This window comes from Budorcas taxicolor, chromosome 10, assembly GCF_023091745.1.
Source record: "Budorcas taxicolor isolate Tak-1 chromosome 10, Takin1.1, whole genome shotgun sequence".
NCBI lineage: Eukaryota > Metazoa > Chordata > Mammalia > Artiodactyla > Bovidae > Budorcas > Budorcas taxicolor.
Genome location: NC_068919.1, coordinates 28,840,076 through 28,984,254, shown reverse-complemented (window position 1 = coordinate 28,984,254; position 144,179 = coordinate 28,840,076). Strand labels below are relative to the sequence as shown.

At 37.9% G+C, this 144,179-nt stretch overlaps 2 protein-coding genes across 2 annotated transcripts; both read left to right on the top strand.

Annotated features, from left to right (window-relative positions):
* Positions 1-28,924: 28,924 nt before the first annotated feature.
* On the top strand, positions 28,925-35,517 carry ZNF770 (zinc finger protein 770). Its single transcript, XM_052646895.1, has 2 exons — positions 28,925-28,998; positions 33,152-35,517. The coding sequence occupies exon 2, from the start codon at positions 33,193-33,195 to the stop codon at positions 35,281-35,283; it is 2,091 nt and encodes a 696-aa protein (XP_052502855.1). The 5' UTR covers positions 28,925-28,998; positions 33,152-33,192; the 3' UTR covers positions 35,284-35,517.
* Positions 35,518-46,542: 11,025 nt separating this feature from the next.
* On the top strand, positions 46,543-128,291 carry AQR (aquarius intron-binding spliceosomal factor). Its single transcript, XM_052646387.1, has 35 exons — positions 46,543-46,694; positions 50,173-50,229; positions 52,303-52,343; positions 55,416-55,451; positions 61,471-61,591; positions 63,649-63,789; positions 65,422-65,490; positions 66,478-66,578; positions 69,241-69,317; positions 72,120-72,184; positions 72,667-72,783; positions 74,510-74,623; positions 76,175-76,278; positions 78,476-78,578; positions 81,072-81,192; positions 83,229-83,370; positions 86,446-86,624; positions 89,582-89,749; positions 90,856-91,025; positions 92,095-92,336; positions 94,257-94,403; positions 95,148-95,217; positions 97,492-97,602; positions 100,443-100,552; positions 103,248-103,383; positions 105,388-105,597; positions 108,142-108,279; positions 110,796-110,867; positions 111,867-112,054; positions 112,753-112,924; positions 114,775-114,945; positions 117,091-117,176; positions 121,794-121,968; positions 122,646-122,759; positions 125,995-128,291. Exons 1-35 carry the CDS (start codon positions 46,620-46,622, stop codon positions 126,304-126,306), a joined length of 4,455 nt encoding a protein of 1,484 aa, XP_052502347.1. The 5' UTR covers positions 46,543-46,619; the 3' UTR covers positions 126,307-128,291.
* Positions 128,292-144,179: the final 15,888 nt, after the last annotated feature.

Sequence of the window (144,179 nt, the reverse complement as noted above, 5' to 3'; positions counted from 1 at the left end):
TATTTCTTAATTAAGAAATTCCGGCATTAAACAGTTGGAAACAACCTGACGTTTCATGTAAGGAAAAACCAGAATTTGATTTTTTATATTAAGGAAGCTTTATAAAGCATCAGTTTCAGATGGCAGACTGAGCACTTCTATCTACCTCCATTTCTTTCCACTGTCATTAAAATTCCTATTTATTAATACACACTGGACTAGAAAAAAAAGGATCCAGCATCAGAGCACAAAGTTCCAAGAAATGTTAGAGGAAAAAAGTAGGACCAATAGAGAAAACAGAATAGGGAACTCTATAGGCCAAACCACCAAAAGGTAAGAAAAATCCTCTCCTAGGAAGCCCTGAAGCAGGCCTGATTTGGGAATCAAGATTAAGCCTTGAGACACCAATCAAGGCTATTAATTTACAAACTTCATTCAGAACAAACAAGGCAGGGTGGATTTATCTGTTTCCTATTTCCCCACTTTCAGCTAAACGTAAGACATAAAGCTAGAATCTGTTTTTTTGGGGTTTTTTTTGTTCAAAAAGAAAAACCCAAACTTTTAAGAGCTCATTAACGCTTTCAAAAAGTAGAAAGATAATTCAGACAACAAAAAATATTTTGAAAAATTCTAATTAAAAGATAGTAACGTAAGTCTAGGTTTTCCCAGGTGGCGATAGTGGTAAAGAACCCGCCTATCAGTGCAGGAGATGTAACAGACGTGGGTTTGATCCCTGGGTCAGGAAGATCCTCTGGAGGAGGGCATGGCAACCCACTCCAGTATTCTTGCCTGGAGAATCCCATGGACAGAGAAGCCTGGTGGGCTGCAGTCCATAGGATGACAAAGAGTCAGACACAACTGAAGTGACTTAGCACACACATGCACAATGCAAGTCTATACATGTGACAGAATTGCATATAGCTACACACATATATGCAACCATGTATCTAGTGAAATTTGAGTAAGCTCTATGGATTGTACTGATGTCAGCTTTTTGGTTTTGATATTGAAGGAGATCAGAACTTGCCACCTCAAAATATGCCAATTTGGCATATTGATTATTTTGATCTGAAGGCACTTGAGAAACAGCAGATGCAGGAAGGGCACTCTGACTTGCCCCTTTCTGCCTAAAATCAAGTTTAAACTTTCCCATGAGAAAGGTGCCCTCCCTGTACGAGGAAGAGAACACCCTATCAACAGAGATGAGGAACTGACCTGCACAAACAAACCTACCAAGATAACTCTTTATCTCCCACTGGTCTCCCCATATATTTCTAGCCACTTTCCCACAATCTATCAACCCCAGAAGCTTAATCCCCTTTTCTTTTGCTAGTTTTTCATAAGTTAATCATTATTTGTTAAAATGATATATAAGTGCTCAGTTACATCACCTTCTTTGAGTTTTCATTTCTTTTTATTGAGTTTATTAAACAAGAACAGCCTGCTATGAAAAAAAGGAGTAATAAGAATAATAACAGAGTCTATGAAAAAAAGGAGTAATAAGAATAATAACAGAGTGCTAGAAAATCAGAAATGTGATTTTTTGAAACTTAAAAATTCAAGTTCTAAAAATAACTAACATGAAATAAAAATGAATTGGACATTAACAAAAAGACACTATGAAGAATAAACTGGACAGTACTAAAAATCAGACAAATAATAAGGACGGTAAATGTAATGAAATTTTCTATTATGAAAAATAGAAAAACAAAGACACAGAAGATATAAAACAAAACGGAAAGCCAGTTGACATATGGGGAGAGGATCCAGGAATTTCAACATCTTTAGGCCCAGAGACAGGATTGAGGGAGCAGAGGGCAGGCAGAGAAGGAAAAAAAAAAGAGGAGAAAACTTTTCTGAGTTCAAGAAAAATATGAGTCTTGGGATAAAGATACCTACTGAAATAACCGGATAAACATAGGAGGAAAAAATAAAATGGATCCACTCCTCACACAAAGGCAAAATCCAAACATATCAGATTTAAATGTAAAAAGTAAAACTATACAAGTACTAGATGAAACTATAAATTCCTCTGCAACTAGGAACAAGGGAAATTTTTCTTAACTATGACCCCAAATTTAGAAATATTAAAAGAAAAGATTAAGAAACTTGATTACATACAAATTTTAAATAATGTGTTGCTTGTATTTTTGCAAGGCAAGAGTGTTGTTTTTTGTTATGGCCAAAAAAATACATCACAAACAAAGTAATGTCAAATGATGCATTAAGAAAAAAATCTCCAACTTATATCACAGACAAATCATAAAAATTCTACAACTTATATTACACAGAGCTAAAGTTTATAGTGTATAAAGAGTTTCTAAAATTATTTTTTGAGAAGATACACACCAATGATCACATTTTTTAAAAAAAGCACTAGAGACAGGAACATAAATCTTACAGGAAATAAAATGCAAACCACTTTTAAACATATAAAGGGATGGTCAAAAGCACTTACTATAAAACAAATGCAAATTAAAACCTCAGTGAGATACCATTTCTCACCTTTGCTTTTGGCAAAAATCCAAATGAAAATCCAAATGTGTGACATGTCTTGGAAAGGTAGCCATATATACTGTTAGCTGGAAAACAAAATGGTACTACCCTCTTCAGGGAGAAATCTGACAATAACTAGCAAAAATACATATATACACTTACCCTTTAACCCAGTAATCTCATTTCTGTGAATTTATCCCAAATATACACTGTCCAATATACAAAAAAACTGATGTATGCACAAGGCTATTCGTTGCACCATTATTTGTAATAGCAAAAGATTGCCAACAAGCCAAATGTCCACCAATGGACGGATTACATAAAGCAAACATCCACACAACAGAGTACTAGGCAGCTGCAAAAAGGAGTGAAGACGGTCTCTACGTACTGTTATAGAAAGATCTCCAAACTACAATATTAGGTGAAAGAAAGCAAAGTAAAAAAAAAAATTATTTAATAAAGAAAGTGAAAGTGAAGTGGCTCAGTCGTGTCCGACTCTTTGTGACCCCATGGACTGCAGCCCACCAGGCTCACCCATCCACGGGATTTTCCAGGCAAGAGTACTGGAGTGGGTTGCCAGAGGGAGGATACAAATATATTTTGTATTTGCTTAATTAAAAACAAAAAAAGGAAGTATAAACTATGAAGAAATGCTCATTTATCAGGGGAAGAGCATGGGTAGAAGCTAAATTTCTCCAAATACACATTGTTTAATAGATTTGATTTTGGAATCATGGGAAAGTTTTCTGTAGTAATGAAAAAAGTCATATCAAAAATATTAAAAGTATTTCTATCACTTAAAAGCAAAATGATACAAATGAACCCAACTGTATATCAAATCCATGACTTAACAATGCAGAGAAAATATATTTCAAATGACTTTAAAACATAGTCATTTGACTATGTATCCCTGGTGAGATCAGACCTAGTGGTGAAGGGAAAAAAAGTCCTCAACTTTTCTCAGCAATCACATTATTAGTACTGTAATTCAGGAACCATACAGAGAGAAGGACAAAGTGAGTAAGTAATCATATCAAAGTCTGAAGAACAAGGATTTCTGAGCAAGAGAAAAGAGATACTAACATAAAATCAAAGAGGTTTCTTAGCGCCCTGAAATCCTAAATTCAAGCTAGAAATACTAGTGAAGAATTCATGATGCATTTTCTTTTTAGGAATGTGTGTATCTTCTAGCTCTCACCACTAGAAGGACTAAGCAATAACCAATCCAGTAGCAGTGAGCATCTGCAACCAGGTTCTGGCCTCTAAATATGACTCTTCCTTAAAGGAGCCAGGACTCCACAGAGGAAACAGGCAATCACAGGTCTGGGACAGGAACTGTACCAGTTGAGCCTGGATATGCTGTCATCAAGAAAGCAAGGAGGTTATCAAAAACTATGTGGGGTCATGTCAAAGGGTTCATGAGCTAACTTGAGGGAAATCAACAGAAATAATTATGGCAGTGGACTGCAAACACATCAAATGTGTTATGTTAAAATCCATGCGTTTATGATGCGATTCATGGGGTCGCAAAGAGTCGGACACGACTGAGCGACTGAACTGAACTGAACTGAACTGATGATGTTAAAAAAAATCTTATTGGTAACTTTTGGAGAATGCTAAGGAGCCAGCTCATAATTCTAAAATCTGGCAAATAAACAGAAAGAACCAAGCAGTTAACCTGCCTTTTTGTGTTGGATAATTCAGAGTACCACCCAAATCCCCCTCTTCAGGACTGAGACACTCATTCAAGTGCCAGGAGCATTCCCAGGAATTGTCTTTGAATAAAAGGAGCTATCTTACCCAAGCTTATATCCTCAACCCTGGGGCAGCCCACAAAAAATCATTAGTCAATGCAAGGATGGGAATGGGTACAAAGGTACAGCCTCCACTTTCAAGGGCTACCCCAGCTTCAAAGCTCCCTGTGGGACTGACTGAGTGAATCCTCCATCAGAGTCCAACTCCTCCCCCAGCCGGTCCCTGCTTCCCTCACTGGGTGTTATTCCCTAGTGCTCTGCTTTTTAAGCCTCTGACATGCAAACTTCATCTCAGTCTGTTTCCCAGGAAACAAACCTAAGATATTTCCCATAAAAAACACAACTCGGGGTAACGAAGTAGCTGATGAGGTGATTCAAAGAAAAGTGAGACAACTGGGTATTATGTGCCTCCTGAAAGAAGTATACACCACCGTCTATGAAGTATTCTTGCAAATTTAACATAAATTAAACTGAAAGTCTGAATTCAACTATCAGTTTACAGGAAATGCAGAGACAGAGGGTCATGTTAAATGTATGCCATAGGGATACAACAAAAAACTCAATGTAGGAGACTCAACTGAACAACCAGCTTTCTTCAATAAACAGCTTGCAAGGGGAGAAAAAAGGAAGGAGAAAAGTATCAACAAATTACAACAAAGGGATTTAATTTGGTCTGGTTTCTGATTTTAAAAAAACAACTATTAGAAATTTATGAAACATTATTATTAGGCTACTTTGAACTCTCATTAGATACTGGATACTATATTAAAGACGTGCCAGGGTTTTTTAGGTATGATTATGATATTGTTGTGAATATTTTTTAAAAGCTCTTTATCTTCTTAGAGATATATACTGAAATTTCTCTCATTTGAAAAGACCCTGATGCTTGGAAAGATTGAGGGCAGGAGGAGAAGGGGACGAGAGAGGATGAGATGGTTGGATGGCATCACCGACTCAATGGACATGGGTTTGGGTAGACTTTGGCAGTTGGTGATGGACAGGGAGGCCTTGGGGTCGCAAAGAGTTGGACACGACTGAGTGACTGAACTGAACTGAACTGAAATTTCCATTTGAAATTTCAATATAATTTAATACAATATAAAATAATATAGGAAAACAATCCCACTGAGTGCTGAGCAGAATGAACAAAATGCAGTACCCTACCCAACATTTTTCACTGTGTAAAGTGGTGATTTCTTTTACTTGCCTTCAAATAATACATAGTGGTACTGAACTATAATATAACAAAAGGAACATAATGATAAAAATTCTTATTGACTTAAGGTTAAAACACAGAAGATTCTCCAAAATACACAAAATAATTTAAAAGGTAAATTAATTCTAATCTCCTATATAAAAAGACGATTGAAAAACAATGGCTATTTTAAACGCAAATGTAATTTTAAAGACACTAAATGAATTACAGAATGAATATTGCTACAGAACATTTTATTTTTTCACTACAGAATAATTAGAACAGAACTGAGGAAAAAGGAGAGGCCTTCAATTAAAGGATGCCTGATAAAAATACAGGATACCCAAATACACATGGATTTCAGATAAGCAACGAATATTTATTTTAGCATATGTCTCAAATAGGGCTTTCTTGGTGGCCCAGTGGTAAAGAACCCGTCTGCTGATTCAGGAGACCTCGGTTTGATCCCTGGGTTGAGAAGATCCCCTGAAGAAGGAAATGGCAACCCACTCCAGTATTCTTGTCTGGGAAATCCCATGGACAGAGAAGCCTGGCAGGCTATCGTCCACAAGGTTGGAAAACAGTCAGACATGATTAAGAACTAAAACAAGTGTCTTGAATATTTTTATTTGCTATATCTGGCAAACCTACTTCTAATTCCTTACCTTTCTTTTTTTCTAACCTTATTGAGATATAATTGGCACTTAATGTTGTGTAAGTTTAAGGTGTACAACATGATGATTTGCTATCCCTATATATTGTGAAATGTTTTCACTTATTTTTATAATTGATTTTTTTCTTTCTCACCACCGTTTGACTGCCTGTCTTAAAATGTTACCCATATGGTACTTCATTAAAGCAACCATTATTTAAAAGCTCTCAAGTTAAGAAGTCAAGGGAGATTTCTAGCACTATCACCTTGAAGATGACAGTTCTGGTACAGGTATTTAATTTTGAAATATCAGCAGAAAAATTATCCCCTAGAGAAAAAGGAATCTGGAAAGTGTTTTTGACAGATCCACCACAGTCTTACACCAGTAAATGCTGCCACTTACTTGGTTCTCTCTCCTCTTCCTGTTTCCTTTGCAATAACACACAAGCTGTATTAATCAACCAGATAATGGTGGTGGTGAGTGGGAGTTGATGAGGGCTCCACTGTACTGACTGTGCTGACTCTACCAGACGTGGATTGAGGTGGGGAAAATGGTAACCAGAGCACAGTCCCTTAGTTATAACCACAGCCTTTTACAGATGACCACATATATACACTACTACATATAAAATAGATAACTAATGAGAACCTACTGTGCAGTACAGGGAATCTACTCTGTAATGGCCTAGATGGGAAAAGAATCTACAGTGGACATATGTATATGTATAACTGATTCACTTTGCTGTATACCTGCTAACACAGCATTGTGGATCAACTATACCCCCCCCCAATTTTTTTTTTAATAAAATAAAGATGATCCCATCTCTTCTATGTCTCTACTACTAACAACTCATATTGTTTCAAAAGACTTCTCTAGACTGTCCTTCACTACTCAGAAAAGCTCTGAAAGATAAAGAGGTTAAGCAACTGGCCAAAAGTCACACATCTGTGTGAACCTTGTAGTCCTGACTTTCATCCTGGGATTCTTCACAGCATAATCTGGATAAGGCTGGGTTTTGGTCAAGTTAGGGGTTCTTCCCAGGAGAATTCCTGTGACTTGATCACAGGTCCTGACCCAGCCTTGAACTCTTTTAAGTGAGGGGCTCACTATGCACTTATTCTCAGACTCTCAGCTCATTCAGTCCTCAACACATACTTAATGAACATTGGATTAACTATGAGGAAACAATAGTGGACAATACAAAAAAGGTTCCTGCCTTCACTGAACTCACAGTTTAGGGGTGACTAGGCAATTAGGTATGCAATAACAGTGAAATGTGAAGAGTACTCGACAGGAGAGTTGTCGGGACATGTACAAGAGTCTCCAACCTCTGTGTTGGGAGGCCTCCCTGAGAAAAGGATGCTTAAGCTGAGACAACAAGACTCATAAGACTAATACAAGTGATGGGGAAGAGGATAGAGAGAACCGAAGAGTATTCCAAACAATGGGACTAGAAGTGCAAAGACTTGGAGGAAAGAGGAGATGATGTACGGGTGGAGTGAGAACAGGGCAGGACCAAAACATGGGGATGCCTGAGCCAGGCCAATGATTTTGTGTGGGGAGAACACTAGTGGCCTCTCAGCTGCTCCTCTGTGTCCTAAACATGGACACACTTTGACCCCAAACTTACAAAGCCTCTCAGCCAAACACAAGATCTGCACTGAGCAGGACATGTCCTCCTTAGAAGTTGTTTAATGATCATCTACTGTGCAGCAAGCTCCTTGAGGAGGGGCTGGTCCTCTCTTCCCATTCTCTACCCCAAGAGGTTATGTTTCTTTTCAATTTTAAACACAGTTGAGGTTTCAGTAGAGTTCTACTAAAAATAATTTCTTCTATCTTGGTACATTTATATGTTTCATTTTAGGACCCTTCCCAATTGGCTGGTTTTCCACAGTTCTGACGTTGTGAGAGAGACAGATGAAACTGAAGAATCAACAGGGGCCAAGAGTAGAGGGTTTTGTGCAGGGTGTGCAGTTCACATGAATTTCCTCCAGCATCACTCACTCACTGGGCAGAGTCTTCAGGTCCAGGCACAAGAACACTACCTGCCTTGTGGCTGATATGGAAACAGCAACGTGGAATGGAACAGCAGGCCTCAAACCTCCCTGACTAGAAAATCAACAAGGCTTTTTAAAATACAGATTCCTTGGTCCCATTCCTGACCTAATAAATCATCAGAATTTCTACAGATAGGATTTAGGAATATATACTTTCAAAATTCTCCTTGAGTGAATCTGGTATTAAACAGTTCTGGGACTCACTGGTCTTTACTGTAAAAAGCACAAATTTCAGAGTCAGTAAAACCTGATGTCAAACTCCAGCTCCAGCATTTATTAGCTGCTGGTAAGTTGGAAGAGGGTTAAAATAGATTCTTGGGAAATACAAGAAGGCAGTAAGCAGGGCTGCAGCTGAGGCTGGGACCAGAATTAACTTGGCATTCAGGGAAGGTAAGATAAGGTAAGGTAGGTCACATGATTAGATCACACTATCTTGGATGAGATGTTTTGCATCTCTGAGCTTCCAGTTTAAAAAGAAAAGAAAGAGGAGGAGGAAAAATAAATAATATAATTAAGCTCATATTTTTAGAGGACTGAAAATGAAATCATGACTAGCAAGTACCTGACACAACACTGTGAATGGTAGCAGTTACCTACCTTACCTTATCTTACTTTCCTAGGAGGCCAAGCTAATTCTGGTCCAAGCCCCAGCTGCAGCCCTGCTTCTTGCCTTCCTGTATTTCCCAAGAACCTATTTTAACCCTCTTCCAACTTACCAGCAGCTTCTATGGGGAATGACATGAGATAGTGGCTGCTGCCTACTGAGAAAAAGGGCTGAAATTGAAGCCACAGGAAAAAATAAGAGTCTGTCTACACACTTTCCACCTCAGGCACAAACACTTTCCCAAAGAGTTTGCCATCCCTCCTGATGACTGGATCAAGTTGCTATATAATGACCAAGGTCTCTTTGACTCTTTCTTGGACACCAGGGTCAGCATACAAAACTAGATCTGAAGTGGTAGTGGCTATCTTGTGCCTCTCTGATGATGGGGACAATTACTTCCAGGCACCTCCAGCCATTATCAAGAAAAAATGCTATGCATGGAGATATTGGTTAAAATTTTCCTTTAACATAAATACTTGGACTGTTTAGCTCATGTCTATCAGAATTCAATTTTTTAAGCTCCTGTTATTTCATTTTACTCACAACATCCTTATGAATTAGGCTAAAGCAATTTTTTCTATTAAAAACAACATATTTTCCTTATGGTAGTATTAGTATATGTCCATTAAACACAATTTGGAAAGTAGTGAAAATACTATAGGAAGAAGAAAATTAAATTCATCTCTAGTTACCATCTAAAGATAATAAAATTAACATTTTGATATATTTTATAATCATCTATTTTTTAAAACTGGCATAACTCAATATATATACTTTCTGAATCACGCTTTTTCTCTCGGCATTATATTGTGAATTTTTTGTACATTGTTAAAAATTTTCAAAACTGGCATTTTAATGTTGATAATATTGTAGCATATGATATCGCATAATTTTTTATCTCCCTGTTGTTTCTATTTGGGCTTCCCTGGTGGCTCAGACAGTAAAATCATCTGCTTGCAATGATGGAGACCCTGGTTCGATCCCTGGGTTGGGAAGATCCCCTGGAGAAGGAAATGGCAGCCCACTGCAGTATTCTTGCCTGGACAGTCCTATGAACAGAGAAGTGTGGAGGGGTGGCAAAGAGTTGGACATGACTGAGTGATTTGAGGGCACAGTGAGAGGACAGTGGCAAGTTACAGACATAAAGGAAATTTATAATTTCTTACTTGTCTTCATATTGCCCAACTAGAGTCATGATCTTGTGGCCACAAAGTGTGATATTCTATCAATACTAATGGCAATAGATTATTGAGCCTCACTGATTCCAATCTTGATATTATTTTTCTCTATTTGTGTTGATTCATTTCCCCTCAACTTCCCCCTGCCCCCACAACAAACTTAGATAAAGTAAAGCAATCTTTTGGCTCACCTAGCCAACCTTCAACTAACTTGTACACCTGAAACCAGGGTGGCAAAAAAATGGTCTATTAAAAAGTATGTTAATTCCAAATCTCTTTAACTGTTTGTCGCATCATGATGTTTTTCAGAATTAGGAGTCCTGATTTTATAAATCTGAAGGTGTTGATTATATACATATAGTATTTCAAAAGGACAAGGATGGAGAAGTATGTGGCCTTTAAAATGGCTTTAGTTGTAGTTCTACCCAAGCCAGGAAAAAAAAAAAAAAAAATTAACTTGGGAAAATTCTACCCAGCTTACAAAGTAGCTGGATGACACAGAACAAGTTATTTACCCTCTTAGAGACTCAATTTCTTTAACTATAAAATGAGAGGGTTGTATTAAATGGCCTCTAAGGTTCCTTGGAAGGAAAGTTATGACCAACCTAGATAGCATATTCAAAAGCAGAGACATTACTTTGCCAACAAAGGTTCGTCTAGTCAAGGTTATGGTTTTTCCAGTGGTCATGTATAGATGTGAGAGTTGGACTGTGAAGAAAGCTGAGCACCAAAGAATTGATGCTTTTGAACTGTGGTGTTGGAGAAGACTCTTGAGAGTCCCTTGGACTGCAAGGAGATCCAACCAGTCTATCCTAAAGGAAATCAGTCCTGGGTGTTCATTGGAAGGACTGATGCTAAAGCTGAAACTCCAATACTTTGGCCACCTCATGTGAAGAGTTGACTCATTGGAAAAGACTCTGATGCTGGGAGGGATTGAGGGTAGGAGGAGAAGGGGATGACAGAGGATGAGATGGCTGGATGGCATCACTGACTCGATGGACATGAGTTTGGGTAAACTCTGGAAGTTGGTGATGGACAGGGAGGCCTGGCATGCTATGATTCATGGGGTCATGACTGAGTGACTGAACTGAACTGAACTGAACTGAAGGTTCCTTTAAAAATCTAAGGTTTTTATGGCTGCCTATGATTTTATAAGCAGTTATGTCTAGAGCCATTTAACAGAGAAAACTGCAGAATGTGAAAACCTTTAGGACTTAGCTAAGAAATAAAAAGATCATTCATCAGGAAACAGGATCAAGTTAGACAGTGAAGAGTATTTGCCTGAGCAACTCTAACTAAAAAAGAAATTATTACAGAGTTAAACAGAGACCTATGCTGCAGGCCAAGGAGAAAGAAAAGAAACAAGATCTCCATTTTTTTTTTTTTCCTATTGTCCTGTTAGAGGAATCATATGATAAATGCTTAACTTTCTGGAACAAGGCGAAGAATAAAAAAAAAAAACACACATACAATACCTAATCGTAAGGTAGCAACAGTTATAACTGCTATAGTTTCTTTCCTAGTGCTTTTTTTCTTTCCTAGGGAAAGTCTGAAACTTCGAATGCCAGCTCTCCATGGGTACTTTAATGGCTACTCCCAGCATGTTAATTTTCCCTCCCTCTTCCTGTATCAGAAATCCTCTCCAAAATCCTACAAGTAGATTCTCTGCTGAAGCTGGTGTTAAAAGCTGGTGTCAAGCCCTCAAATCCTATAAGTGATATTATGAGGAAGCAGGACATTCAACTCTGTTGTGAAACTAAATCATAACACAGCAGACAAGAATATAAAACTATTTGGTCAGAATGCTCAGTCCAAGGCTACAGTCAACTATTCCAGAGATTATCAATGCCCCCAGGAGGGACCCCGTTATTCTGTATCTTCTTACTAAAGAGGAAATTAAAAAAATACACAGTTTGACTTGGAAGTTTAACCATGAGAGAAACAAATCTCCTACTTAACTTCCCATGCTTTGAAATTGATCAAAACACAGGATATTGCAGGGGCAGGATAAGAAAAAAAGAATAACAGAATACTTGTAAAATCTCAGATCTGGCTAACCAGCTCTTCATTAAATAAAACTTGGCTATATTTCTAATAGTTAGAGTAGTAAAATTTGAAAATGTGGGTTATGGGAATTCCCTGGCGGACCAGTGGTTAGGACTCAGCACTTTCACTGCCAGAGCCCAGGGTTTAATCCCTCCTCTGGGAACTAAAGGCCCCACAAGCCTCATGGTGTCACCAAAAAAAAAAAAAAAAAATAGAAGGAAAAAAGCACATGAAAATGTGGGTTATAAAAATATACTGTCAGTGAGTTTTCTATTATTTTCTTATGTTCAGAAAGACATGTCTCCTGAGGATCCAATTTGTTCCTGTACTTATGTTTCTGAAATCTGACTCAATTTCTTCTATGATATACATTTTTGCAAATCTCCTCTTCTTGTTAGACTATTTCATTGAATACAAAGAATGTGCCAACAACTGTAAGGAAACAGACAGCCAAAATCTGTCCATTTGTAACCTGCTTTTTTAAACCTAAACATCATTTCTCATTAGAAGTTTAGACATCCAGCATAAATCACTGAAATATAGGGCTTCTGTGAACAGTGAGTAGAGAAACCTCCACAGTGAAGATCTGATAGAGAGGAGAAGGGAGATTTCCCACATGACATACTGAGCAACTTCAGCTATCCTTGAGCTTTGGAAAAGTTTCTCGAACAGTTGTTTCCTCAGGAAACTTCACACTCTCCATATCATTGTGCTATTTTATCAAACAAACACCTGTGTGTGTGCTCAGTCACTAAGACATGTCCAACTCTTTGAGACCCCATGGACTGTAGCCCACCAGGTTCCTCTGTCCATGGGATTTTCTAGGAATATTGGAGTGGGCTGCCATTTCCTCCTCCAGGATATCTTCCCACCCCAGGGATTAAACGTGTGTCTCCAACAAACATTTGGATAGTGGTTATTATATGCCAGGCCTGATAGGTGCTTTACAAATATTAATCTTTGATTGTTCAGAACAACCCTACAGAATAGGCAATATCATCATCATCACCATCACCATTCTTGCTTTAACTGAGGTAGAAATTGCAGCACAGAGAGGTTAAGTCATTTGCTCCAGGCCCACAGCTAAGGAGTACATAAGTCTTAAACACCACTCTCTGCTCCCCTCACAAGAGCTCATTATTTGAGGCAATGGTGGAAGCAGAAAGTTAGAAAAGGTCCTGGATGCCACAGCCCTTTAGCATGTCACTTCCTTAGTGAGGAAACACCACTTTAACTTCTAGAAACTTCATTTCTTTAATCTGGAGATTCTTCCTCAGGTCTGTGCCTCTCAGATGTTCATAAAATAAAAGATATGATGAAGTAAACACCAAAGAAGAATTTTAAGAGTAATCTCTAGAATGACCTTGCATAAGAAACTGAGATTAGTGAGCAAAAGAAGAAAACAGCAAGATATTAATAGTTCCTACTGGACCTAATTAAAGCTCAACATTCAGAAAACAAACATCATGACATCCAGTCCCATCACATCATGGCAAATAGATGGAGAAACAGTGGAAACAGTGGCTGACTTGATTTTTTGGGGCTCCAGAATCACAGATGGTGATTGCAGCCATGAAATTAAAAGACACTTATTCCTTGGAAGAAAAGTTATGACCAACCTAGACAGCATATTAAAAAGCAGAGACATTACTTTGCCAGCAAAGGTCCATCTAGTCAAGGCTACGGTTTTTCCAATAGTCATGTACGGATGTGAGAGTTGGACTATAAAGAAAGCTGAGTGCCGAAGAATTGATGCTTTTGAACTGTGGTGTTGGAGAAGACTCTTGAGAATCCCTTGGACTGCAAGGAGATCCAACCAGTCCATCCTAAAGGAAATCAATCCTGAGTATTCATTGGAAGGACTGATGCTGAAGCTGAAACTCCAGTACTTTGGCCACCTGATGCAAAGAACTGACTCATCTGAAAAGACCCTAGTAGTGAAGTCGCTCAGTCATGTCTGACTCTTTGCAACCCTATGGACTGCAGCCTGCCAGGCTCCTCGGTCCAAGAGATTTTCCAGGCAAGAGTATTGGAGTGGGTTGCCATTAGACCCTAATGCTGGGAAAGATTGAGGGCAGGAGGAGAAGGGGACAACAGAGGACAAGATGGTTGGCTGGCATCACCGACTCAATGGGCATGAGTCTGAGTAAACTCTGGGAGTTGGTGATGGACAGGGAGGCCAGGCATGCTGCAGTCCATGGGGTCTCAAAGAGTCAGACACAACTGAGTGACTAAACTGGTCTGAGCTGGACCTAAACTCTTAGTCACTTTTATCATTTGCCTAAAATTCAATAACATGACTTTTTGTTGCTGTATTTATGGGTTAATATGAATGATTTCTAAGGGAAAGTTTAAGAAAACAGATGGTATGATTCTTTACATAGAAAACCCTAAGGATGCCACTAGAAAATTTCCAGAGCTAATCAATGAATATAAGAAAGTCACAGGATATAAATTAATACACAGAAGTCTCTTGCATCCCTATACATTAACAATGAAAAATAAAAAAGAGGAATTAAGGAAACAGTCGCATTCACCATTGCAACAACAATAATAAAATACTTAGGAATAAATTTATCTAAAGAAGCAAATGACCTGTATATAAAAAACTATAAAACACTAATGAAAGAAATCAAATATGACACAATAGAGAAATACCCCATGTTCTTGGATTGGAAGAAACAATATAGTGAAAATAATTATAATATACAAAGCAATCTATAGATTCAATGTAATTCCTATCAAACTGGTATTTTTCACAGAACTAGAACAAATAATTTCACAATTTTTATGGAAATACAAAAGACCCCAAACAGCCAAAGTAATCTTGATAAAGAAGAATGGAATTGGAAAAATCAACCTTCCCAACTTCAGACAATACTACAAAGCTACAGTCATTAAGACAGTATGGTACTGGCACAAAAACAAATACAGACCAATGGAACAAAACAGAAAGACCAGAGATAAATCCACATACCGTGGACACCTTATCTTTGACAAGGGAGGTAAAAATATACAATGGAGAAAAAGTCTCTTCAAAAAGTGGTGCTGAAAAAAAAAAAAAAAAAAAGTGGTGCTGGCTGTTTAAAATAGCCAGGACATGGAAGCAACCTAGATATCCATCAGCAGATGAATGCATAAGAAAGCTGTGGTACATATACACAATGGAAAATTATTCAGCCATTTAAAAGAATACATTTGAATCAGTTCTAATGTGGTGGATAAAACTGGAGCCTATTATCCAGAGTGAAGTAAGCCAGAAAGAAAAACACCAATACAGTATACTAACGCATATATATGGAATTTAGAAAGATGGTAACGATAACCCTGTATGCAAGACAGAAAAAGAGACACGGATGTGTAAAACAGTCTTTTGGACTCTGTGGGAGAGGGCAAGGGCGGGATGATATGGGAGAATGGCATTGAAACATGTAAATTATCACATGTGAAACGAATCGCCAGTCCAGGTTCAATGCATGATACAGGATGCTCGGGGCTGGTGCACTGGAATGACCCAGAGGGGTGGGGTGGGGAGGGAGGTTGAAGCGGGGTTCAGGATGGGGAACACATGTACACCCATGGCGGATTCATGTCAATGTACGGCAAAACCAATACAATATTGTAAAGTTAAATAAATAAATAAATAAAACTGAAAATAAAATAAAATACTCAGACAAGGAAGTCCGAGTGCTGGGAAAACTGGTCAACTATGTGTAAAAAAATGAAATTAGAACACTGTCTAACACTATACACAAAAATAAACTCAAAATGAGTTAAAGGCCTAAATGTAAGACCAGAAACTATAAACCTCTTAGAGGAAAGTAGTAAGCAGAACACTCTGTTGTAAACCACAGCAAGGTCCTCTATGACCCACCTCCCAGAGTAATGGAAATAACAAAAACAAACAAACGGGATCCATTTAAATTAAAAGCTTCTGCACAATGAAGGAAACTATAAGCAAGTTGAAAAGACAGCCCTCAGAATGGGAGAAAATAATCCCAAATGAAACAACTGACAAAGAATTAATCTTCATAATATACAAGCAGCTCATGCAGCTCAAAACCAGAAAAATGAACAACCCAATCAAACAGCAGGCAGAAGATCTAAACAGACATTTCTCCAAAGCATTGCAGGAGGATTCTTTACCAGCTGAACCACAAGAGAAGCCCAAGAATACTGGATTGGGTAGCCTATCCCTTCTCCAGTGGATCTTCCCAACCCAGGAATCAACCTGGGGTCTCCTGCATTGCAGGCAGATTCTTAATCAAATGCACTATTAGGAAAGCTCCAAAGAAGACATACAGATGGCTAAAAAACACATGACAAAATGCTCGATATCACTCATTATTAGAGAAATGCAAATCAAAACCACAGTGAGCTATCACCTCACCCCTGTCAGAATGCCATCATCAAAACGTCTACAAACAATAAATGCTGGAGAGGGTATGGAGAAAAAAGAACCCTCTTACATTGTTGGTGGGAATGCAAACTGATACAATCACTATGGAGAACAGTATGGAGATTCCTTTAAAAACTAGGAATAAAACTACCATAGGACCCAGCAATCCCACTACTGGGCATATACGCAGAGGAAACCAGAACTGAAAAAGACACATGTACCTCAATATTCACTGCAGCACTATTTACAGTAGCTATGACATGGAGGCAACCTAGAGGTCCCTGGGCAGATGAATGGATAAGGAAGTTGTGATACCTATACATGGTGGAATATTACTCGGCTATAAAAAGGAATGCATCTGAGTCAGTTTTAATGAGGTGGATGAACCAAGAGCCTATTATACAGAGTGAAGTAAGTCAGAAAGAGAAAGACAGATATAATATATTAACACATATATAATGAATCTAGAAAGATGGTGCCGACAATCCCACATGCAGGGCAGTAAAGGAGACACAGATGTAAAGAACAGTCTTTTGGACTCAGTGGGAGAAGGAGAGGGTGGGACGATTTGAGAGAAAAGCACTGAGACACATACATTACCATAAGTAAAATAGATAACGAGTGGGAGTTTGATGTATGATGCAGGGTACCCAAAGCCAGTGCTCTGTGACAACCTGGAGGGACAGGGTGGGGAGGGAGGTGGGAGGAGGGTTTAGGATGAAGGGGACACTTGTTTACCTATGGCCGATTCATACTGATGTATGACAAAACCATCAAAATATTGTAATTATTCTCCAATTAAAATAAATTTTAAAAAAGAAAATATATGTTATTAGTTCCTATAAAATATATACTTTGGCCAAGGAGCTTAGAGAACAAGGTCTTTCAAGTACAACTAAGAAGCAGTACAAGGATGCTAATCTGAAGGATTGTTTGTCATAATAAAAACTTTAAAAGAGCCTATTCACCATCAGTTACAGAATGGTTAAATAAAAGAACATTTCTGCAATAGGACACGAAGCAATCATTAATATTCATATGAAGAAACATGTAATATATCAAGTGAAATAGGCAAGTTAAGAACACTCTCATTGTATTATGCCATTCCGTGGGAAAACAACACAAGAAATACCATTTGTTTTTGTATGTCTACAACATTTAGGCGTGTTTGGATATAAACCTGAAAAATTGTACACACACCTCTTAAGCGAGGTTACCTCCAGAGAAACTGCTGAAGGGGGGATGAGTGGTGGTGAAAAAGAGATAAGTTTTTATTGTATAGACTTCCACTTGCCTGTGGTTGGTGAGATTCACAAAACACCCATGAATTAAAGCACAAGCAACCATATGGAAACAAACAATTGGAGAAAGACTGGAATTAATTAAATTGTAAATATGATGTGTAATAAGTTTGACAAAGTGACTCATGAGATACATCATATAATCACTTTATGTACCAGTTCTTCCATAATTATGCATAAATTACTGTTAGCTTTACTAGACTTTTATTTTGCTTAATGTTATAGATTTTTAGTTTTTATTTTCATTAAAACTTAAAGAGGAAAAAACTGTACCTTCCAAAGACTGATAAATCTATAATTAATGCACCGTCTCCAAGAGATGGTGAAGGACTGGGAAGTCTGAGGTGCCGCAGTCCAGAGTCACAGAGTCGGACACGACTGAGTGACTAAATAACAACAACGCATTAGTCTTTTATTTCTACAGATTTTTTTGAGAACCTCAAGCACACATTTATGTGAACCATCACCATATCTCAGACTGATTGGATGGTGCTGTGGTATACTAAAAACAACATGGCATCGAGTTATTAGAAGACCAGTCCAGATTCTATCACAGACTCACTGGGTAATTACTGCCACTTAACACCTATGAGTACCTATTCATTCTTCTTTAAAAAGTACCTATGATGTAAAAAGCAAGGGAAAGGTATCTTTCTTGGTTGATGAGCAATGAACTACATCTGCTGTGCTGGCAAAAAGTCTTTTTCAGTTCAGTTCAATTCAGTTGCTCAGTCGTGTCTGACTCTTTGCAACTCATGGACTATAGCACACCAGGCTTCCCCGTCCATCACCAACTCCCAGAGCTTGCTCAGACTGATGTCTATTGAGTCGATGATGCCATCCAACTATCTCACTCTCTGTCGTCCCCTTCTCCTCCTGCCTTCAATCTTTTCCAGCATCAGGGTCTTTTCCAACAAGTCAGTTCTTCACATCAGGTGGCCAAACTTTTGGAGCTTCAGCTTCAGCATCAGTCCATCCAATGAATATTCAGGGCTGATTTCCTTTAGGATAGACTGTTAGGCAGCTTACTAAGCAGTGCTGAGCATGACATTTGCAACTGTTACAGTCTCCTCCTTTCGTCCACCGCAGGTTTCTCTGATTCTTTCACGTTCTGTTCAAGTGCCATCTGTGCAGTTGTGGGAGTCAGGAGAGCCAGCCTTTCACCACCCTTTGCCTCCTTCCCCTGCTCCTTCTCTACTCTGAGGTACCAGAGAAATGCCAGACCCAGGCCATCCCATGCTCTGCTGCCTAGGAGAGTACAATCCAGTTTGTTCATGATAGCCAGAGAGATCTTTGTAGAACATACATAACCTTGTCACCCCCTTTAAAGGTCTTCATTATAGATCCCCACCATTTACCAAGTCCATACTCCTGGCTTGGCATGAAAGCCTCTTCCTGTCACAGCTCCAGTCCACTTTTCCAGTCTCTTCTCCTGCCTCCTAACTCCCAACATACAAAATCTAGCCATATGGAAATGTCTCCAGTTTACTGTTTATAAGTATTCACTTAACAGAAACCCCAGAGACCACAAGTGTTTCAGAATTCATATTTTTTTATATTTTCAACAGGTAATCCCATGCCTCTGTGTGTGTATGTGTGTGTGTTACATAACATCACAGATTGTCTAAGGCATCGGCTCACTTCAAACACATTAATATTTCTGCAGCAAACCTAGAAGATTCACATTAAGTGCATTAAGATCACAAGTGGCCTCAATCAGTTGGGTCTAGTTTTGCTACTGAGTCACTTCCCTTAGCTCCTCCAGATCTTTTCCACCTGCTCTGTGCCTAGAAAACTAACCTGTCGGGGCTTCAGGCCCATACCCCATTGCCCCAGGATTCTAATAAGATACAGCCAATGGGGCGCCCTGCAGGTTATCTGGAAACCTGAGGTGTTTCCTTCTTCTGAAGCACAGTCCCCTGGAGGTAGCTGCTCTTGAGGCAGTCTTCTTCCCATGACTCTTCCTTCTGGCCTCCAAGAACCACTCTCTCCTCTCGTCTCCTAGGATGTGCGTCTTGGCATTATCACAGCTCTGCTATCCCACTATCACATTCCCATCTCTTGTACCAGCACTCCACCCACACCTTTGAGGGAGTCTCATTATTAAACCCTCTTTCAATGATCCCAATCTGACAATACCATCTATTTCCTGATGGATCTCTGGCAAATGCTACACACCAATGCATTCAGATTGACGCAGGTTTTCCTGCCTATGGATTAAGAAAAAGCTTTCAGCTTTTAAAACTTTCTGGACTTCATAATATAAGATATTTTAAACCCATCCATTTTATTGTTTCTTCTGTTTAATATATACTGCTACATCCACCTGGAATGCCCTTTTCTCCTTGTCCAATTGGCTAACTTCAATTTAGTCTTTATACACCATGTGAACTCCAGTGAGCTCCAAGGGTGAACTAGCCATTGACCAATGCCCTGTAGACAACACCTCATCCAATAGTCCTGGACACTTGTAAAGTCCCTAGAATAGCCTTGGAAAACATATTTGAGTTGGGGCTTGAAGGGAAAACCCCACTGAAGGAGGTGCTGGACTTAAAAGTACTGTTACTGTTACATACATTAAACATATGATGAACAAAAGACAACATTTCTTAATATTATTGCATGATTCTAGAAACACTGGGTGAGTGCAGTCATAAACAATTAAAATTTGCTGATTTTAAATGTCCATTATTCACCCTCTTGTGCCAAAGACTCATGGACAAAACACACATTTTTGAAAAATACTCGCCCTTAGCATGTGCAATGTACTCTGACATTTTCTAGCCTATTGTAGTCAATATCGCTTTTCAAGAATATTGATCACACCCTAGAAACATGTCATACAAGGCACAGTGTGAAAGACACCAAACAAAACAATATTCACTGATAAATGCTTCCAAACTCTGTCAAACAACCAAAAAATGTTAACTAAAATTGTAACCACACTTTAGTTTTTTGCCATTTATACTTTCAGGTTGTTACCCCCATTTTCAGAGTCCCTTGGACTGCAAGGAGATCAAACCAGTCCATCCTAAAGGAAATCAGTCCTGAATATTCACTGGAAGGACCGATGCTGAAGCTTCAATACTTTGGCCACCTGATGCCAAGAACTGATTCATGGGAAAAGACCCTGATGCTGGGAAAGATTGAAGGCAGGAGGAGAAGGGGTCGACAGAGGATAAGATGGTTGGATGGCATCACCAACTCAATGGACATGAGTTTGAGCAAGCTCTGGGAGTTGGTGATGGACAGGGAAGCCTGGCATGCTGCAGTCCATGGGGTCACAAAGAGTCAGACATGACTGAGAGACTGACCTAAACTGACTCCCATTTTTAGTGATTTGCTCTCCTGAACAGAGCCCAGGAATTCCTGTCCTAAAGTTGGATGACATCTGGCTAGACCACATGATGTGTGCTGAGACAGAAACCAGAGCAGCAGGCAATCTGGGAGTTAGGACTGTCTTAGCCAATTTTGGAAATTTGGTCACCTTATCTGAGATTACATGTAAACTTAATTTTTTAAGTCTCTCAGGCAGCTTTTATTGTGTAATTTTAAAAGAATTTTGTCCCCTGTGTTGTTTAATGATTTGGATTAATTTTAAACAAGGGTTTAGGAAATGTGAGCTAGTGCCAAGAAAATGCGGATCAATTGTTGCTTCCCTAGAGAAAGTAGGGGTGCTTTTAATAATAGATTCTAGTAAAGTATCTATAATTCTTTTAGAACTTTAAAGACAAAGCAAAATATGGGTTGGTAGAGGGATTTTGTGTGTGTGTGTATAGACAATATACACAGGCTTGACTAAGAAAAAAAAATTGTTCTAATTAGACTATTGTTTGCACCAAGCAGGCATTCATTTAGATGCCCTTGGAAAAAAAAAAAAGGAGTTAATTATATGGACACTGCTTTATTTAGGATTAACACTGGCTACATGTGATAGAAATAGAAAATAGTGGTGGATAATAATCTTATATCAAATAAAATAGGTTTTAGCTCTCTTGTAAAAGACAAGAAGTAGGAAGTCCAGAACTGGCATGGCTTGATGACATCAAAGGACCAGGATCCTTCTCTGCTGCCTACTACTGAGATCGTCAACACATAAAAATTCCAAACAGCCAGAATGAGGAAGGGAGGAGGAATGGCATGCCCCATTCCTTTAAGGTCCTTGCCCAGCAAATTACAAACAAAATGTCCCCTACAGCCCCATTAAATGGAATATCATCACATGGCTATACTTAGCTGCATGGAAGGTAAGGAAGTGTAGACCAGATTTGTGGTACAGATATTGTCCCAGGCCATAAGATAAGGCAGGAAATTACAGCTAAGTGGGTGCATTGCAGTGGGGCCTTGCGCCCTTCTCTGACCTTTCAAGTGTAAAAGCCATAGGCTACTGCTTCCTTTCTGCCTTCTAAATAGCATATAAAATGCTCCTTGTGAGGCTTACCAACGCTGAGTCTCTCAGGAAGGGGAATTCTGGGAAACATCTTATCCTGGTGGCTCAGATAGCAAAGAATCTGCCTGGAATGCAGGAGACCCAGGTTTGATCCCTGAGTGGGGAAGATCCCCTGGAGAAGGAAATGGCAACCCACTCCAGTATTCTTGCCTAGAGAATCCCATGGACAGAGGAGCCTGGTGGGCTACAGTCCACGAGGTCACAGTCAGACACGACTGAGAGATGAACACTTTCACTTTCTTTAACTCAGGATTAGCTAAACTGACATCATACATATTCTCCCAAACCCTTCACTTGACTCTAACATAGCAGCAATAAATATCACTTAAAATTCAAATCATACCATTTTTTCTTCTTAAAGCCTTCCAAATGCTTTCTCCTGCATCTAGAATAAAAACCACTCTTGACCATAGTTTACAAGGCTGCAAAACATCTGATGCCTACCATTCTCCGAGCTCATTTCATCTTGCACTGCTTGCTCCTTGAAAACCATTTCTGAGCCACTAGCCTTCTACCTGCTCCTCAGATACATGGAGGTCTTTCTTGTCTTCATCTTCTCATGGTATTCTTCTGTGTGTCTGTGTGTCTCTCTGTGCCCTTTCCTTTTCTTAAAAGGCCAATCATCACTGATTTAGGGTTTACCTTAAACCCAAGATAATTTCACATCAAAATCATTCGTTACATCTGGAAAGACCCTATTTCCAAACAAAGTCCCATTCACAGGTTCCCAGGGTTAGGACTTGAACATACCTTTTCAGGGAACACAATGCACCACATCACAAGGCTAATGAAAGGTTCCTACTATGCCTGCTTCTTCTGAGACAGGATCCTTCGGAGATCAGAACCTGGGACTGACTACTAGGACCCCGACTAAATGCTACATGCCACAAGAAATATAGACATTTTCAGGTTATGCAGAAAGGAGGATTTTTACATTCCCTGAACTATTATTAGAGGCATGACAGTTGGGATATGGACAATAATTAACTGAAAGTTTGCAGAATCCAGAATTAGAAATTTAGGTGATTGTAAAGCTTCCAATGCATCCCTTGGGGTACACTGGGTAGCTGAGTGCTTAACAATACTTTTGTTGTCTAGTCATTCAGTTGTGTCTGATGCTTTGTGACCCCATGGATGGTAGCCCACCAGGATCCTCTTCCGTAGGATTTCTCAGTCAAGTATACCAGAGTGGGTTGCCATTTCCTTCTCCAGGGGACCTTCCCCACCCAGGGACAGAATCTGCGTCTCTTGCTTGGCAGAGGAATTCTTTACCCCTAACTCTCTGGGAAGCCCCTTAACAATATGTGAAAATGTGGTAAACTGTCTGGATTTGTAAGTTGGATTTTTGACAATTTAAGAGCTGAAAGGTGAAATGACCTTTGCAGTTGTGTTAAAAGTCAAGCGGCTCTTGCCACAAAGCATCCATGTTGCTGTTAGAAAGCAGTTTGGAACACTTAGGCTTGCTGGAGAAAGTTGCTATCAGAGGATTTTAAAGCAAAACATTACAGGAGAAGCTCAGAATTTCCTGCAAAAATGTGAGCTACCCTTCCCACCTCTTGCTCTTAAAGAAGTTATCCAAGGGGAAGAAGAGAAGGAATGTTCAGGGTTAGAAATAAGGGCACACATCCAGCCATATAGGTACACATCAGCCCCTCAAGCTCAGGTTTCTAATTTCCAAAGCCCTCTGACTAGGGAATAAGTGACTTCCTCACTTTGGGTTAGAGAACACACAAGAAAAAGTCCCTGGGCCTTAAATCTGAACCATGACTACTGAATTTTTATCCAGTTGGGAAGCCAGGTCTTAAACAAGAGATCAGTAATATCTCACATATTTGCCCCTGGAATCTAGCAGCCACTTCCCTGCTGCTTTCCTGGTGGCTCAGACAGTAAAGAATCTGCCTGCAATGCAGGAGACCCATGTTTGATCCCTGGGTTGGGAAGATCCCCCAGAGAAGGGAATATCAACCCACTCCAGTATTCTTGCCTGGAGAATTTCATGGACAGAGGAGCCTGGCGGGCTATGGTCCATGGGGTTATGAAGAGTTGGACATGACTGAGTGACCCCACAACTGCACTCATCTCACACACTAGTATAGTAATACACAAAATTCTCCAAGCCAAGCTTCAGCAATACGTGAACCATGACATTCCAGATGTTCAAGCTGGTTTTAGAAAAGGCAGAGGAACCAGAGATCAAATTGCCAACATCCACTGGATCATCGATAAAGCAAGATAGTTCCAGAAAAACATCCATTTCTGCTTTATTGACTATGCCAGAGCCTTTGACATATTGAGGATCACAATAAACTGTGGAAAATTCTGAAAGAGATGGGAATACCAGACCACCTGACCTGCCTCTTGAGAAACCTGTATGCAGGTCAGGAAGCAACAGTTAGAACTGGACATGGAACAATAGACTGGTTCCAAATAGGAAAAGGAGTACGTCAAGGCTGTATAGTGTCACCCTGCTTATTTAACTTATATGCAGAGTACATCATGAGAAACGCTGGGCTACAAGAAGCACAAGCTGGAATCAAGATTGCTGGGAGAAATATCAGTAACCTCAGATATGCAGATGACACCACTCTTATGGCAGAAAGTGAAGAGGAACTAAAAAGCCTCTTGATGAAAGTGAAAGTGCAGAGTGAAAAGGTTGGCTTAAAGCTCAACATTCAGAAAACTAAGATCATGGCATCTGGTCCCATCACTTCATGGGAAATAGATGGGGAAACAGTGTCAGACTTTATTTTGGGGGCCTCCAAAATCACTGCAGATGGTGATTGCAGCCATGAAATTCAAAGACGCTTACTCCTTGGAAGAAAAGTTATGACCAACCTAGATAGCATATTCAAAAGCAGAGACACTACTTTGCCAACAAAGGTCCATCTAGTCAAGGCTATGGTTTTTCCAGTGGTCATGTATGGATGTGAGAGTTGGACTGTGAAGAAAGCTGAGCCCCGAAGAATTGATGCTTTTGAACTGTGGTGTTGGAGAAGACTCTTGAGAGTCCCTTGGACTGCAAGGAGATCCAACCAGTCCATTCTGAAGGAGATCAGCCCTGGGATTTCTTTGGAGGGAATGATGCTGAAGCTGAAACTCCAATACTTTGGCCACCTCATGCGAAGAGTTGACTCATTGGAAAAGACTTTGATGCTGGGAGGGCTTGGGGGCAGGAAGAGAAGGGGACGACAGAGGATGAGATGCCTGGATGGCATCACCAACTCAATGGACGTGAGTCTGAGTGAACTCCAGGAGTTGGTGATGGACAGGGAGGCCTGGAGTGCTGCGATTCATGGGGTCGCAAAGAGTCAGACACGACTGAGCGACTGAACTGAACTGAACTGAGTGACTATTTATTATTATTATCTAGTGGCCACGGAGAAGGCAACGGCACCCCACTCCAGTACTCTTGCCTAGAAAATCCCTTGGACAGAGGAGCCTGGTAGGCTGCAGTCCATGGGGTCGCTAAGAGTCGGACACAACTGAGCAACTTCACTTTCACTTTTCACTTTCATGCATTGGAGAAGGAAATGGCAACCCACTCCAGTGTTCTTGCCTGGAGAATCCCAGGGACGGGGGAGCCTGGTGGGCTGCCATCTATGGGGTCGCACAGAGTAGAACACGAGTGAAGCAACTTAGCAGTAGCAGCAGCCACTGAAGACAGCCTTAATATCCACAGCACCCCTTGGGAGTGGAGACTAAGAAGAGAAATACCTCCATATGTTCCAGTTCTTGTGAACATGGGCACTTTTTGGTGGAATGTGCTTGTGAGAAGAGGAGGGCACAGTAACTCAGTCCAGTATTTTCGCCTGGAAAATCCCCGTGAACAGATGAGCCTGGCAGGCTATAATCCATAGCATCACAAAGAGTCAGACATGACTGAGCAACTTAGCATGCACACTTGTAAGAACTGTCCTCCAGAAATTAAGATCCAGAGACAAGAGAAAGGTCTCAGTGTCAAGCGCTCCTGACCCCATAAACAAAAAATCTTGGTAGATACCACACCCCTACCTTCCCTCCTTGGTTAGCCTCCACCCTGGTATTAAAATAGTTGGAGGGGTCTCCATAGTCATGAGGCTTCAATGGTCAGCCCTGACTTAAGGGTGAACAAACGTGGTCAAAGTCCTACACTGAGAATCCTGCCTGCTTTATGGTGACTCTCGAACCCCTGTGCTACTGAATTTAAACTATAGAGAGTGGGGTGGGATGGTGCTACCTAACTAGACCCAGAAATCCAATAGGCATTATCAGCAATGGAGCTTTAGAGGAAAACTTCCAGCAACAATTTAGGAGATTGAGAACTAGCCTATGAGTTGGAGGTTGTTCAACTACTTTAAGTAAAATACCTCTGTACTATGTACTGTAATACTGCTGTATTTAAGTAAAAACTATATTTAATATGGTATTTAATACCATATTAAATACCATATTTAATACTGCATTTAAATAAAATACTGCTGTACTGTAAAATACCTTCTGACCCCAACTGACCACTCCCCAACCCCAGCATCAGCAACTCTTCCCTCAGAAATCATGTAGCAAAACATAAACAGACTGCAAATATTTTTCTTGAGGAAATACAAAATGAGGAGGAAACTGTAGTCACCAAGTCTTAGCCAGGGAGAGCTGTCTTTATTAGAAAAATTCTTTGAAAAACACCAATTCAAAAGGACATATGCACCCAATGTTCAGTGCACCATTGTTTACGAAAGCCAAGAAATGGAAGCAACCCAAGCATCCACCAAGAGATGAATGAATAAAGAAGACTGGTATATGTATACAATGGAATATTACTCAGCCATAAAAGAATGAAATTTTGTCATTGTGACAACATGGATGGACCTAGAGGGAACAATACCTAGTGAAATAATTCATACAGGGAGAGAATAAAACTGTATCTCTTCAGTGATACGTAAAATCTAAAAAATAAAAACAATTGTAACATAACGGAAACAGACTGACAGAAACAGAGAACAAATTAGTCATTACCAGAGGTGGGAGGGGTGGAAAGATGAAGGGGATAAGAGGTACAAACTACTAGGTATAAAATAAGTAAGTTACAAGGATGCAATATACAACGCTGGGAATGTAGTCAATGTTTTACAATAACTTTGTATGGAGTATAATCGTATCCTATTTGTCTCTGTTCAAATCTTGGCTATTCAATGAACTCTATGGAAGTTTCCTGAAATAGCTCTCATGGTAAATGGGGGAGGTGACAAGACAAGGTATGTGACCTTGGAGAACAGCCCATCCACTTGTGTTCCACACTCCATATTTATCAGGTTCTTGGTGCAAAGGCCTATCTATTTTTGCAGGTAATGCACCTTTCATTGGTCCCCAACCTTGGGTAATAGTCTCTCATGATCTCTACATCTCTCCTAAAGACTTATATGGCTGGTGATGGATGCAATTGTTTCCTTAATTTGACTGAGATGAGCTTCCAAGAGAAGCTGCAGAAGCAAACAAGTCTGGACAATGCACATCCCCACCCTGGGATCAGCACTCAGGACACAAAAAGCTCTTCCTCTCTGCTTGTGTTGGAAGTTAAGGGCTTCAACCTTCCCAAATGTGACTCTTCCAAGGTTGCTTCCTAAGAAGCAAAAGCTTTTTCCTATTATCCATTTCCCCATGTTACATCAAAAATAGAGACTTTTCATTGGCCCTTTTTAAATAGAAGCACAAATACCAACATCAGGAATAACAATTTTTGTTTGCAACGGCTCTTGAAAAGTAACGTAAAAAGATACTCACAGGTTGAAAACGTGCTTCTTACTTGTTCTCATTTCCTCGCCTCTTAAGCTGAGACAGTTACAATCAGAACCTGCAAAAGCCACAACAAATTCTCTGATGTCTTTTGTACTTAAAAGCTTCAATAGATACTCAAGCATCTTAGTTAGTAATAATGTGCCACCCTAGTTTTCAACTATACTACAACACGTAGTCCTTAATTGTGCCTACATAATGTTGGGATATCCACAATTTGGGAGACAGTACCGAATTAAAAGGACTACCTGTGTTCAAATCCCACTGCCATCATTTATCAGCTGTGCGAAATTCAGCTCCTTAACGTCTCGGTCTCATTTTCCTCATTTTACAATGGGATACTTTAATTCATATAGTTGTTGTATTAAAATGAAAATAGTAACTAATAAACGATAATAGTTATTAGGGGGGTTATTATGCACTGGGCATTCCACTGAGCACTTTACATCCATTTCATCTGTCAAATCTGAAGAAACTAACACTCTGAGCACAGGTCTTCGTACATTGCAGACGACCCGAAATACACTGAAGGAATGCTCAAAGAAGCTAAAAGGATCCGCTGCTAGCAGGATGTTAGCAGAGCCGAGAGTGAAGCCCAGGTCCCTGACTCCTGCGCTGTAGTCTGACGTGCAGAGTACCCAGGACAGTGAAGGCACAGAAAGTTCTGATACGTGGCGTTTTATCACCGGCCCTTTTCTCTCGCATTATAGAGGACTAGAAGAGTGGGCTTTGAACACGGGCTCACCAGCTTCCAGTAGAGCCTTGAGCCCACCGGTCAAGGCTGTGTGGTTTTCCTAGTCAAGCACTGAGCTGAAACGGAAAATACACCCTTCTTAACTCTATTCTCTTTCCCCCATAATTGCAGTGCCGGGTAAGCAGCCCCAGGGTTGGAAACATCGCTGGAGCCGCATTTCACGCTGAAGACTTCCAGGAAAGCCTAAGCGACTGCGGCCCTGGGCTGGTGGGGAGCCTGTTTCCAGTCGGACCATGTCCCGAGGCTCTCCCGAGTCCTGCGCTTGCGCACCCAGCCCTCGCCGCGCCGGCCCGGAGGACGTGCGCACGCTGCCTTTGCGGCTCCTGGCCCCGAGATGCGCGGCTCCCGGGCCCGTGCCAGCTGCAGGTGCGTGAGGAAGATTTCAGGAATTCAGGTGTGAGGTGGAGCGACCCACGGGAAAGGTCGGGCCTGCCTCAGTCCCTCCAAGGTGCCCGGGGACCCAGAACGGGGGAGCCAGGAACTCAGCTCATTTTATTTTCTCGTTTCCCCAACTCCTGACTTCGTCTCCTGGGGAGCAGGAATCTCTGAAAGGAAAATGCAAAAAGCATACTTTCCCGTGCAGTGAATCGTATCACATGTGGCATTCCCTCCCCCCGCCCCACCGTGGCCAAAGCAGTCTTCACCCTTGCCTTGCCTTTCCTGCTGTGGGGTTTTGCAGTCTGGACTTTCGTTCGACTCCTAGGTGCTTACTGGTTGTGGATGATGAAGGCGAGGGTCAGTTGTGAGGGCCCTGTGTCCTGTGCAACCCCCCACCCCACCCCCCAGGAGGAAGAGGTGATGGTTGAAGGGCAAGAGAGTGTGGCCCAAGGGAAGTAGAGCAGAAGCTACCAAGAGGGAAAGGCCGTGATAAATGTCGCCAAAGATTATTCCCTAACTGAAAGTTCTCTTAAGTTTTTCTCAGTTCTTGTGTTTCTTGCTCAATGATTTTTATGATGTCCTCACTTCCTTTTAATGGTGTTGTTTGAGACTGGAAAGCCAGTAGGCTTTCAGCCTTAACATTTCGTTGGAATTTTTTGAGATCAGTTTTTTCAGTCTTCCAACTGTAAGAGTATTTTGCTATTGTCAGGGTAATCTTGGGATTGAACCATTGAGATTTGCCGTTTTTTATTTTTACTTGAGCCTAGGAAAAAAATTACACAGTGTTGGTTTGTTTTTTAAAATATTATCGACCAAAAAAAAAAAAAAATCAGTTGAGAGCACAAGATCCAGCTGAAGTGGGATTTGGAGTTCTATCAAATTAACGTGCATGTGCTTAAGTACACGTGGGACTGCACTTGGAGCTTGGGGATCCCTGAGCTGTCACTTATAAATAGCAGATGAGATCACTGCTTGCCACCAATGATTCTAACAATATAGAGCTTCCAGTCAGTGCTTTCCCACATGGCGTGGATGCAAGTGACAATAGTATCCAGTCTTAGGGCTAGTGTTAGATGATAATCCATGGTCTCCTTTTGGCACGGTAACTATAGGTAGTCAATTCCTGTTATAATCAGAAATGGTTGCCATGTGTGTAGTTCTAGTGTGGCATTTTTTGCCAGTGTTCCAAAGAGACTATTAAAGGAAAGAAGAAATACACAAAAGGAGTGGAGGAACCTGGCTTCAGGCCAAAATACTTCGTGTGATCTTTCAGGCCCAACGGTAGACAATTGCATGGCCTTGCCTGGCTGGCCTCATCAGGGGAAGCTGCTCGCAACACTGGACTTGTGCATGGCCAGTGCACTGCAGTTTTGTGGAGGGAATTGCAGTCGAGGATGCACCAGTTCCTTCCCTCTAGCCATGCTCATATTCTTCTGCATTCCTGGTTCAGGTACCTCCATTCTGAGGCCCAGCTACTTCCCAATTGCCTCCACCAATACCTCCCTTACTGCAAAGGGAGGGAATGTGGACGGGGTACCATTGACTGAGGTACTTTTGTCCATTTTGACTTGGGATCTTTCTACTTATAGCCCTTCCTTCCTCCTCCCCTGGCTCACAGGTCCATAAAGAGCCAGTAGCCTTTTTTTCCAGCCTCCTCCCCTGGGATATGACTGTGTGCACTGTTCTGTTTAATTGACCACTGGGTGACCAGTACTTTTTTAGCCTCTTGCTTGCACTGTTGCATAAGTGAATAAAGATTTGCTAATTACTTGCAGTTTGGCTCATTGTCCTAATTGACACCTCAATACCTGATTACTTGACAGAAATTAAATAAATTGCCAAATTTGGGGCAGTTCACCTAATTGCAATCTTCATAACTGCTGCTGTGTTAGCACTTTAGGGATTTGGAGGCTGTTCACCTGTAATTTCTCTAACTCAGTGTTGTGAAAATGCATACTAATAGTATCAACAGCTGATTATTGCTAACATGGATATCTGGGTTATAGGGTATATTTTATAAATTAATAGAGTGGCTTGCAGTCAGACTATTTTGTGTGCCATATTACCTTTGACCTCTAATTAAATTTTTTGATAATATTTTGGGGTTATTTCGGTCAACTGAAGAAAATTAGTAATCCTTAGAAATTCCTGTCTTGTCCTATGGGCCCCAGTCTTACCTAATGGATTACTTGGCCACTTTTGGATAAAGTGATTGATTTGTTGTGGGTTCCTGTTTCCTGTGTGAAGAAATATGCAAGAGAACAGGTTTCACAAAGTTTATCTCTTCCTATAGAAGTTTCACAAAACACTGTCCTTACCATATGTTATGCAATCTGACATTTTCTAAACTATTTTATTAAACAAAAATGCAGATCATGACCCATTAAATTTATTTCACAATCCATTAATGGATAGTGACTTGGAGATTGAAGGACACTATGATAAAACAACTAGTAGAAGATAATTTGCTCAATAAATGATTTTTTTCCTATTTTTAAATCAGATTGCTGAAGAGCACTACAGTAAGTGTGTTTGAGATTTTGTGTTTAAGGTGTTTTCTAGACATCTTAAACACAAAAACAGTAATAGCACACAGCACATATGCTGGATTGTCACTGAAAATGAAAGTGAAAGTTGCTTGGTCGTGTCGGACCCTTTGTGACCCCGTGGGCTATAGCCCACCAAGCTCCTCTGTCCATGGAATTCTCCAGCCAAAAATACTGGAGTGGGGTACTCTTCCCTTCTCCAGGGGATCTTCCCAACCCTAGGATCAAACCCAAGTCTCCTGCATTGCAGGCAGATTCTTTACTGTCTGAGCCACCAGGGAAGCTCAGATATTCACTAAATCAGCTGACAAAAAAAAAACAGGGAGTCTCCTGTAGGTTTATCAACTCTCTTATCTCTCAACTAGAAGATACACTTTTTGGATGAGAGAGCTGGAACACCTTTTTTAAATCTCTGGCTTCCTTATTTAAAGAAAAGGGATCCATAGAAGGATAAGAAGAAATTGGCTTTTCAGATAGAATATATGGTATAAAATGGTTGTGAAAGTTCCTCATAAGCTTTTGCATGTGTCCCATAGAGGCATATTAGGGAAAGTGTTTTTGTCTTTTTAATAACTCTTAAGACCAAAATGACCTTTAATTATATTGCCTGAAAGTGTATTGTACTCAATCTGCAATTACTGAGCCATAGATAAATATGTAAGTAGCCACTGTGTCAACCTTATTGCCTCTATACTTGTCTTTCAGGACTTCTACAACAAAGTGGAAAGAAATAAAAAGAACTATACATTTAGTCTGTTTACCTCTTAGTTAGAAACCCTAAAAATACTAAGTAGATTAAGTTTTTAAGTTTGCTTAGTGTTGAGCTAAATAATACCTTACATTCATATACTGCTTTAGTTTTCTAGCACCGTCAGATGCATCATCTCCATTGATTCTCACGACACCATGATGTGGTAGGCAGGCCAGGCGACACTTTCCCTGACTTAGAGCTGAGGAGTCTATATATTTCCTTCTCCTTGCCACCAAGATCATATGGTAGCAAATCCAGGACTAAAATTCAGGTTTCCTGGAACATTTTCTTTCAGTTGTCTGTGTTATCTTTGTTGGTCCAAAGGAGTAACTTAGAGTAAATATTACTAACGATGTGACTAAGAATTTTGATAACTGAAACATTCCATTCTCAGTTCATATCCAAGGAGTGTTATAATTGAATGCAGATATGTCTTGTCTTGTTTTTAGTATTATATTTCTTTTAGTTTTTACCTTTCTAGTCCAATTTTTGAAAATGGCAAATCTACTTAATAGTGAACTAAGAAAATTGGAAGTAAAAGGTCTAATTAATGTTAAGAAATCCAACTCAGTCTCTTTAATGTATCTCAACTAATTAGAAATACAGCTTAAAATTATATACATTTTTAAGTATTTCTTTTGAAGACTCCTTGTTTCTCTATATGTGTGAAATTAGTTTAATGATTCTAAAGTATCTAAAATGGTTATTAACTTACTGTTAAACACAGGAAAAGTTGAGGCTCCCTATTTCCTTTAATATCTTTAGCCAAAGGACATTTTAAATTATTTCTTTTCACATGAATAAGTAATTTTAAAATTGATACATTTTTATTTTTAATTTTTAGACATCTGTGGAGTTTAAGAACACTATGGAGCTCATCAGAGTATGTCACTGAAGAATATGATGGCTGAAAACAATTTTAAAATGCTAAAGATTCAGCAATGTGTAGCAGCCAATAAGCTACCTAGAAACAGGCCATATATATGCAATATTTGCTTCAAGCATTTTGAAACACCATCAAAATTAGCTAGGCATTATCTCATTCACACTGGTCAGAAGCCATTTGAATGTGATGTGTGTCATAAAACCTTTAGGCAACTAGTTCACCTGGAAAGACATCAACTAACTCATAATCTGCCTTTTAAATGTAGTATTTGTCAACGCCACTTTAAGAATCTGAAGACATTTGTGAAGCACCAACAGCTTCACGATGAAACGTACCAGAATGATGTTAAACAGGTCAGAAGATTGTTGGAGGCCAAGCAAGAAAAGCCAGTGTATGGAATGTATCATACTTTTACCCCAGAGGAGAGATGGGCATTACACCCATGCTCCAAGTCTGATCCTACATACAGCTCTTCAAAGAAAAAAAAGGATATTCATGCGTGTACAATCTGTGGCAAGATGTTTCCATCACAATCAAAACTTGATAGGCATGCTCTAATTCATACTGGTCAGAGGCCTTTTAAATGTGTCCTGTGCAGTAAGTCTTTTCGACAGTCAACTCACTTAAAAATCCACCAACTCACACATTCAGAAGAAAGACCTTTTCAGTGTTGTTTTTGTCAAAAAGGATTTAAGATTCAAAGCAAACTTCTGAAGCATAAACAAATCCATACCAGGAATAAGACTTTTCAGACTCTTTCATTAAAGGTGAAGAGTTCAGAATCATGCTCCCTGCCTAATAAATTAAATGCAAAGCAGGATGGCTTTGAAAATGGTAATATAGGTGAATCTGAAGAGAATAATCAACTTGATGTCCACTCTGTTTATATTGTCCCTTTTCAATGTCCCGAGTGTGAAGAATGTTTTGAATCAGAGCAGATTCTCAATGGACACAAGTGTTTTCCTGCCAGAAGTGGCAAAATTCCAAGCAAGCTCAAAAGCAGCTACAACTATAAAACCATTGTTAAAAAAATCTTGGCTAAGCTTAAACGTGCTGGGGGTAAGAAATTAGATAATTTTCGATCTGATAAAGTATTTAAAAACACTCTCATGAAAAATCGTGATCTTATTTCTGGTGAGCAGAGGCCTGAACAAACCCAGAGAACATGTCTGAGTTCTCTTGGCAAGCATGGAACATACAAGACAGTTGGCAATAAAAAGAAAGCATTGACTTTGCCATTTTCTTGGCAAAAGCACTGCCAGAGCCAAAATATGGGGAAAAATGTAAAAGGTATTCTTACACCAGAAAACATGTTAACTATGGATAATCCTGTGCATAAAAAAGACATATCTATCTATGGTTCATCAGGTGAGGAATTCTTTGAAAACTGTCAAGTGCTCCAATGTGGCTTTTCAGTTCCAAGTGGAAATATACATACTGGACATAAGACGTGTCCTTGTGACAAATGTGAGAAAGTGTTTCCTTCTGTTTCTAAACTACAAAGACACTATTTAATTCATACTGGACAGAGGCCTTTCAGCTGTAATGTTTGTGGGAAATCTTTTAGACAGTCAGCTCACTTGAAAAGACACAAACTGACTCATAATGATAAGCTTCCCTATAGAAAATCTCTTTGCCAAGTAGAATTGGAAAATTTTAACAAACTTTTCATTCACCAGGGTGATAATGTTAGCTACAGTGCTTCCCAACAATGTCAGACTCTTGGTTTTCAAAAATACAACATCTCAGAGTCAGGTCAAATGCCAGAAATGAAAGTTAAGGCAGAATCAGAGGATTTCATTCTTGGTGCCCCCTGTAGGAACAGAGAGCCCTGTCTCTCTAGCACACTTCTGGAATCGGAGCAGAGCCAACATAGTCATTATTGTAGTTATTCAGGGCGTGCCGAGAGGAATGATGGCCTTCTTTACCAATGCAGTGTTTGTTCTAAAAGTTTTAGATCCCCATCTAAACTGGAAAGACACTATCTAATTCATGCAGGGCAGAAACCATTTGAATGCTCAGTTTGTGGCAAAACATTCAGACAGGCTCCTCACTGGAAGAGACATCAACTTACTCACTTTAAGGAATGACCACAAGAGAAAATGGGTATCCTAAATTCAGTTACGAAACTGACAGAACCACTGATATGTTTGTCGTGTCTCTGGTGACCTTGTTCTTCAGCCTGAATTTAAAATGTATTTTTATCAGAAGGCCTGAATTAGATTGAATTAATTCATAAGCAGTTGCTTGTCCTTCATACTAAGAGGTAAGATACATAGACATTTAATACAGTGTTTTAGGAGCAGCCAAATTAATTTTTAGAAAAATTTGATATCATAAAGTAAGCATTTATTTTAACACATAACTTTGGCTGTATTGAAAATGTTATAAATCCATCATGGTACAAATAATTCAGCCTCATTTTTGAAGGAATTATTCCTTAAGACATGATCTCCTTTTATATATATTCAAAAGACAGGCAAAAATTGGTTTTTGGCTGCAGCAGATAGCATGACTAGATTTCATTTATTTCATAGATTTTAGGTCTATGGTTCAAATTCCATTGGAAAATTTTTTCTTACAAGCTAAAAAATATAAAGCCAATAAAAATGAAGGTAGATGAGAAGATAATAGTATTTTCATTGGTCTTTTCCAAGGTATTGATTCTTAGGACTCTGGTAACTTCACCTCCTGTTCTACAGGAGATTGGTTTTTTGTTGGTTTTTTTTTTTTTTTTTTTTCTGCTCAGCCTGCTGTTTTTCCCTCCAAAATTTAAAAGAAAGAAAGAGCCTAGTATGTACCTCTGTACATTTACCATGTTTACTCATTAAATATAGTGTTCAAGTGCCATAATATTTTTGTTGATGTGAATGCAGTGTCATCTTTTCAGAGGAATGAATGTAATTCATCTACATGCTTTTTCATAATTGATAGCAGTAGACTTAAGGCTCACTTGCAGATTCCATTGCCACAAGACTTACTTTAGTAAACTTTCTTTTAATAACTCTCTAATTGAGTGATTCTATGACAACTAAATCTGTCAAATTTAATCAAATGGCAGTGACTAGATCTAGTTTTTATTCCTGTTTTTTTGTAAGATTCTAATGCTAAAGTGTTATTTTGATCATTAGTGAATTGTTATTTTAATTTATAAAGTAATCTTGTACAGAAATAAGATCTTTATGGAATTGAGAGTGTCGTTCTAAACAGTTCTGTCATGATTTGGGAAATATTTAATCAAACTGTAAAAGTTATAATCACACATTGTCCCTCATATTTGCCATTTTAAATAAAAATCCTTCAGTCAGTTCAGTTGCTCTGTCATGTCCGACTCTTTGCGACCCCATGGACTGCAGCACGCCAGGCTTCCCTGTCAATCACCAACTCCCGGAGCTTGCTCAAACTTATGACCATTGAGTCAGTGATGCCACCTAACCATCTCATCCTCTGTCATCCCCTTTTCCTCCTGCCTTCAATCTCTTCCAGCATCAGGGGCTTTTCCAGTGAGTCAGTTCTTTGCATCAGGTGGCCGAAGTATTGGAGTTTAGGCTTCAGCATCAGTCCTTCCAAAGAATATTCAGAACTAATTTTCTTTAGGATGAACTGTTTTGATCTCCTTGCAGTCCAAGGGACTCTCAAGAGTCTTGTCCAGCACCACAGTTCAAAACCATCAATTCTTCAGCACTCAGCTTTCTTTATAGTCCCAACTCTCACATCCATACATGACTACTGGAAAAACTGTAGCTCTGACTAGTTGGACTTTTGTTGGTAAAGAATGCCTCTGCTTTTTAATATGCTGTCTAGGTTGGTCACAGCTTTTCTTCCAAGGAGCAAGCATCTTTTAATTTCAGGGCTGCAGTCACCATCTGCAGTGATTTTGGAACCCCCAAAATAACGTCTCACTGTTTCCATATCTATTTTCCATGAAGCTAACCTAAAAATCCTTAAGAATGACCCTTCCTAGTAATAAGAAAATAGCCATAATCTTCCTAAGGTGAAAAAAACGGGTGGGTATTTATCCTATCATACTCAGATATACTTGGTGGCAAGCCCTCTATTAAAATGGACAAGTGAACAATTTTACATCCCACTGTAAGAACTGTCTTTGTGGGGTGGGGAGGAAAAGTTGGTCTGCTGTTTTTTACAAGTGAATTTTGAGAAACTTGGGTTTAATTCACAGAGGTTAAACCTAACAGTACAGATCCCAACAATTTACAAACAGAGGAGAGTCGTGTTTTAAAGAGTAATTTCTTTTTTCCTGAGATAATGTTCCTCAAGTGCAAGTAAGATGCTGGTTTATAGAGTTTGCTTTACCCAAGAACATTTCTGTTCAGTAAAAGCAAAGGACAACTAGTTCATATTTTCCAAGAATAAAAGTTCAAGGTTTTTTCTTTAATATGTCTGAAATTATCTATTTGGGGATTTTCCTAAGCTATTTATGTACTTTTATTTGAACTTGATGATTTATATACTCCTTTCCCAGCTCTAATAGAGAATCCTAACAGTGTTGTGTTTGTATGATTATTAGATTTTGTTTGCCCATGTGATACTACTATACATTTTTTATCTTTTTGGCCCACGCCTTTTAAAGCTGTTTCATATTGAAAGTTGGAATACTGTAAAAATTTTGTCAAAGATGTACTGTAGTGCTATTTGAAGTACCTGTAATGAAACACTTTTATTATCACTACACTCTTCTTGTGGGAACTTTATAGGAGTGAAAATAGACTATACATCGTGATAAGATTAAACATTAGATGTTAAGTGATCTGCTGCATGCTCAAACTGTTATTATTGTTGAATCAATTACTTCAGTTTTCTGAAAAAAATAAAGTTTTAAATATCTTTAAACAAAAGTAGAAGAAATTTTCATTTGGACAGGAGCAGGCTGTAGCATGATTATTTACTGAGATAGTTTGACTGAGTTAGTGGAATTACTGTTTTATACTGCCATAGGGCCTATTAGGGGCTTCCCTGGTGGCACAGTGGTAAAGAATCACCCTGCCAATGCAGGAAATGTAAAAGACATGGGTTTGATCCCTGGGTTAGGAAGATCCCCTGGAGTAGTAAATGACAATCCACTCCAGTATCCTTCACTGGAAGATTCCATGGACAGAGGAGCCTGGAAGGCTACAGTTCATGGGGTCACAGATGTGACTGAGCACACACATAGGGCCTATTAGGAGAAAATGTATGTGGAATGAAAGATGATGATTCTTGAAAAATTCAAATTTCGGAATATTTTTAAAATGTCAATTATACAGTTTGGACTTTTTTTTTTTTAAGGGAAAATCATACAGAATAGAAACAAGGTACCGATAGGCAAACACTCCAGGGCCTACTCCAATCTACCTTTTCCACTGAACTTTCTAACATAGTTAATTGTTTGCTTCCTTCTTCATAATAAGTTGCTTTCATAGCTTCTTATCACTTGCAAAAGGATATGTTAACTCCCTTGCAAGTCACATGATATGCTTGTCCATTTATCCTCCTCATTGGCCTCCCTCTCCAGATTTTTACTGAAGAAACAAAGTTATTTCCTCCAATACATGTTATTCCTGATTCCATCTTACCTACATAAGAGCGGTGGCTGCGCGGTGCTGCTGTGGTGAGCAGCTGAGGAGATTACCCCAAGTCCAAGATCAGAGAAACCCCAGTAAGACGGTAGGTGCTGAGGAAGGCCTCAGAGGGCAAGCAAACTGAAACCACAATCACAGAAAACTAGCCAATCTTATCACATGGACCACAGCCTTGTCTAGCTCAATGAAACTATGAGCCATGCTGTGTAGAGCCACCCAGGACAGACCGATCATGGTGGAGACTTCTGACAGGATGTGGTCTGCTGGAGAAGGGAATGGCAAACCACCTCCGTATTCTTGCCTTGAAAACCCCATGAACAATATGAAAAGGCAAAAAGATAGGACACTGAAAGATGAACTCCCCAGGTTGGTAGGTGCCCAATATGCTACTGGAGATCAGTGAAGAAATGACTCCAGGAAGAGTGAAGAGATGGAGCCAAAGCAAAAACAACACCCAGTTGTGGATGTGACTGGTGATGGAAGCAAGGTCCAATGCTGTAAACACCAATATTGCATAGGAACCTGGAATGTTATGTCCATGAATCAAGGCAAATTGGAAGTGGTCAAACAGGAGATGGCAAGTGTGAATGTCAACATTTTAGGAATCAGCTAACTAAAATGGACTGGAATCAGTGAATTTGACTCAGATAACCATTATATTTACTACTGTGGGCAAGAATCCCTTAGAAGAAGTGGAGTAGCCATCATAGTCAACAAGAGTCCAAAATGCAGTACTTGGATTCAATCTCAAAAATGACAGAATGATCTCTGTTCGTTTCCAAGGCAAACCATTCAATATCACGGAAATCCAAGTCTATGCCCCCATCAGTAGTGCTGAAGAAGCTGAAGTTGAATGGTTGTATGAAGACCTACAAGACCTTTTAGAACGAGCACCCAAAAAAGATGTCCTTTTCATTATAGGGGACTGGAATGCCAAAGTAGGAAGTCAAGAAACACCCAGAGTAACAGGCAAATTTGGCCTTGGACTACAGAATGAGTACAGCAGGGCAAAGGCTAATAGAGTTTTGCCAAGAGAATGCACTGGTCATAGCAAACACCCTCTTCCAACAACTCAAGAGAAGACTCTACACATGGACATCAGCAGATGGGCAATACCAAAATCAGATTGATTATATTCTTTGCAGCCAAAGATGGAGAAGCTCTATACAGTCAACAAAAACAAGACCAGGAGCTGACTGTGACTCAGATCATGAACTCCATATTGCCAAATTCAGACTTAAATTGAAGAAAGTAGGGAAAACTACTAGACCATTCAGGCATGACCTCAATCCAATCCTTTACGATTATACAGTGGAAGTGAGAAATAGATTTAAGGTACTAGATCTGCTACAGAGTGCCTGATGAACTGGACAGAGGTTCATAACATTGTACAGGAAATAGGGATCAAGACCATCCCCAAGAAAAAGAAATGCAAAAAAGCAAAATGGCTGTCCGAGGAGGCCTTCCAAATAGCTGTGGAAAGAAGAGAAGCGAAAAGCAAAGGAGAAAGGAAAGATACACCCATTTGAATGCAGAGTTCCAGGGGATAGCAAGGAGAGATAAGAAAGCCTCCTTCAGTGATCAGTGCAATGAAATAGAGGAAAACAATAGAACGGGAAAGACTAGAGATCTCTTCAAGAAAATGAGAGATACCAAGGGAATATTTCATGCAAAGATGGGCTCGATAAAGGACAGAAATGGTATGGACCTAACAGAAGCAGAAGATATTAAGAAGAGGTGGCAAGAATACACAGAAGAATTGTACAAAAAAGAGCTTCACGACCCAGATAATCATGATGGTGTGATCACTCACCTAGAGTCAGACATCCTGGAATGTGAAGTCAAGTGGGCCTTAGGAAGTATCACTACAAACAAAGCTAGTGAAGGTGATGGAATTCCAGTTGAGCTATTTCAAATCCTGAAAGATGATGCTGTGAAAGTGCTGCACTCAAAATGCCAGCAAATTTGGAAAACTCAGCAGTGGCCACAGGACTGGAAAAAGTCAGTTTTCATTCCAATCCCAAAGAAAGGCAATACCAAAGAATGCTCAAGCTACCACACAATTGCACTCATCTCACACGCTAGTAAAGTAATGCTTAAAATTCTCCAAGCCAGGCTTCAACAATACCTGAACCATGAGCTTCCAGATGTTCAAGTTGGTTTTAGAAAAGGCAGAGCAACCAGAGATCAAATTGCCAACATTGAAACAGCAAGAGAGTTCCAGAAAAACATCTACTTCAGCTTTATTGCTATGCCAAAGCATTTGACTGCATGGATCTCAACAAACTGTGGAAAATTCTGAAAGAGATGGGAATACCAGACAACCTGACCTGCCTCTTGAGAAATCTGTATGCAGGTCAGGAAGCAACAGTTAGAACTGGACTAGAACAGACTGGTTCCAAATAGGAAAAGGAGTACGTAAGGCTGTATATTGTCACCCTGCTTATTTAACTTATATGCAGAGTACATCATGAGAAATGCTGGGCTGGAAGAAGCACAAGCTGTAATCAAGATTGCTGGAAGAAATATCAATTACCTCAGATATGCAGATGACACCACCCTTATGGCAGAAAGTCAAGAAGAACTGAAGAGCCTCTTGATGAAAGTGAAAGTGGAGAGTGAAAAAGTTGGCTTAAAGCTCAACATTCAGAAAACTAAGATCATGGCATCTGGTCCCATCACTTCATGGGAAATAGATGGGGAAAAAGTATCCGACTTTATTTTTTTGGGCTCCAAAATCACTGCAGATGGTGACTGCAGCCCTGAAATTAAAAGACGCTTACTCCTTGAATGAAAAACTATGACCAACCTAGACAGCATATTAAAATGCAGAGAAATTACTTTGCCAACAAAAGTCCATCTAGTCAGAGCTATGGTTTTTCCAGTAGTCATGTATGGATGTGAGAGTTGGGACTATAAAGAAAGCTGAGTGCTGAAGAATTGATGCTTTTGAACTGTGGCATTGGAGAAGACTCTTGAGAGTCCTTTGGACTACAGGGAGATCCAACCAGTCCATTCTAAAGGAGATCAGTCCTGAGTATTCATTGCAAGGACTGATGCTGAAGCCTAAACTCCAATGCTTTGGCTACCTGATGCAAAGTGCCGACTCATTTGACCTGACCTCAAAGACCCTGATGCTGGGAAAGATTGAAGGCAGGAGGAGAAGGGGACGACAGAGCATGAGATGGTTGGATGGCATCACCAACTCAATGGACATGAGTTTGGGTAAACTCCAGGAATTGGTGATGGACAGGGAGGCCTGGCGTGCTGCAGTCCATGGGATCACAATGAGTCGGACATGACTGAGTGACTGAACTGACTGAACTGATCTTTCCTACATAGTATGAATTTAAATTAGATACAAACTTTCATACTCTATTCAAATAAGAGATTTAGTTGAGCCAGGTTTAATTTGTTTTTATTCCATCATTACATTAAAATTAAATGAAGCCTCTCAGTCGTGTCCAACTCTTTGCAACCCTATGGACTGTAGCCTACCAGGCTCCTCTGTCCATGGGATTTTCCAGGCAATAGTACTGGAGTGGATTGCCATTTCTTTCTCCAGGGGATCTTCCCGATGCAGGGATCAAACCCAGGTCTCCCACATTGTAGACAGATGCTTTACCATCTGAGCCACCAGGGAAGTCCATCATTATGGAAGGAAACTAAAGTTTAATATGCAGAAATCAGATTTCAATTTATATTATATGTAAGATAACCAATGGTAATTGCACAGTTTTTAGGGGATAGCACCATGGCAATGGCACCCCACTCCAGTACTCTTGCCTGGAAAATCCCATGGATGGAGGAGCCTGGTGGGCTGCAGTCCATGGGGTCGCTAAGAGTCGGACACAACTGAGCGACTTCACTTTCACTTTTCACTTTCATGCACTGGAGAAGGAAATGGCAACCCACTCCAATGTTATTGCCTGGAGAATCCCAGGGACGGGGAGCCTGGTGGGCTGCCATCTATGGGGTTGCACAGAGTCGGACACGACTGCAGTGACTTAACAGTAGCCATGTTTGAAGTCTGCATGTCTTTCAGGAATCCTTTATTAGAACTGATGTTGGCTAGGACTGTTTCATGCAGAGTATCTGCTCTTCAGAAGCAGTGAAAGTACACACTTAATTCCTTTTTTGTTGAGGTTTCTCTTATTGTCAGTTAGGAGTGGTTAGAATTTCAGGGCTAACTGCTGTAATTCTATTAGTACTATTCCATTAGAGAAACAGAATTCTATTGGAGGAAAAAAAGAACTAAACTGAAAAAGAAAAGTGGTTCAGTGGTGTTATTAAACAACATGGGACGTAATATTTTACATCTGTATTGACTAGCTTCTATTCATTCTTCGATGTTTGAACTTGAACACTGCTTCCTCTGGAAGGCTTTTTTATTTACTCTAGCACTGCATTTTCAGTGCTCCCACTGCTTTTTGCTCTTAACTATGTTAATTGTCCCTGTTGATTAGTGGTTTTCAAACTTTAGTGTGCACTGGAATCTTCTAGAGGGCTTGTTAAAAGCAGAGATTGATGAGCTGCACCCTCAGAGTTTCTGATTTAGTCTTTGGGCCTGGGCCTGAAAATTTGCACTTACACAAGTTATGTTATTGCTGTACTGAAACTACACTTTGAGAACCATTAAGTTAAACTATTGTTAGCAATACATGTTTCTGGAAAGCAAGAGAAGGGATGATTTTGTGTTTTAAAAATATAGTATAAAACAGTATCTGATGTTGTTACATTCTCAGATGTATACTGAATATATAAAGAAGGAAATGAATGGAGTCATCATTACAAGCTCTTATATTATCTGTAAATCTCTATTTTCATTTAGAGCCTTTCATTCACTCTTGGAATGAGTTTTCTTTCTAATGTGTTGAGGTCACTCCCTGATGTTTGTCAAAATCGTATCTACCTTTCAACACTCATCATAAAAGCTATTCAGAAAATCTTATTTTACCTTTTGTTTTATAGACTTTATTTGTGATTAAAGTGTAATTAGATACTTTATGTATTCAAAATCTGTTGCATTTAAAATTATGATCATGCAAATCATCTTTAGTTCTAAAAACAAACTTTATACCATAGAAATTAGGAGAAGAAAAGGACTCCGTATTTAATTTTCATATTTACAGACACTTTTGTTATCTTTCTCAACTGTTTATTCTCCAACAGGCTATAGATATTACAAAATTCAAATGTTTCAAAAGTGTATAAAATGTAAAATAAGACTTCCCGTGCGCCTGTTCTTCCCTCTCCCAGTACTTTGTCCCTAGAGGCAACTGCATTACCAGTTTCTTGCCTGTGGTAATCCAGGCAAGGTTTACTACAGACACATGTTTAATTTTTGAATGGATTTGGGAGTGGTAGAAGTATGCGTTCAAACTCAATGATAAGATAAAACTAGCAATTCAATTTAAAAATTGGGCAAATGATTTGAATAGAGGATTCCACAATCATGAATGGCAAAGAAGCACAGGGACACTCAACATCATTAGTCATTAGGGTAATACAAATTAAAGTTACAATGAGATATGCCACATAACTATTAAAATGGCAAAAATTAAAAAGACTATACCAAGTGTGGATGAGAAAGAAGTGGAATTGGAACTCTCATACACTGCTGTTGTGAATATAAATAGTACAACTACTTTGGAAAATAGTCAATTTCTTAAAATTTAAGCATACACCTACCATATGACCCAACTATTCCACTCCGATGTATTTACTTGAGAAAGGGAAACACGTGTCTACATTAAGAATGCTCTTAGTGCATTATTTGGAACAGTCAAGAACTGGAAACAATTCATAGAACTGGAAACATTCATCCATAGATGTGTAGGTTAACAAATAGTGGTATGTCCATAAGACGGAGGAGCCTGGTAGGCTGCAATCCATGGGGTCGCTGAGAGTTGGACACGACTCAATGACTTCACTTTCACTTTTCACTTCCATGCACTGGAGAAAGAAATGGCAACCCACTCCAGTGTTCTTGCCTGGAGAATCCCAGGGACGGTGGAGCCTGATGGGCTGCCGTCTATGGGGTCGCACAGAGTTGGACACGACTGAAGCCACTTAGCAGCAGCCCCAGAAGCCATAAAAAGGAATGAACTATTAATACATGCATCAACATGGATGAACCTCAAAATAATTATGTTGGACTTCCCTGGTGGTACAGTGGATGAGAATCCACCTGCCAATTCAGGGGCCACTGGTTCAATTCCTGATCCAGGGAGATTCCACGTGCTCTGGAGCAGCTAAGCCTATGCACCACAACTACTGATCCTACGCTCTAGGGCTTTCCAGTCACAGCTACTGAGCCCAGATGCTGCAACTATTGAAGCTCGTGTGCCTGGAGTCTGTGCTGTGAAACAAGAGAAGCCTCTACAAAGAGAAGCCTGTGCACTGCAAAAAAGAATAGCCTCTGCTTACCACAACTAGGAAAAGCCCAAACACAGCAACAAAGACCCAGCTCAGCCAATAAGATAGATAAATAATAAAAATCATTATGTTGAGTGAAAAAAAGAAAGAAAAATGTACATACTATATTATTTCATATTTGTAAAATTATATTAAAAGTATATTAACCTACAGATGAATATACTTAAGATTAATAGATTATAGATTCATATACATTATATATTAATCTGTAGGTTAATATACTTTTAATAGGATTTTACAAAAATGAAATAATATAGTACTTATCTTTTTTTAGGGCTTCCCTAGTGGCTCAGAGGTTAAAGCGTCTGCCTGGAATGCAGGAGACCCAGGTTCGATCCCTGAGTCGGGAAGATCCCCTGGAGAAGGAAATGGCAACCCACTCCAGTACTCTTGCCTGGAGAATCCCATGGAGGGAGGAGCCTGGTAGGCTACAGGCCATGGAGTCGCAAAGAGTCGGACACGACTGAGCGGCTTCACTTCACTATCTTTTTCTGTAGTGACAGAGGGGTTTTCCAGGTTGCTCAGTGATAAAGAATCTACCTGCCAGTGCGGGAGATGCTGAGACACACGTTTGATCTCTGGGTCAGGAAGATCCCCTGGAGAAGGAAATGGCAACCCGCTCCAGTATTCTTGCCTGGGAAATCCCATGGACAGAGGAGCCTGGTGGGCTGCAGTCCATAGGGTCGCAAAGAGTCGGACATGACTGAAGCGGCTTAGCACGCATAGTGACAAAAAGACCACTTCTACCCAGTGGATGGGTAGAAGAGAGATACGAATGGATCGCACAGGAGTAGTAGGAAACTTTTAGAGACACTGGATATACTTATTATTATGACTTCGGTAATGGCTGCACAGATGTGTGCCTATGAAAAGATCAAATTTCACACAAAATATGTGCAGTTCATTATAGACTAATTTATATTTCCATGAATCTCCTTAAAAAGTTAAAATCAAGCCTTGCCTCCCCGTCTAATTTTTTTTTTCACTACTACTTTTTTTTTTTAGGGTTGAAAGAATCCCAAGTCTCCCTCTTCCTCTCCAACGCTAACAACAAAACCTCCACCAACACCGTCTATCAGGCCACTGAGACATCAATCCAGTCTCTCTGGAGTTTTTCTGTCGGTTTCCCACTAGGGGGCAGAAGCGGAAGAGAGCGAAGCTCTTGCTTCTCTAGCTCAGAGCCGACACCTTGCATGCACTTCCGGCCTTGTTGTGTTCCGCTTCCCGAAGAATGTACAAGCTGCGGTACGCGTTACCAGTGAGACTGTAAACCTTGAGGATATTCTGCCCCGCAGAATTTTTGCATCTTGGAATTAGGCAGCTGCAATCGCCTCTTCGGGGAAGTTCATCAGATTCACCGCTGCTCAGAGCGGTCCTTTCTTTTCCTTTGGAGCGGAGAGAGTGCTGCCATGACGGCCCCTGCTCAGCCCAAGAAAATCGTGGCCCCTACGGTGTCCCAGATCAACGCAGAGTTCGTGACCCAGGTGGGCTAGGGCGAGTCTGGTGTGTGTGAAGGGATGAGGACTCTGAGGCCAGGGGGTGGAATTTTCCTCGGGAAGGGAGCATCCAGGAGGCATTTGTTCATCGATTCATTAACTCAAATCTTTTTACTAAAGTGTATGTGCTGTGTGCCAGCCACCGTACTAGCTCTTAGGGAAACCATGGTTAAAGAGGCTCTGCCCTGAGGAGTTCACATTCCTGGGGATACAGAAACATGAAAAGAAAGCTTTTATGCTAGAGTTTGTCCCTGGAGCGATGAAGTCGCAGAAGGAACACCCCAGTCTACCTGAGACTGGCAAGATTCCGTAGCAGAGGTGATGCTGAACTGAGTGTTGAAGGAGGGATAGGTTTATTCTTATCCTTAAAGTAACCTCGATCTTTGAGTGGAGCGATGAGAATCAGACAAGAGACTTGCTTCAAATAAATGCGTTTAGGAAGAGCAGTCTCCGACGCTGATGCGTGAATGTTCCTCTAGAACCCGTTACTGTGTTTTATTGTGAACCGCGGTTGGCTTTGAACAGGGAAATACAAGCCTGGTAGCTCTTAGCAACATTCCTAATCCTTATTTGTTGTTTGAGGTATTGACTAACAGTGCAAGTAGCTCAAGGTAGAACTTACTACTCACCGACTTCTTTCTTCTCTGTGCCCTGGCTCAGCAGATTTGCCAAGGCAGAAGCATAGGAGTCACTTTGCGTCCTTCTTTTCCTAGCCTGCACTTTGCTACATTCTAAATGTCTCTTAAATCTATCTGCTTTCTGTGCCTTAAGCCAGGTTTCCATGGTTTTCTTCCTGAACCTAGGTATCCTAACCTGTGTTCCTGTCTTTCCACTTGCTCTCCTCGAGCTCATTTTTCATATTGTTGTCAGAGTGATTTTACCCAAGTACAAATCTGATCACCTCACTTATCTTCTTACAATTGCTAATGAGTTCTAATTGCCCTTAGGATAATGACTGGAATCATCCAACGTGTTTTATAATCTAGCCTGTGCTTATATCCAGTTTTGTCTGTTATTTCCCCTTTTCTAATTGTGTTTTAGCCATACTGAACTGCACTTAATTGTGCTGTGTTATCTTTCACCTCCTGGCCTTTCAACATTGTTCCCTCTACTTAGAATCCTAATCCTCTCTGCTCCTCCCACCCTTTTCTTATATGGTTAATTCATTGTCATCAATCTACATCAATTTGGAGAGGTTTTTGTGGATAACTTAGACTAGATTGTTATGGTTGTTCAGTCGCTAAGTTCTGTCCAACTCTTTGCAACCCCATGAACTGCAGCACACCAGGCTTCCCTGTCTCCCTTGTGAGTCGCTGATGCCATCCAACCATCTCATCCTCTTGTCACCCCTTCTCCCCCTGCCTTCAGTCTTTGCCAGCATTAGAGTCTTCAAGTGAGTCGGCTCTTCGCATCAGGTGGCCAAAGTATTGGAGCTTCAGCTTTAGCATCAGTCCTTCCAGTGAATATTCAGGATTGATTTCCTTTAGGATTGACTAGTTGGATCTCCTTGCTGTCCAAGGGATCTCAAGAGTCTTCTCCAGAACCACAATTCAAAAGCAACAGTTCTTGGGCTTTCAGCCTTTATGGTCCAACTCTCACTTCTATACATGACTGCTGGAAAATCCATAGTTTTGACTATACAGACTTTTGTCAGCCAAGTGATGTCTCTGCTTTTTAAAATGCTGTTTAGGTTTGTCATGGGGTTCCCTGGTGGCTCAGAGGTTAAAGTGTCTGCCTGCAATGTGGGAGACCTGGGTTCAATCCTGGGGTCAGGAAGAGCCCCTGGAGAAGGAAATGGCAACCCACTCCAGTATTCTTGCCTGGATAATCCCATGGACGGAGGAGCCTGGTGGGCTACAGTCCATGAGGTCGCAAAGAGTCAGACTCGACCGAGCGACTTCCCTTTAGGTTTGTCATAGCTCCAGACTAGATTAGAACCCTCTTTTCACATATACTTGAAATTTTTGGGAGAAAGTATTAGTTTCCTCCCCTCAGGGAGCTTACAGTTTAGAGATGAATCAGTAAATGAACAGCGTAGGTTCAGACAGTGATCATTGCTATCAGGAAAATGAAATGGCATTGTGACAGAGCAGGTGGAGTGTATAAAAGCAGTCAGGAAAGTCCTCTCTGAGGTGATTTTGACCTAAGACCTGAATGCCAAAAAAGGAGCCAGTTGGGGAAGAGCAGGCAAACAGTATGGGGAGATGCAAGTGCAGATGCCTTATGATGTGTATGTAAAGAAGCCAGGAGCGTGAACTCATGAAAGGAAGGATGGCAGAGGTGGGGACAGAGAGTACGTAGGGACAGTACCATTTCCCTGCCCTTCCTCCTCTATTATTTCTGAGCACCTGGTGCACCTGACCAGAGAAGGTGCTTTCTAATGATTATTGAGTGAATGAGGTGTAGAGGTTGGAATTTAATTATAAAGAAAACCAGATATCTGAATTCTGTGATCTCACTTCTTTAATGATAAGCATTTTTTAGCAATAAAGTTTTCTTAAAGTATGTACATTGTTTCTTTTGAGACATAATGCTATCCACTTAATAGACTACTGTTATTGTTGTTTAGTCTCTTAAGTCATGTCTGACTCTTTTGTGACCCTATAGACTGAACCCGCCAGGCTCTCTACCCATGGGATTTCCCAGGCAAGAATACTGGAGTGGGTTGCCATTTCCTTCTCCAGGGGATTTTTCTAATGAAAGAATTGAAACCTAGTCTCCTGCATTGGAGCCTTTGGCCACCTGATTCAAGAACTGACTTATTAGAAAAGACCCTGATGCTGGGAAAGATTGAAGGCAGGAGGAGAAAGGACGACAGAGGATGAGATGGTTGGATGGCATCACTGACTTGATGGACATGGGTTTGAGCAAGCTCCGGGAGTTGGTGATGGACAGGGAGGCCTGGTGTGCTGCAGTCCATGGGTTCCCAAAGAATTAGACATGACTGAACCACTAAACTGACTGGCTTCTGCATTGGCAGGCGGATTCTTTACCATTGTGCCACCAAAGAAGTCCTCCTGAGTGTGTGCTAATCACGTAATGATTTATTGTTTTGCAGATCAACATTCCTGAGGACTTTGAATCTGGTGTTTAGTACTGGCTCACTTGTGAACATTTTATCGTGGGCAGCTCATTTAATTTTTCTAAACCTGTGTTTCCTTAGCTCTATGCTGAAGATGTTTGACTGTGGTTATTAACTTTCCCCTAGGGGTAACTAGGAAAGTATGTCTTGTTTTGTTTTTAAAATCGCAGTAGCAGGTTGCCATACGGGGCATTACTGACATTCATTGGATTGTGGCCAAAGATGCTAACTGGTCTACAAGCCCATGTAGTCTCCTTAGTAGGTAAATGACTCTTATCTAACGTGGCCCTGTGCCAGAAGTGCTTGTTACTGACTGATCTTGGTCTTTTAGCTCTACAGCCATATGAATATATGACTTACTATTTATACTGTTTACTTTTGCAGTTAGCATGTAAATATTGGGCACCCCATATCAAGAAAAAGTCACCCTTTGATATAAAGGTAAGTATTTTTGATTTGCAGCATCCTTTTTGAATAAGTATGCTCTTTGTATCTCTTTTTCAAGAGCTGACTCATCAAAAGCTTTTCACCTTTTTTAAAGTTAAAATGAATGGTTTTCTAAACTAGTGATTACTCATAAGAGAAAATTTGAAAAATACAGAGGCTACACATATGAGAATAAAAGATCATTTCTCAGTGATAACCTCTATCATTTGTTCTGTTTCCTTTAAGCTTTTAAAAAGTGTGTGTGTATTTTCCTGTTCATAGATTCTTAGATTGTTTTTGATTTATCATTATTAGATGACCATGTAATGAATATCTTTGTAAATATACAGCAGTTTTCCTACAGTTTTTTTGACAGTTCACCTAGGATAGAATCTATTGTTTTCTGGTTGATGAACTTCAATAAAGATCTGTAATAATGGTAGAAGAGGGGTGACTTGTTTAGTGTAGAGGATCAGAGGCATGGGGCCAGTCATATTCAGTTAGAGAATGGTCTTAGGATTCATGTGACACAGTTTAGAATAATTGAAAAGAAAAAAAGCCTAAACGTAGGATTAATTCTTACTGAAATAGGTTCTCTAAAAGAGGTCCTTACATGAAATAGACCTGACATATTGCATGCCACTTAATGTGTAGTAAAGACTGATTTAAGCTTTGCCATTATAAATTGAATTGTGATACTTTAGGCACTCTTATAAAACTGAACCCCAAATTTCTTATTATTTGAGTTTAAATGTTTTATCTATAAATATATTTGTTTTGCCAGCAATCCCATTTTGTTCATTAGGAAGATATTAAACTTGACATACATTAGTTACTCTTAATTATTGGCCAGGTTGCTTTATCTTACTTTATGTTATTTGTATATGTTGGGTCTGGGGGTTCCTAGAGTCATTTTTCATTGATAACAAAATTATCTTGATGACACTACTAGATTGAGTTGAACTTAATTAGATCAAGATTTTTAGAGATTAAATTTATATTTAGATCATTTTAGTTAATACTAGAAATAATTCTAGATGAAGCTGTGTATGCCTGTTTAGAAAAAATTTATTTTAACTTGGTATTTAAAGATTATACCCTTCATTTTATTATTTTTTAATAATTTAGATTTTAATTGAAAGCAGAAAAAAACAAATTTCATATAAATTCAAGATTTGCTTGCCTCATTATGTTCCTGCCTTTACCATCCACAAACATTTATTTGACAGATATACTCTGAGCAATTAAAAGATATCATAGTTACCATAAAATTATATTATACCATGTTAAAGCATTTTATAATTTTAACTTTTTTTTTAACCTACTCATCACTAGCACTACTATTACTTCTGCTACTGTTAACTATTATTAAAGGCTCACCATATGCAAGGACCTGGGCTGAATTCTTTATGTGTGTTATCTTTTAGCAAACCCATGGGGTAGTTAATAGTATAATTAGATCCTTTTTGTATACTGGGAAACAACCTTAGAGCAGTCAGGCACTTGCAGAGGTTGTAGCCATCAGCAGTGAAGGTGGCTGGTTTGAATCAGGCTTCCAGCTCCAGAACCTGAATTCTTAGGGATTATACCATCTTACCCCCCCCAACCCAAGTAAATAGAAATCAGAGGTTTTATCATGCATTTGGAAAACAGAATGGCGTTTGTTTCTGTTATTTCTTCGTGCTTTCAGTTTGCTTTCTGATTTTTGAAAACACATTGTTAAAACTCTCAGATGAAGCCTGCTAACATTTAGTATTCCTTGTTAAAACTATGTTTTAAAAATTATCCTGCTCTTGTGAATTTTTGTTTTCCCTAGAAATGAAATAAATATGTCATTTTAATAATTATTTCTATAATTATTTTTATGCAGACATATTTATTTTTTCTACTACTTTGCTTTTTTGCTGTTTTACATTTTGAGGAATATAATGGGATTATAAAAAATATCTCTGAAGTATTATTTCACTAGAAGTAATACTTGAGAGCTTTCCTAAACAACTTATTTTATGTAATCTCAGTAACTGAAAACTCTCAGAGTCTGAAAAAAATTATTTGAGATATTAAACATTTTTATATTTTTAACAACAGGTGATTGAAGATATATATGAGAAAGAAATTGTCAAATCAAGGTAGGAATGAGTTTAATTTTTATACATAGGGATTAGATGTTTCTAACTTGGATCTCATCTGAGCTTCTAAACTAAATGTAGTTATAAACTTGGAACTTTCTTTTCTTTCTTGATTTGATCATCAGGGAGATGGTAGCTAGAAAAATTACATCTAGCTGCTGAAGAGTCATAAGATATTTCTTTGCCTTGTAATTTTTGACTCAGATTAGAGAGATTAAGTTCTTTAGGGTTTATTTTCTTTTTGAAGGAATGTGAGGAAGACTAAGCATAGAGATTTTAAGATTTCAGTTCAATTAATATCAATTTTCTTACCATTTTCTGATAAATCTTTTTAAAAGATTATTTAAAAATTGGAAAAGTAAACATGCATGATAATTAAATACCAAACAATGAAATAAGTATGTTGTACAAGCTATATATGTAATAAAAAATTATTTTGAACAATACCCAGAAGGGGGTAAGTTTCAGTAAATCTTCTTCCCTGACCCTTAACCCTCAGTGTCTTTATTTATATATACATCTTTTCCAGTTCCCTACCCCTGTGATTTTTTTTAAAACTGCGTCTTGGACATTTTTCCATATTTGCACCTATAGACATATATGCCCAGTATTTTAAAAGGTAATTAACTGTTTTAGTATGAAATGGAAACATTCATGTTATGAATGTCGTAGAACTTATAAAATGGCAGATTTTATTTTTTCATGTGTTCCATGAAATGATGAGGTGAATTTTGCTAAACATAAACAGAGTGTCAAAATAAGAGGTTAGTTGTTTTGTTTTAATGATTGATTCTTGAGCCTGATTGATTCTAGAGCCTTTGGTCCTAACAGGACCAAAGACCATCTTAAGGTTTGTTTGCTTTAAATTCGAAGAGCAGTAGGGAACCAGCGAAGCCTGATGGTAGTATTTTAAAAATGCTCCCTGTTGGAGGGGGCAAGAGGCAGGTAGTTAGCTAGGTGGATATTGTTGTAGTCTGGTTAAGGATAATAATGGCATGGGTTAGCATGGGAAGTTGAGATACAGAGGAGTTACCAGTTTGAGAGAGAGGGAAATGAAGAGATGGTTGGTGGCTGGATGTGATGAGTGTGGGAAGGGAGGAATCGGGGATGACTCCGCAAAGTTTTTGGCCAAGGTAGTTAGGTGAGTAGGTGCCATTCCTGACTTTGGCTGTTGTTGATGGTGGGATTGGGTATAGGAATGTTGAATTCTAGCTACTAAAGAGCCTTATAGATATAGAATAAGCAGTTAGGTATCTAAGTGTAGAGTTACGAATAGAAAACTTGGTTGAGCCTACTTTGAGCACCAGCCACCATTCTAGTGCTAAGGGTACATCAGTGAACATGGCAGATAAAGTCTCGTGTTAACTCATGGAGCTTATGTTCTAATTCTTACCTGGACAGATAACATATGCAGATGTAGCGTCAGCAGGTCATGAGTGCTATAAATTAAAGTGGGATTAGGGTACGGCAACAAAGACTGCTACTTTAGATTGAATGACCAAGCAGTCCTCCCTTAAGGTGTATCACATGTGAGCTGACACGTTAAGTATTATCTTCCTTTTATGGATGAGAAAACTGAGGTGCAGAGACGTTAAGTAACTACCCCAATATATTTTACCATAGGTAGATAAAGAGGCTGCTCCAGTTATTAAATCTTTGCTCTGGTTCTTATTCAATACTCTGTTCTTAAATAGGACAGGGTCCATTTGCTCTTTAGGACTCTCTTAACCCATACACTGTGATTTAATTGTTAATCCAATTATGAATCCATCCAAGTGATTTTTATACTGAAGAAACAAGGATAACTTATAGAGCTGTTTACTTTTGCCAGTGTTTAGATTTCTTTTCATTAAAAATGTTTAATCCTCTTTACAATGAAATTAACAGATACTGCATAAAATGTACAGAAATGTATAGCCTTCTGAATTTTACCACCACCAAGGTTAAAAAAAAAAACACCACCATTGTCAGCATCCTAGAAACCCTTGTATGGCCCTTTGCTTTACCATTTAAATATGTAAGTATGCAAACATGAATACTGTAGTTTAATTTTGCTTGGTTTTAAGCTTTAAAAAAAGTGGAACCACATAATATGTACTCTCTTGTGGCTGGCTTCCTTTGTTCACAGATATTATTTGATCTTTAAATCTGTGTAATAATCAGTCTGGAGTAGATAGCTCAGAAGTTCATGTCAAGTCCTTGTCAGCGTTTTAACAAACTTTGTATAAGTAATATTTGTCATTATTACTTGTAACTTTTCGTCCTTTAAAGATTTTCCGGCATGTCTAGTCTCTAGACCCATTTTTATATTTATATATATATATATAGCATTAGTTAAGCTCTTTACCTCTCTCAGCAAGTTTAATTTGCAAAGCTGGAAGCTTATATCCAGTGGCATGGTTCTGGTCTGGCTTCTTTATTTCTAATATACAAAATGATAAAGCTAAATTAGTGGACATTTGAACCTACCTTTGCAGAGATACCCTAACTACAGGATATTTATCTGTATAAAACAAACACTTCTGTTTCTTAAAGAATATACAGAAATATCTGATACTGTCTCTACAATTTTCTAATATTTTAGACTTAATATCAAGACTACATGACATGTCTGTAATACAAATCTGTGTCCCTTATATAGGAAGGCAGGCATGACTTCAGCAGAATGTTTCCATTTGATTATTATTAAATGAAAGAAGATTAGTACTTAAGAAATTGAGGCAGACTAGCTTTTGGCAATGGTGATCCAATTGGATATTGATGAGCACTTGTGTTTTGATTAAATCTATTCAGCTTATTAGTTTGTGTATTATATCCTTGTATGTCATGGTGCTAATTGTGTTTCTTATATGAATAGGATATAATTCTTAGATAGTTTTTAAAAATAAATAAACTGTACAAAATAAAAATATATAAAAGAAAAATTTGCTTTCTTCAATGTTTTATTGGATAAAATTATTCTGATATATGAGTCAGTATTAAAACAAGATTCCAGAATACATCTGTATTAGTAACTCAGAAATGTTATATTCTCTATTTAAATATATTTACTGTTGACTTTTATATTTTTAGGTTTGCTATCAGAAAGATAATGCTCTTGGAATTTAGGTGAGTTCAAAGACTTTACTTTGACGAAGTTAAAGATGACAGCATGACTTAACTTTTAACTAGGTTTTCTGTACACTTCTGTGAGTTGGTAAGAAAATAATTACTATAGGCTTTTGAAGGTTCATATTTTTGTGTTTGGCTTATTTTGGAATACGTGTATGATGTCTTTTGTTTTCAAGGATGTTGTTCCATTGTTAGTGTAACTGTATTTTGAATTGTTTCTCACTAATTAAGATAGTGTGTGCTGAGCAATTTCTGAACTCTTACTTGGTTCCTCTAGTTACAATGGAAGTAAACTGGAATGCATTCTATAACCATTTTTTTCCTTCCAAGCTTATTTATTATGACCAAACAAACCTTGTCCTGACCTAAACCACTTACAGATATTTCAGGCAGAAGAGGATATGCAATTTTTAGATTATAATTTATTTTATATTACAGCTAGGTATGGCCAGTAGACTGGAAGTAAAAGCCAAGATTGTTGTTGATGATAGTATCTGTCATTTATTGAACCTTGTGCTAGACATAGTGTTGAACATTTTATATAGAGAGCAAGCAGCAATGCTGCAAAAAGTCAATATTATACTTTCCATATAGTGAAGGAAAAAAACTGAGATCAGAGCAGTTAAGTAATTTGTTCAAAATAATGCATTTAAGTAATTGGTGGAGCTAGGATGCCAGTGTCTTATGCCAAAGCTCATGGTTTTTCCACTTCTGCACCCTCCCTTGGGGTATGCTGCTGCTGCTGCTAAGTCACTTCAGTCGTGTCTGACTCTGTGCGATCCCATAGACGGCAGCCCACCAGGCTCCGCCGTCCCTGGGATTCTCCAGGCAAGAACACTAGAATGGGTTGCCATTTCCTTCTCCAATGCATGAAAGTGAAAAGTGAAAGTGAAGTCACTGAGTCATGTCCAACTCTCAGCGACTCCATGGACTGCAGCCCACCAGGCTCCTCCATCCATGGGATTTTCCAGGCAAGAGTACTGGAGTGGGGTGCCATTGCCTTCTCCACCCTTGGGGTATAGTCTGCATCAGAAGTCAGTCTCTGTTTTAATGACTAACTCCGGGAGATAATGAAAGACAGGGAAGACTGACGTGCTGCAGTCCAGGGGTGGCAGAATCAGACATTACTTAGAGAGTGAAAAACAACAACAACTCCCTTCATAAACTGACTTGATCCTCACAAAAATGGCATAAGACTAGCGATCACTTCAAGAAAATGAGAGATACCAAGGGAACATTTCATGCAAAGATGGGAACAATAAAGGACAGAAATGGTATGGGCCTAACAGAAGCAGAAGATATTAAGAAGAGGTGGCAAGAATACACAGAAGAACTATACAAAACAGGTCTTCACGACCCAGATAATCATGATGGTGTGATCACTCACCTAGAGCCAGACATCCTGGAATGCGAAGTCAAGTGGGCCTTAGGAAGCATCACTACAAACAAAGCTAGTGGAGGTGATGGAATTCCAGTAGAGCTCTTTCAAATCCTGAAAGATGATGCTGTGAAAGTGCTGCACTCAATATGCCAGCACATTTGGAAAACTCAGCAGTGGCCACAGGACTGGAAAAGGTCAGTTTTCATTCCAATCCCAAAGAAAGGCAATGCCAAAGAATGCTCAAACTACCGCACAATTGCACTCACCTCAAAATTAAGGTGAGTAAAGTAAGCTAGTAAAGTAATGCTCAAAATTCTCTCAGCTTCAACAGTACGTGAACCGTGAACTTACAGATGTTCAAACTGGTTTTAGAAAAGGCAGAGGAACCAGAGATCAAATTGCCAACATCTGTGGATCATCAAAAAAGCAAGAGCGTTCCAGAAAAACATCTACTTCTGCTTTATTGACTATGCCAAAGCCTTTGACTCTATGGATCACAACAAACTGTAGAAAATTCTTCAAGAGATAGGAATACCAGACCACCTGACCTGCCTCCTGAGAATGCTGTATGCAAGTCAGGAAGCAACAGTTAGCACTGGACATGGAACAACAGACTGGTTCCAGATTGGGAAAGGAGTATGTCAAGGCTGTGTTTTGTCACCCTGCTTATTTAACTTATATGCAGAGTACATCATGAGAAACACTGGGCTGGATGAAGCACAAGCTAGACTCAAAAAGATTGCCGGGAGAAATATCAATAACCTCAGATATGCAGATGACACCACTCTTATGGCAGAAAGTGAAGAAGAACTAAGGAGCCTCTTGATGAAAGTGAAAGTGGAGAGTGAGAAAGTTGGCTTAAAGCTCAACATTCAGAAAACGAAGATCATAGCATCCAGTTCCACCACTTCATAGCAAATAGATGGGGAAACAGTGGAAATAGTAAGAGACTTTATTTGGGGGGCTCCAAAATCACTGCAGATGGTGACTGCAGCAATGAAATTAAAAGACACTTACTCCTTGGGAGAAAAGTTATGACCAGCCTAGACCGCATATTAAAAAGCAGAGATATTACTATGCCAACAAAGGTCTGTCTAGTCAAGGCTACGATTTTTCCAGTAGTCATGTATGGATGTGAGAGTTGGACTGTGAAGAAAGCTGAGCGCCAAAGAATTGATGCTTTTGAACTGTGGTGTTGGAGAAGACTCTTGAGAATCCCTTGGACTGCAAGGAGATCCAACCAGTCCATTCTAAAGGAGATCAGTCCTGAATATTCATTGGAAGGACTGATTCTGAAGCTAAAACTCCAGTATTTGGCCACCTGATGCAAAGAACTGACTCATTTGAAAAGACCCTGATGCTGGGAAAGATTGAGAGTGGGAGGAGAAGGGAATGACAAAGGATGAGATGGTCGGATGGCATCACCAACTCAATGGACATGAGTTTGGGTAAACTCCGGGAGTTAGTGATGGACAGGGAGGTCTGGCTTGTGACCCTCCATGGGGTCACAAATAATCAGACACGACTGAGTGACTGAACTGGTCTGAACTGAGCTGAGGTGTTCCTATTTTTGCAGAGAAAAATTGAAGTTTGTAGCTATGAATTAACTTGTAAGTGAAGTGCCTGCTATATCTTAACTGTATTGTTATTAAATACTTGATCTCATTTAATCCTCATAATAATTCCAGTAAGATCTTCCTCATTTTATAGAGAGCACTTAGGCTAGAAATTGGATCCATATGACTCTTAGGTTAATACACTTTTTTCGTCATACCATGTCATCTTTCAAGAAGAACAAGAAAAATCAAGTGGATGCTGATATACAGTCAAGGATAAAGCCAGAGTGCTGTGGCCCTGGCAAATATCAGATACCAGGAGAACTGCGAGAACTAAAGGAGAAAGCAGCAGAATGCGTTTAAGGCACCAATGACAGTGAAAGACTTTTAATAACTGATGACGTGGGTTGTTACCTTCCTGGAATTTTTATGTAAATTCTGGGTGAAAATGCCATTTTCTCTGTGCCAGCCTCCAGACACAATAATTCTCGAGTTTGTAGTAGAGATAATTGATGGTCTCTTGCTAGAGTGGAAAGTGAGATGGCATGGAGAAGGTGTCTAGGTATAGGAGAGTGAACTGAATCTTGAGAAAATTCATCAGAGGGGCATGTTATTATATAGATTACATTTGCAACAATTGCCAAAACAGAATCAGGGGATTAGTGAACAGTCCTTAAATTTGGTTTAAAGAGATGGAGTTGGAGTGTGATCTGTATGATCTGTATATCACAGAGATAAGTCCATCATCTTGGACAGATCATTGACTCTCATATTCTCAGATTCCTTATCTGAAAAATGTCAAGAATAGGTTTGGAGTTCACTGTGTAGTCAGATAATACCCATGATATTACTGTTAAAAACTGTGGCAAGCCAATGATATCTGTGGGACATCTGGTAGAAACAAACATAAAGATACTCTGAAATGATATGTATTCCATCTAGACTGCAAAAAAAAAAAAAAAGAAAAAAATCCTACAGCTAAAACCTTGATGAATGTGAGTCCAGACTCAAATTACAGGGCACATCACAGCAAAATTTAGTTGAAGCAACAAAGAGCAGAATTAGATCCTCCTCAGAAAACCACAGGTAATTAAATAATGTACATACTGTCAAATCATGTTTAAAATTACTATGAGTATAAAAGAAGAAATAGAATATGTGAATAAGAAACAAGACACTAAAAACGGACAGGTTTGGGGGAAAATGAAAATGAAAGTCATTGAAATTTAAAAACTCAGTGGTTAAGTTGAATAGATTAGACACAGCTAAAGAGGGAATTAGTGAATGGGGATTTAGAGCTGAGAAAATTAACAAATAACAGAAGCATACAAGGCAGTTAAGAGATACAGAGGCTAGAATGAGAATGTCCATTAGAAGTTTCAGAAGAGATTTAGGGAAAATGAGGGAGTGGCAATTTAGAAGAGGTGATGGTTAAGAATTTTCTACAGTTAAGACATGAGTCTGTAAGATTCAGGAAGTATATATAGCAAGCTGTGAACACAGCAACAGCGACAAAAATCTTAAAATCTACTGCTTCTGCTGCTGCTGCTGCTGCTAAGTCGCTTCAGTCGTGTCCGACTCTGTGCGACCCCATAGACGGCAGCCCACCAGGCTCCCCCATCCCTGGGATTCTCCAGGCAAGAACACTGGAGTGGGTTGCCATTTCCTTCTCCAATGCATGAAAGTGAAAAGTGAAAGTAAAGTCGCTCAGTTGTGCCCGACTCTTAGCGACCCCATGGACTGCAGCCTACCAGGCTCCTTCGTCCATGGGATTTTCCAGGCAAGAGTACTGGAGTGGGGTGCCATTGCCTTCTCCTAAAATCTACTAGAGGAAAACAATTACTCAGAGGAAGAAGAACAAATTGATTGTAGACTTCATGATTGCAATAATAGAAAAGTAGTAGAATGAGTCTAGTAAATAGAAAAATAGAACTATCGACCAAGAAAGAATTCTATCACCAGCTAAACTGCATGAGATTAACAGATTTCAGACAGATTCACACTAACAGACTTGCTAGCAGAAGTTCTGAAGGGCATAATTTAGGGAAAAGGAATTTAAACTTGTAAAAATAGAATGATATGAAGTTTCATGCATTTACTATATGAAAAGTAGTCTATAACTTGGAGCCTTTTGGCAGTTATTTAGGATAAAATATTATTTACCAGTTTCCTAGGCTCTTGCAAACTAAGTAAGAATGATTCCTAAAGATAGACCCATGGAAATATCAACATGAGGAGACCTTTGAAGCTTAAGAGGAAGTAGAAAAATTCTGTGTTAGAGCGCAATCTGAAATGCACAACTGTGTGTGAACACCTGTGCATGCATGCGTGTGTACATGAAGACATAAGTGAAAAGTTATACATGTGGAGTGATTTAAAATAGAAACAAAAAGTTCTGTGTTCTGCATTAGTGCTTGAGAGGATTTTACAGCCCACAACAGTGATTGATGTTTATAACTACTCTGAACAAGAAATGGTTTTGTTTTGAAAATCAGAATTGCTTAGTTTAGGAATGTTTTCACCAGTCTTAAAATAAGAATTTTGGCGTTTTGAAAAGAAAATGCTGGTTACCTTGAAAACTGACTTATGTTAAATGCCTTGTAAATTAAGTAACAAATCCTCTTTTTGAGTAAGTCTTTTTCTTAGTTTTCAGAAATCATTTGGTCCTGATATGAGTTTGTGTTAATTTCTCAGTTACTTTTGTCTGTGAAGCTGTCCATCATATGATTTTAGAGCTGATATTTGTCAGATATTTTTGTTTTTTACTCTGTGAAGCATCATAGATAAGGAAATATCCAGTGCTCTAATGGTGATAATTATATATGTCAGTAATCTTTGATGTTTTCCTACTTTGAAAAACTCTCATTTTAGAAATAAAACTCTCGTTCTCCAGAGCCATATTTGCTACATATGTTTCCAATAGTAAGACTGACCTACAGTATAGATTAATTTGTGAAGGGCTCTCAGACTATCAATACAGATTTTCAAAAAGCTGTAAGTAATTAGACTTTTTCAAGGGGAGTGATATAATGAGATGGTAGTAACTAATGAAATATTCTATGCCTTTTATTCTTCGTAGCCAGTATCTTGAAAATTACCTCTGGATGAATTATTCTCCAGAAGTGTCCAGCAAAGCCTATTTAATGTCAATCTGCTGTATGGTGAATGAAAAATTCAGAGAAAATGTCCCTGCATGGGAGGTAACAGATTTAAATTACTTCATAGCTTTCTTACTGTGCTCACTTAAACTGTTACAAAGTAGCTTTTTTACTGATAATATTTTTAGAATAGAAAAATATTTTTATCCAAAAATAAAGTAAATATTGAGAAAAAGGATGGATGTATGAAAAAATATTGGGTTGGCCAAAAAGCTTGTTCAGGTTTTCTCTAAGATAGTATGGAAAAAGCCAAGCAAACTTTTCGGCCAAATCAATGATATTTCTTTTGGTTTCAGTTCTTTCTTTAATATACTGTGAATTGAAAAATTATGAATGTGAAATTATTTTTCTGCTTTGTGCTTAAAACAAAGAATAGTATGTATTATAAAGACTTTTACATCAGATAAAGTAAATTTTATATTAAGTAGCTGAAAGAGTCAGACATGACTGAGTGGCTGAACTGAACTGAGCTCAAATAGGTAATGTTCAGTGAGATAATATTTTTCAGTGCCTTGTTTCACAACAGAGAGTATGTGTTTATAGTTTTACCGGAGTAAAGTAGTATGTCTAAAGTCAAAACAGGTGCTTATATTGTAATTTCAGTCTTCTCTTTGTCTGATTTGGGATCTGTTTTCTCTTTTGAAATTTATAATTGACATTTTCTCTTTGGCTACTATAACAGAGCCTTGATCAGCTAACAGAGGTCCAAAATCTAGGTTTTCTTTGGCCATTATGAAATGATCAGCTCATCAAAAGAGTTCCTTCCCCTCAATCATACTTCTTTAAATGAAGGAAAGCCATGTATGCTTGCCATCTCTTTTGAGGGGATGGTATCCACATTGAAAAGGTGTTAACATTCTTTAAGATAAAACCATGGACCCTCAAATATTCATTAGTACCATCATATAAGGGCCTTGTGTCTTATTGAGAAATCTTAGAGGTTTCTTAAAGGTGCCTTGAACCACCAGAGGAAGGGAGAGGGACACCAGAGAATGACTTCATCAGTTTTCATGTTGCAAAGACCACTTTGGTGATTAGAGTTGATACAGATAAAGAGAAGAGGTTACACACAGATTTGGAAAGTAAAATTGATTGGATTTGATAATTGAAGTAGCTTGAGGGACGGGGTATTATTTTCAGTAACCTTCCAGGTTTGGGCAACTGAATGTAAAAGATGAGAGGTGCTTCTTACCAAGATAGGTGGAAGAGGGTTGAGGAATGCTATGGCGGGTACAAAATTGTTGAACTGAGTTTTGGACTTTCTGAGTCTAAGTTGCTTTTGGAATATCTAGATGAAATTGGAGCAGACAAAGCAGTCTAAGGACTGAAGAAGTCTGGACTGAAGATGTGTCTTTAGAATCGTTAGCATATGGTAGTTGAAGTAATGGGAGGCCAGATCCCCAGGGACACTGCCTTGTAAAGTGACAAAGAAGAGAAACCTTCGCATCAAAAAGGAGTTGAGGGTTGGTAAGCGTCCTTAGGATTTGACAGCTATAACAGCTTCAGGGGAGTGCTGTATATGGAAACTTGTTTCAGAGAAGTAAGTGAAAACAGCTAGTATAGGTCATACGTTTGGAGCACTTGCCTATGAAAGAAAAGAGAGCCAACAGAAAGGTGGGGAGGTAGATCACAGAGAAGCTTGAATATGTTTACATTATTTACCTTTTCTTTTTAAAACATTATTTGTATATTAAGAGTAAAGAAATAATATAAAGGAAAGGGTGTCTTTGAGATTAAATAGAATAGGAAGACTTCAGTTTTTGCTTAAGATGTTTCTTTGTTTAAATTAAAATAATTAAAACACTTTAGATCTTTAATAAAAAAACAAATCCTAAGCTAATTACCAGCCTAATACTTGAAGAAAAAATAAAAGAATCAAAGCCATTATTTTATTAGCTGAAAATTTCTGCAACTCTCACATTGTCCTGCCAGAAATCTATATTTGGCTTGCTACAGTGAATTTTAAGTAAGCAGGTAATCTTCCTGTAATTACTACGTTTGGTTAATAGACTCCTAAAAAGTCTGCCAGTGTTTGCTTATAGGAGAAAAAGAGGTGAGCAAGCCATTTCAAAATGAATTTTTATTTTTTCTCTTTTCAGACTTTTAAGAAGAAGCCAGATCACTTCCCATTCTTTTTCAAGTGCATCTTGAAAGCAGCATTAGCTGAAACTGACGGTGAATTTTCACTCCACGAACAGACGGTCTTACTGCTTTTTCTTGACCACTGCTTCAATAGTTTGGTAATTTTACTTTATCTTTGGGGAGAATGTTCAGATTTTCTTATTCTTTTAAGTTGACTGTAAATGAGATTAGCTCTAGAGCCATCTCCTCATAGTAGTGGAGAATGAGGACAATGCTAACATTTCAGCCCCTTCTTGGGAAAATCATCTTGTAGGGTCTGTTTGCTTTTTAATAGATTTGGACTTGATCCCTTCTTTTTTCCATCTAGCTTCTAAGTAAAATGATAAGAATTGAAATTCTCCAAATATAGAACAGCAAAGAGTCTGATAACATGAACATTAAGTAATGAGATCAGTGTCATAAACTGTACACAGGGACATAGCTTCATTACTTCTCAGTCATACCTCATACATAACCCGGCAGGTCAGCAGGAGAGTCACGTTTTGAGTTGACTGTTTAGGGGTGATTATGGATGATCTTTCAAAATCTCTTGGGTTGCGCTTAATACATTTTTCATTCTTCGTAAGATTATGTTCTAAAAAAAAAACATTTATAGTAATTAATATTTCATTCGTACTTCTCTCCTGGGGTTATCTGAAGGTATTTATCTTTAAATAAATAGGTATATACCTGTGTATGTGTATATATATATATATATAGGTGCTTCTGAATTGATAGTGCATTTAGACCCATGCAGGAGAATGCATGCGGTTCTTTCTTACCCTGAAAATAACATTGATAGATGGATGGTTATTATCTGTTTCCATGTAGTACCTCACATGGGTCTTGCAAAGACCAGAAAAAGATTTATATTCAGTATTGCCTCTTTAACATTTATTAAATTAAACAAAGCAAATATAAATAGATGTGATTCCTTGTTAGAAATGGAACAAAACCAAGATTTAATTAGTATTGGTAGTTTGGTGCTAGTTTAATTAACTTAAAAGCTATCTTATTATTGGTACTTTTTTCAGCTTACCACCAATATTCATTATTTGAGGTAGTTATGCTCTAAAAAATAGCTGTGAACACAGAATTAGCTAAAACTGAACCACTGCTCTTAGGGAAAATATAGAGATAGTTTCATGCAAGCCTCTGGTCACATTTTCATCAGGTGATCAATGTATAGCCTTGTTTTATGTGTTTCTATTTAAAGTCACTTTATATATTTTGATTTGTTAACGTTGAACTTGTGACCAACTTCAGTCTGAACAAACTTACCTAACACACAGTATTTTCTCTTTAAGGCACATCACAGCATTCTTTCACCTGGGAGCACTGAACGGCACTGAAGCCCTGTGCTTAGGGCCATTTTAAATAGCAAAATCACCAACAAAAATCACAATATTATGAGAAAGTAGCACTAAATAGACCAAAAAGAGATGCTAGTGTAAGAGAGCTGACGCAAGAAGGCAGAGCCCACCTTGTCTAACCTCAGCTCAAAATGTGTGTTGGGCAGTTCACACTTGGCTCTGCTCTGTGCTGTCACTGAATGACAGTGAAAGCATTGGGAGTATTGAATTGAGGGCTACAAATACATCTGCAAGCTGATGACATCACAGACATGGGATTTGGAAATCATGAGGCTTAGCTGTATCTTTTTAAAAAATGGATTGAACTTCTTAGTAATAAAAAATCATTAATTTGAAAGAATTGATGGCATATTTTCCCCTCATGACTGTTTTAAACAGGAAGTAGACTTGATACGGAGTCAAGTACAGCAGCTTATCTCTCTCCCGATGTGGATGGGCTTACAGCCTGTAAGTATCTCAGTTCAGAAACTCACATGTATTTGTAAGTGGAACATGTGGTTTTAGATGGTGTAGCTTTGTTATGGATATAAAATGACAGTTAAAAATCCCCCACCAAATTTATCTAATTTACTATACATTAACTAATCATAGGTGTAGTTTTTTTCAGTTTTAAAGCTTTTGTGTATAAGCCAATAAATGTTTCTCCTAATGTCATTATTTTAAGGTGAAATAGGTAATATCTATTGAGCTCATAAAGGGAGTTAATTTAGTAAAATATTATTCATAGATATGTCTCTGGATAAGACTAAATACAGACTTGAATTTTTAATTTTCCTTGAATGTAATGTACATACAGCTATAGGAGAACATCTGAATTATGTTTAATATTAACAACTTCATTTTTTCCGTCAAAGTCTTATTGGATGATATGGGCGAGTATTGAAGCCAAATTAACAGATTTTAGGGAGTAGAGTTAAAACCATCAGATTTCTATATAATATTGTATTCAGAATTTCATTTCCTGCATGTGGGTGGTTTTGCAGACATTCAGATATGCAAGCTCATTCATAGGCACCAGTTGATGAAGGTTAAAACAGGCACCTATAAATAATTATTACCAAGTTAAAAACGGATAAGTACCATGAGAAAGAGTGGTGGTATGGACATTTCCTTATTATGATAGCTGTTTTATATGCACCATTTCAGACAGACTTTTTGAACTTTAAATGTTAATGCTCGTATTTTTCAAACTGAAGTCCTGAATTTTAGAAATAAGAAAGAAAATTTATTAGCTTAAAATCTTAACGAGAAATTTCTTTTGTCTTATTTTTTTTCTATTGACAAGTATTGGAATTGAAGTAGTTTTTTAAAGTGTAGGTGTTAGTTTCCTAGGTTCCAGCTTTTGTCACGTTCCTATCTGGTTTTACCCCATTGCTCTATATTATATTCTTACATTGGGGTTATGGCTGATTTAATGCCACATCATTCTTTCAGGCACGATTGGAATTAGAATTAAAAAAGACACCTAAGCTAAGAAAATTCTGGAACTTGATTAAAAAGAATGATGAAAAGATGGATCCAGAAGCAAGAGAACAGTATGTTGCCAAAGCTTTGTTCCATGTTGGTTTGTTATACTGAGTTGTGAGTCTTAGATGTTGCTGACTTGTTTTGTTTTCCCCTTTACGTAGTTGCTGAGCCAGATAAGCGATGAAGAAGTGCTTTTACTTAGACCGTCATAGAAATCTTTTTCACAAAGGTCCAGTGGAGAAGCCACACGTCATTTCTCCTTTCCCTTTCTCTGCCCCAGTGACAAGTGTTATCAGTGGTCTTCCCTTTGCCTGTTGTCCATCAGAGTTTGTTCATCATGGATAGGTCTCAATTTTCTCCACAGTCTTCAGGCTGTCAGTCCAAGTTTTCTTTCTTTTTCCCATTCCCTCACTCTTAACAATGACTTATACACTACACTTTATATGCTTCATTCATTTAATAAATCTAAGTGTTTATTATTTTATTGGGTACTATTATAGGTGTAGGCGAAATGGCATAGAACAAAATAGAAGGTAATTCCTACTCTTGTGGAGTTTACATTCTCGTTGGGGAAAGCAGCTAAGAACAGATGGATCTTATGGTATATTATCCAGTGGTTCATGCTAAGGAGAAAAATATGAAGTATATAACGAGTAAGGAAGCAGATGAGGGTTGCAGGTTATTTTAATAGTAATTATTATCAATTGGATAAAGTCTGGTAGCAAGCATTTATGTCATCAAACAAAGTTCTGTTAGTAGGAAGGAAGAAAAGAATCTGTATACTCTTAAGATAGCAGTCCTCAACCTTTTTGGCACCAGGAACCAGTTCATGGTAGACGTTTTTCCACAGACCAGAGCAGGGAGTGGGAATGGTTTCAGGGATGATTCCCATAAGGAATGTACAACCTAGATCACAAGGTCTGTGCTTCCATGGGAATCTAATGCTGCTGCTGCTGCTCTGACAGGAGACAGCTCAGGCAAGTGATGGGAGTGGCTGTAAATACAGGTAAGGCTTCACTTGCTTTCCTCCTGCTGTGCAGCCCAGTTCCTCACAGGGTTGGGGACCCCTGCTCCAAGAGGTTTATTCCTCTCTCTGTCTTTGAAGCTAACTGGTCTACCTGTGTTCTTGCTTCATTTATTCCGTGACTCTTCTAGCAGTGAGTGTGATCCTTTTTTCTTTCTTCATCTCCATGTGTTCTTTCCACTCATGTTTTTTTCTCCCTCTGCTTATGTATATATGCTTAGGACTCACTTCTTGAGCCTACGATAACTTCTTCTGACTCACATTTTTTCGTCCACTTAGGATAATACTCTGTTCACCCATAGATAGCAGTTGAAGTCATAGGTATGAGTAAGGTTATCTAATGAGTTATATAAACTGTGAAAAGAGGGTTGAGGACAAAAGTGAAGCTTGGAATTGTACTGGTGATGACTGAAAATGAGAGAAACTGAAAAAAGCTGGATGTCAGAGAAACGAGTTTGAGAGTAAGGAAATGAGAGGTATAAGGACAAGAGAATAGGGTCAGAATAGGAATATCCTTTCTTTAACTTCAGACTCCAGTCTCATCTCTTCATGATACCTTTCTAATCAATAACCTCTTAATTGGGCTACTTACATGATATCTTTGCATTATTTGACTGCTTTTTAAAAATTTAAATCCTCTCTTCCCATTACCTCAGTATGATTTAATTCCAAATCAATAGACTGTTCATCATTTCATAAACATTCCTTTCCTAACCACCTTTGCCCCTCTACTTCACTTAATTGAGGCTAACCTTTTAAGCAGTCTAGTACTAAGCCTGCAGTGCTTTCTTCTGAACTGAAACACAGTGTTTTTCATTGAAACATCAGCTCTTTTTGTAGTGGTTAGACTGTGTATAGTTGTTTAGAGTGTAAGTTCTACGATCAGACTTCCCTAGGTTTCACAGCCACCTGCCGTGTAAGTTTGGGCAAGTCACTGCGCCTCTCTGAGCCTCAGTGTGCAGTCCGGACAGTATAGTGCCTGTTTCGTAGGACTGCTGTCAGTATTAGATTATCTTGTGTGATGTCCTTAACACAGCTCAGATCCTAGCACAGTAGGTGCTCAGCTAATGTCAGGCAGTTTTACTAATTAATGTTGGCTTGTGTTACTGATTATATTTTATGACTTGTCATCATTTTAAGTATATTTTAGTCATTTCCCTCCTTGTTATTTCCAGCAGGGCTGGTATAATCATTTGTAGCTGTCCAATATGTGATGATTGGTTTTTGAATAGTTGGTACATGAGGCGTCTTAAATTAGTAATGAGTAATAAGTTGTTTTTTAAACTAACATTTAATTCTTATACATTATAATACTCTATTTAATAATTTAAGCATATTAAAGTATGAAATTGCTCGTTTCAACTACATACTTAAGTATTAGATTTTTAATGTTGAAGGCAGACTATAAATGAAAATTTGAAAACTCCTTTCTAGTCCTGACCTTTAAATCACAAGTGAAAACTTTTATAATAAGACAGAGATGCTTTCTGGGCTGGTTATTAGGCCAGTAATGAGGCTCGTGTTTTCTTCATATAATGCTGTATTTCTCTCAAGGAAGAAGCTGTTTAAATTATGGTCCTGATTTCAGAGAGAAATGAAACAATTTGAGCAGTGTAAGAAAGGCTGTTCAGCATTTAAGATTTACTTTTGAAATAATTATTGCTCAAAAATAATTTGCTCCCTGTTTGTTATCTCTCTGTTTTTAGAGCCTATCAAGAAAGAAGATTTCTTTCACAACTTATCCAGAAGTTTATCTCTGTGCTGAAATCAGTCCCACTTTCTGGTAACTATCTTCCTTTTCTCAGCTCATTTGTGAAGTTAGTATTCAGATGCCCATCTGTTATTTATATTTAGTCTAAAAACTGCTCTCCAAATGATTTTAAATTATATTGACAAGGGGTTATGTCCTTCCCTTTTCAAGTATGCTACCAGTCTGAGTATTGTGACTGCCTTAGAAATTCATATCATTTAAGGGCACCAGCATGGTTATTGAAATGTTAATTTATTTAGCAACTCTTTTTGGAGCTTCCTTATAACACACAGGTTTTGAACAAGGTTTCGGGACATGTTGAACAAGATAGTCACAGACCCTATCCACGTGGCATTTATAATTTGGTACTGAATAATGTTTTCAAGCCATATCAAATACTGTTTAGGAGGGGAAGAGGAGAATTATTTTGAGATATGAGCTGCAAGATGAAATGGGAAGTATTTTCCTCCGTCGTGGTCCCCATTTATTATGAAACAAATAGAAGTATATGCTGTGTGGAGTATAAACTTCAAAATATATCATGATTATCCACTGTATATAGATACATATATGTGTGTGTATATGAGTATGAGCTCGATGTACCGAGAGGATCTAACTACATTTTGCTGGGTTGGCAAGACTGACATAAGCATCTAGTGAGTGCAAATAGGGTATTGTTTACTTAATAAAAATATGTGTATGCTATGTATAATATCTCATTGGTTGTTAATATTTTATTTTCTAACTGAAATATAATCTAAGAACAGTTCAATAGGTGTACCATATTTATATGCACCAGAGATTATACCATACATATGGATCAGAGAGTGTAGCTTTGTTTAAAATACAACAATATGTACTTATAAATGTTGACTTTCCCCAAGTAATAGTTTACAACTGGAAGTCACACCTGTAATTCAGTGAGGAATAGATAATAATGCTACAGATGCCAATTTATGGTGCCAGATTTGGGGTATAATATTACTACCAGTATTAGTATAAAGAAAAAATTGTCATGTGCTTATAATCTGTCACCTAATTTTTATATATTTAAATCTTTCAGGTAAGCACCATGAACCTGGAAAGAGGACTTAGATTTGGTTTCCTTGATACAAATAATAATAATGAAAACCAGTAATGTATAATAATTAGTGTCAGGTAGGGAATCTCCTGGCCTACAGTGTAGGTCTTGGCACTTCCTCTACCGTGGGCCGAGGTCCAGTCTCTGGTCAGGGAACTAAGACCCTGCAAGCCATGCGGTGTGGCAGCGCCCCAGCACCTCGCATCCTCAGAAAGTTGATGGCATCTAGAAAGATTTGAAAGTCAAGAAAATATAACAGTATAGGGCCTGCAGAAATTTTAATGACTAACAAAGCACTAAATGTTGCCATTGTTATAATATATTGTCAGAAAACAAAATTTCTTAGATTGATCTTGAGCTTTAATCAGAATTTATTAACTTGCTGGCAAAGGAAACAACAGAGATGAAAATAGTGTGCCAGTTTACAAAGGGCACAAAACCAGATGGATTATATAGTTAGAAAACAGAAAACTAATTTTTAAAAGATTGTATGTAGTTTTGTTTTGCAAGGTTATCGCAAGCAACTGTCCACATCAATTGTTATAAAGGAAATCTGTGTAGGATGATTTGAAATGTCAGGGCTACTATCAAAAGAAGGAAAAAACACAGTACACATCAAAAGCAAGTGATAAGAATTTATTGGTGTCCAAAATTGGAATAACAGGGCTTCAGCTCTGAACAGCATGTCTCGTAGGGCCAATTAGTGTAAAAATATACCACTTTATCCACCAGAACTCAGAAATTGAGTGCCAGGCATCATGTTCTAATTTTAAATAGGCCATTTCCAGTAATTTTCTCAAGCTATAAATAAAAATATGAAATACAGATTTTGCTCATTTTTAAATTTTGGACAAAATTATTTTCCTTTGCCAGTAATAAGAACAGAAGATACAACCGAGGACCAGTTTGAACGGATTTAATTTAGAAGTCACTCATTTAAATTCTTTAGTTTTAGGAACTGTATGACCTAGGCTGTGTCTCAGAAAACTGGATTCCAGTTCTAACCAGCCCAAAATCAAGTCATTTTCCTCTGGTCCTCAGTTTCTCACCTATAAGATGAAGAGCTAGTAAGATGTTTTCTGAGATCTTTTCTAGCTGTGAAGTTCTATAGTTATGTTATTTTAGGGTTTGAATTATGGGCATATGTTACTTACAAAAGTATTCATGTTCTTCCTTCACATAAAGCCTTCTATTTGCCTGTCTACAACAAATAAATAAGTAGATTTAAATAAATTCAAATAAAGCATTTGTAGGACACCTTCTATAGGTCTAGCACTGGGTTATTCACTGCTGGGAGTCCTTAGACTAGGGACCCTAAATTTTTCTCCTTTTCAACTGAAACGATCTTGGCAGGATGGTTTCAGCTGGTAAAATAGCAGAACATTTTCTGACATTAGGAAAAAAAGAAATTTGTACTCTGAAAGTATATCATGTCACAAAGTTGTACTTATTTTAAAAATGAAAATGTTCTTAAAAATAAACACTTTAAAAATATGTTTGCAGGTCTGATTTTTAAAATGTATTTCTGATGCAAGCTACATTTTTCATTTTCTCCTACTTATAAAGCTTAATGTAAGTGTAAGGCCTGCCCTTTTTGAAAATATGTGAGGTCTGTACTCTGAATCATAGTCCAATTCTGATGAATGAGATAAATAACCTTGTTTAAATAACTAAATAACTGCCAGTTTTAAGATATAGTACCATAGAATGACCTAAGTAAGAAAGTTTTAACATGTTTTCTCTCTTATGTTTAGATCCTGTCACTATGGACAAAGTTCATTACTGTGAAAGATTTATTGAACTTATGATTGATCTAGAGGTAAGAAGTGTGCAGTGATTTTTCTGTTACATAATCATTAAGGAAGCTGATGATTATATATTGAAGATTAAACCCATGACTATATATGAAATATTTCTTTTATCACCTCAAACTGGCCTTAGTTTGTTTGTACCTATTTCAAGTGTCTTAGAGAGAAGAAAGTCAAAAGTGATTGACTCTTGAAGTTTCAGATGACTGTCAAAGGGCTGTGTTTGTATTAAAAACCTTATTTAGTAGGATTTTGTTTGAAAACTACTGGCCAAGATAGAATCTGAGATTTTTTCCCAGTGCTGTACTTTGTTTAGAAACATTACCACTGAGTGTATCTGCAGCATGGACTAGACCCTTTGCTTTGTGCAGTGTCTTTTGAGGGGCTGAGGGTACTCTGTATGTGATTAACACTCCTGCACTGAGTATCAGTGGAGTTCGCCGCCTGCTGGGAGAGCATGCAGACTTATTGCTGCGGTGATTATTTTCCCTAGGCCCTACTCCCGACAAGACGCTGGTTTAATACCATCCTGGATGACTCCCACGTTTTGGTTCACTGTTACCTTTCCAATCTTGTTCGTAGAGAAGAGGATGGCCATCTTTTTTCCCAGGTAAGCATTGGTGTATCTGAATACACTTACTGTTTTCATTTCTAAGTTGATATTTTTCTTCCTTCGCCATGCAACTGGGAGTACCAGGGCATGGCACGAGTAAACTTTTGCTAAATATTTAGTTGAATGATGTAAATTCCAAATTAGTCATTTTAAAGTGAAACCAAGTCTTGATATACAAAGTGGATGCCTTCTCATGTAGGTGACCTCTATTAATGTTATATCATCATCTTTTTTTCTTTTCCAAATACTCATTTTATTAATTAAACAGTAAAACAAGCATTATTAAATTTGAGGGAGATGGTTAATTCACATAAAACTTGTTAATATGTGATGTTATTGGACTAAATTATGCCTGATATAGTTGCACATGCTCATATATTTTGATTCTGTGGACTATAAATAGATGATAAGCATTAATTTCAAGCGAAGTGATTTAATGTCATTCAATATTAGCAAAGAGCCTACTATCATGGCTCTCTTTCCATGAGATGATAGTGACGGGGCGGCTGGTAAAGTGGACGCGTGTGTATGCACTGCCTTGAGTTGACAGGCAGGCGCACTTTGTTTACTGCTTTGTGCAGGAAGACAGAGTAGTAGGGTTTCCCATTTCCGATAATGTCATCCAGAAGAAAAGTCTTCTAACAAACTTCTAACACTTGCCTTTGGTGTGGTCACAGCTGGAGATAAAATTTTCGTATATATTTACATTCTCTCCTAAAAACTCTAATCTGGTGTCTGTGAGCATTCCTTTTTTCCTATTCTCATACTAAATTTTACCCAGTGACTGGTTGCATGTAGATACATTAGATAATCCTAATATCGGGGAGGGGGAATAAATTGGGAGATTGGGATTGACATATACACACTACTGTGTATAACTAATAAAAGCTTACTATATAGCACAGAAAACTCTGCCTAGTACTCTGTTATGACCTATTTGGGAAAAGCATCTAAAAAAGAGTGAATGTATGTATATGTATAACTGATCTACTTTGCTGTATAGCCAAAACTAACACAACATTGTAAATCAACCATACTCCGATAAAACTTAATTTAAAAAAATCCTAATATCTGATCTGCTATAGGTTAGAATTGAGAATAATAAAAATGGGGGGCAGATGCAGCCCCCAATTCTGTTGATGCTGCCATCACAGGGGGAAAGGAGGCCTTCAGCAGTCGCAGGAACTAAGCCAGAGAAAGGGCTTGATGGCCCTGGAGACTGACGAGAGGAACGGATAACTTAGCCTTTCCTCCTACCTTGCTATTTTTTTCTCAATATAGAGAAGAGTTTCGCTAATTGAGAATTGCAAAATTCTCATCAGAAAATTCTGAGTGGCATAAACCCTCAGGAGTTCCCTCTAATTGTATGGGTCTATATATTTACAGTGATGTAGAAAGATTTTTTTTTTTATTAAAATGATTGACCTCCTTTGATTAGTTCCTTAATGTTTCTTTAGTATTGGGGTTGCAGTTTTAAGTTCTTCCCTGTAGAAGTAGACCAAATATATGAGATAAACTTAACAGTTATTCACAGTGTATACTTTATTCTCACCTAAATAAAACATTTGTACATGTTCTGAAATGTTTGTTGTAGTGTTTACATTCCAAAGCTTTTTGGTACCTCTAAGAAGGTGTGTGGACTTATTTATTATTTTTAATAGTGTCTGTTTTTGCCTTCTTGCTCTCATGTTTGCAGTTTGTTAATTTAAATGTATCTTTTCAGCTTTTGGACATGCTTAAGTTCTATACTGGTTTTGAGATTAATGACCAGACTGGAAACGCTCTGACAGAGAATGAGATGACAACTATTCACTATGATAGAATTACTTCTCTCCAGGTAAGTGAAATGCATTATAGCCTTTGCATCTGTTCCATGAAGTTGTGTCATAAATAATTTAGGTTTTATATAGTACAACTAGGAAAGGTACTTTTTTAATAGTATGCTCATCTTGAATTTTTAAAATATTGCTAATTCTGATGGATTTATGAAAAAGAAAGGTTTCTGTTGTAGTCCTCAGTCTTGAGAATCAGTATATTGATATTTGACAGTCAAAAAATATTAGTTATTGGGCAAATTTGGTGCATTTAAATATCAACTTTATTTTATGAAAGAGTATTTCAACTTGGCAAAGTATGTGTGCATACTTCATACATTTTAAAGATAAAGACATGTAATGGTACTGAAATTTACCAGTGCAGCTCAGATATGCCCTCAGAGTATCTTTGTTTTTATTACTGAGCTCACTTTGCTCTTGAACTCCATTTCCTCTGGTGGCAGAAAGAGACTTTTATTTCTCAATTTAAAGTAATTAAGGTCCTAACCTTTTAAAGAGTCTTGCCGGGAGGAGGGCAGGAAACGTGTAAAGACGCAGCCAAACTGAAGTTCAGATTATCTTTCACCGTCACGTCCCCTGTCTCTCAAGGTCATTGCTCTTCCTGCACGCAGTCCCACCTCAGATATCTTCTCCTGCTTTTCTCAGAGAGTTAGTGTTTGTTCCTCTGCCTCTGCCCTTGAAGTGACCATGGCTGGTGTGGTCTGTGCTGTTCTCTTGGCACCGGCAAGGCTCAACAGTTGGTCTCTTGGAGGCTGGTTGTCAGCCTACTGACAAGGTCCCAGTGCTTGATCTTGATGGTGCCGGAGTCCTCCTGGGAGCTGACTCCTTCATCTTCTAGCTTGGGGAGCTCGCTTGCAGGCTTGGTGCAGGGTCATTTTGCCATTGTCTGTGGTAATCTCATGGCAGGCCTTATCCATAACCTTGGCAACCTTCTGTGCAGTCCTCTATTGGGGACTAAAAATTTGTGGATCTTTTACCCTGGCATTAAGGAGGACTGGAGATGTGACCTCTCACGCGCTTAATCAAATCAGCATAATGCTGCCCTGTTTTCTTGCAGTTTACCCTGTGTTGACTGGAAGTGTTACCCTGGGAGGGCCTCTCTTTGCTGAGTCTCAAAGTCAAGCATGCACACTAAGCTGTAGGCCCCTCCCTCAGATAACCTCTTCAGTGGGAGTGGCCCTTGAGACTTTCTTTTAGTTTTGTTAAGCGAGTTCTTTATTTTATTTATTTATTTTTTAAGCCAGTTCTTAATAGTAAAGTGTTTTGTTTTTTGTCTTTTCCTGTCAGTGAAGCTGGGCTTCCTGGGTCTTATGTATATTCAAAATGTGACTTTAGAAATCAAAAACTGAACATTGACTCTGGTTTTACACTCTTGCTAGAACAATTCTGTTTTCTTTTCCCATTGTATTTAGTGCTTTTGAACAAGGCAGAGGTCACATTTGAGAAGCGTATAAGAAAGAGAAGTGCATTAATATTTTTTAAAAATACTTTTTCTGTTGTGCAGTAAGTTGTTATATGTAGGCATTAATTTTTTTTTTCCTGTTCTTTTCTAGAGAGCTGCTTTTGCACATTTCCCTGAACTCTATGATTTTGCTCTCTCAAATGTGGCAGAAGTAGATACTCGGGAATCCTTGGTCAAGTTTTTTGGACCTCTTAGGTAAGGCAGTATGAAAGGACGACTGTATTTTAATTTTCTTTATTTTCTTTTAGTTATTTTTGCACTGCTTTAGGTGATATTATTTGTTGCACTACTATTTATTGACAGTTAAAACTAGCTTCTCTCTAGCTTTTCTTACCATTGGGTCACTTAAATATAATTATACATCTCTCTTTTTTATAAAATTTACATTTTTATCTTAAAAATTTTTTTTCTTTGTCATATCTTTCTTTTTTATATTTTTTATAACTTATACAGTTTTCCTAGGTCATCAGGTTTGAACCTAAGTAATTGGTTGTCTGATTTCTGAGCCCTAATTTTTTTTTCTTTGAGGAGTAATTGACATAAAACATTATATTAGTTTCATATGTATAATGTAATGATTTAATATTTATATTTATTGTGAAATTAATCACTGCAAGTGTAGATAGCATTCATCTTCATGCATGTAGAACGTTTTTGGTCTTGTAATGAGGACTCAGTTAAAATATGAATTCTTCCCAAATTGATCTATAGATATAAGTGTGTTCCAGTCAAAATCTCAGCAGGAAATTTTATAGAAATTGCTAAGCTTTCTCTAAAACTAGTATGGAAAGGCAAAGGAACTAAGATAGTCAAAACCATTTTTGAAAAAAACAAAGTTAGAGGATTTCCACTATCTAACTTCAGAACTTAAGGTAAATTCACAGTAATCAAGACATTCTGCTATTGAAAACAGGGTAGACATAGATTACTGAAAAAGAGTCGAGTGAAATAGACCACACATATATGATTAGTTGGTTTTTGACTCAGGTGACAAGTCAACTCAATGGGAAAAGGCTAATTTCAACAGTGGTGCCAGAACAACTGGACATCCATTTGCAAACTATGAAACTGGACCAATTCCTCATATCATATACACAGATTAACTCAAAATAAATCATAGACTTAAATATCACAATTAAAACTTAACAAGAGGTATAGGAGAAAATCTTTGTCATTGTGCTTTGTACAAAGTTTTCCATAGATACCAAAGCACAGTCCATAAAGGAAAAAGATTGATAATCGGACTTGGTCAAAATTTCAAACTTCCATTTGAAAGACATCGTTAAGAGGATGAAAAGAGAAGCCCCATACTGGGAGAAAATACTGGCTAAATTCGTATCTGATAACGGATTAGTATCCAGACGTCTTAGAACTCAGTAACAAGAAAACAACTTAATGGCTGTAGATATGAGCAGATGCTTCACCAAAGAAGATAGTGTAGATTTTTCAGTGAGTCTATAGAAAAGTACTAGTATCATTTGGCATTATTAGTTATTAGGGAAAGACAAACTTAAATCAAAATGAGATACCATTACAGACCTATTAGAATCGTTTATAAAAGCAACAAGGTATTGACTCTTAACAAAAATGTGGAACAATTGCAGTTCTTATATATTGCTGATGAGAATTCTAAGTAGTCGTGCCACTTTGGAGAAAATTTGATAGTTGCTTACACAGTTTAGCATGCACTTACTGTGTGATCTAGTGTTCTCAGACATACCCAAAAGAAATGGAAACTTAGATTCACAGAAAAATCTGTCCAGAGATTTATATAGTAGCTGTATTCATAGTTGTCAAACTGTTATTTTCATTGAAGTGACAGGTTTGTTATTGTTCAGATTTTTGCTCTTATTCAAATCTGAATAACCATAGTTTGTCAGTCATTCTATCAAGTAAAAAGCGTGTGCAAAGTATGTACTTCCCGTTCTGTCACGCAGAATTTCTAAAAAATCAGATACTCGTTTCATCATGGACGTTTTTTAAATTGACTTAAAAAAAAAAATGACTGTGGCAGCAGGAATGCCATGATCACTTCTTACAGCGCTGAATGGTGCCACTTCCTTGATCCAGGCCACCAGTTTTACCCACCATCACATTTTCACTGTCACTGTACATGTAAAGACAGTGGGAAAAAGACTGAATAATGTCTTGGTATTGATATGAAAAAATGTCCTTAAAACCTCCCTGAAAAGATCTAGGGACTATGAGAGGTTTGTACAAGACTTTGAGAAGTCTGTATTAGAGGTTTAATATTCATATCTGATTTCATATATTTGTTTCTGTGTCATAGAATTATATTTTCTAGGTAAAACGTTTCAATCAGCTTGTAAAATTACTTTTCAAAAGTGAAGTTACAAGACAATATTCTGATCTCAGTATTTTTATTCTGCAGTTCCAATACCCTCCACCAGGTGGCATCATACCTCTGCTTGTTACCAACCCTTCCTAAAGCTGAAGACACAACTTTTGATAAAGAATTTCTTCTGGAATTGTTGGTAAATATTAGTGTTCCTCGAATTATACATGTTTTCCCTACCCTTTTGAATCATTCTTAAAGATGTAGGTTGGTAGAGATTTTTTTTCTGGGCTAAAACACTGGTAGATTCTTTGACCTGGTTTGGGTCATACCAGCATTTGACTCTGTCAGATTTCTTTCTCATCTCTTGGATCACTGTTTTCAAATCTCTTCCCTCTTAAACCTGCTTCCTGGTGTGGATTCATTCCATGCAGACATTTGTGAGCAACATCTGTGTCAAGCACCGGATTAAAGACCCTGGGGATATAGAGATGGCCGACAGCATTTCTGCCTTTAAGTGACCACAGTTTACATTCACACATACACACACACATGGGTAATACACATATGTGTTCATATCGTTTATCTGTTTATTTTTAATGTTATTACTTAAATATAGCATCTTGAATATTAAACCGTACCTTGATCACTAGAGAATTCATGAATGTTTAGAAATAGAGAAAATTATCACTTCCTCAGTCATTTTGGGAAATGAGTATTAGTTTGAGCATTAACTCAAGGTTTTTGTGAAGTTTTATTTTTTTTTTAGTACAGTTTTAGATTCATAGCAAACTTGAGGGGAATGGATATACCTTACTTTTTAAACTTCCATAAAATATTTCCTAAAGAGGATGATTATTTAACCATACCCTGCCATGAGTATCTAGGTTGTTTGCAGTGTTCACTGTTACAAATAATGGTGCAGTCCTAATATAGGCCTCTTTGTGCTCAGATGTGGACCTTTAGGAGCGGTACCTAGAAATGAAATCATTTGATTGAAGCATTTGCTTATTTAAAAAATAAAAGATGCAGCCTAACTCTCCTTCAGAAGCTGTATGTTCCCATCAACAGTGTGTCAAAGTCTGTCTCCTTAAGCTCTTTTCAGCATTGGATGTTGTGAGTTTCCCAGTTTTGCCAATCTCATGGGTTTTGTTTTTTTTTTAAAGCTTGTTTTAATTCTGTTTCCTGATTACTGTAAAATTGTGTTGTCTTTTGTATGTTTCAAACATATTTTTATACCTATATAAACTTATACTGCATGGAGGTATGTTGTATATACCTTTTTTTTACACATAATAATAGGCAAATGGTTTTGAGATATATTTCAAGCTAATGTAAGGTTTAAAACACAATTCCTTACTGTAAAGAGGAAGATGATATGCTTGCTTTGGGTAGTAACAGGAAACTTATTTGTAGCAGGTGTTTTAAGCCTGGTGACAGGTGCTTAATACCATTTGGAGAGAAATTCTTGGGAAGGGTTTAAAATTAACCAAGTATGGAAAATACTTTTTATCCATATATTCACTTGGATGCATTGTGTGTCTTGGGTCACTTTCTTTGCCTTCCTTCTTACAAGTCACTTTTCATTGTCTCTGACTGAAAGTGCTTTCTAAAAATTCCTTGTCCTATTTTCTGACAATGTAAAATCTTCTCTGGTAAGTCAGGTTTTGGAGATTAATAATAAATCCTTACTATAGAAAGAAATGAGGATTTTTCCAGTAACCTTTCTAATGGAAAATAGGTTTAAGTATAAAATTGGTCCTGTCTGTGCTTTTTAAGGTCTTACAGCTAAAATTTCATCCTTAAAATTTAAATAGTTATGCGAAAAGAAAACAGTTTTAAAAATTTATAGTGCTGTATCATTATCTTTCATTTTCTCCCTCTCTTAAAAGATTTTCACAGGCTTTGAATTCTAATAGCCAACCAAATTATGATTAAAAAGTTAGAATATGCATATTCTTTAGATGATAGTACAGTGTCTTCTTTTCTAAAACAATACTATCTTTACTGAAAAGGATGTGACACATTTTTCAAATATTATTTTAGCATCTCTTAACTAGGTAACAAACTTATTTCTGTATTTGAGATAGATCTCTAAAATATTAACAATGGAGGGATACATAGAGGTCATTAAGTCCAGCTCTCTCATTCTCATTTTACAAAGAAGACTGAAGCCAAGTTATTAATAAACTTACCCAGATTGTCTAACCAGTTAGTACAAGAGTGACAGCCATAACCTAGGACTTAGGGCCCCCGTTTTGTGCTTGTGGTAATGAGCGCTGTGTGCTATAGCTTATCTTTTTTAAGGTCTTGGCATGTGCCAGGCCCTTTGACACTGTTTTACAGGATTCCATTTCATTTTTATAGGCAACCTAAGAGGGGAGTTAATCTGTTTTACTGAAAAGGAAATTAAAATCAGGGAGTTTGCAGTAACTTGCCCAGCATCTACATAGCCCAGAAGTAGAGGTGCTGGGAGTTAAACTCAGATCTGCCGAATTCCAAAGTTCATCGCAATCAGTACCTCTTTCATATTTGATTTATGGAGAACATGGAAAAAGGAAGGAACATCTCTTGTTAAGTTTTATGAAAAATATGAAACTTCTCATTCCATACTTCATGGTGAATTTTTTAATAAGTTATTTTGATTAAAGAAAGATGTTTCTGACTTTGTTCCTAAACTTGTTTCTTTTAGGTATCTCGTCATGAGCGTCGAATTTCTCAGATTCAGCAGTTGAACCAGATGCCTTTGTATCCAACTGAGAAGATCATATGGGATGAAAATATTGTCCCAACTGAATACTATTCTGGGGAAGGTATGGTAATGAAGTACAGCATTCAGATGTAACATGAAAGTTAGTGTAGAAGTCATCATATGTACCTGAACGTACTTCTATTTGCTACATCAGTCAGTTTAGTTCAGTCGCTCAGTTGTATCCGACTCTTCGCTACCCCATGGACTGCAGCACTCCAGGCCTCCCTGTCCATTGCCTTCTCTCAGAGTTTACTCAAACTCATGTCCATTGAGTCAGTGATGTCATCCAACCATCTCATCCTCTGTCGTCTCCTTCTCCTGCCATCAATTTTTCCCAGCATCAGGGTCTTTTCAGATGAGTCAGTTCTTCGCATTAGATGACCAAAGTATTGGAGTTTCAGCTTCAGCATCAGTCCTTCCAATGAATATTCAGGACTGATCTCCTTTAGGATGGACTGGTTGGATCTCCTTGCAGTCCAAGGGATCCTCAAGAGTCTTCTCCAACACCACAATTCAAAAGCATCAACTCTTTGGTGCTCTCTTTCTTTATAGTCCAACTCTCACATCCATACATGACTACTGGCAAAACCATAGCTTTGACTAGACGGACCTTTGTTGGCAAAGTAATATCTCTGCATTTTAATATGCTGTCTAGGTTGGTCATAATATTTTTTTCTAAAGAACAAGCGTCTTTTAATTTCGGGGCTGCAGTCACCATCTGGAGTGATTTTGGAGCTCAAAAAAATAAAGTCTGTCACTGTTTCCATTGTTTCCCTATCTATTTGCCATAAAGTGATAGGACCAGATGCCATGATCTTTGTTTTCTGAATGTTGAGTTTTAAGCCAACTTTTTGATGCTCCTCTTTCACTTTCATCAAGAAGTTCTTTAGTTCTTTTTTGCTTTCTGCCATAAGGGTGGTGTCATCTGCATATCTGAGTTTATTGATATTTCTCCCAGCAATCTTGATTCTAGCTTGTGCTTCATCCAGCCCAGCGTTTCTCATGATGTAGTCTTCATACATTAGGGTAATTTTCTGGTATCCTCAAGTGCGACTGTAGAAGCTAGAAACTATTCAGTGTTTTGAATGCTTAGCATTAAGAATTTTTATTAAACTTAAGCATTCCCTAATGAATAGTGGGGTGTGTGTGTGTGTGTGTGTGTGTGTGTGTGTGTGCGTGCACGCGTGCATCATGCTATATAAAATGTGCCCATGAAGCTGTGTTTTAAGGAGACCGAATAATGCTGTAAGGGTAACTTTAGTTATGTCACTGTAAATGTATTTTGGGGTTCTTTTTTGACCTTTTAATGTCGGTGCTGAGTGCTTGGTTATTTATTATCCAAGGTAAATAGTGTTACATGAGGGTAATGGAAAGAATTGTATTCATAAATATTGTCAGAGAAGGGAAAGAACTCTAGGAGTAACATAAAGTCAATGCCTTATCCTTAAAGTCTATCAGAAAGGCAAAGGTTCAGAACACAGTGGTGATCACTGAAGACAGAGTTATATAATATAATATGCTGGTTCAGTTTCCTTGGTAAATTTGGTCATGGGCTCTGTTTTATGGTAGCATTATTTACTTTGAGATTTGCCAAATGTAAATTAGGTGGTAAGGAAAGAATCTTTTAGACCACTCATGTCAGTTCTTTTAAGTATCTTTAAGCACTGTTTAGAAGCACTGTTTGCATATGAGTCATAGATGTACCGGAGAAGGCAATGGCACCCCACTCCAGCACTCTTGCCTGGAGAATCCCAGGGAGGGGGGAGCCTGGTGGGCTGCCGTCTATGGGGTCACACAGAGTCGGACACGACTGAAGCAACTTAGCAGCAGCAGCAGCAGCAGCATAGATGTACAGACTGCATGTATTAATGAAATTCATCCTTTATTCCCAGTCTTACTATATGGCATTTGTTAACTTGGTTTCAGTTTCTGTATGGAAACAAAAATCAGACCTTTTCAAATATGCTCTATTTTAAACACTATTAAATTAGGTTCTTAACAAATTTGTGGTGCCTTTTTTTTATATATGTATATATATATAAAGCAGATGTCTGATTTAAAAAAAAAATTCAATATGGATGTTATTTTCCTTTTCAGGTTGTCTTGCTCTTCCCAAGTTGAATTTGCAGTTTTTGACTCTTCACGACTACCTCCTAAGGAACTTCAATCTCTTCCGCTTAGAATCAACTTATGAAATTAGGCAGGACATCGAGGATAGTGTCAGCAGAATGAAGCCATGGTTAGTAAATTGGTTCTACTTGCAACAAAGAGATGCAAACAATGGCTGACATACTTCTGTCAGAAACCTCGCACATGTATTTAGAAATAATACATCTGGTGAAGATGCACTTTCAAATATGAAATATTTATTCTTTGAGAAATTCTTTAAATAGAAAATATGTTTCTGGGTACTTAGGAGTGAGACTGAGGGAAAGGGAGGAGAGATCATTGCTCTGGGAGGTGGGGTGGGGTGGGAGTAAGTCGGGCGATAGTGAAAGGGTAAAGAGGGAAGGGGATGGGCTGGCCAGCAGGCGTGTACTAGGCAGGGCAGTTTAAGTCCTGGGAGAAGCTTATGATAAAGGGGTATTCTGTTACCCCAGCTGCAGTCAGCCTCTCTAAAGGACCTGGCAGGAGATGAGGGGCATAGCTCAACATTGCACAGAGCGGAATATTGGAAAATCTTCCTTGGCCCTCCCTCCATAGGTTGCCTTGAAGAGACGGAATCGTCAGCCCTCACTTTTAGGGCCTGTTGAGTAGGCTCCATTAATTGAGGAACTTTTCTGGCCCCAACTCAACTTTCCACCTGCTAGCTTACGTCTGAAACTCCTTTAGCTAAGAAAAGCCTTTCATTCTGTTATAGGCAGTTCTGCATTATAAGATTTGTGATGGTTAGTTTTGCTTTTCAGACATGACTGACTTCGGGTAAATGCCCTTCATTCACTGTTTCATTTGAAGTATGAAATTACTACCAGCGATAAGTTACATATCACAAATGACTGAAAATGAGTAAAAGAATTCTGTAAAATGAATTTTTCATCACATTAGTGTCATACCATGCAGACATATATATAATTATACTTCATTCTTTGTGAAAAGCTTAATGTGTCTTAAGTGTGAACTGATTCAGGTATCTTCCAGGCTTCTCTCCTGACTAATTACAGAGAGCTTCATGGACACTGTGATTATGATCCTTTTTTTTCGTTTCCATATTTTATTTCATACACAGTTCTATTTTTTAATTAATTATTATGTGGAAAGTTATTCTGGGTGAGACTGTAAAACACAGCATAAAGTATTTTTGACTTAATAATCAGTTGAGTCAGTGGGCAGGCCAGCACTGTGAAATCTGTATACCCTCTCGCTGATCATCTCTGCCCCCAGCTTTGCTGAAATCACTGCCCATTGTTTGGACCCCAGGGGAGTGCTTGATCAGAAAGCTGCCTTAGAATTTATGGTTACCTTGCGCTTATATGTTGAGATTCTAGACCAAATTTTGATCATTTTGCAAAGTAGGGACTTCATAGCTAGCAGTTCATCAAGTAGAATGCACTTATACTTTACTTAAATGCCAAATAAAGCAATAAATACTTACAGTTCTTATGGTTTATTAATAAAGTAATTTTTTTAGCTTACATTATTTTATACAAGTAGAACGTATGTCTTTTTGGAGATAACTTCTGATAATAAGTTTTTCTAAATTTTGAAAAATTTATTTTTCTGCCCATTATTGAAAACTGTTAAAAATAATGAGATCTAAAAGGGTGGGTCTTCTTTCTGTTTTCATGTCTTAAAGGAAGAAAAGTAGTAGAGGCATTTTCACTCATTACACAGTTCTAATCATACTTTCAGGCTGTGAGCAGTATAAGAGGATGTGCTTATGAGGGTCAGAAATCTACGCTTTTTAATACCTCGTGTTGCAGGTAGATTTTATAAAGAGGGAAGGAATTGGAGAGAGTAGACTAGTGGTTGCTTGGGAGTAGGAACAGGATTGACTGAAGTGGATGAGGGGGATCTTTTAAAGCATTGATGAAAATGTTCTATAATTGGATTGTAGTGATGGGTGAACAACTTTATAAATCTGAAAATTACTGAATTACACATTTACAATGAATAAATTTTATGGTCTATCAACTATATTAAAGTTGTAAAGAATGGAGAAGGTGATAGAAAATTATTACAGAAGCTTTTATGCTCAAGGTAATGCCTTTTTAAGGGGCTTCCTTGGCTCAGATGGTAAAGAACCTGCTTGAAATACAGGAGACCCAGGTTCAGTTCCCGAGTCCGGAAGATCCCCTGGAGAAGGGAATGGCAGTCCCCTCCGATATTCTTGCCTAGAGAATTCCACGGACAGGAGCCTGGAGGGCTAGTCTGTGAGATTGCCAAGCTGAACAAACCTGAGCAACTAACACACACACACATTGCCTTTTAGAAATTGTTTCAGTACTAACCAAGTCATTGGAATAGCAAACTTTATTTTTAATTAGCTTCACTCTTTAATGTCGTGTAGTTTTACAATTTTTTGTTATTTACAAAGGCCTTAGGATATTGATTTTCTTTATCTTGGTAAGCATATTATTTTAGGTAGTACTTTCCAATATTAGAGTGTTGCTGCAGTTTTTAATATTACAAATTTCCCAGATACGCTATTTAATGTAAAAGCTAAAGCACTAGTATAAGAAAATAATGAGTATTTGCATGTTAGTGGTTCTCATTATTAGACCCAGCTTGATTACTCCCCTTCATGGCAATATCTTTTCAGTATCTTAAATATTGTCCCCTAAAGAAAGCATTTGCATAGATATCATTTGCTTATCTTTAGTTTTTTTTAAGTCTAATTTGTTCTAAAACATTTTTGAAACAACTTTTAGAAATACTCCCTGTTGGCTCAGATGTTAAAGAATCTGCCTGCAGTGCAGGAGACCTGGGTTTAATCCCTGGGTCAGAAAGATCCCTTAGAGAAGGAAATGGCTACCCATTCCAGTACTCTTGCCTGGAGAATTCCACAGACAGAGGAGCCTGGCAGGCTACAGTCCATGGGATCACAAAGAGTTGGATACAACTGAGCAACTATCTGAAGAGGGAGAAAGGGCAAAAATATAAAACTGAATGCTAGATAATTTCATTCTTTAACAAAATGGCTCAGCTCTTACATATATAAATTATATGTTTTTCTTAAGTTTAGGAATAAGATTTCCATATTATTGTTAGGGCTTAAATACTAGCTAAACATGTATTTTTAGTTACTAGTTTAACTTGTCTAAAAGTTGGGCAAAGTTATTTTTTGTTTGAGTAATCATCTGCTTCTGCTTTTTAGGCAATCAGAGTATGGCGGTGTAGTGTTTGGTGGTTGGGCACGAATGGCCCAGCCCATTGTGGCATTCACTGTGGTTGAGGTTGCCAAACCCAACATAGGTGAAAACTGGCCAACCCGAGTTCGTGCGGATGTTACCATCAATCTGAATGTCAGAGATCACATCAAAGATGAGTGGGAAGGTAATTCTGTATTTCAGGAAGTCGTCACTTTTTGTCTTTTACCGTATAGACTTTTGCTTACAGCATTAACAGAAACACATATACTAAATATTGCCCTTTTAAGTGTACTAAGTTTTATCTTTAAAAAGTTTGGCCTAAAAAATGACAATTGATTTATAATTATTACTAGTAAAAACACCAAGGATCATACAGAATAATAATTAAGTACCTTAATACTTAACTAAAAAGCATTAGATAGCATGTATATCAGAGTGTTTTAAAAATTGCAGTTGGCAGAGCTGAGAGGAGAGCATTTTTTTTAAATGTTAAAATGTGTCAGAAATGACTCATAAATGGATTTAAATTGGCACTTTTCTATTCCCAGCTGTCTATGACAGCTCTTACTACCCTGTTATGAGAAACGGGAGCTGGTGGGCTTTATCTCCTACCTTTGTGGCGTGCCGGAAGGAAAGGGATAGTCCCTTAATGGATCAGTTTTCAGAAATTACTGTTCTCGATATAGCTGTTTATAACCTCAGGGACTGTATGATACATTTGTCAAATAATTTTGAAGGAATCCAGCAACAAAGCTGGCCAGATGTTTAACAAATGGCCACTGTAGTAGGTAGAGTTTGTGACAGATTGTTTTATGACTCCTGTATCCCTCAAAACTATTCCAGTCTGGCACATTACACATCTGAAATAATGTATACTTTTGTTATTGCTGAATTGTGAGAGAGGCATTCAGTTGCTGAGTAAGGTCTTCCATTTATTGCTCCTTCGAGCTTGAGGAGGTATTAAGATAAATACTGTTTTACATAGTGGGTAATGAACTGAAGTAACGTATTGGCCACTCCTAGAAGTACTAGTGATGCCTGGAAATGAAACTTGCGGGGAAGCAAAGACCCTTTGTAGAGATATATAGATAAGCTCTCATTATGATATTAAAGGAGAAAAGAAGTTCTTTACTCCAAACCCCTTGGGAACTCCTTGCTTCCATTACTTTGGAGACTGCTAATCAGAAGCCCATCAAGTCATCTTATTTTTTTATTTTAATGGACCTCTGGCAGATGAGAAATAGAATGGGTAAATTTTGATGGGCGAGATAGGAAACAATAGGGTATTGTGGGATGAGAGATTTATTTGGGGCAGCGGTCACCAGTCTTTTTGGCACCAGAGACAGGTTTCGTGGAAGACAGTTTTCCATGAATGGGAGTAGGGAGATGGTTTGGGGATGATTCAAATGCGTAACATTTATTGTGTACTTTATTTCTGTTATTATTACACTCTGATATATAGTGAAATAATTATACGACTCACCGTAATGCAGAATCAGATCATCAGGCATTAGATTCTCATAAAGAGCATGCACTGTAGTGAGATTCATACTCCTGTGAGAGTCTAATGCTGATCTGGCAGGAGGCGGAGCTTAGGTGGTACCTGTCTGTGGCCTGGGAGTTGGGACCCCAGTCAGGGGCATGGTGGGTAGAAGAGTATTTTATAGGGAGCCAGAGCCAAAATGCAGGCCCTTTATTGGTTCCAAATAGAGCAACCAAATAAACAATGAGACAGAAGTTCTGTAAACAGTTATGAACATTGTCCTGTAAACAACAAAAGTTTTGCGGAAATGAAGCTAAATACTATGAAAGACTGTTGTCTCTTCAAGAAAGTATGAAGCTCACATCATTATCTTCTCCATTACCCCATTTAAAATTATAGAAACAGAATTAATGAGACTGAAATATCTAGAAGACAGAGCCAGGGTGGAGTAAATGCAAATGGTTGAAAGAGTTGAGATTATTGTAATACCACTATTTTTAATGTGGACTGAGACATCCCACAGTATCCCTCTGTGAGGCCAAAAAGTGACATTGGTAGGGACAAAATTACTTCTCAGGCCCAATTCTTTGACTCTAAGACTTGGAGGTTTCAATGAGTTGTGTGCATCAGAAGTTATCTAGGCAGTACCACTCACAGAGTAGATCATTTCCCCTTCATTTTCATTGTTCTCGAGCTTCATTGCCTAGAATCTGTTGGGAAATAAGCAATCAATTCATTATTATGAGTCAGTTATTATTTCTAGCACACTTGAACCATATTCCATATTGAAACCACCAGGATGGTGCTAATCCTATTAGCCACACTCACGTTTGCTGACTTGATGGAGTTGTTTATCTTGTTACCAAGGTTATGAGCAAGCAAAATGTTCAAATTTGCATTCATACTATACAATAACTAACAAAAAATGAATGAGAAAAAAATGATATGTAACATTACATGCTGTGTGGTCTAAATAAAAATCCCTCATCTTCCAGTATGTCTGCTTTTAATAGAGCTGGGAATCTTATTTAATCCATTATTTGAGCTAATGAATGGGAAACTACGGACTTTGGCAAAAGTCTCCTGTTTCTTGACATTTGCTTATGAAAATTTCAGTATTTGCCAACTGAAGCAACATATATTTGGCTGTCTCCTCAAGATGCTGTCTGTAAACAATGTTTTCGTGCCTTGATGAATTATTCTAGAGTTGACCTGTTCTGGTGAAATGCAGTTAGACTATTGTTGAAATGACACTGATGGATAGTTTAAACTGATGTTAGAAACCTGCTAGATATGATATAGATGCCAGCCATATTTTTGGTTACTTATTAAGAATATTAGAAATAAGAAAGATGACAAGCATCTAATTTTGGAGTTGTAACCTGATCTAGAGGACTTATTCAGTAATGTATATAGGGCTTAAATTTTCTCATTTTAACATAAAGAGAAATTTTTATTTAATTATTCCTTCAAACATTGAGTAGTAAAGGTATAGGAAATCTATAATTGTATTACAAAGTAAATATAATCATTGATTATCTCTGATATTTTAAATGTTTTTTATATCTTTTCCAAAGATAAAAGGAAGAGAATTTACCAATGGAAGACAGAAAGCAGCAGCATTCTAATAAGTGAAAATGTGTTTCATGTTTTACTAGGGCTTCGGAAGCATGATGTTTGCTTTTTAATTACTGTGCGTCCCACAAAACCTTATGGTACCAAGTTTGACCGAAGAAGACCTTTCATTGAGCAGGTTGGCCTAGTTTATGTCAGAGGCTGTGAAATCCAGGGCATGCTAGATGATAAAGGGCGTGTCATTGAAGACGGTATGATGATTTTTATTTTTGAAAGACTGTGTGTACATAATGATAAATTTCTTTGCCTTTTTGCAGCCTAGGTAATTTTTTAGTTGTTTCATATACTGAATCAGCACAAAGGATTACATATATAGAAGTGTGTAGGGTGCCTACCACCCGGTTTTAGAGATAAATAATATGATTTCTAGACTACTGTATTAGATTTTGGACAGACTCTTGAAATTGCCTATATTTAAAACGCTTCCTTTTATGATACTTTATTGCTTTTAAAAACCTCTAAATCCCTCCTATAGTTGTTCCCTGGTATATTTTCCTAATTTTTCCTTTTTAAGTTTCACTGATTTGATCCATGATAGCAGTGGCTCATAAATGGAAACCACACTCTCCTGTGATTTAAAATGCATGGTGGTATCTATGATGTCATATGACTGGGGCAGGGAAGGGATGGTCAGCTATTAATGTTTGATGGATGGGGCCGGGGATGTTAAGTGCCTCAGCAGAAGTGTCTTCTAGAAGGAATTATCTTGCCCAGGATGCCAGCATAACCCTATTTAGAAGCATCTCCTTGGGGCTCCCTTGGTGGCTCAGTCGGTAAAGAATCCACCTGCAGTGGAGGAAACCCAGGTCCAATCACTGGGTCAGGAAGGTCCCCTGGAGAAGGAAATGGCAACCCACTCCCGTATTCTTGCCTGCAAGAGGAGCCTCGTGGGCTACAGTCCATGGGGTTGCAAGAAGAGTTGGACACAACTGAGCAACTAACATACGCACACGCACACAGAAGGAGCTATGAGTAACTGACATAAATCAAGTTCTTTGACTTGTAAGGCGCCTGTTCTAGTTGAGGGCATACACATAAGTAATTGCAATTCGTGGCATTGTACCATAAACATCACACAGTTGTTCTGGGAAGAAATAGTAACAATTTAGAGAAAGGAGAAAATCTTTTCAGCTTGGAATTTGAAATGGATGAGTGGAAGTCATTCTAGTTGGAGGAATGGCTTGCAGTTAAGTCTGAATAGTTTACTCATCGTTTCTAGAAAAGGAATACTGCTAACTTACTTTGATATTTGAAACATATATATTTCATTTAACAAACTTTAAAAAAAAATGTCTAGGACCTGAACCCAGACCCAGTCTTAGAGGAGAATCAAGGACTTTTAGAGTGTTTTTGGATCCAAATCAGTATCAACAAGATATGACCAATACTATACAAAATGGAGCAGAAGATGTGTATGAAACTTTCAATGTAATAATGAGAAGAAAACCAAAGGAAAATAACTTTAAGGTAATTTGTGGGCTATATAATTAAAAGTACTGTGTCTTCATTTAAATAACTTTTAAGACATAACTACATAGATACTAGGTTTAAAAAGATTTAAAATAGTGATCACTGCTTTTGTTTTGATTTTAAACAAATCTCTTAAATTCTTAACTTACAGATTAAATATAAAATAAATTTATTTGCTAAATCTTATTTTGTCTTTTGATGAGACTAAGAATTTTAGGTTTAGAGATTAGTACAAGAAAATAAGATAATAGAAGTGAGATTAACATACACTCTCTTGTTATTTCATTATCTTATTGGATGTATAGCATTATAATATAAAAATGTCTGGTTTTGTTATTCTTTGAAATTAATTGCCTAACCTTCTGATTTTCATATGTTGCATAGATCACTTTGTTGAAATAATTATTGGAAAGTCTAAGAATCTGCCTTGGCTTCTAGTAATTACTTTTGACAATGTATATATTAACTATTATAGGGACCTCTTATTGTAGTCCTAATTCTTTCATTCTGAAATTTAGACATTACATTTTTATCATTGTTCATTTATTTTTATTTCTTATCTCTAGCAGTGCTAATTTTAGCATTTCTAAATTGTGGTGTGTTTCACAGTCAAGGCATACATTAATATGCTTCTGGTTATATGTGGTCTCAGTAATGAGGAACTATAGGCTATAAGGTGGAGGAAACGCCAGTAATTTCTAAGATGAAACATTTTTTTCAAGGATTTGTTCTATAATATTTTCTTGGTATTGTGTAGACCTGATCAGATTTTCATCCTACCCAACAGAAGTCAAGTGGTGAACTCATCTATGACATTCTGTCTAAATGATCTCCTAATGGATAAACTGTTCTTGCTAAGTTTGGTCTTTTGTTTAACTCAGTGTATGGTATCAGCTGGAAATATAGCTGTTGATTCAGTCTAGCCAAGCACCTGTCAGCAGAAAATAGCTTCTTGCCTTGAAACACTTGGGAATTCTGGATTAGTACAGCCAGCTCTACATTCCACTGAAGTGCAAATGTTTGAGATGTTGTCTTGACAAATCGGTTTTTGTCGTCTTACTGACAGGCCGTGCTGGAGACTATCCGGAACCTGATGAATACTGATTGTGTGGTACCTGACTGGCTGCATGACATCATTTTAGGTTACGGGGATCCAAGTAGTGCACATTATTCCAAAATGCCCAATCAGATTGCCACCCTTGATTTCAATGATACATTTCTCTCCATTGAACATTTAAAAACCAGCTTTCCTGGTCATAATGTTAAAGTAACTGTGGATGACCCAGCTTTACAGATACCCCCTTTCAGGTAAAGTCAAAACTGGATATACTCCTTTCCAAGCTTTCTGTAGTCATTCTAAGTGAGGCCATCAGGACTGTAGCTAAAGTAAGTTTTAAGTATCATCTTTAGATTTTGTTTGGGTAGTTTTCACCTTCCCCATATAATCACTGGGATAAATTTATTTTATTAGACTCCATTTCTAATTCTTTGTGTAGTAGCTATTTTAAGACCACAGTAAAAGTAGCCTTTGTCTTACAAGGGATCAGTTTGAAGAGTATTATATTGATATATTTGTAGCCTTTGACTGAAGAAATAAGTCCTAATTAATATAAAGAGCTATGTGATTTTGAACTCTTGCTTTTTAGGAAAAAATTCTTTTGACCCTATTTGCTTTCACAATTTTAAATATTAATGATATTGTTATACTCAAAATTAAAGGAGCTTTGGATTAGTTTAAGTAAAAGAACAGAGTACCTGAAGTACTGAATGCTTCGTGAATTCCATCATATGAATTAGTGGCAAAGCACTAGGTATACCTGGGATGTTAGCAAAGGATTTAATTACTTTCTTAGTTGCAAATTAGAACATATAGCTTTTAATTAACCATTAAATATAAATATAATAATTATACATATTAAAAACATGTACCCTTTTTAATTCTCAAACCTAGGCTTCCTCCATACTTCTCTAATCTTGTTAATGGCAAAATCAACTTGAAATCTCAGCTTTATTTTTTAACCTTTCTATTCCCATAACTTCTGCTCTGTCTTACAGACTCTGCCTTAAGGATACATTTTTTTTTTTTTTTTCCCAAATGTCAGTCCTGATGGCTCCCTCTCTAAACCCTCAGCACTTTCAGTCTTTGTAATGGTAGTGTCTTTCTCCCCCTTGTCTTCTTTCTTAAATCCATTATATGATATCTACTGCTAGAGTCATTCTATTGTCTGACTGAAAACTGACCTCTTAGCTTCTTTGGTTCTTAGCTTCTTTTTAATGTTTTTTTTCAGAATGTGAACAAAGACTAGAAAAAGTACAAATAGAGAATTAACTTTTTAGTTTAATCTTAAGAGTTTTCATTGACTTTACACCGGGTACCTATGGGGAGTTGCTTCCTGGGGTATCCCTGGCCCCAGGCTAAGAACTTCTGCCTTAAAGGCTCGGTATTCCAGAGGTATCATAACCTGGTGCCAGTCTTTCTCTCTAGCCTTTTTTTCTCTACACCTAAACTTCTGTAGAACTGGCTGTTTCTTTCTTCCTGGAATGTCTTTTGAAATTCATTTTAGTTACTATCTTTCCCATAAAGCCTTTTCTGATTAAATGAAGGACAGTGTGTAAAGCACTTTACAGTGAATACGCTGTAAGTATATAGTTTCTTTTGTAAACATTATGCTAAGTGAAAGGAGCTAGACAGAAGGGAACAAATACGGTATGATTTCGTTTACACAAAATGACCGGAATAGTCTGCTATAAAGACAGAAAGTAGACTGATTGCCAGAGGATAGGTTTGAGTTGGAATACGGAGTGACTGCTTAATTGACATGGAGTTTCCTTTGGAGTGATGAAAATATTCTGGCTTTAGAGAGTAGTGATGACTGTACAACCTTGTGAATGTACTAAAACCGATTGAATTGAACCTTTTAAAATGGTGACTTTATATGAATATTATCCCAGTTAAAAAAAAGTTATTTCCCATAGGAAAAAAATTAGATAAATGTTTCTTCTTTGATTCTCCCTTAATCAGATGGCTGTTTTCTTAATCTAAACACCCTTAACCACATTTCAGTGCTTTTAAATCTACTTTTTTGAAATTTATATGCAGAGAATAAGTTCCTTTAAACCATAACTGATTCTTGCTCATGATTGTCCTCTGTACAATACCATGCATGAGACAGGTACTTGGCAAATTGTTGTTAATCGTGAAAATAAACAAAAGTTTTGGTCTTGTAGGATAACTTTTCCAGTAAGAAGTGGAAAGGGGAAGAAGCGGAAAGATGTAGATGGGGAAGACGAAGACACTGAGGAGGCAAAAACTTTAATTGTTGAACCTCATGTTATTCCTAATAGAGGTCCTTATCCTTACAACCAACCCAAACGGTAATTTCACTGCCTCTGCTAATTGTAGTAATAGATAATAGTTTACTGTTTCACGTGGGTTAGTAATATTTAAAAGTTTTTCTGATTCTTTGAAAATTCTGTTTCTGGACCCTCTTTACTTTTCTTCTGTTAGTTGACTCAATAGTTCAGACATTTTTGACCATTCTGTAATATTTCAAAAAGAAACATTTTCAGGTACTATGAAAACGAAATATTAGCAGTCTGCCTGAATGTGACCCCAAGATTCTCACTTCATGACTGTGCGGTACATTTAGCAGCTACCCTTGTGCATGTGTGTCATGAGTAATAAAGTGGCATTGTGTCTGGTATTAGATGGGGAACCAGTACTTTGACACTCCAGTTAAGATCTGGGCTAATCATATTGAAAAATAACTGTCGTCTTTTCTTTCCACAAGATGAACTCAGTTTTAATTGGTCTGTGGAGGGGCAGAGGTAAAGAAAGTCATTCAGAATAGACTGGGTCAGTCATGTGATCTGGTGTGCAACGTTGTGCTTATAGTTAACAATACTGTACTGTGCATTTAAAATTTGTTGAAAGAGTATGTCTTTATGTACTTTTTGCTGCACACGCACAGCCACAGAAAGGCCTCGGATGGGAGGAAGAAGAGATTGGGAGACCAGGGACAAATACAGAGCAAATGTCCAGACCTCTCCTTGTCTAAATTCTTATTAACATCATCCATCTTTATGTTTAACCAATTTCTTATCAACTCTTATTTGCAGTAATACAATTCAGTTCACTCATACACAGATAGAGGCCATCCGTGCTGGAATGCAGCCTGGGCTAACTATGGTAAGAGAATTACTATTCTACTAGTTCTTAAATGGATTCAGACTAGAAGTAAGCATCAGATTTTCAGAGTATATTCCATTTTTAAGCACAGAAACCCAATTGAATTGTTTATAAGCAATTGTGGCATCTTATGTCATTGGACACTACTCATTTCAATGTTCATAAAAAATGTTTCATTAGAACTGAGCTATGGCCATTTGTTTATGTACTGCCTATAGCCTTTTTATGCTGCCACAACGCATAAAGTATTTATTTGCTGGCTCTTTGCAGAAAAGTTCTGTTGACACTGATTTAGAAGTGTGTTTAATTTCCTGGTATTTGGAGGTTTTCTAGTTGTCTTCCAGTTACTGGTTTCCATTATGGTCAGAGAGCATATTGAATACTTTCGTAATTTTCATTTTTTTAATCTATTAAGGTTTGTTTTATGGCCCAGAACATGATCTGTTGGTGATATTCCATGTGCACTTGAATATGTGCTCTCTTGTCTTGAGTGGAGTGTCCTATGTATGCCATTTGGTTGTTGCTATTGCTCAGTACTTCTCTGTCCTTGAGAGAGGAGTGTTGAAGTCTCCAACTGCAATTGTGAATTTGCTTCTCCTTTTAGTTCTATCAGTTTTTGCTTCATGTGTTTTAAAGTTTTATGGAGATGTACGTACCCTTTCAGGATTGTTGTGTCTTAGTGGTGAATGGATGCTTCTGTCACGTATAATGTGTGTCTTCATCACTGGTGACTTTCTTTGCTCTAAAGACTACTTTGATATTAATACAGCCAGTGCAACTTTCTTTTGATTAGTGTTTACATGACACGTCTTTTACTGTCCTTTCACTTCTAACCTACCTGTTATATTTGAAGTGAGTTTCTTGTAGACAGCATATGTTTGGATATGGCGTTTTCCCTCTATTCTGAAGTCTCTGCTTTTAATTGCTGTGTTCAGTCCATTTACATTTAATGTTCTTATTGATGTGTTTGGATTTAAGCCTCCCGTTTTATATTTCTTTTTTATGATTGTTCCCTTTTTGTGTACTCCTATTTCCCTTTTCCTGCCCTTTTCTGAGTTATTTTGATAGTTTTTAGTGTTTCATTTCTACTTATCTATTTTGTTTATATCTCTTGTATAATTTTTCTTAATGGCTACTCTAGAGAATTATAATATACATACTTACCTTTTCATAGCCTACTTATAATCAATATTTTGTCTCTTAAATTGAATGGAGGATCCTTGCTTCCATATAAGTCCCTTTACCTTCCCATTTTATGTTGTAGTTGTCATATATTGTACCTGCAAATCCATTGAAAATACTAACACAATGTTAAAATTTTTTATTACAGACATCAAACATATTTTAAAGAACTCCAGAGGAGAATAGTCTATTACATTTACCATTTATCCTTTCTTCTTAATATCTCAAGTATCCTCTGGTATCATTTCCTTTTTTTTTTTTTTTGCTGTGCAGCATGTGGGATCTTACTTCCCTGACCAGGGATTAAACCCAGGCCCCCAGTAGTAGAAGCGCAGAGTCCTAAACTCTGGACCACCATGGAATTCCCTGGTGTTGTTTCCCTTGTCTGAGAATTTCTTCTACCAATTTGAAGAACAGATCAGCTAACAATGAATTACCTTTGTATTCCTTCATCTGAGAGTATCTCTAATTCATTTTCATTCTTTAAAATATTTTTCCCTGGACATAGAATTTTCATTGATAGTTTTCAGCCGTTTAAAAATGTGACTCCACTTCCTTTTGGTTTTCGTGGTTCTGATGAGAAGTGCACAGTCATCTGAAATGTCTTTTTGTTATATGTAATATATCATTTTTCTCTAGTTACTATTAAGATTTTTTTTTTTGTCTTTAGATTCCAACCATTTAATTATTATATGTCTGGTCTTAGATTTCTTTGGTATTATTCTGTTTATGCTTCAGTGAGCTTCTTGAATCTGTTGATTTATGTCTTTTGCCAGATTTGAGAAATTTCCAGCCATTATTTCTTTAAATACTTCTCTATACTGTATACTTTTCCCCCTCTCTAGAACTTCAAGGATATCAGACCTTTTAATATTGCCCCATAAATTCATGAAGGCATGAATCTTTTTTTCTGCTTTTTATTCAGGATGGCTGATTTCTATTGATTCATCTTTAAGTACACTAACTCTTACCTTTTCCGTGTTGCATTGAACTTACCCAGCAAATCTTTTAACTTGTTTCATCTTTCAGGTTTAAAATTTTCTGTTTATAACATTGTGGTAATTGTTTGCTATATGTTCATCTGCTTTTTAGGTTGTGGGCCCACCAGGTACAGGAAAAACAGATGTGGCAGTTCAAATTATATCCAACATCTACCACAATTTCCCAGAGCAGAGGACTCTGATTGTTACTCATTCCAATCAGGTAAGAAAAAGGGACCATGTTTGTACATGTGTGCTCATGTGTGTACATGCTTGTGTGAAGTGGATGTGCATGTATGGAACAGGAGATGCATGGAAGCGCAGTGTAGATTTCTGCATATCCGATAACCTGATTATGGGCACACAGCGTACCAGCAAAGGCTGATGAGCATAGTGTTTGTTGTTGAGCTAATCTTGGATTATCGCTGGTCATGACCAGACCATTCTAATAGAGGCAGTCCACACGTGGAAAAGCTGAGAGGAATATTTGGATACGTGGTAATTGACTTTTTCCCCCGTCTTCCATTCTTGAGTGAGTGAAGTCGCTCAGTCGTGTCTGACTCTTTGCGACCCCATGGACTGTAGCCTACCAGGCTCCTCCCTCCATGGGATTCTCCAGGCAAGAGTACTGGAGTGGGTTGCTATTTCCTTCTCCAGGGGATCTTCCCGACCCAGGGATCAAACCCTGGTCTCCTGCATTCCAGGCAGACGCTTTAACCTCTGAGCCACCAGGGAGACCCATTCTTAGCTAGACCTTTTTCTTTAAAAGCATTACCCCTTACTAGTAGTATTTTTCTGCTACTAGAATGGATATTCCTAAAATACTGAACCTATATCATATTGACACTGATTGAATTTTAAGTTCTTATGAAGTATACATATGAATATGTATATTACATGGATAGACTGTTTTAGGTTGCTGGTCCAATACATAAAACATGAATAAATAGCTGAGGCTTCCTTATGGCTCAGATGGTAAAGAATCTGAGCTGGTAAAGAATTTGCCTGCAATGTGGGAGACCCAGGTTCAGGAAGATCCCCTGGAGAAAGGAATGGCAACCCACTCCGATATTCTTGCCTGGAGAATCCCACGGACAGACAAGCCTGGCAGGCTACTGTCCATGGAGTCACAGAGTTGGACACGACTGAGCAACTGACACTTTATAAATAACTAAAACAAGAAAAACAAACTCCTTTCTTGTAAATAATGGTTGAAAAATGATCTTTACATCTATATGTGTGCCAGGGTATTTATTCTAAAGCTGTCATAGAAATAAGGAAGAACAAGTAATATTTATTAATTCTCATGTAAAATGTGACAGGCAACTCTCAGAATCTTCTGAAACATGTTGTGAAACTTGCACAGTAGTCTGTGCCAAAGGTACTTGTTTTCTCTGAATACATATTAAAAATAGTGCTTTCGGTTCACTAGTTTTTTTAAAAAAAAACTGGTCTGTGAAGAAGCACTGGGTTTTTAGAATGTTCAGTGTTATTTATTCTGTTATTCATCAACTTTTAATCCAAGAATTTTAAAGCTATTAACTGTCTATCCAATTCATTCACTCTGTTTTCTTATCTTAATGTTTGTAAGTAACTGGCATGGTATACTAAAATTGTGCAGGGGAGAGGGTAATCGAGGCTTTATCTTGATAAAAGAAGCCAACTATGTAAAGACTTCTTCTGTCTTCTGTTTAATGAAATTTCGTCTGTAATAATTCTACCTATTTTCAACTTCTTAGAACGAGTAAGATATTATTCATGTGTTGTTTTAACATACTGGTCTTTTTTTCAAACAAATTTTGTCATAACTCAATAATCACTTTCTGTAGATTCCTCTACTTACGACTGACTTGTGTAGCACTGTTGTAGAGATGATGTTATTTTGCACAAATAGCCAAAGACGTCTTTGATCCTCTGATAATCTAATCATCCTCTTTAATGCAAATTGTTTATTTTTCAGAGTTTGTATACCAGATCTTGGTTTAAATATGTGATTCAAGCCATTCTCCAACATCACTTTAATTCATGATGAAATCTTACAGTTTTTTCTGAGATTGCCATGTGCGAGTATTTTTTGCCCTCTAAATCTATGTGGTTCATAAGTTTAGATAGGGAAGATTTAAATAGTGAGTAATGCCATGATCTATTGTATCTCAAGTTTTAGATGGAGAATATTAAGAGTTTGGATAGTATGAATTATTTTTTCAGAAAATTTTGTTTATCTCATCAGTTTCTGAGCTCTAATTGCTAGAATTTTGGTAGTAAAAGATAGCTGGATACTTTATAGCTTGGATGTTTACAATACTGGATATTGACTTCATGGTCAGGGCTAGACTAGTGGTAAATTCAGAGAAATATTTGAGTGGGGGCTGATTTTTAAATGTCAATTTTATTAGTATATCTTTAAATGCAATGAAATGTTTGCCTTTCTACAAAACCTTGTGACTACAGATGTTCAGATAATAAGTACTAGGATTTCAGGAAGCCCCAAAGATGAACCTTTCATGGGTAACTGTCTTTCATCAGAACAGTTTGCAATTAGTGCTCTGCTCCTTATTGTGTCAAGAGCTGATTTAGATTCAGCCTGAGATTTGAGTGCTGCACTTTGGGTTCCTCTCCGAGGTTCTCTTGATACCTTCTACCAGCACACCTCCTGGGAGGCCTTCTCCAGCCACAAAATCCTTCCAGTTTTCTGCAACTCATAGAGATTTTGTTGAGTAAAGTGAAATTTGATGTGATTGTTAATTATTTTAGTAAGTATTACTACTTGAGGGAAATAGAAACTGAGCCAAAGCCTTCTCTTTTCATAAATTATCAGAGATGTAATAGATAGATGACTTTTTATGATTTCCAGTTATTATTTGACTACACATACATATATTGTATTATCACAAATCAATAAAAACACTATTTCATTTAAATTATAAATGGCCTAATATGTTTCCTTCTGATCTGACTGGGCAATACTCATTCATTTCTACCCTTGTGATTGTTAGTTTTTGTTACTTTTAAAGGAGCCTACTGATTCTTTAAAACTCACTCATTCTTTTTTTTATTCGTCAGGCCCTGAACCAGTTGTTTGAGAAAATCATGGCTTTAGACATTGACGAGCGCCACCTCCTGCGTCTTGGTCATGGAGAAGAAGAGCTGGAGACAGAGAAAGATTTCAGCAGGTGAGCAAATTAGGATGAGTTTTGAAACAGTATCCAAAAAGTTTTTAACCTTCTCCTCTTTTTCTTTAATAAAGAAAAAAAACAACAGGAAAGAGAGCAGTGAATAATCCAACTGAATTCTGAAGGGTTTTAGCCTAACCTACATAGGTATACTGCTGCTGCTGCTGCTGCTAAATCGCTTCAGTCATGTCCGACTCTGTGCAACCCCATAGACGACCTCCCACCAGGCTCCCCTGTCCCTGGGATTCTCAAGGCAAGAACACTGGAGTGGGTTGCCATTTCCTTTCCAATGCATGAGAGTGAAAAGTGAAAGTGAAGTCGCTCAGTCGTTTCCGACTCTTAGCGACCCCATGGACTGTGGCCCACCAGGCTCCTCCGTCCATGGGATTTTCCAGGCAAGAGTACTAGAGTGGGGTGCCATTGCCCTCTCCATCATAGGTATACTAGGTTGCCCCAAAGTCCAGTCATAATTTTCCTCTGTTCCAGTTCTACATGTTTATGTCATTTTTCCCCTCAAACATATGGTTATTTCAGTGAAAAGAATTATCTTGTTCATCTTTTTTAAATTGCAGATTTCCATTTGCTTTCTGTTTACTGAAGTCAACATTGCCAAACCAAAACTATACAACTTTACACAATTCCTTTTTACATTTCATCTAGACATTTAATTTCATTTAATCCAGGCACCAATTAGGTAGATTCACTTAACAAAATGCAATTGGAGATTAGTGATTGTGTAAGCTTTGGGGTTGTAAGTATTATTTCAGGAATTTATTGCCAGTTTAGCTGGACTTTATGTTAATGTGACATAAAGTGACTAAAATTTTACAAGTCAAATTTCTTCTGCTATTAGTATTTTGGTTTTTCCTTCAAAGTTGCTGTATAAAAAACAGATTGTTTCATTTATAATTAAACTAGTTTTTAAAGCTTGATTTCTGACATAGACATAATTAACAGCATACATAATTAATACAGCCTTTGACTATTGAACATTACTTTTGTAATCATTACTAAATTGATTACAGACATCAAAAGAACTAAAAGTATTAAATTATTACATTGCATTTATTTAGAGTTCTTATATTAAAGAGCTCACCAAATATTTTTTAGCTTCTAAAAAGTCAGAGGGCAAGATCAACACACCTTAAGTTACTTGGGGCTCTGGATTCGTAATTTTTGAACAGCTGGTAATGCTTCTGAATTCTTCCCATGGGTATTTCTTCTTGTTGAACCTAACTTAGACAAGTGGACTCAACTCTAAAAATCTGCTAATCCAGATTTCATTGAATGTATACAGGCTGATGAAATGCTAAGTACTGTAATTATAAGTGGTGCAGTATAATTTATAGTTTTTAGAGAATATTATAATAGAAAAGAAGTAGAATTTTTAAAGTGATTTCTAGTGGTACCAATTTCTTGGGGAATAATTCTTTTTGCTTTCTGAAGGGTAAGTCAAGCTCCAGGCTTTATTAGTAATGTGTATGTTTATTTGATTGTGCGATTATTTCATTTTTCTCTTTGTCATAATTAAAAAGATGGGGGAATAACCAATTGATGGAGCATAATACATAGTCAGAACATGCTCATTCATCAGTTAAGTTTGCCATCTTACATGGGCATGATTCATGGCACCCCAAAGTGGTTACAGTGATATCAGAGATCACAAAACGCAGATAACAAATATAATAATAATGAAAATGTTTGAAATAGTTCAATAATCTCCAAAATTTGATACAGACAGCAAATGCTGTTGGAGAAAAATGACAGTGATAGACTTGTTAAATGCAGTGTTGACGCAAACCTTCAATTTGTAAAAAACGCAGTATCTGCAAAGTACAGTAAAGTGGAGCCTAATAAAACACGTATTCCTGTACGTTGCTCTCCCTTTTCAAAATTAATTGAGACTTTTTAATATAGTTTTAGATTTACGGAATACTTGAGCAAATATTACATAGGATTCCATTGTATACTGCTGCTGCTGTGTTTTTTTTTTTTTTTTTTTTGGTGGTGAGGAATCATAGCGGGCACTTTGTTATGGTGGAAAGAATTTGCACAGGCTTTGGGATCTAGTTCTGGTTCCACTTTTTTTTCGTAACTACCTATTGTTGGGCCAGGTACTCTCCAAATTTCAATTTTCTTACACGTTCAGCAAATATTTATGAACCTATTTGGTCCAGATGCCAAGCTGTGTTCAATGCCAAAGAATAAGCAAATAAATTTTGAAATTACATTTCAAAAGTTTTAGAGCTAACCTCCTTTTATGATAGTGGTATTCAGAGTAGCCAGTTTGTAAACTGTATTCTGGTTTGTTTTGAGACAAACTAGCACTTGAATGTACTATAGTGTTTTCTTCTTTGTGACGGTCTTTTTATGAAGAAAAAAGAAAAGATAGCTAAACTAAAGGTGTTTAATAATATAGTTAATTTTCCTTTCTCACAGACCACCAACACATTTGCATATCATCCTTGATCCATTGGTAGATTTTAAGTAGCTTTGGTATAAAATAACTAAAGAACTACCACTTGAGTTATTTTATACCAATGCAACTTAGTAAATATAAACTATGTTTTCTACCTTTTATTTTCTTTGCCCATTTATTATTTCTGTTATGATTTTCTTAAATATTTTGCTGACAGTTTCCTTGAAAGTGTCTTCATAATATAATTTTGCTTTTTTACTTAATTGAAATTTTTAGGTATGGAAGAGTTAATTATGTCCTAGCTCGAAGAATAGAACTTTTAGAAGAAGTCAAACGATTGCAGAAGAGTCTAGGGGTTCCAGGAGATGCTTCATACACTTGTGAAACTGCGGGCTATTTCTTCTTGTATCAGGTATAAGAGATTAAAGATATTTAAATCATATTTTATTGGAATATACTCTTTATTTAGAAACTGGGATGGGTTCTGGAGATCCTTTCTTGAAAAATTTTTTTTTTTGAGGAGATTAAAATATATGCTGTTGCCATAGCTGTATTTGTGGATGTTAAATGTTTTGTCTCCTATTGTCTTCAGTTTTCTTTGCTAAATAACTTTACTTGATGACTCATTCAATGGAAGGCCAGTGTTGCTACTGTTAAATTTTTTTCTTCTCCTTTTTTGTTATTGACAAAGTTTCTAGATTCTCTTTTTTATTTTTTCATTTTTTTTCATTACTATAGAAATATAACCAAGTAGTCTAGCTACCCAGTGGTAACAGATGCAGTTTTTTAACTTACTTTTAATATGCATATTAATCAAGGAATAAAGAAAAGCATATTTTCTGTTTAAATTTCCAAAAATACATTTTGTTATAGAATTGATTTCAAAGTAGGAGTTTAAGTTAAAAATTCTGTGACTTCAGTTTAGAGGTATGTTTTTGCTTTTGTTAGGGTTAATTTTGGGAGTGTGAAAATTAATGAGAAATAGCCAAATAAAATGAATAAAAATAAAATTTTAATACTTACTTTGTTTACTAGTAATTTTAAATGGACTGAACATAAAATAATGAAGATTTTTGTATAACTCTATTTGTTTTCTTTGTACACTTTTAAATGTGTATGAAGAAAAGTTTATGCTCATTATAAGCTGATAAACCACTGGAGTCCATTCAAAATGAGTATATTTCATGGTTTCTTATGAAACATGGGACATATGCATGATGTTGCAAAGTTGTCTTCGTTTTAGACTCTTCAGAACTTGAATAACGGAGTAATGATCGTGCTTAAGTGCATATTTGTCATAAGATAAAATCTCCAGGCTCTTCGTGAAAACTACCTTTAAAAGTAGTAGAAATAACATATGAATTATTGAGGCCTAGCTAATAAATTTGAGAAATATGAACTGGAAGCCTCACAGTGTACATAAACAATTTTCAACACACAATAATCATATTAGGAAAATTGTTGAAAAGGAAAATTCTCAAGCTCTGTCCCCAGAGACTTTCTTTTAATACAGTGTGATATCCAGGATATTTTTATTTAGCTTCTCAGATATTCTGGCTAAGGACCACAGTTTGAGAAACACTGAAGTTATAACAGAAAAACTGAGAGAATTAAAAAAATTAAGTAGGAATTGAGTGGAGTCATAGTTAACATTTACACCAGCATATATTTAAACTATCTATACCCAAAAAGTCATAAAATGAGCTTTCAAATACATAGGCAGCTTAACCAGAAGTTTTTTATATGTATACTAAAAAGAATTCAAAAAATTTTGAAGGTCTAGGAGAAGAGTTGACAAGTGCTAAATTGATTTAAAAGCTACTAGAGCTGGACTTAACCATATATGGAAAGAAACTGAGATAGAGAAAAAATAAGGAATTTCTTTGTTCAGAGAGGGCCTTTTGGATCATCAATCATAAACTGTTTTGAATATGCATGGGAAATCTGAAACATCTGAGATGGAAAGTCCCATGAGATGATTCTAGGGTTCTTTCCTATCTGTACATGTTTTATTTGAGGGTTTTTTACCCTACAGTCTTGAAGTTTACTTTTAGAAAAGAAGAGCAGTTTGTCAGTGACTTGGATAAGAAATAGTCTGGACCACCAGAGAAGACCAGACTAAGCGCATTTTTTATTTTATTATTTAAAACATTGTTGTTTAGTCACTCGGTCACTTGGACACCAACTCTTTGCAACCCAGTGGACAGTAGCCCTCCAGGCTCCTCTGTCCATGGGATTTTCCAGGCAAGAATACTGGAGTAGGTTGTCATTTCCTTCTCCAAGGGATCCTCCCAGCTTAGGGATCAATCCAAGTCTCCTGCATTGGCACGCAGATTCTCCCCCACTGAGCCAACAGGGAAGTCCATGTAAAACATAAGGGCTGGCCAATTTAACCCCAAGTCTCTTTTTCTTACAGGTAATGTCTCGTTGGGAAGAGTATATCAGCAAAGTGAAAAACAAAAGTAACACGATGCCAGATATTACTGAAGTCTCTGCTTTCTTCCCTTTTCATGAGTACTTTGCAAATGCCCCTCAACCCATTTTTAAAGGCCGATCTTATGAAGAAGACATGGAAATTGCTGAAGGATGTTTCAGGCATATTAAGAAAATCTTTACTCAGCTTGAGGTAAGGATTGTCAAGTTCTTTTTACTTTCTTTTAAAGGTGTTAAGCTTAGCTGGTTTTCTTTTCTTTTTTAAGTAAGTATAATATTCAAATCTAGCAAACAAGATTATTACTTTTAAGTGGAATTATTGGAAGCATGTTATTGTTCTAGTTGAGAAATAAGTAAAAATTATGATATGAATTGAATCGGCATTTTCTTTCCTGGTATGAGAGTCTTAGTATTTAAGAAAGGAATGCTTTCTTTAGGAGATTTAACAATAGTTCCTTGATTTGGAATTTGACCATTCTAAATTCTTTATGCCTTTGACTAGTGGGCAAAGTGAGGTTGCTGTGTTATCCAAGATATTCCTGATTATTAAGGTGAAATAAGAATCACGACTATACACAGGGGACAGAGAAGAATGTTTGGAGCCCAGGGCCCCTGGGATGCTTCCGAGTTTTCTCATTCCTTTTTGGAAACATCCCTGGAAGACTACAGCAGTACTGTAAAAGGACCACGTTTCAGACTCACATTCCTCTCAGTTAGAAGGTTTAGGATTACTTCAGATTAAAAGGGCAAAGATCATCTTTTTTTTTTTTTTTTTTTTAGTTTTTTAGTTTTTTAATTTTAAAATCTTTAATTATTACATGCGTTCCCAAACATGAACCCCCTACCCACCTCCCTCCCCATAACATCTCTGTGGGTCATCCCCATGCACCAGCCCCAAGCATGCTGTATCCTGCGTCAGACATAGACTGGCGATTCAATTCTTACATGATAGTATACATGTTAGAATGCCATTCTCCCAAATCATCCCACCCTCTCCCTCTCCCTCTGAGTCCAAAAGTCCGTTATACACATCTGTGTCTTTTTTCCTGTCTTGCATACAGGGTCGTCATTGCCATCTTTCTAAATTCCATATATATGTGTTAGTGTACTGTATTGGTGTTTTTCTTTCTGGCTTACTTCACTCTGTATAATCGGCTCCACTTTCATCCATCTCATCAGAACTAATTCAAATGAATTCTTTTTAACGGCTGTCTTTTTAAAAGTCTTTGTACCTTTTAGGTATGATTTTATTCCTACTTCTTACAACAATATCTGGCAGATAGTAAATATTCAGTAAACATTGACACATGGTGTGAGTAGGTGGATAGAAATGCATGAATGGTTGGTACAGAATAATAAATATGTATATACATATGTAGTATATATGTGGTATGATAATGATAATAAAATTGTAAAACCTGGAAAGCAGTGTTGTGGTATGCTTATGACTACATAAATAGAATATAAAAGGAGAAAAGCATATAATTTATAATAATAGCTGTCTGGGGAGAGGGAAGAAGGAAATACAGGATACCTCCACCTGTGCCTGTGATGCTTTAATTATTTAAAAATAAATAAACCAAAACAAATGTTTAAAAGTCTGATATAAGTATGACATAATGTTCAGACTTGATAAAACTTGATATCAGGCACTCTGCATGGCTTGTTTACTCCTTACATCCATCTATTGTCGATTCCCCTACTCTGCTCTGGGATCCTCTGCCATGGTCTTGACTGAGACTGGTCCTTGGAGTTTTGATTTCCCAGCCTCTCATGTCAGCTGACTTCTGGCTGGGTTTAGCCAATGAGAAATGTGGCAAAAATGGAGGAAAGAAGGAAGCCAGGGTTTTTCACCAACAGCTCACTCTGCCGGGGTTTCATCCCGTATATGACTCCAGTTTCTGCTGACCTGGTCCACTGCTGTTCCAGCTTATATTGATACCTCAGTTTCTGGGCTTAGATAACACTTCCTCCTCTTTATCCTCCCTAGCCTACAGATGGTCATCATATTCTGCTGTTGCCAGTCCCTGGGTTACTTCACCATTCGCTGGTTGGCTTTTCTACTCCTCCATCACCTGCATAATGGGTTCCTTGCAATAAATTCCTTTCATTATGAATGCTTGACATAGTGTCTATTTTCCTGGACATACAAGGGTGATCGATATTCAGTATTCTTGTTGATACAGTAAATATTTTACCTTATACGAAAAAGCAGTCCAAATTGTAGCTTTAATATCAGTTATTATTTGAACTTAATTAGTAACATTAATCATGGACAGAATTGTTCTCTCAGTTCAGTTCAGTTCAGTCACTCAGTCGTGTCCGACTCTTTGTGACCCCATGGACTGCAGCATGCCAGGCTTCCCTGTCCTTCACCAACTCCCAGAGCTTGCTCAAGCTCATGTTCATCGAGTTGGATGACAGGCTTAGCTTATGCTGCTGCAGCTAAGTTGTGTCTGACTGTAAGCCTATGGACTGCAGCCCACTAGGCTCCTCTGTCCATGAGATTCTCCAGGCAAGAATACTGAAGTGGGTTGCCATGTCCTGCTCCAGGGGATCTTCTCAACCTGGGAATCAAACATCTCACATCTTACCTGCACTGGCAGACGGGTTCTTTATCACTGGCACCACCCAGATAGTTACATTAAGCTTGCACATAAAGTCTCATATACTCAATTATTGAACGTATGCATGACGTTACTAAAACAAGTATTTCATTGTTTCCCCACTCCCATAGGAATTCAGAGCCTCTGAACTGCTTCGAAGTGGACTAGACAGATCTAAATACCTTTTGGTGAAAGAAGCCAAAATCATTGCTATGACCTGTACTCATGCTGCCTTAAAACGACATGATTTAGTCAAGTTAGGTTTCAAGGTAAAGACTTATATTTCAGTTCCTTAATTCATCTGAGCAGCTGTTAGTTCCTTTCTTTTCTCTTCTCTCCTTAATACTTAGCCTTTTCCCTTGAATGTTTGCTTCTTACTAAAGTTCGCATCTATAATTACTTTAAAATGTTTCTAAAGTGATAATAATCTCCCATGTTTATACGATTAGTAAACTCTCATAAATCTAATTTTTCTAAATTTAGTTATTAGATGCATTAATATGTCTTTTACATTATAGCCATATGACTGTCTAAATAACTTCTAATACTTTTTAAGGTAAATTAACTTACTTTCACTGTGTTAAAAGAATCTCCAAACAGAACTAAAAACTTCATAAAAACATTTGACAGTGTTTTTCACCTATTAGAAATCTGTATGCTTGCCTTATTTACCTTTTAAGCACTCATCCACTGCAGTTATTTGTTCATTCAGTAAATGAAAAGCATTCTGTATGAGATAGAATATACTTATTTAGACTGTCAAACAAGAGATTTAATGGCTCCATCTCAGGATAAGGACTGGAGAGCCAAAGGGTAAAGACAGCCTGTTACTTGTTACTCAGTTGAAATGTAATGTAATAATTGATCAGTAAATTTGAGTTTGAAAACACTTCGTGACTTTGGTAGTGGTGCTGACTAAGCTCTGATTTTAATGCAAATCATTTAACTTCCCTCCAACTGGTTTATCTGATGTTATTAGTGTTTTGTATACTGGTTTGAATTCAAAGTTAGCAAAACACTTGTTGTTGATGAAAATAGCTGACATTTTTTAAGTTTATGAGGTCACTGGAAGAGAAGTGCTAAATAAATTCAAGGTGATAGAATTGTTGCAATCTTGGATTAAAGTTTTCTCAGCTATAAGGTAGGACAAATAGGATAATTTATTAAAAGGTAGTATGAACTTAACCTAGTGGTGTGAGCTTACCTTTTGCAAATTAGTGAAAATTTTTCACCTAAATATTTTGTTCTTGCTTTGGGCTGACACGTAAAATATACTTCGGATTTGCTATTAAATCATATTACTTATAACAACACAGGGAAATGATACAATCTAAACAGCATTTTATGCTTTCCTGCAGCTGTTCACATGCATAATCTACAAAACATTATTTGTAGCTTATCATATTTTCATTAATCATTTTCTTACACTGTGCTAGTAAGATAGATACCGTGAGTGCTGAGGGTATCCCTTAACATTACTCCCCACTCCCCAATTATCTAGTCTTTCAACTCTTTTAATATTTCCTTTGTCCTTTTCATTTATATCAATAAAAAATGCTAAATTTCCATTTTAGGCATTGTCTTTTGATTCTGTGCTGTCTCCAAGGAGACATGCAAACACTTTTGTATACTCTTTTCCTTCCTTAATACACCCAGTATAGTTGTGTCATAATTTTGCTTTGCAATTAAAATCTCCTTTTTAACAAGAGCTATAGATACATTTTTATAAGTTAAATCACTTTAGAGTTTCAGAGTTGTTTCTCAGGAAGGAGTCTCTTTAAGCTGTCATCTTTGAGCTTTTCCCATTCTGTTCTCCATATTGTGTCTATCACCTTGAGACCCCACGTGGGAACTTCTGAGAAAATATGACTCTTTGAACCCCTTCCTCCTAGGTTCCCAGTAGGATGACCTAACTAATCATTGTAATAGGGAAATTTAGCATCAGATAGAGCTAGAGAAGATATCCATCCACATGCCTAAAACTTAAGGTAATTTCACTAGAAAACAGTACAGAATTAAACCTTAAATTTCATCATGTCCAGTAGAAATCCAGCTACCAGTCTTGGACAAATACAAGCATATTTTGGTAAAAATGAGTAGCACAGAAACTGCTGCTGCTAAGTCGCCTCAGTCGTCTCCAACTCTGCGACCCCATAGACAGCAGCCTGCCAGGCTCCTCTGTCCCTGGGATTCTCCAGGCAAGAATACTGGAGTGGGTTGCTGTTTCTTTCTCCAGCACAGAAACTAGAGGATATGTAAATGATTAGCTTAAAAGAAAAAAGTTAATTAAGCATTAAGAGTAAATATACTCCCCCTACCATCCACTTCCTTGAAAAAAAATCAGGGGAGAAAACTTTGAAAATAGAAAACAAAAGAACTCTACTTTGTGCTTAGTAAGAGTCTCAAAGAAGGTATTTTACGAGGAATAGGATATCATACTATAAATAGCAATCAGAATTAGAGGAGGAAGGGAAGGATAAAACCTGATGAGAATAAATCTAGAAGAAATTGGGCAGATAGAAGATTCACAAAGAATGAAATTTCCTTCAGTTGGAGCAAGACTTGATTTTTCATTATTTTATAGATGTGCAGTGCCTAACATTCCTGGAAATGAGTATTCAGGCACAATGGTAAAGAAGATCATGAACTTTCTGTTTGAATGAATTGTATGTTATTTTTATCTGAATTATTTGAGAGGTTTGGGGATGCTTATTACAGTCATGGTGTTAGCTGTTTGGGTTTCAAACTGTCCGTTTCACAAGCTTTCTTTTTCTCCATTTCTCAGTACGACAACATTTTAATGGAGGAAGCTGCTCAGATTCTGGAGATAGAAACTTTTATACCTCTTCTTCTACAGGTAAGATACCGAAATTGAGACAAAGTAGAGGTTTAAGAATTCTGGAGGGTGGAGTCAGAAAACTAGAGTTTGGGGGTGCTGATTGCTATGATTATGTATTCTCCTTAACTTCCTGATGTTTAGTATTCTATTTTAAGTATGTAAACGTCCTTTAATCTATTCACTGGTTATTGAGTAGTTTGTATTATTTGGGAGTACTATTTAAAAATTCATAGTTTGTCTATAAGTTTTGAAAAGACAGCAATTTTTCTCAAAAAAAACATTTTTATGCAGTTTGGAGGGAAGACGAGCTTTTTTTTTCATTTCTTTTAGAGTTGTTTCTGGAATTATTTTTGATCCCTGGGTATATTATTTTTCTTTATTTTATACCTGAAGTTTTTTAGTTAAATGATTATGTTTAAGGATGTTTTCTTATTGTACAATAATCTTTACTATGGAAGCGTTAAAATGTGGAATTCCTAATTGAGGAACAGAGTCTCCTGTAATTTACAGATAATTGGGTTCTGAAAGTTGTTTTATAAAGCCAAGTTATCTGGTATTTTTATTTTATCAAAATTTGTTTCAAGAAACAAGGAGACATGTAGAGTAGGAAATTGAAGTAATAGAGTAGGAAATTAAAGAAGGTATAATTTCTGCTGCCTGTAATTGTGATACAATTTGACATCTTTCCATTTCCCTGCTTGAGCATCTGTTTCTTTCTGTGCACCCTTTGCCTGATTAGGACCTAAGCCTCCCAGACCTCTTTGGGTTACCCTGTGTAGGGTGAGTCCATGCCTGCCTTCTCAGTCCCTCCAGCCTCACTCACACACTGTCAGCCAGTGGTACCCATACAAGTCATTCTGTAAATTTTCTAGATTCTTCTCTGTGGAACTGGTGAATGACAAGAATTAGTAAACTGTTAAAGCCATCATGTGAATAGCAAGAATCTTGTGCCATGAATTGGAGATTAACAGGGTACTAGAATAATTATTTTGCCATTTCCCCACTTTTTATTCCTAGAATCCTCAGGATGGTTTTAGCCGACTAAAACGCTGGATTATGATTGGTGATCATCACCAGTTACCTCCAGTCATTAAGAACATGGCCTTTCAGAAGTATTCAAACATGGAGCAGTCCCTCTTCACTCGCTTTGTCAGGGTTGGAGTTCCTACTGTGGACCTTGATGCCCAGGGGAGGGCCAGAGCAAGGTAAAGGAGACTGGGCAATGGGAGACGGGAGCAGGGGACTGGATGTTAGGGAAACTACTCCTGTTTAAGGACATCAGTTCCATGATCCACCTATTCGATAGCATCTTCTGTATAGACTCTTAGCACTCTCTGCTATCTAGGAACTTGCCTGGATACACATCTACAAATTGGAAAATACCCTTATTGCCTTCAGCGTGGGTTGTGAATTGACCAAATGAGTTCCTTCATTTTATTCATTGAGATTAATTTAAGTGACTTATAAACTAAGGGCTTCCTTTCATTGTTACCTCCTTTTTCTTCATGGCCCCAAAAGATATATGATTAATAGCACTTTGAAATCTAAAGCTAGAGATGAACAAGAAGAGAACACACTAGTTCTTATTCATAAAATATGTAGGTTCCCTCTCAGAGAGTTACTTGTAGTACTTGTAGTTGACTTTCTTATTTAAAGAGTAAAGATAGCATTTACCTTAGAGAACATAATAGAGTTATCATTTCTGTAATACATCAGTCTCCTGATTTGCTTGATGGTAGAGAGACAAAGGTTGCAAAAGCATTATTGCTAAAACAATGAGCACAAAGTAGGTACTATGAAAATTAACAGGAAGAACCCAGTTCCTTAGACACCCCCTTAGGCATATTAAAAAGGAATGTACACTGCTAATGTTTCCTGTTCGGGGGGGATTTGTCTTTGAAAGCTTGTGCAACCTCTACAACTGGCGGTATAAGAATCTAGGAAACTTACCCCACGTGCAGCTCTTGCCGGAGTTCAGTACAGCCAATGCTGGCTTGCTCTATGACTTCCAGCTCATTAATGTTGAAGATTTTCAGGGAGTTGGAGAATCTGAGCCTAATCCTTACTTTTATCAGGTAAGAAAAAAACAAGAAACTTTTAAGTTTATTTTGTATTTTCCTGGCTTACTTACTATCTGAGTTAGTATTACTAAACCATTTAGCCAACCACTGAATAAAGGAAAGTTAGATTTCCACCTCACAGACAACACATACTTTTCTGTTTCAAATGGATTAAAGATATATATACCAAAGAAAAGAAACAGTGAACATACTAGAAAGAAGAAAATATTGGTGAATATATAATGTTGGGATGAGAAAGGTTTTTCAAGCTTACAAAATCTAAAATCATAAAGAAAAATATTGATTTAGAACAGAATTTATTTTCATCATTTAACAAACAAGAATTAACAGCCAATAGAAGAATAGAATAAAGACAAGAATATACAGTTCACAAAGATACATGTAGAGCAAGTATAAATCACTGGAGCATATTTTCACCTCTGTTGGGTTAGGTTTAGGAAATTCTGTACTCATGCAATGCTAGTAGGAAAGTTATGTGGTGGACATATTGTTAGTACTTATTAAAAGCAATATTGTTACTCTTATGAATTTATCCTTTAAAAAATAAACAAACTTGCAAAGACTTATATGGTAAAATGTTCATCACATCTTCTTTTACTGCAGATTATTTTTGAAAAGAAAAACAACCTAAATGTTATCAATAGGAATTAATTACACCTTTACCTATTCCATATAATACTGAATAGCCACTAAGAGTAATATTATAACTTGCTTTACTGACAGGGAGAATTTTTATGCCATCAGTTCAGTCGCTCAGTCGAGTCCGACTGTGCCCCATGAACCGCAGCACGCCAGGCCTCCCTGTCCAACTTCCAGAGTCCGTCCAAACCCATGTCCATCAAGTCGGTGATGCCATCTAACCATCTCATCCTCTGTCGTTCTTTTCTCCTCCTGCCCTCCCTTTCTCCTCCTGCCCTCAATCTTTCCCAGCATCAGGGTCTTTTCAAATGAGTCAGCTCTTCGCATCAGGTGGCCAAAGTATTGGAGTTTCAGCTTCAACATCAGTCCTTCCAAAGAACACCCAGGACTGATCTCCTGTAGGATGGACTGGTTGGATCTCCTTGCAGTCCAAGTGACTCTCAAGAGTCTTCTCCAACACCACAGTTCAAAAGCAGCAATTCTTTGATGCTCAGCTTTCTTTATAGTCCAACTCTCACATCCATACATGACCATTGGAAAAACCATAGCCTTGACTAGATGGACCTTTGTTGGCAAAGTAATGTCTCTGCTTTTGAATATGCTGTCTAGGTTGGTCATAACTTTCTTTCCAAGGAGTAAGCGTCTTTTAATTTCATGGCTGCAATCACCATCTGCAGTGATTTTTTATGCTATATTCATGAAAAAATCAGGTTGCAAAGTGTATCTATAGTATCCCACTTTGTTTTTTAAAAACAAGACATACATATAGAAGTACGGACAGATAATTACCACATATGCTATTTTCATGTATCATTGTTAATTTAGGATAAGTTGCTCAGTTTTTATGAGAGGTATTCACTTGTCCAAGATAGTAACTTGTCACTTGTTAAGGTGTGATGAACGAGCAAATTGTACTAGTTAACTGTTTTCTCTGCGTGTGCTGCGTGCTTGTCACTTCAGTCGTGTGCAGCTCTTTATGCTGCTATGGACTGCCAGGCTCCTCTGTCCAGGGGATTCTTTAGGCAAGAATACTGACATGGGTTGCCCTGCCCTCCTCCAGGCGATCTTCCCAACCCAGGAATCCAACCTGCGTCTCTTAGGTCTCCTGCATTGGCAAGCAGATTCCTTATCACTAGCCTGGAAAGCCCTGATTTTTCTCTATAAAGGGAAATAAATGCACAATATGATTAACGTTTTCATTACAGAATCTTGGAGAGGCAGAATACGTAGTGGCACTTTTTATGTACATGTGCTTACTTGGCTACCCTGCTGACAAGATTAGCATTCTGACAACATATAATGGACAAAAACATCTTATTCGTGACATCATCAACAGACGATGCGGGAGCAATCCATTGATTGGAAGACCGAATAAGGTAATTTTATAATATGTTCTCTTATTCATGTTGTTGGCGAGATAGAAAGATTTATATTTTGAGTTATTTATGTTGTTCCACTTTGTTATCTCCTTTTAAAATATGCAAGAAGATTAAATAATAAGAACTCTATAAGTTATTCTCTGACACTTCTGACAGTGTTGTTGATTTACTGGGAATGTCTGTCTCACCTATCACATTGAAGATTTTTGTTGATGGTAACCAGAAATAACTGTTTCTGAAGCTTTTTGTTGGTAAAGGATATCTAATTGTATATGTCCTTTACAATAGAAATAGGAATTGTAGCATTTTTTATCTTGTTTTACAAGGGTATGATTCATACTGCTTCTTAGTATGTGTATCTCTGTGTGCATGTGTACACGCATAAGAAAGTGTTTCTCTTGGGGACAAAGGAAAATCAAGAATAGTCAGACCTTAGGATTTTTTTATTACTTTTTTTGTTTCTTATGTGATATGACAGAGTGATATCAAATAAAAATGAAGATCCTTGATTTTATCAATAAAAGTTAGAAAAATTAGAATAACAAAACATAAATATAGTATTAGTAATGAAGAAATTAGGACTTTTGTCGTGAACGTAGCTGTATAAAGCCCTTTCATCTTTTCTTGGAAATCATCCACAAGTAAGAGGAAAATGGGAGTGGGGGGAACAAATGACACTTTTAGTGAGATGACATGTAACTAAAGATCAGGAAGAAAACGTAGGGGAAGAGAGTCGAGGGGGATCAGTCTTGAAAGTGACACACTTTCTGAAAGAGAGTGGCATACTTTCAAGTGTAAGAGCCACATTCCTACTCAACAGTGGATGTGGGTATTGGGGTGAGCAGAAGCCTTTCAGGTCCCGGATTGGTTCAAAGGAAACTACAGGTGAACAATATTTGGGAAAAAAAAAAAAAGACTGTCTCTGTAGTAGCAGTGGAGGACCATCTGTTGTGAAAACCACTGAACCTTTAGGAAACAGTTCTGCTCATCCCAGCCTGTCTTCTTTATTAATACATAGCTAATCTAAGAAACCCACTTAATCAGTGGTGAAATAGAGGGGAAAAGGAAACTAGCACAAGCTCAATTTATAAATGAGGTAAAGAGCATCAGAACACACTAATTGATAAGATAACATACTCCAGAAAGCATGTTGGCCTAGAACAGATGAAAATTTTGAATGCATATTTGGGTATGAGTTTTAAAATGCTTAATGAAGTAGCCACTTCTGTAAGGGAAGGCTACAAAACAAAGAAATTGAAGAACCCAGGAAGAGATAAAATGGGAACTAGCAGAAAGTAAAATAAAATCAGAGATGGAGACAAAAGGAATGGGGAGGAACAGACACTGTGGAACATTCCATAAGGGATATAGAGAGTGAAAATGAAAAACTAATAACTTTGAAATATAGAAAGTTCAGAAATATAAGAATCTCTATCTCTGTTCTTTTACTTATAAGTAACAAAAAAAACTTAATAAGGAAAGTTACTCTTTCTTGTATCAAGAAGATAAAAGGGATACTAGGTATATAATTCGGAGAAGGTGCTGGCACCCCACTCCAGTACTCTTGCCTGGAGAATCCCATGGACAGAGGAGCCTGGTAGGCTGTGGTCCATGGGGTCGCCAAGAGTCGGACACGACTGAGCGACTTCCCTTTCACTTTTCACTTTCATGCATTGGAGAAGGAAATGGCAACCCACTCCAGTGTTCTTGCCTGGAGAATCCCAGGGACGAGGGAGCCTGGTAGGCTGCCGTCTGTGAGGTCACACAGAGTCGGACACAACTGAAGTGACTTAGCAGCAGCAGCAGCAGGTATATAATTAACAAAGGTGGTCCCTGCTTTCATGGGGCTGAGAAGTCTAGTAGAGGGAAGACTATTAAACCACAAATAGTTACATCGTTATCCACAGAGTTAAAGATGAGTGCTATAAGTGTGAGTAACATAGGGACATAGCCTAATCTGGTTACCATGGTTTATTTCATAGGGTTCATTTACTTGTTCCTTCAGTTCCAACTATATAGTTACATTCTCTTGGGATTGATTATTTTAAGGATAAGATTTTTATTTCTAGCATATTATTTTAATGATCTCTCAAGAGTTTTTGCTTTTGAAAATATACCACATTCCCCTTTTTTTCCTCCCAGGTGACAACTGTTGACAGATTTCAAGGTCAACAGAACGACTACATTCTTCTGTCTTTAGTACGAACCAGGGCCGTGGGCCATCTGAGGTATGTAAGGAAGCATTTTTATAGTAATGTTGAATCTTACTGTCTGCTTCGATTTTGAGCTTTCATGGCTAAGCAGCTTTCAGGTTTAAAGTATAGTTTATTGTTATGGCAATTTTTGGTGCTTTTTGTTGGAATGTAACAGTATCATATTCTTTGTGTAATCATTACCATTGCTTCTGAATTTTTTGAATCTTAAATATTTTAGTCATTTTAACTTTTTCCTCTTCAGGAGCATCCAGGGATAGCATTTGATCATTAAATATTACACACACACACATATGTATATATATGTATCCTATATCTGTTTGAAATTTAATGTGAGAAATTAAAGGAGGTAAAGTGGTAAAAAGTCTCAAGTAAATTTTTCATTGCACGGGATTTCTGACTTTACCCGACACAGTCTTTTAGCTCAGTGTTAGAGAGGATAAAGGAACCATTTGTTCTCTCAGGATTAAGAATTGTCAAAACAAACAGTAACCTATTTTTATCATTTATTGTGATGTATTTATGTGCTGGAGATTTTGTGGGAATAATATCTCCTTATTACAAAGCAGCCATTTAGTTTTATATAAACCTTCATCTCATATGACTTACTAGCAAAACTGTAAGGAGAGTTCATTTTATTATTTTACTTAATGGCTATAAAAAGAAAATTCTGCATGCTCTCTTAATGTTGTGATTAAGTCAAGATCTATTTGGTATTTAACCCAGAGTGCTCATGTTCCACTAAGCCAATAACTTTTATGTAGGAATAAACAAAAGATGTAATGTTTCAATAAATAATTTCAAGACTATAGCATTCTAAAATACAGTTTATTTTTACTTAAGTGTGAAACGTGTTTTTGGAGACTTAACTTTTCCAAAAAGTTCCATTTCCACATTGAAATTTATAGCTGCTGCTAAATAGGGCATCATTATGATTTACCTAATTAAAATCTCTCATCCAAGCTCACAGTATGAAGACGAGAATACTGTTCCTCCTCTCCCCACCTTTTCTCTTACTCAGTAGTACTTTCGTCTTTTTCACATTCCCATGACTTTATTTCTATGCTGTTCTTTACCTGACTTTTCTGAAAACTCAACTAAATAAAGAGAAAGATGATGATAATAAAATGCTTATAAATGAAGGCTTAAAAAAGTACCTGATTTCATTATTGTCTCACATATCCAGCTTTTCTTTATCCAAATAAGTTAATCTTCTTTATATCTACCAAACTTTTGTTTTGGAAGTTCAGCTTCTTCGGTGGCTGCTGATGATAGTGATGGTAGTTTTATTAAAGCACAGAGGGGGGGAAAACTTAATTTACCAATCACCTGTAATTCAGCTTTCCAGATAGTTTAGGTATCTTAGTGAGAATTTTATCAAGCTCCTCATAGAATTTTTTGGTTTGTAGATGCAATCTTTCATGTCTTTGTTTTTCTAAGAAGCAGTAAAATATTTTGTCTTTCAAATTCAAGATACCAAGGAAACCTTCCATCTTCCATATTTTTCTTTTTAGTAGCATCTTTATTGAGATATAATACACATGCTGTACAATTCACTGTGTAAATAAACTGTATTTTTAAGTGTACAATTCAATGATTTGTATATAAATAAACTGTATTTTAAGTGTATAGTTCAGTGATTTTTTAGTATATTCATAGAGTTATACAACTATATTCACAATTTTAGAACATTTTCTAAAATAGTGAGAGACCCTATGCCTGTCAGCAGTTACTCCCTTCCTCTCCCCCTCAAGTCCTTGGCAACCGCTGTTCCACTTTGTCTATAGATTTGCCTGTTCTGGGCACTTCATGTAAATGAAATTACTTAGCATAGTGTGTTCAGGATTCATCCATGTTGTAGCATGCGTCAGTACTTCATTCCTTCTAGTTGCTAAATAATGTTTTGTGAATATCTTATACTTTATGTACCCATTCATCAGTTGATGGACAGGGTTGTTTCCACTTTGTGACTGTGTGGACTGCTGTGAACATTGATGGACAAGTTTTTGTGTGAACGTATGTTTTCCTTTCTCTTGGGTGTAGACCTAGGAGTAGAATTGCTGGGTCTTGTGGTAGCTCTGTCTAACCCTTTAAGTTAGTGCCTGCCTTATTTCTTTTACCCATCCAGGATAGGAGCCAGACTGTTCAGCTTTGGATCCAGAGACCTGTTTTGGGACACTGTGGAGCTGTTCAGAAGCTAGAATAGTGAGACATTTCTGGTCCCTTTTCCAACATTCGTTGTTCTTGTCCCTACTGACTTGAATAGCCCAGCTACAAATAGAAGTGCCTGTGACTCGTCCAGAGCAAGTCAGTGAACCTGTCCCCAGCCATGCTCTGGAGCTCATGAAAGAAGGCAGCAGTTCCCATTGCCCCAGTCTCAAGATGCAGCACCAAGGAGCCCTATCTCTTCATGCTGCCACCCTGTCCTTTTTTTGCCTGGTAGTTTGCTATGTTTGTGGTGTGTGATCATTCATTTAACAGATACTCTTAGATCCTTCTATTATTTGGCAGTATGCCAGGTTCTTGATATATAATGGTAAGTCTAACATTCATTGTCTCTGCCCCCATGAAGCTTAGAATCCAGTGGGGGAGACATTAAACATGTCTTTGGGAAATACCTACATTTGATTCTGCAGAAGATTGTAGTCTGTACAGTGGAGATGAGCTTGGTAGAGCCACTTAACTGCACTGCAGTTAAGGGACCGGAGGGCGGAGCTCCTCAGAGGAGCGAGTTTACTGTCACTGCAGTAGCGCTCTGGCTATGCTCCGCTTAGAGACAGAGACTTCTGGATGAGGAGAGGAGAACTGAATGGAGTTTCAATACTTGTGTGAGAGCTCATGCTAAGTATCTCTAGCACTGTACCTCTAGTTACTAGTTTTGGAACCACCCACCTATGGCATGACCCCTTGGGCTTCTAAGGAAGGTGGAGGAAGTGAAAAACAATTTGACTTGCAGTAACCTAAAGATAACATTTCCTTCAAGAATCCAGTGTGTCACAAATGTGGAAATTCATCAGAACTTCTGTGAAAGGGTATGCTCTCTCCTTCCACCTAAATGAACTTCTCTTAGTTTGGGTTGGTGGGGTATAAGGATTGTACAGCCCCAATATAACTGCTGTTATACACTGATGTTGTACAGTTCCTTCTGATAAGGGAAACTAGATCCTTATCAAGGCCATAAAACAACAGAAAATGAGACTGAATAGAGATAGTCCCCAAATGTCTCACATTATGCAGAGACAAAGAAAAGCCATTTGATAAATATTTCAATTCCCAATTCTCTGTCTGGTTAATATATGATCTTTGTAACGTTTGGTCCCTATAACACTCTTTAATACTTTCTTTCAGGTATTAGGGATGCTTATACCAGATTTTATTATGATTCAAAAACATCTTCTCTTTTGTAGAATACTCACAAATTTAAATAGCCATCTAACAGCATCTTAGGAAAACAAAGTATCCTCCATATTGAAAGCTAAAACCATATTTTCTTGCTAAAACCATATTTTCTTACTAAAACACATTGTAACTAATGTGAAATAATGATGCGAAATCAGGCTTACATAGCTACTCTTTTATTGTTTTTTTCTTTTTACATTAGATCCTTGTTGGTTATCTGTTTAAATATAGCACTCTATATTTGTCAGTCCTAAACTCCCAGTCTGTCCCTCCCCACCACCCTTTTCCCCAGGTAACCACGAGTTCATAATCTGTTTCTATTTTGTAAACAAGTTTGTTTGATTCAGGTAAATTCAGTAAAGAACATATTCTTTCTAAAAGATAAAGGAAACTGCCATCATTCATCATTTGGCCAGCTACCTGTGTAGCTGAAGCAGGCATTTTGGCATCTTTATCACTGTTTATGTGAACACTGAGACCTATTATAAGCCAGGGATTTGGGCATAGGTACTAGAGTAAATGCATGAATAAGACATGATATTATTATGTTATATCATATCATCATATTGTGTTTATGTTTGTGTTGTAATTATTATTATTATAAATAAGTTTAAAGCAGTGTGATTATGATCATAGGAAGTGATCATAAAAAGCAGGAAATAAAATTTGACCTATTAACCTTGACAGAGCATGGGAATTTGGTGGGTGAAGTAGAGGAAGGGCTGGTTTGGATTGACCTAATGGTGGTGACACAGTAAATTGGTAACTAACAACTGAGCTATTATTGCTACTTAAACCTTTTTTTAACTTCTTATTTTATATTGGAGTATAGTCAGTTAACAGTGTTATGATAGTTTCAGGTGGACAGCAAAGGAACTCAGCCATCCATATACATGTATCCATTCTTCCCCAAACTCCCCTGCCTTCCAGGCTGCCATATAACTTTGTATTTAAACCTTTTAAATCAGTGCATTGGTTATTTTGTGATTTCCCCCTACTCTCTCCACTCAAAAACACTTAGAAGTTGGTAATAAAGCGTTAACTTCTTACTTGGTTAACTAGTTACATAGCACTGATTAACTTAATGTTTATCCTGTTAAGTTTTTAAGAAACCTAACTCTTTATTGCCACAGCTTAACGGTAATATTTAGTAGAATGTTTAAAAAATAAAAGGCTGCATAAATATATTTTTAATCGTGATATATTTTAATTAATTTTGTTTGTTTCTCAAAGGGATGTCCGTCGCTTAGTAGTTGCCATGTCTAGAGCCAGACTTGGACTTTATATCTTCGCTAGAGTATCCCTCTTCCAAAACTGTTTTGAACTAACTCCAGCTTTCAGCCAGCTCACAGCCCGCCCACTTCATTTGCATATAATTCCAACAGAACCTTTCCCAACCAGTAGAAAGGTAAGACTTCTTTCTCCATTGTGTGGGGCAGCATTTCTTACAGGTGACTGCATTGTTTGAGAGCACCACATAGGTCATCTGATCACTGGTTTAGAGTGTTCCTTACACTAAGGAACTGAATTAGATCTCCTTTGTAAAAATAATATCAGCTATCACAGTAAGGAAATCCTTATTGGACTCTAACACTTACGTCTTAATATCCTCTTACTGTTCTTATGTCCTCCAAACCCTAACAGTGTTCATACTTAAGTTGGAGACATGAACTTCTATTGAAGTGTTATCTTTCAATGGTTTTCACTATATACTTAACTTTCTTTTTCTGTTTTTTAAAATTTATTTTACTGAAGTATAGTTGACTTACAGTGTTGTGCTAGTTTCTGGTATACAGCAAAGTGATTGAGTTTACATATATATACATTCTTCTTCATACCTTTTTCCATTATGGTTTATCATGGGATATTAAATATAGTTCCCTGTGCTATACAGTATATTGCTTATCCATTCAATATATAATAGTTTGCATCTGCTAATCCCAAACTCCCAGTCCATACCTCCCTCACCCATCCCCTTGACAACCACAAGTGTGTCTGTCTGTTTCTTCTGTAGATAAGTTAATATATGCCGTATTTTAGATTCCACATATAAGGGATGGTACTTAACTTTCTGCCTTCTTCTAGAATGGAGAGAGACCATCCCATGAAGTACAGATAATAAAGAATATGCCCCAGATGGCAAACTTTGTATACAATATGTATATGCATTTGATACAGACCACACATCATTATCATCAGGTAAGTTTTCTCAGAATTGACTCATTATTGTTCTTGCTGTAGCATTTTCTCTGTTGGCAAATAAATCTTTAAAGTACTTGATTATTCCTTGTGAGACACCAGCTAAACCAAAGTAGATTACTATTCATATACCATCCATATTTTAAAAACATATTTTATAGCTATAATCTGGCACATAATAAATTCCACATATCTAAAGTATCTAATATGATATGTTCTGGTGTTTGTATGTACCCATGACTATATTCGAGATAATGAACATATGCATTATCCTCCCCAAAGTTTTCCATGTACACCTGAGTAATCCCTCTCATCCCTCACCAGTTCCTGTTCCACCTTCTCCAGGAAACTGAGGATCTACTTTCTGTCACAATAATTAGTCACCATATTTTAGATGTTAATGGAAAGAGACTCAAACAACATGTACTCTTTTTCCCCTACCTGTTATTGCTCAGCATTATTTTAATATTCATTTGTACTTCAGAATGTATCAGTAGTCCTTTTCCTTTTATTGTTGAATAAGTAATCCATTATACAGATGTGCTAAGTTTACCCATTCATCATTGATGGACATTTGGGTTTGCCTCCAGTATTGGCTCTTATAAATAAAACTACTATGAACATTCTCCTACAAGTCTTTGTACCTTCTCTTTGGTAAATTTCTAGGAGTGGAATGGTTGGGTAGTATGGGAGGTATATATTCGACTTTTTTTAGGAAACTGCCCACCTGTCTTACAAAGTTGTTGTCGTTGGTCAGTTGCTAAGTCGTATCCATCTCTGCAGCACTGTGGACTGCAGCTCGCCAGGCTTCCCTGTCCTTCACTGTCCTCTGGAGTTTGCTCAAACTCATGTCCGTTGAGTCAGTGATGCCACGCAACCATCTCATCCTCTGTCACCCTATTCTCCTCATGCCCTCAGTCTTCCCCAGCATCAGGGTCTTTTCTGATGAGTGGCTCTTCACATCAGGTGGCCAAAGTATTAGAACTTCAGCATCAGAGCTTCCAGTGAACATTCAGGGTTGCTTTCCTTTAAGATTGACTGGTTTGATCTCCTTGCTATCCCAGGGACTCTCAAGAGTCTTCTGTAGCACCACAGTTCAATTCTTTGGCACTCAACCTTCTTTATGGTCCAACTCACATCCATACATGACTACTGGAAAAACCATAGCTTTGACTATAGTCTTACAGAATTGTACTATTTTATATTCCCACCAGCAATGTGTGAGTGCTCACACATACCTATGCTTGGTCTTCTTTATTTTAGCATTCCAGTAGGTATGTAGTGGTCTCATTGTGGTTTTGATTGGCATTTCTCTAATAACTGTTGATGAACATCTTTTCACGTGGTTATTTGCCTTCTGTATATCTTCTGTGAGGATGTGTCTGTTTAGGTCTCTCACTCTTTGGGGTTGTTTTATTATTAATGAGTTTTGAGAGTTTTAAATTTTAATCTGACTACAAGTTCCTCATCAGACGTTTGTTTTTACAAATATTTCCCAGTCTGTGACTTTTTTTTTTTTTTTTCATTTTTAGGTGTCTTTCAAGTCCCAGTATATCAAGTTGTTTCTTTGTGATTCATGCTTTTTGTGTCCTAAAAGCATTTAGCATTACCCAAAGTTATGGTTTTATTCCAGTGTTTCATTCTAGAAGTTTTATAGTTTTTTTTTTAATATATTTATAAGTATGATACATTGTGAGTTAATTTATTTGGTGCAAGGGTTGAATTTTGCTCATTTGCATGTGAATATCCAGTTGTTTCAACACCATTTCCTGAGGAGGCTGTTTTTTCCCTCTGTTGACCTGACTTTTTTTTTTTTGAGATTAAAAAAGCAATTTTTCAAATTGAGATCTAATTGACACTTAATTTTGTTTCAGGTGTATAAAATAATGATTTGAAATTTCTATACATTGCAAAACAATCACCACAATAAATCTAGTTAATATCCTTCGCCACACTAAGTTACATTTTTTTTTTTTTTTCCTAATGTTGAGAACTTTTAAGATCTTACCTTGTGGTCTTAGTAGAAAAAAAAAAAATTCATTGACTGTGTATGTGAGAGTGTTATTTTTGGGTTTCTGCCTTGCTCTATTGATCTCTGTGTCTTTCCTTTTGCCATTACACTATCTTTCTTAGAGTTTCTTTACAGTAAATATTGAAACTAGATAATATGAGTCCTGAAAATTCCCTTGGTGGTCCGGTGGTTAGGAAGGACGCCACGCTTTCACTGCCAAGGGCACAGGTTCAATCACTGGTCAGGGAACTAAGATATTGCCTGCCACACCTTACAGCCAAAATGATGATGATGATAATGTGGCTCCTTCAGTTTTGTTGTTCTTTTCCAAAGTGTTTTTGCCTATCCTAGTTCCTTTGCTTTTCCCTTTACATTTTTGAATCGGCCTCTCGCTTTCAGTCCCTAGAAAAAAGCATGCTGAGGTTTTGATTAGGATTTTTGAGTGTTATTGCTTAGGATCAATTTGGGAGAAATTAACATAACAATAGTTAGTCTTCCTTTCCATGAGTATGATATCCCTCTCCACTATATTTAGGTCTTCTTTGAATTCTCTCATCAGTGTTTGGCAGCTTTCAGCCTGCAGCCTTCATACATATGTTGTTAGTTTTATCGCTAAGTATTTCGCATTTTGTGCTCCCATTGTGAATATGCTTTTAAATTTTTTTCAGTTTCCAACAAGAGAAACAAAATTCCTAAAGAAAGAAGCCAAGCCTTAGCTCCAGAAAGGGAAGCTGGGCATATAGGGCTGCTCCAGTGCCCCGGTTAAGTGGGACAGAAGCCCTGTGCCTGCTGCTCTCTCCCTGCCTTGTCTCAAGGCTCGGTTCACCCTTGCCCTCACAGCGCCCCTTGATTGAAGTGGGCCCTTTCTTGAGTTGGTGTGCCAGTCAGTCCTAATCAGCCACTCTTTTCCAGTGTTTATAATAAGTTCCTTCATGAAAAAATTTAATTGCTTTTGATATTGGTTTTTCTCCCCAAAGATTTAATATATATTATCTTCTTCTTATCTGATATCTGTGTCAGCATATTCCATGGAATCGGCAAAACCTAGGCCATTATCATCAGAGTTGTTACCTCTGCAATATGAAACAGCCCTCAGTGTTTTGGAGCTTTCTAGAGTGACAGTATCTATTAGGAAGATAATGCGAGAGCCTAACTTAATAAGCCAGGTGGGGTTGTTTTTTATTATTATTCATTAATGTTTCCCTCTTTTTTTTCCTTCATCAGACTTTATTACAGCTACCACCTGCTATGGTCGAAGAAAGTGAGGAAGTTCACAGTCAGGAAACAGAATTGGAAACAGAAGAAGAGGCCATGCCTGCTCAAGCTGACGTTGTACCTGATAAAGCAACAGATGCCAGCTCCAGTCAGGAAACCTCAGCCTCTGAGACTGAAACCACCCCCAATCAGACCGGAGCCAGCTCCAGTCCAGAGGCTATCCCTGCTGAGCCTGAGATCCCTGGGACAGGACCGGTAACTGTACCAGCGGAGAATAACACCCCTCACGATGTCACATCCACTCCCGGAGAAACCGAGTAGCCAAGCTGTAGCCCTTCTTAGAGAGGACATTTCATTAACAAAGTCATAGGTAAAGTTACTTCTTGTATTTTATATATGCTTCTGCCATTATAATGGCACTGGTGAATATTCAGTCCTTATTTTTGTTAGCTGATAGTCAATGTTTGTCTTCTTGGATATATTAAAAAAGAATGTATGTGTGTGAACAACTCCAATTTTATTTGTTCAATCAGAAGAGTGAATAACCGTTCCTTTGCTATTTTGATCATTAACTATGTCTGTAATCATACCCACATTAGAAGAATTTTGTATGGAATAATAGTTCACATTTTTAGTGAACTTCTCTAAAAAAAAAGGATAAAATGTACTGGAATTAACCATAAATAACCTTAAGCAAGTATCTAAATTGGGGAGGAAATCATTTCTTCTATCATAGTGTGAGATGATCAGATCATGTTTCTTTCTGTCCTTCATTTCTTTGCTGTCTTCCTTGATTTAAAGGCATTAACACTATAGGATATAGGTTACTCCAGTCCATCAAAGAGGGCATGCATTTCCTTCCCCCAGACCTCAGAATGTGTTAGAGTCACCTAGAATGTCTATTTATTCTTAAGGCTGCTCCAGAACTAATGAATCAGAGTCTCGAGGTTAGAGCCCAGGAGCCTGCATTTTTATGTTTACAGGTGATACACCATTAACATTTGAATTGCTAACTGAATGGCATTGGGTTAGTCTGGTGAAGAAGGAGCCAAAATTCATCCTTCCGCTAAGCAAGAAAAATCTGGCAAATCCATCTGGGTAGGAGCAAAGGTCCAGGGTCCAGGCAGTGAAAATCAGTGAACTTAGTTAACTCCTGTATTCATGATGGATTTCTCCCAACACAGAAATTCTGAGTTTTCTGTCTTGTTTAGTTCTCCTGATAGCCAGCTACAAGGAGACCGCAAGGTAAAATGTACTTCAGATTGGGAAAGCAGCTATACTAGGACCTTGCTACTCAAGTGTGCTTTGCAAATCAGCAGCATCAGTGTTGCACTGAAATTTGTTAGAAATGCAGAAGTTTGGGCTGTAGCCCAGGTCTGCTAAATCTCAGTCCACATTACCACAGAGTCCCTTGGTGATTCATCTGCACTTGGTAGTTTGAAAAGCACTGTACTGAGATTACTGTGCTGTCCTCACATGAACCAGAGGTAGAATGGTGATTCTGTGGTGATAGAATTTACAGTGAGTGTGACTTATGTTTTCTGACAGTGAACCTGTACTTACAAGGTCCCTGGGCACGGTGACCAGAGAAGAGATGGGTGTGTGTGTGGGGAGGGTGAGATTGCCCACCGGTTCTCTTCCCCCTTTCCGCATCTGCTGGGGTGGCTAAGGGACACATTTCCGCTGAGTTCTCCTCCAGTGTATCTACTTGAGGCCTGACCGTGCCCAACAAAGTTTTGAAGAATTAAGGAAGAATTGGCACAGTGCCAGTGAGATGCTTCTCTGGTCTTCACATTTCAAAGGAATGAATTTGTCAGGAAATTAAACCCAGAAAGTAAAGTCCCTGATATTTTTGAGTAACTAGTGTTAACTTTACCAGTCTATGGTGGGTATAATTTAGACTCTCATCTTGATGCTTCCCGCAGCATCAACAATTGTGTAAAGATTGGATGGACCGGGGTAAAATGAAAGTGATAGGATAATGAGGAGAGTGAAATGCCAAGGAAACTAAACCAGAAATCCACCTCTGTTAGCAGAGCCAGGATGGCACCAAATGGTCTGTTACATAATTTATCTGGGTATAAGAATTTGAAAGCAGGTGTTGTGGGCCTCACCTAGCATGAGGACTACTCTCAGAATTATTTTCATTTGTGAATATATAGTATCAGGCTAAGCAAGAGGGAAAGCAGCTTTACCGTATTACTGTCTTTCCTAGAAAAGATTGATTTTTCCCTCTAGCCTTTAGAGGATATGAATCATGGTACCTGAAACCAAAATAAGCAGACTGTTGTGCTGTCTTTCCTTAAATAAACCATTTCCTAAGACTGTATATTACTCTGTCTAATTCGGTGACTGAACTTATTTATCTGCCGCCTGATTTTTATCACTAAAAAGAAAATTTTAACTGGAAGGTAAATAATTTCTTTGCCTTCGTCAAATTAAGAAAGGGATGATGAAAGTGGGACTTGAATTATTTTAAATTGTTTGTTCACTAGAAAGGCCAGTGAATTGCAGTTGACTATAAAATTGTGGAATTTTTAAAGGAACTTAAGAGAGCTTTTCTTATTTTAAATAATGAGGAAACTGAATCAAAGGTTCTTAACCAGGGTCACAACCATGGGAGACTGGGGTAGAATCCAAGTTATAGACTAGGGCAGTTTTTTGCCCTTTTTTTGTTTTAAAGTCAACCACACATGAATACTTGCTTCATAAATGTAAAAGTTTTCTATTTAACTTGCAGTTACTACAGACACAGGTATTTTCGCCAGGTGACCATTTCAGGTTAATGTTCCCATTGCTCTGCATCCTGTTTTTCATATCTGAATATGTCATGATTTTGGAGTTTATTTTTAAAAGCAAACCAAAAAGACACATGCCAAGAGAAATAGCATGAAATGAAGCAATTCAAGTATTTAGACTTTTTCCCACAAAATGCTGAGTTAAGAAAGTTCATTACCAGCAGTTGAGAATAAATAGCTGTATTGATTTGGGCAAGTGAGTGGAAAGATCTAAATATTATCAGTTCCCTTGCAGTTAGTGTGATGATAAAAGATATTTTGCTAGATACTGAGAGAAATAGTACAAATGGACCATTTGTGCTCCTATAAAAAATGAAGTTTTTTATGATCAGGAGACAGCATGATATTGTAAAACAGACTTTGGATTCATCCAGTCCTGCCTGACTTAAATTTTACTTCGTTTGCTCATCAGTATTTGGTCTGACCTTAACAAGTATTATAACCTCTCTAAGTCCCAGTTTTGTGATCTACAAAATGGGGAAAGATCCGTTTGTTTGTTAATAGGGTAATTCTTGCAAAAATATCTGGCACCTGGCTGCTCAGTAAGTACCGGTACCCACCCCACTCCACCTCCACCCTCCATTTTCCTCCAGATCTTTTATTACCAAATAATTCTCTGACTCGAGCACTTAGCTATGCCCCTATCCAGGGAGCGTGGAGGACGATGAAGAAGGCCAAACATGGTGGCAGTTGACATTTGAGATCAAGGGTCAAATTTACTGATTCAGAACCTTGAAATCAGCCCATAACAACATTGAGGAAGGTCTCTGCTGAAATTAAAATATCTGGCAGATGAAGACGCGAGGTATCATCGTGCTTGGGTTGTACTGATAACATCAGTTCTATATCCTGTATCCCCCACCCCAAGTTCATCTATATTATTGCACTTATCTAGCTTTAATATGCTTTTTCCTTTTCCTCTTGCAGTCACTCATATAGTGTTTTAGAGATGTTTTTTCAATTAAAATAAGATTAAACAGATTAAAAAAAAAAAAAACCGACCCTTTTGCACATGCCAGAAGAGCTGTTAAAAACAGGCAGTGCTTTGCTTCCTGTGAAAAATGCTTGGCAGTTAGCCTTTGTAATTATGAAGCAGTCATGTTAATAGATGTTTAAGAATGATAACAACTGGAGCTGTACTGAGCCAGTGATGGAAATGAGCATGTGAGACTGTTTTTTCTTTATCCATTGCTACTCTTGAGTGCCCAAGAAAAGTTTCTAATTCAGCAGTATCCAAAAGCTTTGGACATTTCTTCCTTCATAGAGACAAACCACAGCTCAGCCCTCTGGAGCATGACTCAGAATGCAGCACAGTTGCTGCGCACACTGACAGCTTTATTGCTGGCTCTGCCTTTTGGTTTCCATTTAACTTCACTGCCTACTTAAACTTTTGCACTTACATATAAAGATGGCTGATCCCAGTATTTCTCAACATATATTACAAAAACCACTCATCTGAAAGAATACTTGGGAAAAAACATGTTCCATGGTCAAATAAGTTTGAGGAACATAATTAATTCTTATTCCCCATTTGTAGACTAATAGTACATTTTTAGTTAATGAAAGGTTATTTCCTGCTGGAAAAAATCAAGTTAACTTTATTTAATCTAGCATTTCTCAAACTTATTTGACATTGGAAGTCTTTCTTTTTCTTCTTCAAAGTAAGACATTCTAGGGAACTGGTTCCGAGGTTTGATATTTTTACATTAGCAAATGAACTTTGATTCCCCCTTAGACAACTAGGAGGATAAGAATATATAAGCCCCAAATATGCTGCTTTGGCAAAAGGAATATTTTGAGCTGAAGGCAGTTGAGAAGATGGAGATACAGGAAGTTTTCTCAGTCCTTTTGCTTCTGCCTGAAAGCAGAGCATGAATTTCCCTTTGTAAAGATGTCCCCTCTCTCCTGAACTAGGAAGAAAACACCCCTTATTACTATATACAGAGATGAGACTGAAATGAGTCTGCATAAACCTTACTAAAATAACTCACCCTTATCTTCCATTAATTTCCTCATATATTTACTTTCCCACAATTTACCACTCCTAAAAACCCGAACTCCTTTTTTTGCCTGATTTACTTTTCCATAATTTATTATCTTTTGTTAAAATAGTATATAAGCTTAGAAGCCTAATAGTCTGGGGGAAATTTTTACTTCTTTTCTGTGCAACTCCATGGAAGTAAAGTTAAAAACATCAATTATATTTATATGCTGTCTTTTATCAACTTAATTCATAGCCCCCAGTTACAGACCTAAGAAGGCAGAGGAAAAGTTTTCTCTCCCCTACAAAAATAAGACTTTAACACATTGTTTTTCCACAAGTAACCAGAGGCTCAAGTAACAGCAAAAGAACCTAGGGGTGAAGTGATTGTACAAAATGTCATACTGTAATTTGTTGAGTGTTATGTGGTATTAATAGCAACATCCTGAAAATGCAAATGAGTAAAAATTTGATCAGTGTACCATGACATTTGTTCATGTGAGCCTTCAAAGAAAAGGTCACTGAGCATTTTCTGTTTACATTTTAATTTTAGGCTCCAGGATTTCACACCAACTTTTTCTCATTTTTTTTACTCTGCAGTAAAAAAACAGTCTATGTATTTCCAGTGTGTATTGTTTTCTCAGTTCTCTAAATGTTTGTTTTCTTTAGAAGTTTGTTTCAAAAAGGGAGACGATTTAACATGGGCAATGGGGGTGGACCAGAAATAATAGAAGAAAATTTAGACAAATATAAAACATGAAAAAAATTTCCTTTCAGAAAAATGTAAGAGAGAAGACCCCAGACCTTGCATCAGACATGTTGAATTCTCTCTTAGTTGATCTCCAGAGATGACTGCCCACTCCTCTCTTTCTCTCCATCTTTTACATGGTACATTCACCTGAGACCTCTTCTTACAGTAAATCTAAGGGCAAGAGCTTCAATGATAGCTGTTTCTCCTTGGGAGATCCCTGGTTTAATATGAATAGCTATTTTGAGAAACTGATTTTTTCGACCTTTTTTTTTTAAAAAGTCAAGAGTTCTTGATAGAAGGTGGTCATATAAAATATTATCTTTTTCTTCTCCAGTCATTCATTCATTTTGAGGGGCGTTTTCTTCTGGTTTTGAGTTCAGTGTTTTCATCACCCCTCTGCTTCCAGTAGCACTTGACAGTGCTGGTTTCTTCTAATCCCGGACTTCCCCAAGAATAGTAGTGGAACAAGAATAGACAAAGTTAATTTACATTTTATTTTGCTGGTTGACTACTTTTCACAGAAGTGAATTAAGTTATACATAATAAACTGTTGGAAGATATCTTTGAAACTGTCTAATTGTTGAGTATTCCTAGACTGAATCTCTACTGTGGGACAGGCAACAATGCCGTAGTTCATAGAGGAGAAACACCGAGGCATTGGCTGGTTTGCCTCAGACACAATGGTTAGTTTAACTAGAACAAGAACCACCATCTGATATGCAGGCAGATCCCTTACCTCACAGATGAGTAAGGCAAACCTACCAAAGAGTTCCTCTCAGGGGAATTCCCTGGTGATGCAGGAGCTAAGACTCCACATTTTCACTACCAAGGGCCCAGAGTTCAATGCCGGGTCAGGGAGCTGAGATCCCACAAGCTGTGTAGTGTGGCCAAAAAAAAAAAGAATTCCTCCCAGGCTTAGAATACCAAAGAGAAGACTAGGTTGCCAGAATCAGGATAGAAAATAAGAGGTCTATAAAAAAAGATAATGCTTTGATGTTTACAGTGTTTATACTTAAGGGTGAAAGCCAAATTAATATTTGTTTTGGATTGAAAAAAGTGTGAGAAACATATAATGTGAAGGGACTATAGTAAGTAATGTTTAGTTGTCAAAATGATAGTTAATTATCCTAAAGCTATTTTTTATTTTAAGCAAAGCCAAGAGAGGTTAAATAGCAATTTTGAAAGACTGTAACAAATGATAAGGGAAAAGTTAGAATGTACCAAGACCTGCTCTTTGAATTACTATTATAGGCACACTTCAGAGATACTCTGTGTGTGTTCCAGACCACTACAATAAATTGAATATTGCGATAAAATGAGTCACACTTAATATTTCAGATCCCTAGTACATATAAAAGTTGTTTACACTAAAATGTAGTCTATTAAGTATGCTAAATAGCATTATGTCTAAAAAGATGTACACACCTTCATTTAATATTACAAAAAAAATCTCTAACCATCATCTTCACATTTAGCGAGTCATAATCTTTTTGCAGTAATAACATGCAGGATCACAGATCACGATAATAAATAGAACAGTAATGAAAACAGTATGAAATATTATAACAATTACTAAAATGTAGCACAGAGACAAAGTGAGCAAATGCTGTTGGAAAAGTGACACTAATGGACGCTAGGTTGCCACAAACCTTCAATTTGTTAACAAGTAGGAACCATAAGGATGCAGTATCCTCGGTGCACTGTTCCATAGCCTTTGTCACAAATCAAATTAATTGTATATGTGTGGGTCTGTTTCTGAAATAGTTTCATTGGTCTATTTTTCTTTTCTTGTGCCAGCATTTCACTGCTTTAATTACTGCACTATGTTAAATCTTGACGTCTGGTTGTGTATTCTCCCTTATCTCTATTCTTCAAGATATTGGCCACTCTTTAGTTATCTATTTTATAGATAGTATATATATTTATGTCGATTCCAGTCTCCCAATTGAAAATCCATAAAAGAGGGGATATATATATATATGGCTGATTCATTTAGCTGTACAGCAGAAAGTAACACAACATTGTAAAGCAATAATACACCAATAAAAAATTTTTTTAGGCTATTGACCACTCTTAATCTCTGTATACACTTTAAAATCATCTTGTCAATTCTAAAAAAGAAAAAAAAAACTTGCTTGAATTTTTATTGAGATTGCATTGATTCTATAGACCAATTTGGAGGAAAGCTGACATCTTTATCATCTAGGAATGAGTCATCTCTTTCTGTTTACTTAAGCCTTCTTTAATGTCAGTAATGTTTTGTAAGTTTTCTAGATTAAGGTTCTGGCAATCTTTTGTTAAATTTATTTATATTTGATTTTTTATACTGTAAATGGTACTTTAAAACCTATGTTTTATCATTGTTACTGGTATATAGAAATACAGTTTATTTCTTGTATGATATGTAACAATCTTGCTGAATTCACTTATGTCTTATAGTTTGACTGTAGATTATTTTGAATTATCTACATATATAATCATGTCGCCTATATAAATAATGGTAGTTTCATTTCTTCTCCAATCATTGTACTTCTTATTTCCCTTTTAATCTCTGTGCCTTATTGACCTGTTGGAGACTTCAAGTATAGTGTTGAATGGAGGCAATCAAAGTGAGTATCTGTGTCTCCTCCCAGTCTTAGAAACAAAGCTTTCAGTGTTTAGCCATTAAGTATAGTGTTTGCCATAGGTCTTTGTAACACTCAGATTTTAAGAGTTTCCTTCTATCCCTAGTTTGCCAAGTGTGTTTCTTTTTAACATGAATAGATGTTGAAATCTCACAAATACTTTTTCTGTATCCATCAACATGATTATGTGCTTTTTCTCCTTTATTGGATTAATGTGGTGAATTGCACTGGTTTATTTTTCTATTGATTTTTTTTTTTCTTCAGGTCATGGGCCAAAATTATTATTCTTCAGGTGCCTAATAACTTTAGTTAAATACTAGAAATTACAAATGCTATGTTTTTTAATGTTTAGATTTTGTTGTCTTCCTATAAAGACTGTTGAAGTCTGTTTTAGCAGGCAGTTAATTGTGGGTATTAGCTTGATTTTTGTGTTTTTTGTTTTGGTTTGGTTTTGGGAGATGGGGCACAATACACGTCCTGCAGGATTTTAGTTACCTGACTGAGGATCGAACCCTCACCCCCAGCAGTGGAAGTGTGGAGTCTTAACCACTGGTCCGTCAGGGAGGTCCCTAGGTTAATTTTTTTTTTGTTTTTGGTTTTAAACTTTGTTACACAAGTATAGTAGGGCTTCCCTGATGGCTCAGATGGTAAAGAATCTGCCTGCAATGCAGAAGAGTCGTGTATGACCCCTGGGTTGGGACGATTCCTTGGAGGAGGGCTTGGCAACCCATTCCAGTGTTCTTTCCTGGAGAATTCCAAGGACAGAGGAGCCTGGCAGGTACAGTCCATTGGGTCACAAAGAGTCGGACACGACAGAGCAACACAGCAGAATGCACAGGTATAGCGTACTTTAGTTTTAGCTGTCACTAAATTGTGACCTTCCTGTGGTCACTGCCCCAGATGTTCAGCTGAGGTGTCTGTACTCGAGCTGGTAGAAATTTAAACCTTGATATTCGTGTGAGCTCTGGGAGATATTTAGCTTATAGTGCCCAGATTCTTTGACTGACTTCGTGGAGTTTCACCCTGTATATGTACAGGTGAGTATGCAGCCAAAGACTCGAGGGAACCCCTGTTCAAACTTCTGGACTTGTTTCTATGCATAATTCTCTCCTTTCATAGACTCTGCCCCCAAAGTCCGCCCAGCTCAGCCTTCTCAGGTTTTAGTTCCTAAAGTTTGTGAGACTGCTGGGCTTCTGCTAGAGTTCTCCTTCCATGTGCTGCTGTTTGGACTGTTCCTTTTTGGCAAAAAGCCAAGGCAATCTCAGAGCTCACATTTCCTTCAGAGATCACAGATCTTCGCTGCCTGTTGTTCAATGTCTGAAAATAGTTGCTTTGTATATTTTGTCCAGTTTCCTAGTTGATTATAGTGAGTTGGTGAGTTACTATGAGCAAAAGCAGAGGCTCTTACATTGATTGGTTTTTCAAATATCAAAGCGACCTCATATTGCTATACTTTGGCCTCCTAATGGGAAGAACTGACTCAATGGAAAAGACCCTGATGCTGGGAAGTATTGAAGGCAAGAGGAGAACGGGACAACAGGAAGAGAGGATGAGATGGTTGGATGGCATCACTGACTCGATGGACATGAGTTTGAGCAAGCTCCGAGAAACAGTGAAGGACAGGGAAGCCCAGCATGCTACAGTCCGTGGGCTTGCAAAGAGTCGGACATGACTGAGCGACTGAACTGAACATATTCCTAATATTTAAAAATAATTGCTATATCAAGTGTACTAATGCTTTTATTAGGATTCTTGCATCTGTGTTTATGTGAGGTGGTTCTATAATTATGATGATGATATTAGTTTATCAGATTGCATATCAAGATTATTTTGACCTCATAAATTCCGTTGAATTTTCTGTTTCTTTCACTGGAAGTGATTTTGTAAATGTGGTATCATTTTTTTTTTTTTTCCACATTTGGAACATTTTACCAGTGATGTCATCTAAGCCTGGAGATTTCTTTGTGAGAAGGTTTTAAATTTCAGATTAATTTATTTAATGGTATAGGACTATTCTGCTTCTTGTTGTGTGTTGGTTTTGGTTAGTTGTTTTTCTGTAGGTATTTGTCCATTTAAGCTGAATTTTCAAATTTATGTGGGCAGAAGTAATGTGTATTGTCAATTTTTTAGCACAGCTCTAGCTGTATTGCACACATCCCATATGTTTCTGTTAACATCCATTTCAAGATGTTTTCTAATTTCCATTGGGACTTTTTTAAACACATTTTTTCATATTCTTTGAAATGTTTTGGAACTTAATAGATATGGTAGTTACACAACATTGTGAATGCACTAAACACTACTTAATTGTTCCCCTTAAGATGGTTAACTTTATGTTACATGAATTTCACCTCCATTTAAAAAAAAAAAGCACACCTTTTAAGAAGTGAGTCTCTTAATTTCTAAGCATGTGGGCATCCTTCTTCTCTTTCTGTTATTTCTAGCTCTGTTCCACCACGGTCAGAGAACACACGTGGTATGATAACAGTCCCTTGAATTGTCAGGACTTTTATGGTGCATGTTTCATGTGTCCTTGAAAAGATTGTGTATTTTGTAGTAGTTAGGTACCGTTAGGTCAAGTTTGTTAATTATTTTGTTCACATCCTTATATTCTCACTTTTGTTTTTGTCTGCTTGTTTTATCAGTTACTGAGACATGTGTTTTAAAAAAAAATCTGAGTGTGTTACAGACTTGTTTATTTCTTGAGTTCTCAAGTTTTGCTTTGTGTATTTTAAGACCCTATTATTAAAAGCATACAAACAATTATTATACCTTCTTGATGGAGGGATTTTTAATTATTTAGAAATGTCTCTCTTTAAATATACTTCTTGCCTTAAAGACTACCTTGTCTAACATTTATTATAGCTATCCCAGCTTTCATTTGTTTGCTTTTTATGTGGCATTTTTTTCCATTCTCTTACTCAAACTTTGGGGGTCCTTTATATTTAGGGTTTCCTGTTGTAAGCAATATACTGCTGGGTTTAGGATTTGATTGTACCTATTTATAAATAATAAGTTGAAGACACAGAAGTTCTGGGTGAGAAGCAGAAGACTACATCATGCACAGAATAGCAAGCAACATGGGAATGTTTGCATCAGATCCTCGCTCTCCAAGTCCCACAGTGGTGACCTGCAGGCCCCGAAGGGTGCCTGCTTAGTCACGGGTTGTGTTATAGGAGAGGAACAGTGGGGAGCCCCCTACTTTTACAATAAGCAGCAAGCAAACCTGTTCGTAGTCCCAGAGGGAGACATGTCCTCATCCCTCAAAGTATTTTTGCTGCACACTCAACCCTCCTGGGAAATGGCCTGAGTGAAGTGCAGCCTGGCATTCTTGACACACCCCCCTGAGAGCGGGCTGGGATACTCTGTGAGCTTATTTATTTCTCCTTGTATTCTGTCAACTGTTCCTTGATGTATTGTCCCCTTCATGGATCACAGCCTTGTCGTGGCAAAGGGGCTTGCGTAACTCAAATGAAGCTTTGCCGTTCAGGGCCACCCAAGATGGATGGGTCACAGTGAAGAGTTCTGACAAAATGTGGCCCCCTTGAAGAGGAAGTGACAGCCCACTCCAGCATTATAGCCGTAAGAACCCAGTGAACAGTTTGAAAAAGCAAAAAGATACGCTTGCCCCTTGGAAGGAAAGCTGTGGAGGAAAAAGGAACCTGGTGTGCCGCAGACTGTACGGTCAGAGAGTCAGGCACGACTTAATGACTGAACAGCAGGCAAAACTCTTAGACCTTCTTGATCAGCCTGTTGTATCATGAGAAAATGCCCCTCTCTAACTCTAGTAATGCTTCTTGCCCTAACGTCTACCTTCTCATAATAATTTAATGACACCAGTTTACCTCAGGTTAGATTTTCCACTCCATATCTTTTTAAAAACCATCCTCCTCAATCTTTCTGTGTCTTTAATTCTTTCATTTGTAAGCAACTATGTAATTATTTAATTTTACATAATTGATGGTATATTGGAGTTTATTTAAACCATTTTACTCTCCTGTGTTTTTAGTTCACTTTTCATCTTTCTTGCCTTCCTTTGGGTATATAAAATACTTTTCATTATTAAATTTTTCCCATGCTATTAATTTGTTAAGAATACATTCTCTTATGGTCTGACACTGTGTGAAACATCCCACAGGCCTTGGATGATGCTTTCTTCCTGCGGAGAGGGCAGCCCCTCTCCTCTCACAGGCAGCCAAGAGGCAGATCGCCTCCATCCAGAAGGGCCACACCCCTCCCAGACTGGTGTGCTGTCTTGGGGAAGGTCAGCTCTGGCCCACTCTCATTCCTAGGATATAGCCATGTAGAGGTTCCAGCTGAGAGTCTGAGATTTTCTGGGGGACCAGTACTTTTGGATAGGTTCTGAATTCAGTATTGGTCTCCATAGCATTATGAAATGGTCAGAAAGTTCTGCTTTGCTTTTCTACTCACTTTCTGTTTGGCTCTAAGCCTCTTGCCTACACACCTTAATCAGTAAATAACTTGAAGAAAACTCATGCTGATTTTGGGGTCACACTTTTGCACCCCACTTCTCTGGGATCTTGATTCTGCATGTCCATTACCTGGGCAGCTGCAAACTTCAATTTTTATCTTCCCACCCCCATCACATTACTGCCAACTTCTCAGCCATTTGCCCTGCACTGAGAATTGCCAAATGTCGTATCTTTTTCCATTTGGGTTGCTTTAACAAAAACACCATAAACTGGGTGGCATAAACAACAAACATTTCTCAGTTCTTGAGTCTGAGTAGTCTAAGATGAAGCTGGCAGATTCAGGTTGGTGAGAGCCTACTTCCTGGTTGTAAAGGACTATCTTTCCTCTGACCTCACATGTTGGAAAGAGGGTAAGAATATTCTCTGGGGTCCCCTTTAAAAAGGCAGTAATCCCATCCATGGGTTTCCCAGGTAGCTCAGTGGTCAAGAATCCGTCTACCAATGCAGGAAACGCAGATTCGATCCCTGGGTGGGGAAGATCCCCTAGAAAAGGAAATGGCAACCCACTCCAGTCTTCTTGCCTGAAAAATCCCATGGACACAGGAGCCTGGCAGGCTACAATCCATGGGGTCACAAGAGTCAGACATGACTGAGTGACTAAAAAACAACAACAAAAATCCCATCAATAAAGGATCCACCCTCGTAAGTTAATTATTTCCCAAATGCCATACATCCAAATAACCATCACAGTGCAAGTTAGAATTTCAACCTAAGATTTGAAGAAAATACCCATTTACTGCATACCCCTAGGCACAGAGCAATGTGCAGAAACTTGGAAATCACTTCAGTAAGTACCTTTCCCTCAAGTCCTGGCTATGTCAGCAGGTTTCTAGTACCTCAAACATTGTTTTCCCTCTATTTTTTTCTAGCTTTTTCAATTGTTCTTGATGAGTGTTGGTCAGCCCATCCCGTCAGAGCTGAACTGGACCACCTTTGAACAACACTGGTTAAATGCCTTAGTGTACCTATTTCATAACGTCTCATTTCCCTTACTGAACTCTTAAGTCTCTGCAGAATTACCATTAATTCTCAGCTTGATCAGAATAGGCCTCCTTCCTGAAATGACTGGTTGGCTCTTTTCATTAAGGAATGTCTCGACCCCACCTGCAGGTGTAGCTTTAACCCTGTTGTTCAGTCGCTCAGTTGTGTCCAACTCTCTGCAACCCAATGGACTGCAGCACGCCAGGCTTCCCTGTCCATCACCGTCTTCTGGAGCTTGCTCAAACTCATGTCCATCGAGTCAGTGATGCCATCCAACCATTCCATCCTCTGTCACCCCTTTCTCCTCCTGCTCCAGTCTTTCCCAGGATCAGGGTCTTTCCTAATGAATTAGCTCTTCACATCAGAGTGCCAAACTACTGGAGCTTCAACATCATCCTTCCAATGAATATTCAGGACTGATTTCCTTAAAGATTGACTGGTTTGATCTTGTAGTCCAAGGCACTCTCAAAAGTCTTCTCCAACACCACAGTTCAAAAGCCTCAATTCTTCAGTGCTCAGCCTTCTTTATGGTCCAACTCTCACATCCATACATGACTACTGACAAAACCATAGCTTTGACTATACTGACCTTTGTCGGCAAAGATAGTATCTGCTTTTTAATAGGCTGTCTAGGTATGTCATAGATTTTCTTCCAAGAAGCAAGCCTTAACCCTGACCTCTAACCAATCCTGGGACTCACTGGGAAAAGATGAAAGAAAGGCATGCATCACAGACTAGCCCTGTGATCCACAGCTTCAGGTCACCCCTGCTATCAGATGGGCTCAGAGCATATCCATTAGACACAAGCAGTTCCAGGTTTCAGTGGGCCCAAATTGTATACAAATTAAAAACCATGTTTAAGAAAAAGAATTCAAAATTATGATCACAAAATAAAGAATAAGGTTTTAAAAGAGGTCATACACAAGAGGAGTCTTGAAATTTAACTTTCATTAGCTTCGTACTAACTCTGTGTCTGGTATGGGTTTAAATTTTTGGTCCTAACTTTCTTTCCCCACCTTTTTTAAACCCCTATTTTAAGGAGCAGCTCCTCTGGAAGTGTTTCCTTCACACAATGTTTGGATTCTAATGCTGTACCTGGCCTAACTGTATCCCTAAAAAGGGCTGGCAGGAAAGAATGTCCTAAGGTCCTCCAGAAAGAAGGACTATGGAGTCAGGAGAAGGAAGCTCAGAATCGATGAGAGACAAAAGATATTTACTGACTACACTATTTGTCGAATACTGTGCTTTTACATGCCTTCTCTCATTTAATCGTCTCAGTGACCATGAGACTTAGGTATTACTTTAAAACCCCTACTGTACAGATGAGAAAATTCTAAGCCTTATTTGTCCAAAGTAATCAAATGTATAAGTGAGAGAACTAGGATTTGAACTTTGACTCCAAAGTCTACCTTTCTCTAAACTGCTTCAAAATATAACCATTTCATTATATTTCCCTATAGAAGCCTGACCCATAGGTGGGTTATGGTGTCGGCGATGACACTGGAAACGTTGCTTTATGATGTTGCGATCATGATGCGTCACAAGTCTACTTTTCTTATTAACTGGAGATGATAACGTTTTGCATATAACAGCCACAGAATTTGCTTCAGGCAAGTCCTCTCTGGGTCAGTCACCATGGCTGTGAATTTATGTACATCATTTTTAAGCATTTTTTTAGTTTCTTATGAATCAAGTGTCAGAGAACTCTCCATTGCAATTTATTCCTAGTTTGTACCATAGAGCATTTAAAGTATCATAGGGAGGGGCTTCCCTGGTAGCTCAGTGGTAAAGAATCCACCTGCCAGTGCAGGGAACATGGGTCTAATCCCTAGTCCAGGAAGATCCCACATGCCGCAAAGCAGCTGAGCCTGGGCATCACAGCTCCTGAGCCTGTGCTCCAGAGCCTGCAAGCTACAACTAGAACCTGCACCCTGCAGCAAGAGAAGCCACTGCAAGAGGAAGCCCACACGGCAAGGAAGACCCAGCGCAGCCAAAAAGAAACATAAATAAAAATTTTAAAAATTATCATAGGGATACAAACTCTTGATCATGTCATTATTTATTACAAGAAGAGTCTGTATTCCTCTAGGACTAGAAGAGAAACCAAACAGACACTGTTTGATCTTCGCAGGATCTGTAGTTGTACTGTTGCCTTTTGTCAGCTCTGCTTATGTAACTCCGAAGAAGAGCACTTAGCACTGTTTAACAGACTTTTTCTCAGAGAGGGCCTGGGTGTGCAGCACCCTGCCAAGTTTCCCATTAGATATAGAGAAAAGCCATTTGTATTCTGAAATTGCAAATCAGCCAGGCAATCACCACACAGAAATAGCCCCCATGAAAATAAAGCAGGGCTATATTTGAAGCCTTAATCATGTATATTTATAGATCTGAGTTTAGTTCTATTTGGAAATTTTCACATTATACAGTAACGTCGTGATTACCAACATGCTCAGAGGGTGAGGGGGATGGGACGTTTGATCCACTTATATTTTCTGAGTAATAGGGACTTAGTCACAAAGAATTTTTCTGCCCATCCTTTGCTGAATGCCTTTCAAACATTGCTTTGGTCACCTCATAAGGAGATCAGAAAGCCACCTGTGAAGTATTGGGGTGGGAGGAGTAAGGAAATATGTCACTCACCAGATTTGTCATTTGACACATTAAAAACCCACCATTAGAGATTCAGTTTTAGGGCTTACAACCTTGTTCCCATACTAAGACAAAAAGTACTTGGGTTGGCTAATGCATTGCACATATATTAGTGTTTCAGGACTCAATGCGTTTATTAGGAGATTTCCTGAGAGAAGATTCAAAAATATGTAGGGCACCTGAGGCTGGAGGAGGGCACGGCACCCACTCCAGTACTCTTGCCTGGAGAATCCCCATGGACTGAGGAGCCTGGCGGGCTGCGGTGCATGGGGTCACAAAGAGAACTACACGACGGAGTTACCAACCACACTACAGGGCACCTGAGGACCTTTGGTACCTGGACCTAGAGAGCAGTTCACCTGTTTCCAAATGCTGCCCAGGGCCAGGCCTCTTGGCAACAGTCTGCCCCACTTCAGGGCTATTCATCTCCTATCTATGTGGTTCACGTTTCGTTGGCTCCTCAGACTCACATGCAAATGACACATGAGCTTCCACACTCTCCCCCCTGCTTTGTGACATCCACTCTCTCCCTGTCTCCTAGTCATTCATGATGGTGAGGGAAAGCCCCACTGAGCAAACACTGGAAGGAGGTGAGGCAGAGAGACATTTTCTATCTGGAGGAAGAATATTGCAGACAGAACGGTAGCGGAAGGTCCTGACCCGGGACGTGGCCGAAGCGTTTAAGACAGATGAGGTGGTGCATTTTGGAGCCAAGTGGACCTAAATTAGAGCCCATAGATATATCCTCAAGAGTTTTCTTTTGATGAATATTTTTAGTATTATGCTGTCATGTCATTCTAAACAGTATGCGTTAGTCTCTGCCGTGTCTGACTCTGCGACCCCACGGACTGTAGCCCGCCAGGCTCCTCTGTCTATGGGGATTCTCCAGGCAGGAATGCTGGAGAGGGAGTCATTCTTTTCTCCAGGGGATCTTCCCAACCCAGGGATCGAATCCAGGTCTCCCACATTGCAGATTCTTTACCATCTGAGCCACCAGGGAAGCCCAAGAATACTGGAGTGGGTAGTGTATCCCTTCTCCAGGGGATCATCCTGACCCAGAAATCAAACAGGGGTCTCCTATATTTCAGGCAGATTCTTAGCCAGCTGAGCTACCAGGGAAGGCGAGCAGACTCACACTGGCCTCTCAAATGAGTGTAAGTGCTACTTGGCTTTCGGGAGTGAATTTCTGGTGGTGGTCATCCACGGCAGAGCCTCACGGGTTGCTGCCGGTCACACACTACCTTTCCCTTGGGACCATGGGCAGCAGCATCACTGATGGGCAAAATGTGTTCAAGCAGCATTCATTCCCCAACATCACACTGTTCTGAAGATGGGACTGCTTTTATTAGTAAAACACATAATGGGTTCACTCACATCCGTTCTGAAGGGAAAAAATCAGCTCCTCCTCAATCATTTTTCTTTTTTCAGAAATGACTAGAGACTTGGCTTCAAAAAAGGATGAATGACTGCTGGGTGCTGACTCACCATTCAGCTGCGACTGCCCAGCCAAGGGCAGAGGCAGGGTGGTGCCCTGGGGCATCAGTGCAGAAGCCATGTCCTGCCCAGGTGGCGCGTGGTGGGGGATGGCAGCTCAAAGCCTTCTCTTCTGTTCTGGCTCACAGCCCAGACTCTTCCCTGGGTCCCTTTCTGCTCCTCCTCATCAACATGTGCCGTGACCTCCCAGTGTCCGAGATCTTGAACACCTCACTGCGCTCCCCAGACCCATTCCAGTGGCTGTCCTCACCGGCTCGTTTTCACCTCCACTGGAGCATCGTCCCCTGCATTCCCGCTCGGGGCACAGAGCATCGCTCACCTCATTTACCTCCCACTCCCACCTTGGCCTTTCAAAATGTTTTCTTCCTCCTTCTTTTGCTGTGATAGATGAGCTGTGCAACAGCATTTAATGCAAGCAACACA

Coding starts and splice junctions, on each gene's coding strand:
- ZNF770 (XM_052646895.1), top strand. CDS start 33,193: ATGTCACTGAAGAATATGATGGCTGAAAACAATTTTAAAATGCTAAAG.
- AQR (XM_052646387.1), top strand. CDS start 46,620: ATGACGGCCCCTGCTCAGCCCAAGAAAATCGTGGCCCCTACGGTGTCC. Junction 76,279..78,475: donor AAGTTTTTTGGACCTCTTAG/GTAAGGCAGTAT, acceptor TTTATTCTGCAG/TTCCAATACCCTCCACCAGG. Junction 78,579..81,071: donor AATTTCTTCTGGAATTGTTG/GTAAATATTAGT, acceptor TGTTTCTTTTAG/GTATCTCGTCATGAGCGTCG.